This window comes from Sylvia atricapilla, chromosome 13 (genome assembly GCF_009819655.1).
Source record: "Sylvia atricapilla isolate bSylAtr1 chromosome 13, bSylAtr1.pri, whole genome shotgun sequence".
Classification (NCBI taxonomy): domain Eukaryota; kingdom Metazoa; phylum Chordata; class Aves; order Passeriformes; family Sylviidae; genus Sylvia; species Sylvia atricapilla.
In genome coordinates, this window is record NC_089152.1 from 1035687 (window position 1) to 1159919 (window position 124233).

The 124233-nt window shown below is 51.7% G+C and overlaps 6 protein-coding genes and 1 long non-coding RNA gene across 13 annotated transcripts in view; 1 reads left to right on the forward strand and 6 right to left on the reverse strand.

Moving 5' to 3' along the window:
• The window catches only part of LOC136366884 (kinesin-like protein KIF23), a 17512-nt gene extending 1112 nt beyond the window's left edge, over nucleotides 1-16400 (reverse strand). Inside the window, 22 exon segments of the mRNA XM_066328160.1 lie at nucleotides 1-26; nucleotides 698-780; nucleotides 4050-4178; nucleotides 4180-4306; nucleotides 5009-5111; nucleotides 5114-5225; nucleotides 5997-6142; nucleotides 6145-6169; nucleotides 6422-6576; nucleotides 6812-6982; nucleotides 7750-7769; nucleotides 7807-7910; nucleotides 8345-8458; nucleotides 8547-8573; nucleotides 8575-8627; nucleotides 8917-9019; nucleotides 9706-9827; nucleotides 10071-10183; nucleotides 12003-12173; nucleotides 13058-13167; nucleotides 14360-14496; nucleotides 16328-16400. The exon segment at nucleotides 1-26 is cut by the window's left edge and continues 53 nt beyond it. Coding sequence (XP_066184257.1) covers nucleotides 1-26; nucleotides 698-780; nucleotides 4050-4178; nucleotides 4180-4306; nucleotides 5009-5111; nucleotides 5114-5225; nucleotides 5997-6142; nucleotides 6145-6169; nucleotides 6422-6576; nucleotides 6812-6982; nucleotides 7750-7769; nucleotides 7807-7910; nucleotides 8345-8458; nucleotides 8547-8573; nucleotides 8575-8627; nucleotides 8917-9019; nucleotides 9706-9827; nucleotides 10071-10183; nucleotides 12003-12173; nucleotides 13058-13167; nucleotides 14360-14449 — 2104 coding nt within the window. The 5' untranslated portion in view covers nucleotides 14450-14496; nucleotides 16328-16400.
• A 5097-nt stretch (nucleotides 16401-21497) lies between these two features.
• PAQR5 (progestin and adipoQ receptor family member 5) lies at nucleotides 21498-27951 on the reverse strand. The gene is made up of 7 exons (XM_066328062.1): nucleotides 27904-27951; nucleotides 27146-27336; nucleotides 26365-26564; nucleotides 24280-24406; nucleotides 23794-23890; nucleotides 22730-22871; nucleotides 21498-21938 (listed from the first exon to the last, which is right to left on the reverse strand). The coding sequence occupies exons 1-7, from the start codon at nucleotides 27949-27951 to the stop codon at nucleotides 21715-21717; spliced, it is 1029 nt and encodes a 342-aa protein (XP_066184159.1). The 3' UTR covers nucleotides 21498-21714.
• A 5784-nt stretch (nucleotides 27952-33735) lies between these two features.
• On the reverse strand, nucleotides 33736-41214 carry GLCE (glucuronic acid epimerase). The gene is made up of 4 exons (XM_066328161.1): nucleotides 40796-41214; nucleotides 38951-39122; nucleotides 37382-37630; nucleotides 33736-36509 (listed from the first exon to the last, which is right to left on the reverse strand). The coding sequence occupies exons 1-4, from the start codon at nucleotides 41168-41170 to the stop codon at nucleotides 35485-35487; spliced, it is 1821 nt and encodes a 606-aa protein (XP_066184258.1). The 5' UTR covers nucleotides 41171-41214; the 3' UTR covers nucleotides 33736-35484.
• Nucleotides 41215-44507: 3293 nt separating this feature from the next.
• NOX5 (NADPH oxidase 5) lies at nucleotides 44508-55919 on the reverse strand. Its single transcript, XM_066328063.1, has 15 exons — nucleotides 55715-55919; nucleotides 54497-54707; nucleotides 53472-53670; nucleotides 52387-52540; nucleotides 50524-50696; nucleotides 49841-50023; nucleotides 49154-49352; nucleotides 48499-48631; nucleotides 47539-47692; nucleotides 47301-47336; nucleotides 46821-46945; nucleotides 45982-46066; nucleotides 45563-45662; nucleotides 45307-45473; nucleotides 44508-44750 (listed from the first exon to the last, which is right to left on the reverse strand). The coding sequence occupies exons 1-15, from the start codon at nucleotides 55917-55919 to the stop codon at nucleotides 44619-44621; spliced, it is 2256 nt and encodes a 751-aa protein (XP_066184160.1). The 3' UTR covers nucleotides 44508-44618.
• Nucleotides 55920-62078: 6159 nt separating this feature from the next.
• On the reverse strand, nucleotides 62079-64480 carry LOC136366888 (uncharacterized). Of its 2 annotated transcripts, none has more exons than XR_010744596.1 (5): nucleotides 64185-64480; nucleotides 63243-63334; nucleotides 62775-62850; nucleotides 62507-62598; nucleotides 62079-62305 (listed from the first exon to the last, which is right to left on the reverse strand). It is a non-coding gene; the product is annotated as an uncharacterized lncRNA (long non-coding RNA). The 2 variants fall into 2 exon arrangements; XR_010744595.1 differs by having other exon boundaries at nucleotides 63228-63334; nucleotides 64185-64373.
• Nucleotides 64481-64540: 60 nt separating this feature from the next.
• Nucleotides 64541-81931, forward strand: ANP32A (acidic nuclear phosphoprotein 32 family member A). 4 transcript variants are annotated; one of them, XM_066328174.1, is made up of 8 exons: nucleotides 64541-64727; nucleotides 72975-73124; nucleotides 73277-73399; nucleotides 75089-75287; nucleotides 78003-78101; nucleotides 79394-79491; nucleotides 80264-80324; nucleotides 80457-81931. In XM_066328174.1, the coding sequence occupies exons 1-8, from the start codon at nucleotides 64674-64676 to the stop codon at nucleotides 80516-80518; spliced, it is 846 nt and encodes a 281-aa protein (XP_066184271.1). In that variant the 5' UTR covers nucleotides 64541-64673; the 3' UTR covers nucleotides 80519-81931. The 4 variants fall into 4 exon arrangements, 3 of the variants coding, with proteins under 3 accessions (XP_066184271.1, XP_066184272.1, XP_066184273.1); XM_066328175.1 differs by having other exon boundaries at nucleotides 78015-78101; XM_066328176.1 differs by lacking the exon at nucleotides 78003-78101.
• A 698-nt stretch (nucleotides 81932-82629) lies between these two features.
• CORO2B (coronin 2B) lies at nucleotides 82630-102968 on the reverse strand. Of its 3 annotated transcripts, XM_066328177.1 has the most exons (13): nucleotides 102899-102957; nucleotides 100186-100239; nucleotides 96406-96606; nucleotides 90303-90419; nucleotides 88501-88650; nucleotides 87681-87845; nucleotides 86578-86694; nucleotides 86013-86117; nucleotides 85571-85667; nucleotides 84793-84905; nucleotides 84256-84346; nucleotides 84030-84169; nucleotides 82630-83597 (listed from the first exon to the last, which is right to left on the reverse strand). In XM_066328177.1, exons 2-13 carry the CDS (start codon nucleotides 100231-100233, stop codon nucleotides 83466-83468), a joined length of 1476 nt encoding a protein of 491 aa, XP_066184274.1. In that variant the 5' UTR covers nucleotides 100234-100239; nucleotides 102899-102957; the 3' UTR covers nucleotides 82630-83465. The 3 variants fall into 3 exon arrangements, with proteins under 3 accessions (XP_066184274.1, XP_066184276.1, XP_066184275.1); XM_066328179.1 differs by lacking the exon at nucleotides 100186-100239 and having other exon boundaries at nucleotides 102899-102968; XM_066328178.1 differs by lacking the exon at nucleotides 102899-102957 and having other exon boundaries at nucleotides 100186-100260.
• Nucleotides 102969-124233: the final 21265 nt, after the last annotated feature.

Below are 124233 nucleotides of genomic sequence, written 5' to 3' on the forward strand. Positions count from 1 at the left end.
CGGGAGGAGACGAGCGGCGCTTCCGCCTGCAACGGGAATTTGGGAATTACGGCACCAACTTCATGGAATCTGCCACCTTCCAGCACTGGGAAACAGCTTGGCTCTTCCTTAAATAAATCTCGGATCCAGCGGTTTCTGGATCCGAGAAATTTCTCCGAGTTTATGGGGTTCCAAGTTGGGTTTTCCAGTGGATCAATCCGGCCAGGAAGAGGTTCCACGCAAGCATCAGGAATTCCAGGATTCCAGGAGCTCAAAGTAGAGGTTCCATCAATTGGAACACTGGGAATTCCAGAAGTTCAAATGAAAGGTTCCATCGTTGGAACCTTGGGAATTCCAGAATTCTGGAAGCTCAAATGAAAGGTTTCACAATCAGAACCTTGGGAATTCCAGGATCTCAAAGGTTCCATAACTGGAATTTTAGGAATTCTGGAAGCTCAAATGAAAGATTCCATGATTGGAATTTTGGGAATTCCAGGATTCCGCAAGCTCAAACGAAGCGTTTCACAATTGGAATTTTGGGAATTCCAGAAGCTCAACTGAAAGATCCCAGGGCTGAACGTTGGGAATTCCAGAATTTCAAAATCTCAAATTAAAGGTTCCAGGACTGGAATTTTGGGAATTCCAGGATTCTGGCAGCTCAAATGACAGGTTCCAGGACTGGAATGTTGGGAATTCAGGATTCGGAGGCTGGACTCACCCGGTGGGAGATTCCTGCTTGAGGGTCTCGATGTCCGTGAACTGCACGGCCTGGCCCCCGCCCCTGGTCTTGAAAACGTCCCCCTGGAATGGGAAAAGGACAAGAAAAGTGGGATTGGGACAGGAACAACACCGGGATTCATCCCAGAATTCCAGCCCAGATAAGCTCCTCCCACTTCACTGCCAGTGGATTGTTGCCTTTTTCCACTGGGAAAGTGAATAAACCACGAGATCCATGGATCATGGGATCCCTAAAGTCATGAAATCCAACAAGTAATGGAATCCCATAAATCATAGGATTCACAACCATGGGATTCCATAAACCATGACATTCCACGAATTATGGGATTCCACAGATCATGGGATTCATGGACAGTGGGATCCACAAATCCGGGGATTCACGGATCACGAGATCCCACAAATCACGGAATCCAACCGTGAAAACTCCAAACTACATTTCAGTGATTCCAACACAACATTCCCAACATTCCCAGGGTCTCCTTGATGAGGTCGGTCGGATCTCAACCTTGCCCTGGAACTCAACCTTGACCCCAGCCTGGTGCACTGAGCACCACATCTAGGAATTCCTTGGGAATTACATCCAGAATTCCTTGGGTAGTTTCAACTACATTTTGGCGATTCCAACCCCACATTCCCAAGATTCTCAGGATTCAGGGGTCACCTTGATGAGCTCAGCCTGGATCTCAACCTTGCCCTGGATCCCAACCTCACCCCCAAGCCTGGAGCACTGAGCACCACATCTAGGAATTCCTTGGGCATTCCTTGGGAATTACATCCAGGAACTCCTCAGGTAATTTTAACTAAATTTCAGCCGTTCCAACACCACATTCCCAACATTCCCAGGATTCTGGGCATCACCTTGATGAGCTTGGTCTGGATCCCAACCCTGTCCTGGATCCCAACCTCGCCCCCTGCCCGGATCACTGAGTGCCACATCCAGGAACTCTTTAGGATAATTTTGACTAAATTTCGGCCATTCCAACGCCACGTTCCCAAACTTCCCAAGCTTCCCAGTATTCCTGGATGAGCTTGGTCTGGATCCCAACCCTGCCCTGGATCCCAACCTGCCCCCAGCCCGGATCACTGAGCGCCACATCCAGGAACTCCTCAGATAATTTTAACTACATTTCTAACATTTACTACTTTAACTACATCTACATTTAACTACATTTCTACATTTAACTAGTTTTAACTACAATGGCTATTCCAATGCCACATTCCCAAGCTTCCCACGCTTCCCAGGATTCCAGGTGTCACCTGAATGAGCTTGCTCTGGATCCCAACCCTGCCTGGATCTCCACCCTGCCCTGGATCCCAACTCTGCCCCCACGCCCGGATCACTGAGCGCCACATCCAGGAACTCTTTGGGTAATTTTGACTAAATTTCAGCCATTCCAATGCCACATTCCCAAGCTTCCCAAGCCTTCCCAGTATTCCCGGATGAGCTTGGTCTGGATCTCCACCCTGCCCTGGATCCCAACCCTGCCCTGGATCCCAACCTTGCCCCCAGGCGGATCACTGAGCGCCACATCCAGGAACTCTTTGGGTAATTTTAACTACATTTCAGCCATTCCAACGCCACATTCCCAAACTTCCGAAGCCTCCCGGGATGCCGGGGCCGACCTTGATGAGCTTGGTCTGTATCTCTCCGTCGGAGGCCAGCTCCTGGTGTGTCAGCAGGTAGCGGTGGCAGCGGGCCAGGGCGCGTTCGCTGGGCGCGCCCACGGTGATGGCGCGGGGCACGCGCGGCTGCAGCAGCGTCTCCGTGGGCACGTGCGACGGCGGCCGGTGATCCACCCAGCGCTCCCCGCCGGCGCTCCGGGAACGCCGAGGCCGGAGAGGGGCCACCGGAGTGCTCTGGGAATGGGAACAGGGAATGACAGGAAAACTGGGAATGACAGGATAGGGAATGGGGCCGGTGATCCACCCAGCGCTCCCCGCCGGCGCTGCGGGAACGCCGAGGGCGGAGAGGGGCCACCGAGTGCTCTGGGAATGACAGGATAGGGAATGGGGCCGGTGATCCGCCCAGCGCTCCCCGCCGGCGCTGCGGGAACGCCGAGGCCGGAGAGGGGCCACCGGAGTGCTCTGGGAATGACAGGGAAACAGGGAATGGGGCCGGTGATCCACCCAGCACTCTGGGAATGGGAACTGGGAATGGGGGAACTGGGAATGGGAACAGGGAATGGGAACTGGGAATGGGAACTGGGAATGGGGCCGTGATCCACCCAGCGCTCCCCGCCGGCGCTGCGGGAACGCCGAGGGCGGAGAGGGGCCACCGGAGTGCTCTGGGAATGACAGGAAAACTGGGAATGGGAACTGGGAATGGGAACTGGGAATGGGGCTGGTGATCCACCCAGTGCTCCCCGCCGGCGCTCCGGGAACGCCGAGGGCGGAGAGGGGCCACCGGAGTGCTCTGGGAATGACAGGATAGGGAACGGGGCCGGTGATCACCCAGCGCTCCCCGCCGGCGCTGCGGGAACGCCGAGGCCGGAGAGGGGCCACCGGAGTGCTCTGGGAATGGGAACAGGGAAATAGGGAATGGGAACAGGGAATGACAGGAGAACTGGGAATGGGAACAGGGAATGACAGGAGAACTGGGAATGGGCCGGTGATCCACCCAGCGCTCCCCGCCGGCGCTCCGGGAACGCCGAGGCCGGAGAGGGGCCACCGGAGTGCTCTGGGAATGACAGGGAAATAGGGAATGGGAACTGGGAATGACAGGAGAACAGGGAATGGAACAGGGAATGGGAACAGGGAATGACAGGAGAACAGGGAATGGGAACAGGGAATGGGAACAGGGAATGGGTACTGGGATTGAGAACGGGAATGGGAACAGGGAATGGGGCCGGTGATCCACCCAGCGCTCCCCCCAGCACTGCGGGAATGCCATGCCTGCAGCAGGACCCACCAGAGTGCTCTGGGAATAATGGGAGAGTGGGAATGAGGACATGGAATGGGCACTGGGAATGAAACTGGGAATGGGCACTGAGAAAGAGAACAGGGAATGAACGCAGGGAATGAGTGCATGGAAAGGGAAACACCAGCAAAAGGGAAACACCAGGGAAAAGGGAAACACCAGGGAAAAGGGAAACACCAGGGAAAAGGAAATGGAAACACCAGGGAAAAGGGAAAGGGAAACACCAGGGAAAAACACGAGGACACCCCAAGGTAGAGCAAGTGTGGCCACCTCGGAGCTCCCTAAAAGTGGGAATTCTCGGCTTCCAAGGAAGCCTCCAAAGGCCGAGAGCAGCAGGCTCAGCCTGGGCCCAGCAAGGACACGTTGGGGACAGCTCTAGTCTACGTCAGGCTCAGCCCCAGCAGCCAGGACTAACCCTGCAGCACGGATCCTCTTCCTGCTCTAGCTCCTCTCTATCCCTGGGCACGTCCGGCGCTCGGCTCCAGCACATCCCTCTCCTCCTGGAGGGGCTGGGCCAGGCCGAGCCCGGCTCCGCTCCCCGCTTTATTCCTGGCTTTGGGAATGCTGGCTGGCTCGCAGGAAGGGCCCCTCTGCTCCCACTCCAGCACACAGGAGGCCACAGAGATGCTGCTGCAGGAGTTGGAGCGCCGTGGCAGCCGCGGGGCCACCCGGCTGTCCCCCAGCTCAGCGGGGTCACCACAGCTCTGGGGAGAAGGGAGAGAGCAGTGAGACACAGGGACAGACAGATCCAGGATTTCCCCTTCCTAGGGATGTCAGGAGTGGGAGAAATGGATAAACAACGAACAGAGACAAGACAAGGAACTCAAGGAATTCAAAGCTGCTCCAGCTCTGGGCTCAAACCTCAGCTCTGGGGAGAAGGGAAACATCAGTGAGACACAGGGACAGACAGATCCAAGGGATTTCCCGTCCCTAGGGATGTCAGGAGGTGGAGAAATGGATAAACAACAAACAGGGACAAGACAAGGAACTCAAGGAATTCAAAGCTGCTCCAGCTCTGGGGAGAAGGGAAACATCAGTGAGACACAGGGACAGACAGATCCAGGGATTTCCCCTTCCTAGGGATGTCAGGAGGTGGGAGAAATGGATAACAACAAAAACAGGGACAAGACAAGGAACTCAAGGAATTCAAAGCTGCTCCAGCTCTGGGCTCAAACCTCAGCTCTGGGGAGAAGGGAAACATCAGTGAGACACAGGGACAGACAGATCCAGGGATTTCTCCTTCCTGTGGATATCAGGAGGTGGGAGAACGGATGAAGAACAAAACAGCAGACAAGGCATTCAAAGCAAGCTGCTCCAGCTCTGCGCTTGGGGGCTACTGACGATTCAAATCCCTGCACTGCACCCCCTAAAAACAGCCCTCCCTCCTTGCAGCAGGTTTGGGAATGACTCACAGGCGCAGGGGAAGGAGACACGGATCTCGGGAGAGGCTTTTCCCGCTCCCTTTCCCGGGAAGGCTCTCTGGCCTCTCAGCCCTGGGCTCGGTGACGATGGCCTTGAGCTGCTTCAGCTTCTCGTCCTTCACCCACAGCTTGTTCTGCATCTCCAGCTGCTTGGCTGCCACCCGCCTCTCCTGCAGGGAAAAGCAGAGGGAAAGGTGGAATTGCTGAGGCTGGGAAGGCCTCCAGGGTCAGTGAGTCCCAGGATGGGATTGAGCCCAGCCTGGAGGCCACATCCAAGTGTTCCTTGGATGTCTCCAGGGATGGGGGTTCCAAAACTCACTGGGCACTTCCAGTGTTTACAGCCTTTTCCATCAGGAACTTTCCCAGTATCCATCCTGAGCCTGTCCTGGCACAGCCTGAGGCTGTTCCCTCTTCTCCTGTCCCAGTTCCCTGGGAGCAGAGCCCAAATCTCCTGTTCCCAAATCCAGCTGGTCCTTTCCCTTCCATTTTCTCTTCCTTCCCCTCCTTTCCTTCCCTTTCCCTCAACTCCTTTCTTCCCTCATTTCCTTTCCTTTCCTTTCCCTTTCTATTTTCCTTTTCCTTTCCATTTTCCTTTCCATTTTCCTTTCCATTTTCCTTTCCATTTTCCTTTCCATTTTCCTTTCCATTTTCCTTTCCATTTTCCTTTCCATTTTCCTTTCCATTTTCCTTTCCATTTTCCTTTCCATTTTCCTTTCCATTTTCCTTTCCATTTTCCTTTCCATTTTCCTTTCCATTTTCCTTTTCCTTTCCCTTTCCCTCCCCCAGCAGAGCTGCCCACAAACCTCCAAAGAGGATTTCCAACCCGGAATCCCCACCAACACCAAGCAGACCAACAAACCCCCTTCCCTCAGGACCTCCCCCAATCCCCAAAACCCCAGACAATTAAATCCCACTTTTCCCCCTCGGATTCCTGCACTCACACACTCCTTCTCCCACTTGAGGGAGGTCTCAGCCACCATTCCCTGCAGCCTGGCCTCCAGCCTCTTCTTGTCTGACGCCTGCCTCTGCAGCTTCTGGCTCTTGCTCTCCAGCTCCTGCTGCAGGTTCCTCTTCTCCTCCTCATAATCGTGGCTGTCTTCTCCAAAATGTCGATCTGTGGGAACACATGGAGCATTTGGGTAGCAACACAACCCTTTAAATCCTCTAAATCCCGGAATTCCTGCTCGTGCTTCCCCCGGCGTATCTCGATTTTTCAATACTAAACCGCTGGTTTCGGTGTTTTAAAAAACCAAAAGGACTTGAGTGAAAATTCCTCCCAGATATTTATTCCTGATGGGAAGGAATTTGCCAAATGACCCATTAAATAAAAAAAGGGATTTTGTGCAGTGCAAATGACCCAACTGACCTTGTACTCCAAGGTTTTAACCTTCTTTTCCAACCGTTCCAGCTCCGTCCTCTGCCCGTTATGGTTTTCTCCTTCTCAGCCAGTTTCCCCTGGATGTAATTTCCTTGGATGCCACACTGAGTCAAATTCTTGCAGCATTGTTTTGAAGGCAAGAACTGGAAGAGAGTTCAGATATTTTCTAATTTATCTTCAACCTCCTCCCTTATCTCCAGAACACCCAAAGCTCCGTTGTTTTCCCCAACTGATTTAAAGCCTAAAATTCCTCAGAAAAAAAAATAAAAAAGAGGTCGAAACCATCAGTCTAACCAAGAAAACTGGGGAAAGGGGGATCCTTTGAGGAATAATAAAGGCACCAAATCTGAATTCTGCCCCGATGCTCCAATCTGGGGCAAATTCCTACCGTTTTGGCAAGTTCCTCTACCAGATTCTGCCTCATCTTGTGGCGCTGCTCCAGGGCCTCGATGAGTTTCGGGAGCGTTGGGTCGTCGTCGATGTCCAGGAGCTCACAGGAAGGCAGAGGAGGGAGGCTCTGGAAAAACTGCTCAGCAGCAGATTGCTCCTCTGGTCCTGCAAGGGTGGAAAAACCCCCGTCAGCAGGGTGGGAAGTCCCAGTGGGAAAACGGGGCAAAATCCTGGAAAACAGGGAATGATTGATGGGAGCGTTCCCAAGGAGGTGATGGATTGAATGTGACATCTTTGATTCCTTGTTTTGCTAGAAGCAGGCCCTGAGCATCCAGGAACATCCCATCATTTCCTTGGCACGGTTTCCTGCCAGGAGCTGCAATATTGGGACCGTGGATTCATCCCAATCCTGTGGAATTCTTTGGGAACCTCCACGGGGACACTGAAGAGCAGCAGCTCCCAGGGCACTGAGGTTCCTCTGGCACAGTTAAGGCTCAGTGGAATTGGTTTAAAATTTATTCCCAGCCTCTAATTCCAAACAGAAAACTCTGCTGGAATCATGGAATGGTTTGGGATGGAAAGGACTGTAAAGTGATCCCGTTCCATGGCAGGGACATCTCCCACTGCCCCACATTCCACCTGGCCTTGGACATTCCAGGGATCCAGGGGCAGCCACAGCTCCTCTGGGAATTCTCCTCCTCACCCTCCTGGCCAGGAATCCCTTCCCAAAATCCCACCCAACCTCCCCTATTCCCAGCGGGAAGCCATTCCCTGTGTCCCATCCCTCCATCCCTCATCGCAACCCCCTTCCAGCTCCTCCTGGAGCCCTTTCAGTCTCCTGCAAGAAGCCCCTAAATTTCCCCTGAAGGTTCCCCTTTTCCAGGTGAACATTCCCAGAGCAGAATTCCCTCTATTCCAGCGCTCACCTGCTCCCACGGGGCCGCCCCTGAGCTCCAGTTTTTCGGGAGAGCTCCTCCCGGAACGCCTGGTTCCGCAGGCGCCGCCCCGGGGTCAGCCCACACAGCGGCCTGTCCATGGGCCTGGCCACCTCCACCTCCTGGGTCCTCTCTGCAAAACGCATCACTTGCTGCGAGGAAACAGGGAAAATAAAAAAAAAATCCACCAGGAGCACTCGGATTCGGGATTGGGAACGGGGTTTGGGTCACTGAAAGGAGGAATTGTCCCGATGGAGTGGCAAGGAGCTGTCGGCTGAGGTTTGGGATCTTTCCAGAAAACCCCCTCAAAATGACCAACAGCAAAAGGTTGGGCAGAGACAGCCTTGGAATTCTTGGATAGGAAGGGTTCAACAGCTAAATGTGGCTCCATGGAATTCTGTGAGGAAGGAAAACCTTCCACTTTCCAAGGAAAAATAAGACTTGGAGAGGAGTTTTTATCCCACGGACTTATAACTGAAGCGCTCGAACAACAATTACAACTCCTCGTATCTCTTGGAGTACAGGAATCCAGGAAAAAGCGGGGAAAGAAGAGCAGGAGGGAGTGGAAAAAGGGAATTTACCAGGCTTCTTCATAATCCTCAGCCTTGGGATTCACACACACGATCATCCGAACTTTGCCTTCTCCGTCGAAATAGTTCTTGAAGAGATGAGTCAGTTTGGAATCTCGGTACGGAACCATCTGGGGATAAAGCCAGGGAAAATCCCAGTGAGATTTCCTTCCATTGGAGGTGATCAAATCCCAGGATAAGGAGGGGAGGGCTGCCCACCTTGTTCGTTCCGTACAATTGGTTTTCCCCGCAGAATCTCGATGCACGTCCTCAGCGTCATCAATGACTGGTTGATGTTCCCTAAATAAAGCAAACATTAGGAAAAAAAAAAAAAAACCTCCATGAGCAGCTCCCGGATCACGTTCCCAAACGATCCAGAAGAATAAACCGCCTAATTAACGTATTTGTTATAATTGCTCTAATTAACTGAAGCGGCAGAAGCGCTGCTTCGAACTCGTGGCTTCCGAACGGGAAATTGAGGCCCATCGAATCCTAACTGATCCTGAGAGGAGAATTCCTGGGATTCTTCCCCAGCAGACAGGATTAGCAGGAGCTTAATTAGCAGGGTTAATTAGCAGGCTGCTCCTACCTGCTTCCCGCAGCCTGTTCCCTTCAGCTTTGGTCCTGTTGGTTCTCTCACTTCCCGCCAGATCCACCAGGGACAGCTGGCTCAGGGTGATCTGCTCCTTCTCCTGGGACACAGAAGAAATCCTGGATCCCTCCATAGCCCAAATCCCAAATCCCACTTCCAAAGAATGTCTTGGATACAAGCTCAGAGGGGTTGGCACAGCCCAGTTGTTTTTTTGGGGGGATTTTGGCAGATCGATCCTGCCTTGGGCCACGGGATTGAAAGCTGTTGGATCGTTCAAATTCCCAAAGTTTTCGAATCCCAACACAGGAAAAGGCGAAAACAAGGAATTTTCAAATCCCAACAAAGGAAAAGGCAAAAACCCAAGGAATTTTAGAATCCCTACAAAGGAAGAGGTGAAAAGCAAAGGAATTTATAAATCCCAACAAAGGAAGAAAAGGTGGAAACAAGGAATTTTCAAATCCCAGCAAAGGAAAAGGCGAAAACCCAAGGAATTCACAAATCCCAAAAAGGAAAAGGTGCAAACCCAAGGAATTTACAAATCTCAACAAAGGAAGAAAAGGTAAAAACCCAAAAAATTTTCAAATCCCACAAAGGAAGAAAAGGTGCAAACCCAAGGAATTTTCAAATCCCACAAAGGAAAAGCTGCAAACCCAAGGAATCAGCAGCTTCACCCTCTGCTTTAACGCCGGATTTTATGACCAATTCCGTCGCCTCCAAACCTGAGGCGTGGGAGCTGCTCCCGAGGAAAATCCCATAAAATCCTCCTGGAATAACCCCAGAACTGACCTGGAGCACGTTGTCCCCATCCGCATCCAGAGGAGCCTGTGCCAGTTTGATGATGAACACGGAGTGGGAGCGGCTGGATTCCCGGTTCAGCTGCGTGTTGGCGATGCGCCGCTTCTTCTGCCCTGCTCACACACCCCAAATCACCCCCCAAAAAAATTCCTGCTGCTTTCCCACAATTCCCACCATCCTCCAGCAGCAGGGCGCAGCTGTGGGATGTTGGGAAGGGTTGGGAATGAGGAACGCCCTAAACTGGGGATGAGCCAGCGGGATTTCCTCGCCGGTTATAACGTTTAGAGGTGATGGGATGTGGAATTCTGGGATTCAGCCCCAGAATCCCAAGATTTATTTTATTTTATTTTATTTACCTCTCCAAAAGACTTCAAAAGCTTCCTCTGTGGATTTGACCTCCACCTGGGTGCAGCCCGTCACGTACATGTTGTGGTTCTGGTCTTCCCGAAGGATTTTGGACTGGGGAGGTCTTTGGGATATAGCAGGGAAAGAGGGAAAAGAAATCAATCCCGGTGGAGTGGAGCTTCCTGCCATGCAGGTTTTGGTGGAGGGAGAAAAGTCAGGGGGGAGAAAAGGGTAAAAAATTCAGAGGGAAAACAGCAAAAAATCTGAGGGGAAAATGGTCAAAATTCAGGGGGAACGGGTCAAAAATCTGAGCAGAAAAGTCAAAATTCTGAGGGGAGATGGTCAAAATGCTGAGGGGAAAAAGGTCAAAATGCTGAAAAATGGTCAGAATTCTGAGGGGAAAAGACCAAAAATTCCAAGGGAAAAGGGTCAAAATTCTGAGGGGAAAAAGGTCAAAAAATGCTGAAGGAAAATCCTCCAAAATTCAAAGGGAAAAAGGGTTAAAATTAAGAGGCGAAAAGGTCAAAACTCAGAAGTGAAAAGGTCAAAACTCAGAGGGGAAAAGACAAAAAATTCTGAGGGGAAATGGTCAAAAAATGCTGAGGAAAAATGCCAAAAATGCTGAAGGGAAAATCATCAGAATTCCGAGGGAAAAAATGGTCAAAATTCAGAGGGGAGAAGGTCCAAAATGCTGAGAGGAAAAAGTGATTTATCCATCTAAAAGCTGGAAGAGGAATACAGGACGTGGACACACAGCCAGGATTAGTGACACTCCAGCCTACGCTCTAATTAGCAGCTATTTAATTGCAGCTAATTAATTGCTTTGGTGGCAGCTATTGCTTTTCTACAAGCACACAGAAGCAAGGAGAGCATCTAGAATTCCTAGGAAAGCAGGGAAAAGCGGGAATTTTCTGCCTCTACTCGAGGGAAACGGCGCTGGAATAATGGGAATGAGACACTGGACAATACACAAGTCTCCATTTCTCACAGGAGTGTTGCAACTGTTCCACCTACCAAAAAAACGGGGAAAAACATTAAATCCTTGGTTCCTGCCTCAAATCTTTCCACAGCTTCCAGAGGGAGAAATAATCCCAGATTTCATTCCTTTTTTTTTTTTTTTTTTTTTTTTTTTTTTTTTTTTTTTTTTTATTATTTTTAGGATGGGTTTTGGGAATAAGCATCAAACCACTGAGTGGTTTAAAAGCATTCCCAGAGATTCAAATCCTTCTGGAGTGAGGAGACAGCTCCCAGTTCATTTTGCCCTCGTTAGTCTTTGTTAATCAACTACTCCTTAATTAACGCAGGACTGAGGGGCTCCTTGAATGGAGTTGGAATTTCAATCCATGGATTCCAAGATATTTTTTTTTTCCCTACTGATTTTAGACATCACAAGTGCACACCTTTGGGAAAAAATATCCCTAAAAATATCCCTAATTCCTGGTTTTATGGGAATTACTGATACCGAGTGTAATAATACGGGAATATGGAGCACCACACCAGTGGTTTTTCACTGTTTCCAGAGGGAAAAAAGTTCTGGAATGGCTTGTTCCAAGCTGAAATCACCTGCTGGAATAAATTGGGAATTTCAGTGGGATACAACTGCCTAATTAATTAAATATTATTAATCACCCAGCCTAACAAGGAAAGGAGTGGCCATGAAACATTCCCGGCTGGATTCCTTTCCGTGTGTTTTTAACGGCAGCTCCCAGGAATTCTGAGCCAAGGTGAGAACCAAAACAACAACAACAACAAAAAATCACAGTGGAGATCCTCTAAAACCCTCCCGGGGTTGGGAATACGGGAATTCCCAACTTCCCTGGGGACTGACAGGGCTCAAAGCCGACGGCGCACGTCGGTCCGGGACACGGAGACGCCGTTCTGTTCCCTCTCTCCCAGCGGATTCCCAACCCCAGGCTGGGAAAATCCCGGAATTCCGGACTCACTTGGGTTTGATGGAGTCGCAGGGGGCCTCCTCCAGCAGGTCGTAGATGTAGTTGTTGTAGATCTCGATGTAGGAGACGAAGACGCCGTAGACGTTGTCCTCGTCCACCTCCTCGGCCCGGCACTGCTCCTGCACGTCCATCATGTCGGCAAACTCGGGATCCAGCTGCCTCCTGCGGGAAAACTGGGATTGGGACGGGATTCCCGGGGAATTGGGACGGGATTCCCGGGGATTGGGACGGGATTCCCGGGGAATTGGGACGGGATTCCCGGGGAATTGGGATGGGCCACGGCAAATCAGTGCAGGGGCAAAATTCGGGTTCTTGGGGAGGATCTTGGGCAGGGCCAGGAGATGGAATTCCAGGATCCAGCTGGGGGAATTCCACGGTTGCAGTTGGAATTCCATGGTCCAACTGAGGGAATTCCACGGTGGAAATTCCATGATTCAGCCGAGGAAATTCCATGATCCAGCTGAGGGAATTCCATGATGGAAATTCCACGATCCAACTGAGGGAATTCCATGATCCAGCTGAGGGAATTCCATGATGGAAATTCCACCACCCAACTGAGGAAATTCCACGATTCAGCTGAGGAAATTCCATGATTCAGCTGAGGAAATTCCATGGTGGAAATTCCATGATCCAACTGAGGAAATTCCATGATTCAATTGAGGAAATTCCATGGTGGAAATTCCGTGATTCAATTGAGGGAATTCCATGATCCAGCTAAGGGAATTCCGTGATTCAACTGAGGGAATTCCATGGCTGGAATTCCATGATCTAACTGAGGGAATTCCATGGGAAAAGGCCCAAAATTCTGGGGGAAAAGGCCCAAAATTTAGGAGAAAAACAAAGCTATGGAATGGCTTCCTCCAAGCTGAAACCTCCTGTTAGAACACCGCGAATAAACCGGGAATTTCAGTGGCATACAATTACCTAATTAATTAAACATTTCCCAACTTTTTTTTTTCCCAATTTTTTTTTTTTTTTCCTTCAAAGGAAGAGCCCAAGAGGAGTTAAATCCCGTTTCTAGGGGATAAATTCCCAGAGTCACTCACTTCCCAGCTGGAGTTTTTGGGGTGGGCAGGGCCTCTCTCCTCTGGCGTTCCAGCAGAGCCTCCACCTCGCTCTGCACCTCCACCCCGTTCTTGTCATCCAGCTTGAAAACCTGAGGGAAAAACCGGGAATTCCAGCCAATTCCAACATCCAGCTGCTGGCCAGCAAAGCATTATTTGAGTCATTAATTAGCCTGATTAGGCTGGTGTTAATTGATTAATACCGTGCCCCTCGTTGGAGCTCGACCCGGCGAGATCTGACAGAAACGATTTGCAGAAAGAATGTTTTATAAAAGAATTCCAGGATTGTTCCAGGGTGTTTTAGGCACCACAAAGTGCACACCTCGGGAAAAAAAATAAATCATATCCCTCATGAAATGAGGAGACAATTTTTTTTGGTTTTATGGGAATTACTGACAGCAAGTGGGATAATATGGAAATGTGGAATAATATATGGAAATGTGGAATAATATATGGGAATGTGGAATAATACATGGAATAATATATGGAAATATGGAATAATATATGGGAATGTGGAATAGTACATGGAAATGCAGAATAATACATGGAAATGTGGAATAATACATGGAATAATATATGGAAATACAGAATAATATATGGAAATACGGAATAATACATGGAAATGTGGAATAATACATGGAATAATATATGGAAATACGGAATAATATATGGAAATGTGGAATAATATATGGGAATGTGGAATAATACATGGAATAACATATGAAAATTTGAAAATATATGGGAATATGGAATAATGTATGGGAATATGGAATAGCAATATATGGAATGGAGAATAATATGGAATAATATGGGAATATGGAAAAAACCACTGTTTTTCAGGGGAAAAAAGTTTTTCAGTGTCTCCAGGGAAAAAAGGCCATGGAATGCTGAATCCATGCTGAAGTCACCTGTTAGAACAGCAGGAACAGACTGGGAATTTCAGTGGGATACAACTGCCTAATCAATTAAATATCTGCTTATTAATCACCCAGCCTAACGAGGGAGGCAACACCAGTGGCCATCAGCACCGAAATATTCCTGCCTGGATTCCTTCCCCACAGCTTTAAAATCCTTTTAAAATGTTAAAATCCTTTTAAAAATTTAAAACCCTTTTAACAGATTTTTTTTTTTCCTAGGATGAGCCGAGGGGAATCAGCACTTAAAGGCATTCCCAGAAATCCAAGTCCTTTGGGAAGGAGGACCCCTGGCGTCGGGTTTTTCTCTTTTCCAAGCCGTGCAGGGGCAGGTTTGGAGCAGAAATCCAGGGATTTTGGGGGCACTCACGAATCTCTTGGCCTGGAAGGGGCCGATGCTGTTGAAGATCATGGCCAGGCAGCGGGGCAGGAGCCCCCCATCCCCTGGAGATCCCGTCATGGTGTGGGTCTTCCCGCTGCCCGTCACTCCGTAGGTGAACAGGAGCCCTGGGAATGCAGGGAAAAGGGAAAAATCAACGGGATTGGGAGGAAAAAAAAACCCTAAAATCCCCTCCTGAAATGTTCCACGCCATCATCAGCCCTGACAGCTCTCAGGTGACAGCTGGGAATAGCCATGGTCCTCTCCTGGCACAGGTTGGGCCATCCCTGGAATATCCCAGACTGGATGGGCCTTGGAGCACCCTGGGATAGGGGAAAGTTTCCCTGCCCATGGAACGGGAGGATTTTATGGGTTAGGAAATGATGATTTTTTGGTGTTTGTTGGGGTTTTTTTTGGGGGGGGAGTTGAAAAAGCGCTTTTGCTAAAAGCCCCAAATTGTGATTTTGCAATTTGTGACTCCCACAAACCACGGGGAAAACTTGGGACAGCGGGGAGAAGGATTTGGATGCGTAATCCACGGAATTCCAGAACAGTTTGGGTGGGAATGGACCTTAAAGCCAATCCCATTGCCAAAGGTAGGGACACCTCCTGCTAATCCAGGCTGCTCCATCCACACTTCCATGGCACTGGATCATCCATTCCCACCCAAACCATCCCAGAATTCCTGCTCCAGAAAGAGTATCCAAGTTGTGTGAGGAGCCACAATTCCAAACAGATCTCAGGAACACTGGATCATCCATTCCCACCCAAACCATCCCGGAATTCCTGCTCCAGAAGGAATTTCTGAGGCTGTTTTGTGGGGATCTGAACCACAATTCCAAGCAAACCTCAGGAGCAATGGATTATCCATTCCCAATGGATGATCCATCCCAGAATTCCTGTTCCAGAGAGAACTTCCCGTGCTGTGTGAGGAGCTGAGCCACAAACCTTGGGAGCATTGGATCATCCCATTCCCACCCAAACCATCCCAAGATTCCTGTTCCAGAAGGAATTCCAGGGCTCCTGTGTGAGGAGCTGAGACACAATTCCAAGCAAACCTTGGGATCTTCCATTCCCACCCAAACCATCCCAGAATTCCCATTCCAGAAGGCATTTCTGAGGTTGTTTTGTGGGGATCTGAACCACAATTCCAAACAAACCTTGGGAACACTGGATCACCCATTCCCAGAATCAAACCATCCCAGAATTCTTGTTCCAGAAGGAATTTCTGAGGCTGCTGTGTGAGGAGCTGAGCCACAATTCCAAACAAACCTCAAACAAACCTCGGGAACACTGGATCTTCCATTCCCACCCAAACCATCCTGGAATTCCTGTTCCAGAGAGAATTTCTTGAGGGTGATGTGTGAGGAGCTGAGCCACAATTCCAAACAAACCTTGGGAACACTGGATCACCCATTCCCAGAATTCCTGGTCCCAAGGGAATTTCTGAGGCTGTTGTGTGGGGATCTGAACCACAATTCCAAACAAACCTCAGGAACACTGGATCATCCTATTCCCACCCAACCCATCCCAAGATTCCAGAAGGAACCCCAGGGCTCCTGTGTGAGGAGCTGAGCCACAATTCCAAACAAACTTCAAACAAACCTCGGGAATACTGGATCATCCATTCCCAGGATCAAACCATCCTGGAATTCCTATTCCAGAAGGCATTTCTGAGGCTGTTTTGTGGGGATCTGAACAACAATTCCAAACAAACCTTGGGAACACTGGATCACCCATTCCCAGAATTCCTGTTCCAGAGGGAATTTCTGAGGCTGTTTTGTGGGGATCTGAACCACAATTCCAAACAAACCTCAGGAGCACTGGATCATCCCATTCCCGCTTAAATCATCCCAAGATTCCAAAAGGAACTCCAGGGCTCCCGTGTGAGGAGCGGAGCCAGAATTCCAAGCAAACCTCGGGAAAGGTGAAATCCCAGGAATGAGGACAGGAGCTCACCGTTCTTGCCCCGGATCAGATCCTCCACCAGAGGCTTGGCCACCACATCGAAGAGCTCCTTCTGCACCACCAGCGTGCCAAAGACCTCCTTGAAGGAATACTGCGTCTGCCAGGAGAGGGAAAACCACCCTGCAATTCCAGAAAAATCCCACGGAGCAGAGAAAAGTTGGGATTTCCTTCCAGCCCCCCCCGGAATTCCAGCAAAGGAACATCCACCAAAGTGGAGCTGTTCCCTCAGGGAATTTTAGTGATTTTGGGGGTTCTTTTTTCCAGTTTTGGTTTTTTTTTTTTTTTTTCCAGGTTTTCAGTCCTAAATTTCAAGCTGGTTTTATTTTATTTTATTTTTTTAATGAGTTATTTTGATGAGTTTGAATGATTTTTGAAATGGATTTTAGTAGTTTTTATAATTCCAAGCTGGTTTTACTTTTTAAAATGGATTATTTTTAATGAATCTGAGTGAATTTTGAGTTCCTAGATTCACAGGAAGTCTCGGAGAGGGATGGAATTCATGGAATTCCTAAACTCCTGGGAAAACTTGGAGCTGGGTGGAGTTCATGGAATTCCTAAATTCCTGGAATTCCTAAATTCCTGGGAAAACTCAGAGCTGGGTGGAATTCATGGGAAGGCTCAGAGCTGGATGGAATTAACAGAATTCCTAAATTCATGGGAAAACTGAGATTGGGATGGAATTAATGGAATTTCTAAATTCATGGCAAGACTCAGAGTGGTATGAAATTCATGGGAAAACTTGGAGCTGAATGGAATTCAGGGAATTCCTACATTCATGGGAAAACTGAGATTGGGATGGAATTAACAGAATTCCTAAATTCCTGGGAAAACTCTGAGCTGGATGGAACTCATGGAATCCCTAAATTCACGGGAAGACTCAGAGAGGGGATAAAATTAATGGAAGTCCTAAATCCCTGTGAAAACCAGGAGCCGGATGGAATCCCTAAATTCCTGTGAAAACCTAGAGCTGGATGGAATCCCTAAATCCCTGTGAAAACCTAGAGCTGGATGGAATCCCTAAATTCCTATGAAAACCTGGAGCTGGCTGGAATCCCTAAATCCTTGTGAAAACCAGGAGCCGGATGGAATCCCTAAATTCACGGGAAGACTCAGAGAGGGGATAAAATTAATGGAAGTCCTCAATCCCTGTGAAAACCTGGAGCTGGATGGAATTTTAAATTCCTATGAAAACCTGGAGCCGGATGGAATCCCTAAATCCCTGTGAAAACCAGGAGCTGGCTGGAATCCCTAAATCCCTGTGAAAACCAGGAGCCGGCTGGAATCCCTAAATCCCTGTGAAAACCAGGCGCTGGCTGGAATCCCTAAATCCCTGTGAAAACCAGGAGCTGGCTGGAATCCCCAAATCCCTATGAAAACCAGGATCCGGCTGGAATCCCTAAATCCCTGTGAAAACCAGGATCCGGCTGGAATCCCCGCAATCCCAGAGCCGTCCGTAGGCAGGAGGGGCCCTCAGGGCCAATCCCCAGGGCCGGGCCGTGTCGCAGTGAGTCAGGGCGGCTCCCGGGGCGGCTGGGGGCGGCATTCCCGGCGGGAACGGAGGCTGACCTCCCGGTACTCGCCGTTGCGGATGACTCGGTAGCCCTCGGGCGGGTGCAGCTGAACCGTGCTGTGGCTCAGCACCTCGATGCAGCTCTCCTGCTCCGCGCCGGGCAGCGGCCGCACCCGGCAGTACACCTGGGGAACGGGATACACCGGGAATGAACCGGGATACAGCGGGAATGGACCGGGATACACCGGGAATGGACCGGGATACACCGGGAATGGACCGGGATACACCGGGAATGGACCGGGATACAGCGGGAATGGACACGGGGAAACCGGGAATGGACCGGGATACAGCGGGAATGGACACGGGGGAAACAGGGATACAGCGGGAATGAGCCCGGGGAAACCGGGATACAGCGGGAATGGACACGGGGAAACAGGGATACAGCGGGAATGGACACGGGAAAAGCGGGATACAGCGGGAATGGACACGGGGAAACAGGGATACAGCGGGAATGGACACGGGGAAACCGGGAATGAACACGGGGAAACCGGGATAAACCGGGAATGAGCCCGGGGAAACCGGGATACAGCGGGAATGAGCACGGGAAAACAGGGATAAACCGGGAATGAGTCCGGCAGTACACCTGGGGAAACCGGGATAAACCGGGAATGGACACGGGGAAACCGGGAATAACCCGGGAATACACCGGGAATACACCGGGAATGAAGGCAGCGGGGACAAACCGGGAACACGCCGGGAATACACCGGGAATGAAGGCAGCAGGGACAAACCGGGAACACACCGAGAGCCCCGCACTCACCCCCACAGGATCCTTCAGCGCCGGGTTCGTGCCCTTCCTCGGCCTGCGCGGCGTGCGGGCCCTGCTGAGGGGAGAGCCGTGAGGGGAGAGCCGTGAGGGGAGAGCCGTGAGGGGAGAGCCGTGAGGGGAGAGCCGTGAGGGGAGAGCCGTGAGGGGAGAGCCGTGAGGGGAGAGCCGTGAGGGGAGAGCCGTGAGGGGAGAGCCGTGAGGGGAGGCCTGAGGGCACGGGCAGCGGAAAGGAACCGCGGATGGAGGGGAGACAGCCGGGAGAACCGGGAAAGGAACCGGGAGGAGGAACATCGGGATAGCGAGAGGATGGGAAGCGACAGAGCCGCGGGCGGCCATGAAGGGCCCGGAGCTGCCCCACACCGCGTGACCCCCCTCCCGTCTCCCCAGGCCGCATTCCCGCTCCCCGCCGCCAAACAAAAGCCCCGCGGAGGCACTCACGCCGCCTTCATGTCGCCGCTGTCGCGACAGAGCCGCCGGGGGTCGCGCTCCGGGGGCCGGCAGCGAGCGGCGGCCGCGCGCCCGCCGCGATTCAAATCCGACCAATCAGCGCGCGCCGCCCCGCTGACGTCACCAATCACCATGGAGACGCGGGAGGGGCGGGGGCAGAGCGGAGGGCGCCCCCTGGTGGGGCGGCGGTGAGGCCGCGGGTTCGAGTCCCGGCCCCGGCAGATCCCGGCTTTTTTCCCGGTTTTTTTTCCATTTTTATCCGCCTAATTCCAATCTTTCGGGGAAACGGGAGGAATACAGACAGTTTGCAGGACCAGGGTTTCCCTGCGTGCCTGCTTGCAGGGGAATCAGCCACTCAGTTAATTCCCAACCTGATGGAAATGAGTCATTCCCAACCTACGGAAAACCAGTTCAATCCCAACCTGTTGGATTGAATTCCCGACGTGTGGAAAATTAGTTAATTCCCAACCCGACGGAAATGAGTGAACTCCCAACCTGCTGGGAAAAAGTTAATTCCCAACTTGCTGGAATTCATTCCCAACATGTCGGAATTAATTCCCAACACGTGGAAAACGAATTAATTCCCAAGCTGCTGGAAACGAGTTAATCCCCAACCTGTGGGAAATGATCCGTGGTGGAAAATAACCGTGGAAATGTGATGTTGGGACATGTGGGAAAAAATCCAGCAGAACGAGTCCAGGGAAAAGCAAAAACTTCCCGCCAAGGGCATGGATTCCAAGGGGGAATTGGGCTGTGGGATTCAATTCTTTTTAAATTCCAGGGAATTCCCCTTTTTGGTCCAAATTCCTGAATGTTTCCACAAAGAACTTCAAAGATTTTTTTTTTTTTTTAAAGGGATAAAAGGACCTGGAGGAGCCTGAAATTCCTGAAATTGATGCTCTTGTCCAAATCCACGTGGTTTAGGAGGGATGAAGGAGGTTCGCCGGAATCTGACCCCCAAAATTCCTGGATTTGTTGGGGATTTGCCGTGGATCAACATTCCACAAATAAATATCCCGGTCTCTTTCCTTGGAACATCTGGACACGGAGTTTTCATTTCTCCTGGGAAGAGAATTGAGGAAAATCCAGAGATTTTTGGTAAAAAACCCGGAATAAATCCTCGCCTTGCCCCAAGATCCAGCATCACCCATCCCATGGAATTCTGGCGTTCCATCCCACCTGGAAAATGCAGTTTTCCCAAAATTCCCGGCGCTGGAGAGGACAGGGGGATTTTTCAGTTCAAAAGTTGAACGACCTGGAATAAATCTGGGATGATTCCCGATGTTTTTCCGGGTTCTGCAATCCCAGTTGGATTCCTCTCCGGTCACAGCAGCTCCCAAAGTAAATAAACTCTGGAATTATCAGCAACGATCTCCAAAGGGATTCGTTTTCCCAGGAATATTTTTTATTATCATGAAGCAGATTAAAAGCAGCGATTTACATTAATTTAATAAAACCATCAGATAAAAAAAAAAAAAAAAACCCAAACGACTCCAGTGCTTATAAATATCCCGAAAATCCCGGTCAGCTTTCCCAAGGATTGATTTATCCCGGATTTAACCCGTTCATCCCAGATTTTATTGTGTTATCCCAAATTCCAGGAGCTCCCAAAGTGCAGCAGTCAGACCTCGGCAAAGGCACTTAAAGGAAATTAATGGAAAACCCGTGAAATTATCCAGGAAAAAAGAAAATTCCCGAAAAATTCCAGGAAAAGGCTGAGAGCTCCAGGCTCTTCCTACGACATCCAGGAGCAGCAGGGAAGGAAAACAGGGAACAACAGAGGGAAAAAATCCCGGGAATTCTTTGAAATTCCAGGGTGCTTTTAATCCTTGAGCTGCCCCAAATCCTGCTTTTCTCCCCACGGATCCCAATCCCAGCCCTCATCCAAGGAAAACATCAAAAACCTTCCCCCAAAGGATCCCAAATCCCAGGAGCTCTCCCAATCCCGGGATCCAGCCTGGGAATACCTGGGACAGGATGGAATTCCTTCATTCCCAGTGAATTAAGCCCAATTCCAATTCCCCACGTGGAAACTCGGAATTCCCACGGGAATGAATCTCTCAGGATTTCCTGGAATTAGACCCTGGCAGAGCTTTCCTGTGGGAACATCCCATTGAAGCTCTCCTGGAAGCCCTTTTCCGGGATAATGATTAAAAACTGTGGGAATTAAAACCGGAGGGAAAAACTCCAATCCCTTCATGCCACTTTTCCAGGCACTCGGGCTGAGCGTAAGGCTCGGAATTCCAAAGGAATTCCATTCCCAAGGGGAAAACGGGAATTAGGGAGCGCTTGGCTTCACCCAGCTGCTGATGCCAACATTCCCTGGATTTCCTGGGGGTTTCTCCCCAAGGCAGACCTGAGGGATCCTGGATTTTTTTGGGAAGCAGCAGCGTTTCCCTCTCTTTCCAGGGATCCAATCCCGATTATTTGACGCTTTCCCTGCGGATAACAACAGGATGGGAAGCCTTCCCATAAAACCAGCGTGCTTTTCCCTGGGGAAATTCCCAAAGGAATATTTCCAGGCGATCCATTTCCCCCTCGAAACGCACGGACACCTCTGGAATGGGGCTGCTCCCAGAAATCCCGGAAATCCTAGCGGGATTTTTCCCGGGAACGAGGCTCCGGGCGGAGGCTGCGGAAGCAGATCCCGAGGATGGTCAGGCTGGCGGCTGCTCCCATTCCCAAGGATCCAAAGGTTTCCAGGGAAGAGGGAAGCGGGAGGCGGCCCCGCCGCTCCGCCATGTCCATGGAGACGGCTTCCAGCTGGAAGAGCGTTCCCAGGATCCCGCAGACGTGGAAAACCTGGTGGCTGTGCCCTGTGATGGAAAACTCCGCGAATTCCATGGAAATTCCATGGGAATTCCATGAGTGTTTGGCTGGGCCAGGTGGGTTCCTCATCCCCGAATGCTCCATGGGCTTGGAGCGCTCTGGGATAATGGGAGGTGGCCCTGCCCATCCAAAGCATCCCGGAATTCCAGGATTCCAGGATTAAATCCCACTCAGCCCGCTTCAGTTGGCGTCCATGGAATGTTTATCCTACAAATTCCTGCTCCTGATTCCTGCGGTTTTATCATCCTACAAATTCCTATTCCCGATTCCCGGGGCTTTATCCTCCTCGTAATTCCTCTTCCCAATGCCTGTGCCTCCAGGGGGTTTATTCCCGGGATTCTCTGGGGTTTATTCCCAGGATCCCACGGGGTTATTCCTAGTATTCCTGTGGGGTCATTTCCTGGATTCCCTGGGGTCATTCCCACCATTCCCTGGGGTCATTCCCGCCATTCCCTGGGTTTATTCCCACCATTCCCTGGGGTCATTCCCTGGGTTCATTCCCGCCATTCCCTGGGGTCATTCCCGCCATTCCCTGGGGTCATTCCCTGGGGTCATTCCCACCATTCCCTGGGTTCATTCCCACCATTCCCTGGGGTCATTCCCACCATTCCCTGGGTTCATTCCCACAATTCCCTGGGGTCATTCCCACCATTCCCTGGGGTCATTCCCACCATTCCCTGGGTTTATTCCCACCATTCCCTGGGGTCATTCCCGCCATTCCCTGGGTTCATTCCCGCCATTCCCTGGGGTCATTCCCGCCATTCCCTGGAATTCTCACCGATGAGGTCGAAGCTCCCCGGCGCCAGGCGCTCGGGCAGGCGGGAGGTGAAGCTGAGGAAGGTGAGGAGGGCGCAGAGGCTGTGCCGGGAATGCAGCGGGAGAGAACCTTCGGAGCAGCCCCCGGGCACGCACCGGGACAGCTGCCGGGAAAACGGGAGTGATCCATCACTCCATTGATCCGTGGATCCATCAATCCGTCATCCATCCATCCATCCCTCCATCCATCCATCCCTCCATCCATCCCTCCATCCATCATCCATCCATCCATCCATCCCTCCATCCCTCCATCCATCCATCCCTCCATCCCTCCATCCATCCATCCATCCATCCCTCCATCCATCCCTCCATCCCTCCATCCATCCATCCATCCATCCATCCATCCCTCCATCCATCCATCCATCCATCCATCCATCCCTCCATCCCTCCATCCCTCCATCCATCCATCCATCATCCATCCATCCATCCCTCCATCCCTCCATCCCTCCATCCCTCCATCCATCCATCCATCCATCCCTCCATCCCTCCATCCATCCCTCCATCCCTCCCTCCATCCCTCCATCCATCCCTCCATCCATCATCCATCCATCCATCCATCCCTCCATCCCTCCATCCCTCCATCCATCCCTCCATCCATCCCTCCATCCCTCCCTCCATCCCTCCATCCATCCCTCCATCCCAGAGGAGCCCCACCCATTCCCTGTTCCCAGCTCCCATCACCTCCACTCCAACGCTGTTTCCCAGGAAAAATCGGGATTGCTCCCTCAACCCCAAGGATCCACAGCCATTCCCAGTTTCCCCACTCCTGCCTGTCCTCATCCCTCCCCAAATCCCACCCTGCTCCAGTTCAATCCCTGGAAAAGGCCCCTCCCAGCTCCCCACGGCAGGAATTTTCCAGCCCTTTGAAGTGGGAGGAATCCGCCGGCAATCGGAGCAGGAAAAAATATCCGCGAGCCTTTTCCTGCCGGAGTTTGTTTTCCTTTCCAAGCCCGAGCTGGGCCTGTTTTCCCAAAGAATTCCTGGCTGAGGCAGCTGAGATTTCCCAGGGTTTTGTGGGATACTCACCCTGTAGAAAACTGGGATGCTGTCAAAGATGTAGGGATAGACAAAGGCCAAAGTTCGGGAAGCTTTGCTCAGGAGCGGCCGCTCCGCCTCCAGAAACCTGGGAAACATTGGGAATTCCACATGGGATACACTGGGATACACCGGGAATTTCACATGGGATACATCAGGAATACACAGGGAATACCACATAGGATATTCGCTGTGGTATCCACCGGGAATTTCATCTGGGATCCACCAGGAATTCCACAGCTTCTCCAGGAACCCAGGATATCACACCTGAACCATCCCCAAGTTCCTTCCCAATCCAAATCCAAATTCCAGGATCCCATAAATCCCCTTGGGAACCTCCCAAAATTCAACCTCCTCCCGTTATCCCACATTTTCATCACCGAGTTCCCCACGGAATTTCCCAACAGAAAATGCCCTCTTTCCCCTTCCCCAGTCTCCCGATCCCAAAGCCCTGATCCCGAATTCCCCGGAATTCACCTGGAATAGCAGGCCAGGCCGGTGCTGAGCGCGGAGTTGAGCGCGGCCACGGGAAGGTAGGAACCATGGAATGTGCTCCCGAGCCATTCCAGAGGGAAGGAGTAGGCGGAATAGGCCAGCGCCGAGCCTGGAAACACGGCAGGGCTCGTCAGCTCCCGAATCCCAAAATTCCTCTGGAATTCCCTTGGAATTCCTCACTCTGCTGGGCTCAGCTCTGAGCTCTGGAAAATCGGGAATCTCTGGAGCAGGGAGCGTTCCACAGGGATTGGAGAGGTGTGGGAATATCCTGGAATTGCCGTGTGAGGCTCCTCCAGTTGGGTAAAATCTGGGATTTTTCCTCATTCCCATTATCCCGAATCCCACCCGGCCGGGGCTGTCCCAAATTGTTGGAGGCCGGAGCTGCTCCAGGACGTTCCCAAGTTCCGGAGCGCAGGGATGAGGAAAAGGAAGAGCGGGAAGTTCCCCCAAACCTCCCCTCTGGATGTGGCATCCCATAAACCTGGGCAAAATACCCCAAATCTCATTAACCCGGGTGAAATTCCCAAAATCCCATAAACATGGGCTATCCCAGCTTCCCGTGTCCCCTGGAACTCCCTACATCCCATTAACCTGGGCGAAATTCCCAAAATCCCATAAACATGGGCTATCCCAGCTTCCCTGTCCCCCGGAACTCCCCACATCCCATAACCTCGGGCTAAATTCCCGCAGTCCCATAAACCCAGGCTAAATTCCCAAAACCCCACAAACCCAGGTGGAATTCCCAAAACCCCACAAACCCCACAAACCCTCACCCAGCCTGTAGAGGCTGAGTGTGGCATAGTCACAGCAGTACCCCACAAACCCCACAAACCCCACACACCCCACACACCCCATAACCCCATAAACCCCACAAACCCCATAAATGCCCCAGACCCTCACCCAGTCCATACAGGCTGAGCGCCGTGTAGTCACAGCAGCAGGCGCGGTGCCCCCCACACCCGCCCAGAGCCCCCAGACCCCACACACCCCATAAACCCCATAACCCCACAAACCCCCTATACCCCACATACCCCATGACCCCACAAACCCCATAAATCCCATAAATCCCCCATAAATGCCCTCACCCAGCCCGTAGAGGCTCAGTGCCGTGTAGTCGCAGCAGTAGGCGCGGTGCCGCCCGGTCTCACCCAGCGCCCCCAAACCCCACACACCCCACACACCCCGTGACCCCACAAACCCCATAAATCCCCCATAAATGCCCTCACCCAGTCCATAGAGGCTGAGTGCGGTGTAGTCGTAGCAGTAGGCTCAATGCCCCCCACACTCACCCAGCGCCCCCAGACCCCACAGACCCCATAAACCCCATGGCCCCACACACCCCACAAACCCCGTGACCCCACAAACCCCGTGACCCCACAAACCCCATAACCCCATAACCCAATAACCCTCACCCAGCCCGTAGAGGCTCAGTGCCGTGTAGTCGCAGCAGTAGGCGCGGTGCCCCCCACACCCGCCCTGTGCCCCCAGACCCCACAGACCCCCAAACCCCACAAACCCCATAAATCCCCCATAAATGCCCTCACCCAGTCCGTAGAGGCTGAGCGCGGTGTAGTCGCAGCAGTAGGCGCGGTGCCGCCCGCTCCGGCCCAGTGCCCCCAGACCCCACACACCCCATAACCCCACACACCCCACAAACCCCGTGACCCCACAAACCCCATAAATCCCATAAATCCCCCATAAATGCCCTCACCCAGCCCGTAGAGGCTCAGTGCCGTGTAGTCGCAGCAGTAGGCGCGGTGCCGCCCGCTCCAGCCCAGTGCCCCCAGACCCCACACACCCCACACACCCCATAACCCCATAAACCCCACAAACCCCATGACCCCACAAACCCCGTGACCCCACAAATCCCATAAATCCCCCATAAATGCCCTCACCCAGCCCGTAGAGGCTCAGCGCGGTGTAGTCGCAGCAGTAGGCGCGGTGCCGCCCGCTCCGGCCCTGTGCCCCCAGACCCCACACACCCCATAACCCCACACACCCCACAAACCCCGTGACCCCACAAACCCCGTGACCCCATAAATCCCATAAATCCCCCATAACCCTCACCCAGCCCGTAGAGACTCAGTGCCGTGTAGTCGCAGCAGTAGGCGCGGTGCCGCCCGCTCCGGCCCAGCGCCCCGAGGCCGTGCGCCGCGGCCGAGGCCAGCGGGTAGAGCGCGCACGTGCCCAGGTAGAGCAGGAAGGGCCCCGCCCCGGGATCCGCCCCCGAGGCCCGCAGGTGAGACACCAACAGCCACAGCAGGTACCTGAGGGGACGGCAGAGGGGCGTGTCGGACGTGGCACAGCCAGGTGGGCACCGGGCGTGCCCAGGTGTGTCTTGAGGGCACCCCCTGGGCAGGTGTCACCAGGTGTCCCCAGGTCTGTCCCAAGTGTCCCCAGGTGTGTCCCAGGTGTGTCCCCAGGTGTGCCCAGGTCTGGTCAGGTGAGCCCAAGTGTCCCCAGCTGTCCCCAGGTGTGTCCCCAGATGCCCTCAAGTGTGTCCAGGTGTGTCCCCAGGGGTCTCCATGTGTCCCCAGGTGTGTCCCAGGTGTGTCCAGGTATGTCCCCAGGTGTGCCCAGCTGTGTCCCAGGTGTGTCCTCAGCTGTCCTCAGGTATGTCTCATGTGTGCCCAGGTGTGGCCCAGCTAGCCCCAGGTGTGCCCAGGTGTGTCCTCAGCTGCCCCCAGGTGTGTCTCAGGTGTCTCCCAGGTGTGCCCAGGTGTGTCCCCAGCTGTCCCCAGGTGTGCCCAGCTGTCCCCAGATGTCCCCAGCTGTGTCTCCAGCTGTCCCCAGCTGTCCCCAAGTGTGTCTCAGGTGTCCCCAGGTGTGCCCAGGTGTGCCCACTCACCCGGCGGGCACCAGGTGTGTCCAAATGTTGAGGGTCTCGTTGTTCATGTGGAAGATGCTGAGGAGGCACTGGGACACCGAGCTCCGGGGGGGGCGGTACCCGGAGAGAATTCCCGGCTCCCGGTAAATCTGGGAATGGCAGAATGGGAATGGCAGAATGGGAATGGCAGAATGGGAATGGGAATATTGGCTAATGGGAATGGGGGAATGGGATAATGGGAATAGGATAATGGGAATAATGGGAATGGGATAACGGGATAATGGTAATAGTGAGATAATGGGAATAATTGGAATGGGATAATGGGGATGGGAATGGGATCATGGGAATGGGATAATGGGATAAGGGGAATAGGACATTGGGAATAATGGGAATGGAGATGGGAATGGGGGAATGGGAATATTGGCTAATGGGACAGGGATAATGGGGATGGGAATTGGGATGGGAAAGGGGTGGGAATGGGAATTGGAGAATGAGAATGGGAAAATGGGAAAATGGGAAAATGGGAAAATGGGAAAATGGGAAAATGGGAAAATGAGAATGGGATAATGGGAATAGGAATGGAAATGGGAATCGGAATGGGATAATGGGAATGAGGGAATAGGGATGAGAATGGAAATGGGACCGGAAATAGAAAAGGATGGGGAGCATCCCCAGAATTCCGGAGTCAGGACACAGCAGTGGCGCCCTCGGGGTGAGCCCCACGCTGTTCCCAAATCCCGCCGGTGCCGGGGCTCAGGATCCCGGGAATTCCCGCTGACCTGGGGCACTTGGTGGGCGCGGAGCAGCCGGGCTTTGGGGCTCGGCATGGCGGGCTCCGGATCCCGCGGAATTCCAGCTCAGCTTCCCACGGCACGGCGCCTCAAAGCCCTCCTGGCCACATCCCGCGGGATCAGGACGCTCTGGAGGGGGTGAGAATTCCCGGGATGCGGGGTCCCATCCCAAATCCCAAAGGGAATTGTTCTCCCGGGATGGGATCCCAAAGGAGCAGCGGGAGAAGGCTGATCCCGTTTCGCACAGGGATTCCGGCACATCCAGAGGGATGTGGGATCGCCTCGGGATCGCCTCGGGATGCAGGAAGGTCCCTCGGGAAGCGGGAGGATCCCACTGGATCCCCTTTCCCATGGAATATCCCACTCCAGCTCTTACCCGATCCTGGCGTCGGGGCCGCTCTGGGAAATCCAGGGAAAAAGTCCCTGATCCCTCCCACCAGCGGAGCAGGAAAAGCGGGAAGGAACCTCCTGCCTCAGCTTGATCCCGCCAGGATCCAGAATAATCCAAGGCTCGGGATTCCCGGGATTCCTGGGCTGCCATTCCAGCCGCTCCAGCCATCCCAACTTCCCACCGGGATCCGGCCTTTGGATGCGCCTCGGAGCCGTCCCCACGGAATCCCCTTCCCCAGCCCCGGGAATTCTCCTCTGCTTCCCTCCCATCCCAGGCTCTACCTCCGCCAGCTCCGCCAGGAAAATCCCCGGAACGCCGCCAAGGGAAAAATTAACCAACAAAACCCAGCTGGAAACGCCTCCAGTTAAAGATTAGACGGGAATCGGGAACTTCCCGGGGCTCTGGAAGCACCGAGGAACTCCAGGGAGTCTGCAGCCCCCGGATCCCACAGAATTCCTGCAGTTTTCCAGGAAAAAAAACCCGGTGGAAACAGGGTTTGAATGGAGAGAAGGCTCCGGAGCCTCTCGCAGGAGAGGGATTTGGGATAAGGGCTGGAGGGACAGGACACAGGGAATGGCTCCCCAGGGATGGATTGGGATTTGGGGAAGGAATTCCTGGCTGGGCTGGAATTCCCAGAGCAGCTGCGGCTCTCCCTGGATCCCTGGAATATCCAAGGCTGGAATCTGTTCAAGGAATGGTCCCTGCCCGTGGCTGGAATAAGACGAGTCTTAAGGGCCCTTCTGATCTGGGATCCTGGGATTCTGGGATTTCGGGATCCTGGGATTCTCAGAGGGCAAAGGGACGAGTCCTTCCAGAGGCACGAGCCATTCCAAAGGCTCGAGCTTTTCCAGAGGTTCCTCCCAGTGCAGGATCCTGCTGTGCACAGAGCCCCTGCATGGGATCCCTGAGCTGGGAGCAGCTGGATCCATCCCGGCCCAGCCATTCCCAGGGCAGGGATCCCTTCCTTGTTCCCTGTTCCCTATTCTCTCTTCCCTGTTCCCTATTCCCTGTTCCTTGTTCCCTCTTCCCTCTTCCCTATCCCCTATCCCCTATTCCCTATTCCTATTCCTATTCCCTGTTCCCTATCCCTTATTCCCTGTTCCCTATTCCCTGTTCCTTGTTCCCTATCCCCTATTCCCTATCCCCTATCCCCTATTCCCTATTCCCATTCCCTGTTCCCTATCCCCTATTCCCTATTCCCATTCCCATTCCCTGTCCCCTATCCCTTATTCCCTGTCCCCTGTGACTCCGGGAATCAGGAGCAGGCTCCAGGCCCAACCTCAGGCAGGAATTTGCGGTTTCGGAGCGAAATGAGCGACATGAGTCACTGGGGCCGGGCCGGGGCTGCTTCCTCCTCCTCCTCCTCCTCCTCCCCTCCCTCCTCCTCCTCCTCGGGCTCTTCCCGAATGGAATGGGATCGGGACTGGGATGGGATCATGGCAGGGCTGTGACCTCTGCGAGTCACCTCTGCGGCTTCACTCGGGGGGCTGCAACAGCTTCCTCCTCCTCCTCCTCCTCCTCCTCCTCCCTTTCTTCCTCCTCCTCCTTTTCTTCCTCCTCCTCTTCTTCCTCCTCCTCCCCCGTTTCCCCAGCCCCTCCCGATCCCTGTCCCGGTCCCGCAGCCGCAGCTCCAGCCGGGAGCTCCCAGTCCGCTGGGGAATGTCCCCACCCGGCACCGAAATGTCCCCACGGGCACCAATGTCACCGTCCCCGCTGCCAGGAGCCTCGCTGTCACCTTGTCACCGTCCTCAGGGCACAGCTCCTGTGGAACTCCTTTCCTTTCCTTTCCTTTCCTTTCCTTTCCTTTCCTTTCCTTTCCTTTCCTTTCCTTTCCTTTCCTTTCCTTTCCTTTCCTTTCCTTTTTCCTTTCCTTTCCTTTTCCTTTCCTTTCCTTTCCTTTCCTTTCCTTTCCTTTCCTTTCCTTTCCTTTCCTTTCCTTTCCTTTCCTTTCCTTTCCTTTCCTTTCCTTTCCTTTCCTTTCCTTTCCCCTTCCCTCTGGAATATCCTCCCTCTGGAAAATCCCTCCCCTGGCACTCCTCTCTCTCTGTGCCAGCCCCGGCGGCGATTTTCCACGGCCGGGAATATTCGGCAATTCCTGATCAGCGCCTCGAACTCTTTTTTTCCCAGCGGTTCCAGGAGAGCGGGATAAACCCTCCGGGAGCGGCGCTGGAAAAAAAAAACCGCTCCGGGAGCGTCGCGGCCGTGCCAGGCTCATTCCCGGCGGGACAAGGGCGGCTTTGTGGGAGGTGCTGCCGCTGGAATTCGCCGGGATCCGCCGCTTTCCCATCCCGCAAAGGCCGCCCCATCCCGAGGGATTTGGGGTGGGGAGAGGAAAAATCCCAAAGCTCATCCCAGTGAAACGTGCCGGGAATTCCAGCGGGAGCTGCGGGAACGCTCCAGCGCTCTCCCGTCACCTTTCCCATATTCCCGAATTCCCGAATTCCCCGCGCGGACCCTTTCGGGATCAGCGGGAAAAGTTGGGAATACCGGAGAAAGGATAAAATAAATTCCACAAAAAGCCCGGGACTTACGGCGCTGCTCGGGAGCCGCCGCTGGATGCGGAGTTTTCCAGCGCTGCCTCCAAATCCCGGGATTACTCACCGGGAATAAACACAGCCCACGTGGAAAAGCGGGCGCGGTTTATTCCAGAGGGAAGCGCTTCCCGGGATGATCCTGCCCCATCCACAGCCGCCAATTCCCACACTTTGGGCCCCGCTTCCCAAAAAAAAAAAAAATTTTCCCGAAGGAACCCGGAACTGAAAAGCGGCCGGGCTGGGATCCAAACGAGGAAAAAAAAAAAAAAAGCAGGAAAAAGAAATAAAAATAAGAATTCCCGTTTTTTTTTTTTTCCGCGGGCATCTCCCGCTGCCAGAACCTCGGGAAAAAAAAATCCACAATCCCGGAGCTCGGGAATTCCCTGAGCCATGGGAAGAATTCCCAGCGAGCCCCTTCTGCTTCCCAAAATCCCGCCGCTTTCCCGCTGGGAACGGCTCTTCCCGGGTTTGGAGATTCCACGGGGATGGAGAGGGAGGAGCGGGCTCCCTTTATTATTAATTGGGATTATTATTAATTTGGGATTGGCTCCCTTTATTATTAATTGGGATTATTATTAATTTGGGATTGGCTCCCTTTATTATTAATTATCGCGGATTATTAGTAATAATTAGTTTTCATCGTTCTTATTATTGCTAAATGTAAGTATGCGATAAAATTTAAAAATATTAATTCTAACTATTATAACTATTTAAGTAACTCAAATTTAAATATTTAAATAGAACTATTATTTAATATCACTATTCCATAATTACTATTAAAATGATGAAAATATTATTAGTGATTAAAATATAATTATTAAATATAAATAAACGCATCGCTATTAAAGACGAATATTCTAATTGTTAACTAGAAACTATAATAATTATTAAAGCTAATTTAATAATAGTTATTATTAATAATTATTCCGGAATTGGGAGCCAGGCGGGGCTGGTGGATTCCCAGCTCCATCCCGGATTTCAATCCCACGGGAGAATCCTGGGAATTCCCGGGAATTCCGGAATTCTGTTCCCACCTCTGGGGACGCTCCAAGGCGCTGCTCAATCCCAAGGAACCGGAGTCCCTCGGGAAAATCCCGGAATATTTGGGGTGGCAGGAGCAGGGGACACTTTTCCATTCCCAGGGACATTCCCGGGATCCAGGAGCAGCCACAGCTTCTCTGGGAATTCCGGAATTCCGGGAATTCCTTCCCAATCTCCCATGGAAATCTCCCCTTGTCATCCATCCCTGAGCCCTCTCCCTGGATTCCTGACGGGGAATTCCCTGGATTTTGGGATTCCCTGGATTCCTGGAGGGGGAATTCCCTGGATTTTGGGATTCCCTGGATTTTGGGATTCCCTGGATTCCTGGAGGGGGAATTCTCCGGATTCTGGGATTCCCTGGATTCCTGGAGAGGGAATTCCCTGGATTCTGGGATTCCCTGGATTTTGGGATTCCCTGGATTTCGGGATTCCCTGGATTCCTGGAGAGGGAATTCCCTGGATTTTGGGATTCCCTGGATTCCTGAGGGGGAATTCCCTGGATTTCAGGATTCCCTGGATTCCTGGAGGGGGAATTCCCTGGATTTTGGGATTCCCTGGATTCCTGAGGGGGAATTCCCTGGATTCTGGGATTCCCTGGATTTCGGGATTCCCTGGATTCCTGGAGGGGAAATTCCCTGGATTCTGGGATTCCCTGGATTCCTGGAGGGGAAATTCCCTGGATTCTGGGATTCCCTGGATTCCTGAAGGGGAAATTCCCTGGATTTCCCAGATTCTGGGATTCCCTGGCGCTGCGTTTCCCAACACCAGGATATTTTATAGTGATCACTCCGTTCAAATCCTCCTTTAACAAATCCCAAAAAATTCTACAAAGGAGCTGAAATTTCCCAGGAATTCATTCCCACCAGGAATCCCCTTGTGCTCCTTCCCTCAATCCCCAAACCCTTCAGCAGCAGGAAAAAAATAAATAAAAATCCACCTTTTCCCGAGGAAAAAAAAAAATCCCTTTAAAAATGCAACCCTCAAAGCCACAAAAAAAATAAAACCCCAAAAAATCTTGGAATATATGGAATATATTTGGAAAAAAAAAAAATAAAATCCAGAAAATCCCCAAATAACGGAGACATCCCAAAGTTGGTTTTTTTTGTGTTTTTTTTTGGTTTTTTTTTTTTTTCCTTAAGATAAAAAAATTTATTTCCCGGTCTTAGAAAGCTTTCCAAGCATTTCCCAGTGTCCCACAGAAACGTCGGGGGGAATCCTCAAAACAACAACAACAACAAATTCCAGAGGAATTTTCCGGAATACAAAACTATCCTGTGCACATTGTGCTTAAAGAGAGCCCTCGGCCGGAGCGTCCTGTAAACAAATTATTGCATATTTTCCATCGGGATCCTCGGGAATAACAACCAAATCAAAAAATAAATCCCGGGAAATCCAAGCGAAATCCCGGCCAAAGCCACGGCCCGGCGGAGGAGGGGGATGTCGGGATTCCAGGGAATGTCGGGATTCCAGGGAATGTCGGGATTCCAGGGAGGGTTGTGCTTGTGTTCTTGGGGTGAGGGAGGCACGGAGAGCGGATCCCATGGGAATAACCAACGGATCTCTGGGTGAAAATCCGGGATCAAAGCTGATCTCGGTCCCAAAGAGCTCTGGGAATTTCCTTGGATGGAAAATGAATCAAAAAAAAAATTCCCAAATTGGGGTGAATTCCATGAAGTTCTGGCTCCACGGCCAAGGAGCCTCTTCCCGTGCTCGAAGGAATTGAAGGAATATTGGGAATTCCTCAGGGGTTCTCCGTGGAATTGCAGCCTCCGGTGGGGATTCCGGGAAGCTCCACCTGGGATCAAAGCTGGTCTCGGTCCCAAAGAGCTCTGGGAGTTCAGAGATGGAAAATGAACCGAAACTGGAATGAATTCCATGGAGTTTGGGGCGCTGCTGGCACCGTGGCCAAGGAATTTCAGGAATATTGGGAATTCCTCAGGGGTTCTCCGTGGAATTGCAGCCTCTGGTGGGGATTCCTGGAAGCTCCACCTGTCCAAGGCCTCCAGGAGGTGGGACAGGAGGGAAAACCTTGGAATGCCCATCCCAAGCAGGAAAATCGGCCGCGCTCCAACCTCACCATCGGCATCAATTCCCAAAAAAAAAATCCAACCAACGAGGAATTCCGGCCTCTGTAAGGCACCAAACCCATCCAGGAGGAGTCTCCGAGTTTTCCAATCGGGAAAACAACGGGAGCGACCCGCCGGGGGAGGACACAGAGGATTCTTTGGGAAGGAGCGGATTTTTGGGAAGGAATCCCGGGTCTGGGGCTGGTTTGTGTCCGTTGGCTTTCCGTGGGCACGGAGAGAATTCCCTCCTGCCACCTTTGGTACTGGAATTTCTCCCGGGCCGTCCACGGGAGGGATGGATCCGATCGGAGCCGCGGATCGAAGTCGGGAAAAAGTCGCTCCGGGATCGGAGAGAAACGAAGGAAAAAAAACCCCAAAAAGTGAAAGTGAGGAGAAGATGGAGATGGGTGTTGTCCTCGAGCCCGGGATTTTGGGATTGGGATGAGCTCCAACGCGGAACGGGGAGCAGTGGGAATTCCCAAAGTCCATCCACAAGTTTGGGATCGGGCGGCACGTGGGACTGTGGAATCACGGAACGGTTTTGGTGGGAAGGACCTTAAAGCTCATCCCGTTCCACAGGGGCCTTCCACAATCCCACAGACCTGGCCTTGGACATTCCAGGGATTCAGAACCGGCCGCGGCTTCTCTGGGAATTCCAGCACAGGGAGAGCTGGGAAAACCCCTGGGATGGAATTGTGAAAACGCTGGATGGGCTGGAGCAGGAGAAAAAAAATGAAAATTCCCCAATTCTTCGATTTCCTGAGGGACTCCAGACGAGCTCCACATCCCGCTCAGCAATTCCCAAAAAGCTCCGAGGAAACTCTCAGATGGAATTCCAAAATCCCACAGAAAACACGGAAAGGGGATCCCAGCTCCGAGGGAATTCCAGTGTCCAGGATAACGGATCCCAGCTCCGAGGGAATTCCAGTGTCCAGGATAAGGGATCCCAGCTCCGAGGGAATTCCAGTGTCCAGGAAAGGGAATCCCAGCTCCAGTGCTGGTGACCCGGGGCCGTGCGCTCCAGGATTTCCCAGTTGTGCTTCCATGGTGCCGGGCACACGTTTTCCATGAAAAAAACCCCCTCCAGCTCCAGGATCTCCAGGCAGAGAACCGGCAAAAAAAAATCCCAGCTGCGGATTTTTCATCCCGACAAAGCGAATCCCTTGGGAAACTCCCCCCAGCTTTAAAGCCACGCTCCGCATTCCCGGGCTCCGAGCGAATCCCACGGACGGCGCTGATCCCACGGGAGCCGCTCCACCACGGACACAAAATTCCCGTTTTTCCAGGCCTTGGACGAGCTCTCCGGGCGACGACCGCGCTCCCAAGACTTCTATGGCTTCTGCAAACCTTTTCCTCGGAAAAGGGAAGGAAAAAAAAAACCAACCACCGATCCCAACAAAACCCAACCTCCAGGCGGGGCGAGCATCCCGATCCCACACCTTCCCCAAGAGCCGCGGTTTCAAACCCCCGTGGTTATATTTTTTTTTTTGGGGACGCTCCGCGAAGGACGAGGAGGAGAAACCCAAAACCCCCCGTCTCAGTTGTGCTTGGCCCTCCCTCCCCGCAGGTAACTCTTCCACCTCTTGACGAACTCCCTGAAGAGCGGCGACTCGTCCACGGAGGCCAGCAGCTGCAGCTGGTTGATGTGGGTGGTGTGGTAGTCCCAGCGCGCCAGGTTGGGCGCCGTGCCCAGCATGAAGTGCCTCAGGTCGTAGACGCTGCCCGAGCCCGTGTCGAAGAGCGGCAGCATGGCCTTGAGCGACGCCATGCCGCGCTCGTACAGCAGCCCGGCCTCCTTGCCCAGCTTGTCCCCCGCCGTCTCCTTCAGGTCGTAGAGGCCGATCAGGGCGTACATGAAGCCGTTGAGCACGAAGGAGCTGGGCGTGGTGGGGTACTCCTCGTACCACTCGTGCCTCTCCATGAACACCGCCTTGACGCCGCGCTGCTCCGCCGGCAGCTTGAAGGGCGCCGTGGCCCTCAGCGCCGCGCTCAGGAAGGACGGCTCCTTGGTCAGCTGGTAAGCCCTGACCAGCGTGGACATGGCCTGGCCCTGCGCCATGGCCGAGTACCAGCCCGGCTCCAAGGATTTGAAGCCTTCTCCCAGCTTCCTGGTGACCATGATGGGCCAGCCGCCGCGCTCGTCCTGGTTGCGCAGCAGCCAGCGGCTGGCGGAGAAGAAGGCGGCCATGTGGGCGGTGGCCGAGACGGTGACGTTGTCCAGAAAGCCGCGGCCTTTGGCCACCAGCCGCAGCACCCTTTTGGGCAGGATCTTGGTCTGCTTCACCGCCTTGGTGTTGGAGAGCCCCACGCCCTTACGGAGGTCCGTGAGCAGGTCCCGGGTCACGGTGCTCCAGCCGCTCCTCGCCCCGATGCCGTAGAAGATGTCCCTGTCCCGCAGGGCGATGAGCTGCGTGGTGGACACGTAGTGCACGGTGAAGAGCTGGTTCCTCTCCGTGGTCTCCAGCACCACGGACACGCTGCCGTTGCCCTGCAGCTTCAGGTCGAAGGAGATGATGAAATCCCGGCCGTTGTTGAGCTCCAGGGACACGCCCTCGGAGTTCTCTGCGGGGGGAAAAAAGGCTCCGTAGGAACAGAAATATTCCCGTTTTCCGAAGGTTTGGGGAGGATTCCAGAGGCAAGGTCCCGCCCCCGGGAGGGATTCCCGAAGGTTTTAGGGCAGCCCTTCAGTAACTCAGCGTTTCTGGGCTGTTTCAGCTGATTGGATTCGGAGTGAAGGACTGGGAATGAAGAGGGTGGGGGATGAAGGATTGGGAATGAGGAGCTAGGAATGAAAAGGGTGGAGAACGAAGGACTGGGGATGAAAAGGATGGGAATGAAGAATTGGGAATGAAAAACTGGGAAGTAAGGACTTGGAATGAAAAGGGTGAGGAATGAAGGACTGGGAATGAAGAATTGGAAATGAAGGACTGAGAATGAAGGACTGGGAATGAAAAGGATGAGGAATGAAGGGTGTGGAGAGAACGGGGAATGAAGCGGACAGAGAATGACGAATTGGGAATGAAGGACTGGGAATGAAGGACTGGGAATGAAGAATTGGAAATGAAGGACTGGGAATGAAGGACTGGGAATGAAGGACTCGGAATGAAGAATTGGAAATGAAGAACTGGGAATGAAGGACTGGGAATGAAGGATAAGGAAGGATGGACTAGGAATGAAGAACTGGGAATGAAAAGGATGAGGAATGAATGGTGAATGGTGCGGAAAGAACAGGGAATGAACGGGACAGAGAATGACGAATTGGGAAGGAAGGACTGAGAACGAAACGATGGGGAACGAAAAGGATGGGGAATGAAATGTGGGGAAAGAGAAGCGAGGAATGAAGGACTGGAAACCAAAGACTGGAACGAAGGATTAGGGAACAAAGCCCAACCAAATCCCAACAATCCCCCCTCCCTGCTCCATCCAGCACCCACCTGGGCAGGAGAACTGCTTGACTCCGCTGAGCCGGGCCTTGTCCCAGACGGTGGTGAGGGAGCAGCCCTTGGGCACGGTCCACTCCCCGTTCCCGGCGTTCCCGGCGTTCCCGTCGCCCCCGGTCTCGTACACCTCCACGTGCGGCGGTTTCTCCGTCAGGTTCTTGCTGTAGTGGCTCAGCCCGTACTGGGCGATCTGGATGGGGTAGAAGTAGCCCTGAGGGCCCCACTGCGTGGAGAGAGGGACTCCTGCCCGGGAAAAAACACATGGAAAAGGCCTCGGGATGAGCGGGGAATTCCTCCTCCGCGCTCCAGGAGATCCATCAGTGGGGCTGGTGGAGGGAAGTCTTTGGGAAGGAGGGGATTGGGACCTTTCCCACTAAAATCCGGAATTCCGTGGTTTTAGCCGGCAGAGGAATCCCCGTTGTGCTCTTCCCGGCTTTTATGGAGTCGTGAGATGGGTTGGGTGCAAGGGAACTTAAATCCCATCCCATTCCAGCCCTTCCAAGGACAGGGATCTTCCAGGATGCCAGGCTGCTCCAAGCTGGCCTTAGACATTCCCAGGATCCAGGGAAAACCAGTTTCTCTGGGAATTCCAGCCCAGCTAAGAATTCCTTCCCAAAACCCTAATCCCATCCACAGGGAGCCATTCCCAAGGTTGAAGGTGCCACCACAAAATCCCATTCCCGCATTCCCAGCACCAGATCTGGGTCACTTTCCACTTCCAGCACAGTTTAAGGAGCCTTTCAAGCAGATTTTCAGGATCATCCCAAGACTTGAGATCGCCCTTCCCACATTCCCAGCACCAAACTCAGCTCACTCTGCCCCAAATCCAGCACATTTTCAGGATCATCCCAATCCCAAAAACACTGATTCCCAGAAAAATCCCACCTTCCACTCCACTGATGCACTTGACCCTTTCACCATTCCCACATTCCAACATTCCAACTGGAACATCCAGCTCATTTTGCACTTCCAGGAGATTTTCGGGACCATCCCAAACCCCCGAAATTCCCGGGAATTCCCTCCTCCCCACCTTCCACTCCGCTGATACCCTTGACCCTGTCACAGACCTCAGCGCTGCCACCTCCATTCCCACATTCCCAACACCAACTCCAGGCCACTCTGCACTTCCAGGAGATATTCAGGACCATCCCAAACCCCTGAAATTCCCGGGAATTCCCTTCTCCCCACCTTCTACTACGCTGACGCACTTGACCCTGTCACCACTCCCACATTCCCACCAAAACATCCAGCTCATTTTGCACTTCCAGCACATTTTAAGGAGCATTTCCATCCTATTTTCAGGATCACCCCAATCCCAAAACTTGAGATCTCCCTTCCCACATTCCCAGCACCAAACTCAGCTCACTCTGCCCCAGTCAGGATCATCCCAATCCCAAAAACACTCTGATTCCCAGAAAAATCCCACCTTCCACGCCGCTGATACACTTGACCCTGTCACCACTCCCACATTCCGACCGGAACATCCAGCTCATTTTACACTTCCAGGAGATTTTCGGGACCATCCCAAACCCCCGAAATTCCCAGGAATCCCCTTCTCCCCACCTTCCACGCCGCTGATGCACTTGACCCTGTCCCTGAGCTCCACGTTGTAGCCCTCGAAGGACATGAAGACGCCGTCGGGCCGGTACGGAGCGCGCTGGGCGTAAACCTTGGAATAACTGTGGGAGAACTCAAACCTCTCATTCCCGTCAGCCTGGGAGATCCTCCCGTACACCTGCCACAGAAATCCACGTCACACACTCAGCTCCTTGCAAATAGCAACTCAAAAGCCAAAAGTGTAACAGCTCTGCCGTAAAAATGTAATTTTTTTTATTCCTGCTACGAGGAAAACCCGTGTATTTAATTTGTGCTGGTGGTAAATTGGACAATTTTCCAGTAAAAATGACCAATCCAGCAAACACACACAGCTGCTTTTAACGTTGTGTTAAAAACATGTTAAAATTTTTGTTAGAATTGAATGAAGTTGAATGAAAAGTTTTCATGAAGTTGAATGAAAAGTTTTTTCATGAAGTTGAATGAAATGTTTTTTCATGAAGTTGAATGAAAAGTTTTCGAAGTTGAATGAAAAATCTTCCAAGTTTAATAATAAAAAATAAGACAACAAGGGACATATAAAGCAGAAAAAAAAAGTTTACAGGCCTCTGGTATTCCACAGCAAGGCACCTGAGCTAACAAAGGATCTTTCCTTTAAATACCCTTTAAATATCATATTATTGCATATTCATAAATTTCAGATGTGATTTACACACGTTCCTTTTAGAGATGTGTAAATTCCTTGTTTCTGTTTAAGTGTAACTTTTCTCCCTCGCCATTCCTTCTCACAAATAAAATCCTTCCACAAAGTCACCAATCCCTTGATAAGGGGGGAATAAATAAATCAATTCTTCCTTCTGGAGGTTTTTTTTTATTTTGGTGTTCTCTCCATCCAGACAGGATTGGTGTGAGGAATTCCCTAAAACTGCCTCTCCCACCTCTCTCTAAACTAGTTACAAAAAGCAAATGCTAAAGGCTAAAAATTCTATTTATCACACTACTAAAAGAGATTAATACAGCATAACTTTCTAACGTAATAATATTCATATAATAACATATATAAACGTGTAATATTCACTTTAATATTTGCAAAAGCCAATTGTATTGTCTGTAATTATAACAACATGACGAAAACTCTGCTGCTGACATCTCGACCATCAACACCAACCGTGTGTAAAAAGTAAAAAAAACAAGGCCTAAGCTAGAAATATTAATGAATGATCATTAAAAATATTGAATAATGAATAATAACGAGTAATAATGAATAATACTGAAGATGAAAAACAGCCCCACTCCAAAAAAGCAGACCTAAAGAGAAGCTGTGCTGAACGTGTTTATAGCTCTAGAATATTTTTATAGCTTATAGAATATCTGGAATAGATATTAGAATATCTAAATTATGTAAAATATCTTATAGAATATCTAGAATGCGTTTATAGTTCTAGAATATTTTCTAGACCTGCAAAGTTCCACGTTCCAGAAATACATCCAGAAATACAGTTCTGGAATATATTCTAGTTCCTGGAATAGAGAAACCGAATTATGAATAATAAAATGATAATTGTGAATAATGAAACGATGATTTATCGACATGCAACAAACTTATGCAACAGGAAAAGCATTTAAAAAATGCCTCCGAAATTTATTTATTTGGTTAAAATATAATATAATTTAACCAGAATTTATTTAGCTGAACACCAAATCACCCGGCCGTTAATTCGCATGATTTTTCTACCTCCCGACTACTTTATTTTTTTTTTAATTAAACCAATCCCTAATTTATTTTTTTTTCTCAATGAAACCCATTCCCTGAAGATCCCCCAATGAGGTTTTTTTTTTTATTATTTTTCCCACCTGGAAATATTTCTCCACCCAGCTGAAGGGCAGGAACACCTCGCTGCCCTCGCGCCGCCCCTTCACCGTCTGCTCCTCGTTGATGATGCAGTCGATCTCCTCGTACTTTGGGGCCGTTTTGCCGGGAATTCCCGGGATTCCCGCCGCTCTGGGCGGCTCCTGGGGCGAGGCCTCCTCGCTCTCGGGGATCCCGCGGCGCTCCGGGGGGTTCGCCGGGATTTGGGAATGCTGCTGGTGCTGCTGGGAGCAGCGGGTCCAGAGCAGCAGCGACAGCAGCGCCAGCAGCGAGCAGAGCACCAGCAGGGCCTTGGAGCTGAGGCGGGCCAGGCAGCGCATGGTGCTGCATTCCTGGGAAAAAAACCATGGAAAAACCATGGAAAAATGGGATTAGGACAGGGATTTGGGGTGGGAATGGTGCCTGGGCCAGGCAGCGCATGGTGCTGCATTCCTGGGAAAAAAAATCATGGAAAAATGGGATTGGGGCAGGGATTTGGGGTGGGAATGGTGCCTGGGCCAGGCAGCGCATGGTGCTGCATTCCTGGGAAAAAAACCATGGAAAAACCATGGAAAAATGGGGTTAGGGCAGGGATTTGGGGTGGGAATGGTGCACGGGCCAGGCAGCGCATGGTGCTGCATTCCTGGGAAAAAAACCATGGAAAAATGGGATTGGGACAGGGATTTGGGGTGGGAATGGTGCTTGGGCCAGGCAGCGCATGGTGCTGCATTCCTGGGGGAAAAACCATGGAAAAACCATGGAAAAATGGGGTTAGGGCAGGGATTTAGGGTGGGAATGGTGTCTGGGCCAGGCAGCGCATGGTGCTGCATTCCTGGGGGAAAAACAGGGATAAAATCATGGAAAAATGGGATTAGGGCAGGGATTTGGGGTGGGAATGGTGCCTGGGCCAGGCAGCGCATGGTGCTGCATTCCTGGGGGAAAACAGGGATAAAACCATGGAAAAAACATGGAAAAAACATGGAAAACTGGGATTGGGGCAGGGATTTGGGGATGGGAATGGTGCCTGGGCCAGGCAGCACATGGTGCTGCATTCCTGGGGAAAAACAGGGATAAAAACATGGAAAAACCATGGAAAAATGGGATTGGGGCAGGGATTTGGGGTGGGAATGGTGCCTGGGCCAGGCAGCGCATGGTGCTGCATTCCTGGGGGAAAAATCATGGAAAAAACATGGAAAAAACATGGAAAAAACATGGAAAAAACATGGAAAAAACATGGAAAAAACATGGAAAAAACATGGAAAAATGGGATTGGGACAGGGATTTGGGGTGGGAATGGTGCCTGGGCCAGGCAGCGCATGGTGCTGCATTCCTGGGGGAAAAATAGGGAAAAAAACAGGGAAAAACATGGGAAAAAATGGAAAAAAAACATGGAAAACCATGGAAAAATGGGATCAGACAGGGATTTGGGATTTCCTGGATAGGAATGGTGCCCCTTCAATAGTCCAGCATTCCTGGGAATCAGGGAAATGTGGGATACAAACTCCAGGGATCCCAACAGAGCCAGGAATAACTGGGAATGGGGAAAAGAGGCCCCGCTCTTACCTTAGGGAAAGGGAATTCTTGGAATTCTAACACATCCCGAGCTTCCAGAGGCAGAAATCCAGGGATTTACAGATTCCTCTTGGGATTCCTGGAGGGAAAACCGGGAAAAACGGAGCTGCAGCAGGCCTGGATAGAGCTTGTCCTGGAAAATCCTGGAATTCTCAGGAAAAACCGCAGAATTCCAGGAAAATACTCAGAATTCCAAGAAAATCCTGCAATTCCCAGGAAAATCCTCAGATTCGCAGGAGAATCCTTGGATTCCCAGAAAAACCCTCTGATTCCCAGGAAAATCCTCAGAGTCGCTTAAAAATCCTGGAATTCCCCAGAAAATCTTCAGATTCCCAGGAAAAAAACCGCAGAATCCCAGGAGAAAAATCTGCAAAATTCCAGGAAAAATCTTCAGATTCCCAGGAAAACCCTCAGGGGATTCCAAGAATTCCGGAATCTCAGAGCCCCTATTCTTGCACCCCACATTCCCATATCCCGTATTCCCGCTCATATTCCCGCATTCCCATTCCCGCATTCCCAAATCCCAAATTCCCACCGCTCCCATTCCCTCATTCCAGGCTCTGGCAGCAACCCCGAGGCGGCCCGAGCACGCCCAGCCCCGCCAGCGCCGGGCGATCCCGCTGCTCTCGCTCTCTCTCTCCCGCTGCCATTGCCATGATTCCCGGCATTCCCATTCCCGCCATTCCCGGTTTTTTTTTCCCCAGGAATTCCCGGGAATCCCGGCCCCAGCCCTTACCTGTGCCCCGGGCCTGGCGGGCGGCGGAACCCCCGCGCCGGGCAGCGGGGGGAGCACGGAGGGGCCGCGCCGGGGCCCCGCCCTCGCGCCTCACAGCCAATAGGAGCGCGCCGGGGGCGGGGCGCGCGCGAGACGTCAGCCAATAGGAAGGCGCGGTGCGGCGGTGCCGCCGCCACAACGGCGCCGGGTAGGGCAGGGCGGGGCGGGGCGGAGGCGCCGCCGCCCCGGGGGCACCGGGAGCACCGGGAGCACCGGGAGCGCTGCGGCCGCTGCCTCAGAGCCACGCGGCGGCCGCGGCACCGCCTCAGCCCTCGGTGACACCGGAGGGAAAGCGGCGGGAGGGGCCGCGCCCCGGCTTCCCGCGAGAGCGGCGGCGACCAATCAGAACCGCCCGTTTTGGGGGCGGGGCCTCCGAGCGGAGCGCGCCGCTGATTGGCTGAAGGCGGCACCGCCCACAGGTTTTGGTCACGTGGCGAGGCCGCGTGAGGCGGGAGCTGCGGGTTCTGATCCCGATCGTTAGCGGCGGGTTCATTAATAATTAATTAAGAGTTAATGAAAGGAAGCGGCAGGTCGGCGGGCTTTGAGAAAGGCGGCTTTGCCGCCCTCGTGGGGAGCGGCTGCGCCAGGGGAGATCGAGGAATATTGGGAAAATTCCCACCTGGAAAATTCCCACCTGGAAAAGCTCCAGCCGTGGAACAGCTGCCGGCTGGAATCACATCCTGGAGCGATTGAAACCTTTGGGATGTGGCACTTGGGGACAGCGGCACGCTTGGATTCCAGATTCCCCCCCCCCCCCCCAGGGGCTTTTCCAGCAGAAACAATTCCATGATTCCTGACACATTCCAAATCCTCCATCCCTGAAAACCACCCAGCTCGGGATTGACCCAGCAGAGCCCCTCTACGCTGGATGGACATCATTCAATCCTGATCCAAGGAATTAATCCCCGGAATTCTGCACCTTGCCCACGTGGAGCCGTTGCTACGGAGCCGATGCCAGGCATGGAAAAGGCTGGAAAATCAGGAATTCCAAGAGGAATTGTTACCCGTGGCCTCGGCAGCTCCTGACTCCTGGATTCCCTCGATTTCCCAAGAAAACCAATCCCAATCCAGCGCAGATTCCGGGTTGGAGGGAGCAGCACCTCTCGGACACCAATTCCCATCCCAGTTTTCCCTCGGTTTTGCCAAGGAGCTGGAATTGCTTCCATCACCCCCGACATTCCCATCTTTTCCTCATTCCTTCCTCAGATCCCAAAGGAAACTTGCCCATCTTTTCCTTCCTCACATCTAAGGAAACTTCCCCATCTTTTCCTGATGTATTCCTCAGATCCAAAGGAAACATTCCCATCTCTTTTATTCCTCAGATCCAAAAGAAACACTCCCAGAGCTCCATGGCCCCATCCCACCCTCCCAGAGCCAGCGGATCCAGGCTGGGATGCAGCAGGATCAGCTGCTGGACACGGAAAGGCAGGAAGGACTCCTGTTAGAAGTTTTCCTTGGAAAAGGCGAAGGTGAAGCTCCGGTCAGAAGTTTTCCTTGGAGAAGGCGAATCCGAAGCTCCGGCAGTGCCCGCGGATGACCTTGGCCAGCGCCGCGGAGCCGCAGAAGAACACCCGGACCTTCCCGCGCTGCTCCGCCGCCACCTTCCCGAACACCTGGAACGGGATCCGGGCCTTGGGATGAGCCGGTCCTCCTTTCCCTTCCTACCCAGCCTGTTTCATCAGTCCGTGATCCTGTTATCCCGGGGCTAGATGAGACTCTTGGAATGAGATGATCTTCCAACCCAACCCCTTCCATGATTCCTTGGTCCTGTTCCTCGATTCCCTGATCCCATTCCATGATTTTCTGATCCCATTCCATGGTCCCATTCCATGATCCCATTCCCCAGTTCTCTGACCCCATTCCCCAATTCCATTATCCCATTCCATGCCTCTTTGATCCCATTCCATGATTCTCTGATCCCATTCCATGATTCTCTGATCCCATTCTGTGATTCCATCGTCCCATCCCGTGATTCCATGATCCCTGACCCGGCTCAGAGGCTTGGAACGAGATCATCTTTCCATTCCCTCCCACCCTGCTCCCCAATTCCCTGATCCCCAATTCCCTGATCCCTGATTCTCTGATCCCTGATTCTCCGACCACTCCCTCCCCACAGCCCCATTCCCTGGATCCGGGGATCCCGGTGGATGTGGGACGTCGATCCCTGACCTTGTCCCAGTCGGGGCGGCCGGGCTGGGTGCGGGTGCGGAGGCCGGTGATGGAATCCCGGTTTTCCTGGGCTGCCAGCAGATCCAGCGCCAGCTGCAGCCCCAGCGCCTTCACGTCCCCCTTGCCCAGCGCCGACGTCATGTAGAGGTGCAGCTCCAGGAACTTCCCTGCGAGTTCCAGGGATTCCAGCTGCCCTCGGGGCTCCAGGATTGGGGTGGGAGTTTTCCTGGGAATGCCGCTGGACGTTCCCGCTCACCTCCCGGCTCCAGCTCCGCCTGCTCCGTCTCCAGCTTGGCCAGGAGGCCGAGGAACCACTGCAGGTGCTGCTGATCCCGCGTGATCCAGATGAAATCCACCTGGGAGGGCGGGAGATCCCAGCACCAGATCTTGGCACCAAATCCGGGCATCAGATCCCGGCACCAGATTCTGGCACCAAAACCTGGCAGTACATCCCAACACCGGATCCCAGTACCAGAACCTGACACCAAACCCCGACACCAGATCCCAGCTACAGATCCCAACACCAAACCCTGGCAATGGATCCTGACACCAAATCCCGACACCAGATCCTGCCCCATTCCCAAACCTCCGGGATCTGAGGGATGCTCCAGGGCTCTGCAGCCCCATCCCAGGCCGAGGCCGGATCCCCCATCCCCCTCCTGCTCCCGTTCCCACCTTCCGCAGCGTCATCTCCTCATCCCGCTGTTCCGGGCTCCAGGAGAAGTGGCAGCTGGGGCAGCTCTGCCTCCGCCGCCGGTACCTGCACAGAGGGCGGCACTTCCTGCCATTCCTGCCTTTTCCTGCCCATTCCTGCCTTTTCCTGCCTTTTCCTGCCCCTTCCTGTCCATTCCTGCTCCTTCCTGTCTATTCCTGCTCTTTCCTGCCTTGTCCTTCCATCCTTTTCCTGCCCCTTCTTACCTATTTTCTTCTCCTTCGTTTTCCTGCCCATTCCTGCCCCTTCCTGCCTTTTCCTGCTCCTTCCTGCCCATTCCTAGTAATTTGTGCCTTTTCCTTCCCATCCCTGCTCCTTCCTGCCTTTTCCTTCCTTCCTTTTCCTGCCCCTTCCTACCTATTTTCTTCTTCCTATTCCTGCCCCTTCCTGCCTTTTCCTGCCCATTCCTGACCCTTCCTGCCCGTTCCTGCCTTTCCTGCTTTTTCCTGCCCGCTCCTGCTCCCACTTCCTTCTCCTTCCTTTTCCTCCCTGCCCCTTCCCTCCCTTTCCTTCCCGGTGCCCATCCACGGCCAAACTCCCTCCAGCGCCTTTCCCGCAGCCCAAATTCCCGAAGGAAAAGCCTGGAACTGAGAGAGGCCCCACCTCTGGCCGTGGGACCCAATCCCAAGGACAGGATCCCAAGGACAGAAGGATCCCAAGGACAGAAGGATCCCAAGGACAGGATCCCAAGGACAGAAGGATCCCAAGGACAGAAGGACTGGAGGACAGTTCCACCCGGACATCCATCCCCAATCCCATCCCCAGGGATGTTCCCGGGCTCCAGGGGCTCCGTGCTTCCCACCGGAACATGACGCTCTGCAGGATGGAGGCGAAGGGCGTGATCCCGATGCCGGCCCCGATGAGAACCGCGTGCTCCGAGGTGAAGATCCGCCGGCTCGGCGTTCCGTACGGACCGTCCAGGAAGCACTGGGAGAGATCCAGAGTCAGGGAGAGATCAAAAATTACGGAGAGATCCAGAGTCAGGAAAGATCCAGAGTCATGGAGAGATCCAGAGTCAGGAAAGATCCAGAGTCAGGAAAGATCCAGAGTCATGGAGAGATCCAGAATCATGGAGAGATCCAGAGTCATGGAGAGATCCAGAGTCATGGAGAGATCCCAAGCCAAGGGATGGAGTATCTGGGAATGCGAATGGGATTGTGGGAATGTGGATGGGATTGTGGGAATGTGGATGGGATGGGATGGTGGGAGTGTGGATGGGATAATCAGGAATGCTGATCCCAGCCCATTCCCGGGGATCCAGGAAAAGCAGGAATAGCCTCACCTTGACCCTGCAGCTCCGCTGGGTGTCCCCGGAGCCCTGCCAGGAGAGGGGAGCAGTGACCATCCCCCCTTCCCAAAGGCTCCCAAAATTCCCTGGATTTGGGGGTTTTTCCCACCGGGCTGCACACGCAATTCCAGCTGTCGGTGGCACAATAATATCCAAGGAATTTCTTTCCAAGGAGCTTTATCCCATTTGGGATCCCCTCTCCGGTGTCCCCTGGGATGGGGGCAGGGCTCACCCCCTGCTCCGGGTCCTTTTCCGGGAATGTGGCTCCAGAGGCTCGGAATGAGACCAGCTCCACGGCTCTGTCCCTGCCCGAGGCCACAGATCCTTCCTGGGAACAGAGGCCGGGAATCGCCGCTGGAATCATTGCTCCAAAGGATCTGCTGGCCCTACACAGACTCCCATTCCATGGGGCACAAAATCCCGTCGATCCCAAATCCCACCATCCCAAATCTCATTCCATGGGGCACAAAATCCCACGGATCCCAAATCCCACCATCCCAAATCTCATTCCATGAGACACAAAATCCCACCGATCCCAAATCCCACCAATGGGATTTTGTGTCCCTCTGCCAAGGCTGTGTGACCCTGATAGAAGGACACAAATTCCCATTCCATGGGACACAAATTCCCATTCCACGGGACACAAATTCCCATTCCATGGACACAAATTCCCATTCCACAGAACACAAATTCCCATTCCATGGGACACAAATTCTCATTCCATGGACACAAATTCCCGTTCCACGGACACAAATTCCCATTCCATGGACACAAATTCCCATTCCACGGGACACAAATTCCCATTCCATGGACACAAATTCCCATTCCATGGACACAAATTCCCATTCCATGGACACAAATTCCCATTCCATGGACACAAATTCCCATTCCACAGAACACAAATTCTCATTCCATGGACACAAATTCCCATTCCATGGGACACAAATTCCCTTTCCACAGAACACAAATTCCCATTCCACGGAACACAAATTCCCATTCCATGGACACAAATTCCCATTCCACAGAACACAAATTCCCATTCCATGGACACAAATTCCATTTCCACGGGACACGGATCCTTCAAGGCCGAACAAGCAGGGAATGCTCATCCCAAGGGATCCCCCGGCTGCAAACTGGGATAATCCCATGGGATCCACTCCACATCCAGCTGCAGCCACCCCTTTGATCCCACGGCCCGACCTGTTCCCAGCGCCGGCTCTTCCCGGGCGGATCCGGCTCCGGGCTCTGCAATTCCAGCTGCTGGAAGAACTCGTAGAGCCTGTTGGTCCATTGGCCCCGCGCCCGGATGTGCAGCCAGAGGGTTTCTGCGGGATAAATTCCAAAAATCCGGGAATGATCCGGATTGGGGAGAGCTTCGAACCCAACCCATGGAACCACCTGGATGGGGCAGGCCTGGCTTGGCCCGAGCCCCATCCGGGCTGGGAAAAACATCGTCCAGGGGTGGAAAACGGATCCCGGGGGTGGAAAATGGATCCCGGGGGTGGGACATGGATCCCAGGGGTGGAACACGGATCCCAGGGGTGGAAAATGGATCCTAGGGGTGGAAAACGGATCCTGGGATGGAACATGGATTCTGGGGTGGAAAACGGATTCCGGGGGTGGAAAATCGATCCCGGGGGTGGAAAATGGATCCCAGGGGTGAAACACAGATTCTGGGAGTGGAAAATTGATCCTAGGGGTGGGACACGGATCCCGGGGCTGGGACACGGATCCCGGGGCTGGGACACGGATCCGGGGCTGGGACACGGATCCCGGGGCTGGGACACGGATCCCGGGGCTGGGACACGGATCCCGGGGCTGGGACACGGATCCCGGGGCTGGGACACGGATCCCGGGGCTGGGACACGGATCCCGGGGCTGGGACACGGATCCCGGGGTGGAAAAGAAGGCACCTGGCTGCTCGGGAGCGCTGCTGATGGAGAAGGGATGCCACTCGTAGGCGGCGATGGCCGGGACGTTCAGGTAGACGTAATCCCCCGGCTGGAAGCGGAAGGATTTCGGCCTCTGGATCACCAGGTGGGTCACCTGCAGGAAAAGGGGAGCAGGAAATCTGGGAATGCCCAAAGGATCCCTTACGGCCCTTCCTGTCACGGGAAGTGCAGCGGAAATTCCGGGTTCCGGCTCCCGCTGGGTTTGTTCCCGTTCCCTGCCCAGTTTGGGTTACACCAATTCCCAGTTCAGACTGGGCTCAAACGACGGGATTTTGGGAAAAGATTCCAAGGTCCGGGAGTTTTTGTTCTGCTCCGGTTGTTCCGTGAGTTTCCATTTGAAAAATTGGGGAAAAGACTCGGAAATAAAGGAATTGCTTTTGCCTCCTGCTGCAAGTTCCAACTTTTCCGTGTTTGTTTGTTCCTTCATTCCCAGAGTCCCGGGAGGGGATGGGAGAGTGGGATTTGGGACGATGGGATTTGGGATGTCTGGGATGTGGGATGTTTGGGATGTGGGATATTTGGGATTTGGGATGTTTGAGATGATGGGATTTGGGATGTCTGGGATTTGGGACGCATTCCCACCTTGGAGGGCAGCAGCTTGGCCTCCAGGATGTGCAGATCTCCCGCCCGGCGCCACGCCCAGCCCAGAACCTTCTCCAGCAGAAACAGGGAGCCGGGAATCAGGAACCACTTCCAGAAGTGGGGACCGTGCAGGAGCAGCAGGAACCACACGGGGATGTAGGAGAGGTGGCTCCAGTAAAAAACCTGGGAACAGTGGGAATGGGAACGGGAGTGGGGATGGGAACAGGAGTGGGGATGGGAACACGAGTGGGGATGGGAACACGAGTGGGGATGGGAACACGAGTGGGATAAGGATGGGAAATGCTGGACCCCCCTGCTGCTTCCTGGCGGGACTGTCTGGGAATCCCAGTGGGAAAAGGCAGCCCACGGGAACCCTGGAATCACTGGGATTTGGCTTGGAAAGGACCATAAACCCCTCCAGTCCCCATCCCAACCCCTGCCACCATCCCAGGCTGCTGCAGCCGGCCTCGGACACTGCCAGGAGCACGCACAGCTTCTCCGGGAATCCCAGCCAGGAATTCCTTAGGGACATCCCCTGTGTCCCATCGGGAAGAAAATCCCAAATCCCCAAATCCCCAAACCCCGCTCCCCCTCCAGCGCCAGCATTGGCACCCGGGGGTGTCCCGCTTCCCGCCCCGGGGCTCCCCGCTTCCAGCCGCGGCCGTTCCCGAGGGATGTGTCACCTGGAAGTGTCCCCCGCGGCGCACGCAGGGGCGGGAGGCCAGCAGCATGGCCAGCAGCAGCGCCAGCAGCGCCATTCCCGAGTGCGGGGCCGTGTCCCCCGCGCCGCCGCCGCCCGCCCGCGGCCGCCCCAGCAGCTCCGCCAGCGCCGGCCGCCACTGCCGCCGCGACAGCCCTGGGGACAGCGCGGGGACAGCTCAGCGCGGGGACAGCCCTGGGGACAGCCCTGGGGACAGCCCTGGGGACAGCGCGGGGACAGCTCAGCGTGGGGACAGCGCGGGGACAGCTCAGCGTGGGGACAGCACTGGGGACAGCGCGGGGACAGCCCTGGGGACACCGCGGGGACGGCTCAGCGTGGGGACAGCCCTGGGGACAGCGCGGGGACAGCGCGGGGACGGCTCAGCGTGGGGACAGCCCTGGGGACAGCGCGGGGATGGCTCAGCACGGGGACAGCCCTGGGGACAGCGCGGGGACAGCTCAGCACGGGGACAGCCCTGGGGACAGCCCTGGGGACAGCGCGGGGACAGCTCAGCACGGGGACAGCCCTGGGGACAGCGCGGGGACAGCGCGGGGACAGCCCTGGGGACAGCGCGGGGACAGCTCAGCGTGGGGAGGGACAGCGCGGGGACAGCCGTGGGGACAGCCCTGGGGACAGCGCGGGGACGGCTCAGCACGGGGACAGCACTGGGGACAGCGCGGGGACGGCTCAGCGTGGGCCGGGACAGCCCTGGGGACAGCGTGGGGACGGCTCAGCATGGGGAGGGACAGCCCTGGGGACAGCCCTGGGGACAGCGCGGGGACAGCCCTGGGGACAGCGCGGGGACGGCTCAGCGTGGGGACAGCCCTGGGGACAGCTCAGCACGGGGACAGCCCTGGGGACAGCGCGGGGACGGCTCAGCGTGGGCCGGGACAGCGCGGGGACAGCCCTGGGGACAGCGCGGGGACAGCTCAGCATGGGCCGGGACAGCGCGGGGACAGCCCTGGGGACAGCCCGGCACGGGCCGGGACAGCGCGCTGCTGGCCGCCCGGAGTGCCCGTTCGGGAATGCCGCTCTGGGAATGTCCGTGTGGGAATCCCCATTCCGGAGCGACTGACTGGGAATGTCCGTTCGGGAATGTCCATTCGGGAATGTCCGTGTGGGATTGCCCATTCCGGAGTGACTGACTGGGAATGTCCATTCGGGAATGTCCACCCGGGAATGTCCATCCAGGAATTCCCGCCCGGGAATGGCCGGGGCTGGGCACGGGAGCGGCACCGGGAGCCGGGGCGGAGAGCCCGGGGAGCCGCTCTGGGGTGGGGACCGGGGACACCGGGACTGGGGACTGTGAGTGTCGGGATTGGGGACACCGGGATTGGGGACTGTGAGTGTCGGGATTTGGGGACACCGGCATTGGGGACTGTGTGTATCGGGATTTGGGAATGCCGGGATCGGGATCCCGCCCGGGCCAGCGGCACCTCGGTGCCCGGCGGGAGCCGCTAGAGGGGGATCACAGCCCGCGGCTGCTGCGCCCGCCCCGTGGCCCGTCCCTGTCCCCTGTCCGTGCCCTCTCCCTGTCCGTGACCTGTCCCTGTCCCCTGTCCCTGTCCCCGCAGCACCCCCGGCACGGGCACGCCTTCCATGGGATCCGGGACACGATCCCCCATCCCGGGGTCCTTGTCCCCCACGTGTCCCGCGGCAGTGACCCGCGTGTACCGGGTGTCCCCGCGTGTGCCAGGTGTGTCCCCCCTGTCCCCGCGTGTCCCCAGCACTGACCCGCGTGTGCCAGGTGTGTCCCCGCGTGTGCCGGGTGTCCCCGCGTGTGCCAGGTGTGTCCCCGTGTGTGCCAGGTGTGTCCCCCCTGTCCCCGCGTGTCCCCAGCACTGACCCGCGTGTGCCAGGTGTCCCGCCGTGTGCGCTGTCGCCAGGGCCAGCACCAGGTACGCCACCAGCTCGTGTCCCCGCACGTGCAGCTCCAGCGGGAAGAGCTCCGCCAGCGGCGTGGAGCGCAGCCAGGTCAGCGAGCGCCGCAGCATCAGCGCCTGGGGACAGGGGACAGCCACAGGGGACAGCCACGGGGACAGGGGACAGCCACGGGGACAGGGGACAGCCACAGGGGACAGGGGACAGCCACAGAGGACAGCCACGGGGACGGGGAACAGCCACAGGGGACAGCCACGGGGACAGGGGACAGCCACAGGGGACAGCCACAGGGACAGGGGACAGCCACAGGGGACAGGGGACAGCCACAGGGACAGGGGACAGCCACAGGGGACAGCCACGGGGAGAGGGGACAGCCACAGGGACAGCGACAGGGGACAGGGGACAGCCACAGGGGACAGGGGACAGCGACAGGGGACAGGGGACAGCCACAGGGGACAGGGGACAGCCACAGGGGACAGCCACAGGGGACAGGGGACAGCGACAGGGGACAGAGGACAGCCACAGGGGACAGCCACGGGGGACAGGGACGAAGACGAGAGAGGGGACAGGGACAGGGAAGAGGGACGCGGGTGAGGGAGGGGACAGAAACAGAGGGTGAGGGTCGGGCCCGGGGGACAGCGATGGGGACAGGGACGAGCAGGGGGCCAGGGGAGGGGAGGGGACAAAGGGAGGGGGCGATAGGACATCCCGGGGGGAACTGGGAATACCGGGGGAATGGGAACTGCCAGGGGCAGCTGGAGATGGGGAGGGCAGCGGGGAATTCCGGCGGGAACTGGAAACTCCGGAGGGAAAACCCTGGGCGTCACAGGGAAACTTGGGACCCTCCCACCCACCCCGCCGTGTCCCCCCGTGTCCCCGCCGTGTCCCCCGGTGTCCCCCGGTGTCCCTGCCGTGTCCCCTGGTGTCCCCTCGTGTCCCCCGGTGTCCCCGCCGTGTCTCCCCGGTGTTCCCTCCATGTCCCCGCGGTGTCTCCCCGGTGTCCCCGCCGCTGTCTCCCCGGTGTCCCCCGGTGTCCCCGGTGTCACTCACGGCCAGCAGGGCGCAGTTGAGGTTGAGGCTCTGGCCGCAGCCCCGAGCCAGCGCCAGCGCCGGGCCGCGCCCGCGGTGCCACAGCGCGCCCTGGGCCAGCAGCAGCGCCGAGGTGGCGACCCAGAGCCCCAGGCAGCACAGCCCCGAGCGCCGGTCCCCGCGGGATTCCCGGGAAAAGCAGCACAGGGAGCGCTGATCTCTGCAGGATTCCCGGGAAAAGCAGCACAGGGAGCGCTGATCCCCGCGGGATTCCCGGGAAAAGCAGCACAGGGAGCGCTGATCCCTGCAGGATTCCCGGGAAAAGCAGCACAGGGAGCGCTGATCCCTGCAGGATTCCCGGGAAAAGCAGCACAGGGAGCGCTGATCCCTGCAGGATTCCCGGGAAAAGCAGCACAGGGAGCGCTGATCCCTGCAGGATTCCCGGGAAAAGCAGCACAGGGAGTGCTGATCCCTGCAGGATTCCCGGGAAAAGCAGCACAGGGAGCGCTGATCCCCGCGGGATTCCCGGGAAAAGCAGCACAGGGAGCGCTGATCCCCGCGGGATTCCCGGGAAAAGCAGCACAGGGAGCGCTCGGCGGGACTGGGATCGGGAGGCTTCAGCCAGCTCGCAGCGCTGGGAAAACGGGAATGAGGCAGTTTGGATGGGAATGAGGAGTCTGGATGGGAATTAGGGAGTCCGGATGGGAATGGGGATGGATGGGAATGAGGAGTCCGGATGGGAATGGGGGAGTTTGGATGGGAATTAGGGAGCTGGGGAAGTGCCAGGCCCAGGGGGTAGCCAGCCCTACAGCCACAGTGGCAGCATCCCTGAACCCATCCCAAATTCCAAACCCTGCACCCATCCCAACCCCACCCCTGATCCAAATCCTGCCTCATCCCAAATTCCAACCCCTGCGCCCATCCCAAACCATCCCAACCCCACCGTGTCCCGTCCCCAAATCCCAACCCTGTCCCTCTGCTCCCCGCCCCACCGGGGGCTGTCCGTGGAACCCTTCCCCGGCAATCCCGGATTTCCCCGTCCCCACCTGACGCTGAGGTTCTCCAGGAGCTCGGGAAAGGCCTCCAGCTGCTCCTGGAGCTCCGGGAAGGTGACGGCGCCGCTGCGGTCGCGGTCCAGGGCCTGGAGCAGGGCGTGGCTCAGGGCCCGCAGCCGCTCCTCGGGCAGCGCCAGGGAGCTCTCCCGGAGACAGCCCCGGAGCACCGCGCGCAGCTCCTCGGCGTCGATGGAGCCGCTCCCTGGGACACGGGGACAACCGGGGTCCGTGTCCCACAGAGCCATCTCCAGCGGGGTGTTCCACAGACCTACAGTCATCTCCGTCCCGATATTCCACAGACCTACAGAGTCATCTCCATCCTGATATTCCACCATCTCTATCCCAATATTCCACAGTCCTACAGTCACCTCCATCCCGATATTCCACAGACCTACAGAGTCATCTCCATCCCGATATTCCACCATCTCCATCCTGATATTCCACAGTCCTACAGTCATCTCCATCCCGGTATTCCACAGTCCTATGGATCATCTCCATCCCGATATTCCACCATCTCCATCCCGATATTCCACAGACCTACAGAGTCATCTCCGTCCCGATATTCCACCATCTCTATCCTGATATTCCATAGACCTACAGAGTCGTCTCCGTCCCGGTATTCCACAGTCCTACAGAGTCATCTCCATCCTGATATTCCACAGCCCTATGGATCATCTCCATCCCAATGTTCCACCATCTCCGTCCTGATATTCCATAGACCTACAGTCATCTCCGTCCTGATATTCCACAGTCCCACGGAATCATCTCCGTCCTGATATTCCACAGTCCCACGGAATCATCTCCATCCCAGTATTCTACAGTCCTATGGATCATCTCCATCCTGATATTCCACAGTCCCATGGAATCATCTCCATATCTCAATATCTCAATATCTCACCATCTCCACCCCGATATTCCACAGTCCTCTCCTATGGAACCATCTCCATCCCGATTTTCCAGTCCTAATCCAGGAATTTTCCTCAAAGCATGGAAAATCCTGGCTGGGTCAGGACGTGCTCCTTGGAAAATCAGGACGATCCCAACATTCCATGGGCTCATCCCCATCCTGCACCTGTAATCCGGGAATTCTCCTCTCGGGGACTTCCACCCTCCCCACACGGAACGAGAGCAAACCCGGATGCTTGGAAAAGCCCAAATCCCAAATTTATCCCAAAAAACCCCTGTGAATCCCGTTTTTCCTCCCCTCACCGTCCACGTCGTAGACCTGGAAGAGGAACCGGAGCTTTTCCGTGGGGTTCCCGCGGAGCAGCCGGCGCAGGGATCCCAGCAGCTCCTCCCGGCTCAGGGAGCCGCTGCCGTCAGAGTCGAACAGAGCGAAAAACCGCTCGGCAAAGAAGGACTGCGGGAAAACGGGAATGTCGCCGTGGGGCGGGAAAAACGGGAATGTCGCCATGGGGTCAGGGAATGTCACCATGGGGTGGGAAAAACAGGAATGTCGCCATGGGGTGGGAGAAGTGGGAATGTCACTGTGAAGCTGGGAATTGGGAATGTCCCTGTGGAGTGGGAAAAGTGGGAATATCACAGTGGAATCAGGGAATGTCACCATGGAGTGGGGAAAGTGGGAATGTCACTGTGGGGCGGGAAAAACGGGAATGTCACCGTGGAATCAGGGAATGTCACTGTGGAACAGGAAAAATGGGAATGTCATCATGGAGCTGGGCATTGGCAATGTCCCTGTGCAGTGGGGCAAGTGGGAATGTCACCATGGAATCAGGGAATGTCACCATGGAGTGGGGAAAGTGGGAATGTCACTGTGGAGCTGGGAATTGGGAATATTCCCATGGATCAGGGAACTGGGAATGTTCCCATGGATCAGGGGATATTCCCATGGATCAGGGAACTGGGAATGTTCCCATGGATCAGGGAATGTTCCCATGGATCAGGGAACTGGGAATGTTCCCATGGATCAGGGAACTGGGAATGTTCCCATGGATCAGGGGATTGGGAATGTTCCCATGGAGCTGGGAATGTTCCCATGGATCAGGGGATGTTCCCATGGATCAGGGAATTGGGAATGTTCCCATGGATTAGGGAATTCTCACAGATCCCTCACCCCTTCCTATGGATCCCTCCCCTCCTTCCCACAGATCCCATTCCCTCTTCCTGCAGATCCACCCCCTCATCCCGGGATCCCTCACCTCCTTGACCCGCAGGGCGGATTTGAACTCCTCCAGGCTGATCTCCCGCTCCTTCCCGGCGCCATTCCCGAATTGTCGGCTGGCCCAGCGCAGCCACTCGGCGTCCGCCGCCGCTCCCATGGCCCGGGGCGATCCCTAAATCCCGACAATCCCGGCCTTTTGGGGAGCTCCGGATCCCGTGGAATCCCAGATTTCCTTGGGGGCCCAGCCCCATCGCTGGGATAATCACGGGGCTCACACGGGAGCGTCCCCGGGGATTCCTGCTTCCCGGAAACGCGAGCAGGGATCCGCCCCATGCCCTGCTTCGCCATTCCCTCCGTTCCCTTTCCCTTTCCCATTCCTTTTTTTCCCCCCTTCCTATTCCCATTCCATCTCTCCCATTCCCTCTCTCCCATTCCCTATTTTCCTTTTCCCTTTCCGTCCTTTTTCCTCTCTCCTGCTCCCTCCTTTCCCATTCCTTCCTTTCCCTCTCATTTCCCTTTCCCATTCCTTTTCCCTCCTTTCCCATTCCCTCTTTTCCCTTTCCCTATTTTTCCATTCTCCTTCCTTTTCCCACTCCCTCTGTCCCGCTCCCATTCCTTCCTTTCCCTTTCCTTTTCCCTCCTTTTCCATTCCCATTCCCTCCTTTCCCTTTCCCTATTTTCCCATTAATTCCTTTTCCTTTTCCCTTTCCCATTCCCATTCCCTCTCTCCCATTCCCTCCTTTCCCTTTCCCCTTCCCCAACCCTCCCAAAATTCCTCCCGATGCCCCACGAAATCCATCAGCGCTTCCCAACATCCCAGAATTTCCCCAGGATCCAAAGGAAAATCCAAATTCCGGGAGTTTTCCCCATCTCCCCGCCGTCTCCCGTTCACCTCCAAAGGGGAATCCCGAGCAGGGGGCTGGATCCGGCCGGATTGTGCCGCTGGAATAAATCCCAAATCCCTCCTGGTTCCCATTGTCCGTCCTTTCCCGAATCCCGCCCAGCTCGGGGCCCATCCCGCTTTTCCCAGCTGTTGGTTTTCCCCTTTTCCCAATCCCTGGATGGGATTTTCCCTGTCTGGTCCATCCCTGGGGAATTGTTCTCCTGCCAAACGCAGCCGGGCTCCTCCAGGGACGGGACAATTCCCGAATTCCGGCCGTCAGGAACACGCCGGGAACGTGTCATCCCGCTTTTCATCCCCTCGGGAATAAACCCGCCTGGCCTCCGGTTGCCGTGGGAATGTCAGGAGCAGATCCAGGGGGAAAAATGCCCCATGTTCACATTCCAGAGGCGTCCGAGCCCCGCTCGGATCCCAGCGGGAATAACGGCCGCAGAGAGCCCGATCCCAAAAAATCCCTGATAGCCCCAGGGTTTGGGGATGAATGGGATTGAATCCAGCCCTGGCCCATCCCAATCCCAAATCCCAAATCCCAAATCTGGCCTTTTCCCATCCCAAATCCCAAATCCAGCCCTGGCCCATCCCAAATCCCAAATCTGGCCTTTTCCCTTCCCAAATCCCAAATCCAGCCCTGTCCCATCCCAAATCCCAAATCCGGCCTTTTCCCATCCCAAATCCATCTTTTTCCCTTCCCAAATCCATCTCTTTTCCCATCCCAAATCCCAAATCCAGCCCTGTCCCATCCCAAATCCCAAATCCAGCCTTTTCCCCATCCCAAATCCATCCTTTCCCCATCCCAATCCCAAATCCATCTCTTTTCCCATCCCAAATCCCAAATCCAGCCCTGTCCCACCCCAAATCCCAAATCCATCTTTCCCCATCCCAAATCTGGCCTTTTCCCATCCCAATCCCAATCCCAACCCTGTCCCAAATCCCAAATCCAGCCCTGTCCCATCCCGAATCCAGCCTTTTCCCATCCCAGATCCATCTCTTTTCCCATCCCAATCCCAAATCCATCTTTTCCCATCCCAAATCCATCCTTTCCCGGAATCCCTGCCCGTTTTTCCCGCTGTTTCTGGGATCCCGGAGCTTTTCCCAGGGATGGAGCCGTTCCCTTTCCCTTTTCCCTTTCCCAGCTCTCGGTGTCACACCCAGCCCCATCCCCGGGCAGAAAACCGGGAATTCTGCCGCTCCCGGCGGGGGTTGGGGCTCCAAAGCGGCTTTTCCCGGCTCCGGGGATGGGAATTCCGGGTGGGAATTCCGGGTGGGAATTCCGGGTGGGAATTCCGGGTGGGAATTCCGGGTGGGAATTCCGGGTGGGAATTCCGGGTGGGAGCTCCAGTCCCAACTTTTCCATGAATTCCGTGGGATTTCCTCATCCTGAGGAATTCAATCCTGGGTTTTTTTACAGGAAATCACCTTTAATTCCCAATTTTTCCTTGAATTCCGAAGGATTTGCTCATCCTCACCCTTCCCATCCCTGGTTTTTACTGGAAATCACCCCCAATTCCCAACTTTTCCTTGGATTTCGTGGAATTTTCTCCTCCTGAGGAATGCAATCCTTGTTTTTACAGGAAACCACCTTTAATTCCCAATTTTTTTCATGGAATTACAATGGATTTGCTCATCCTGAGGAATTCAATCTGTTTTCCGTTGAAAAGCACCTTTAATTCCCAATTTTTCCTGAAATTCCGAAGGATTTGCTCATCCTCACCCTTCCCATCCCTGATTTTTACTGGAAATCACCCCCAATTCCCAACTTTTCCCTGGATTCTGTGGAATTTCCTCATCCTGAGAAACTCAATCCTTGTTTTTTTTACAGGAAACCACCTTTAATCCCCAATTTTTCCTGGAATTCCAATGGATTTCCTCATCCTGAGGAATTCAATCCGTTTTTCACTGAAAACCACTTTTAATTCCCAAATTTTCCTGAAATTCCAAAGGATTTGCTCATCCTCATCCTTCCCATCCCTGGTTTTTACAGAAATCCCTTTTAATTCCCAATTTTTCCTTGAATTCCGTGGAATTTTCTCCTCCTGAGGAATTCAATCCTGTTTTTTTTACAGGAAACCACCTTTAATTCCCAATTTTTTTTATGGAATTACAACGGATTTCCTCATCCTGAGGAATTCAATCCTGTTTTTTTTTACAGAAAACCATCTTTAATTCCCAATTTTCCCTGAAATTCCAAAGGATTTTCTCGTTCTCATCCTTCCCATCCCTGGATTTTACTGGAAACATTCTCCAATTCCCAACTTTTCCTTGGATTCCATGGAATTTCCTCCTCCTGAGGAATTCAATCCTGTTTTTTATAGAAAATCACCTTTAATTCCCTTTTTTCCCATGGAATTCCAACGGATTTGCTCATCCTGAGGAATTCAATCCGTTTTTCACCGAAAAGCACTTTTAATTCCCAATTTTTCCTGAAATTCCAAAGGATTTGCTCCTTCTCACCCATTCCATCCCTGGTTTTTACAGAAATCCCTTTTAATTCCCGATTTTTCCGGGAATTCCATGGAATTTCCTCATCCTGAGAAACTCAATCCTTGTTTTTTTACAGGAAACCACCTTTAATTCCCAATTTTTCCTGGAATTCCGCAGGATTTCCTCTCAGGAATTCCAGGAGCTCCTGGGCCAGGAAATCCTGGAAAAAAACTCCATTTATCCCTGGGGAAAATAAAATAAAATAAAATAAAATAAAATAAGGCAGGAATGTGTAAAATTCCCCCCAAATTCCTGGAATTCCTGGAAAAACCAACCAGTGGATTCATCTCCAGGAAATTCCTTGGAATTTTCCCATTCCCACTTTTCCCAGCTTCAAAAATATCTTTTTTTTTTATCCTTCAGTTTCCTGGAATTCTCTGGGAATTTTTAATCCCCAAAATTTGCTTTTTTCTCCTCGTTTTTTATCTTTTTTTTTTTCTTTCATTTTCCCAGGAATTTTTCCAAAGATCCCAAAAATTTGGGGTTTTTTCCTCAATTTTTTTTTTCTCCCTCGTGGATTTCTGACAGCAAAATAAAAATTTTTCCCCCCAAAATTCCAGGATTTTTCCCACATCTGGAATGATTCAATTTTCATTCCCCCAAAAAATTATGAATTCTACTTTAAATTTATTCTGTTTTTCCCAAAATTCTGAAGGATTATCCCAGAATTCCTTGGGTTTTTCAACTCATCCTGAATTTTTTTGGGGATTTTACCAAATTCTCTCGTTAATCCAGTTTAATAAAGGAGGAAAAACGTGGAATATTAAATCAGAAAAACTGGGAATATTCCAATTCTCCCACCAGTTTTCCCAGGAAAACACAAATAAATTTGATAACGATAATAATAAGAACAAAAACAACACAGGATTAATATTTTCCTACTCATTTGGGGGAATTTTAGGGAATTTTGGAGCCATCCCAGAATTTTTTTCCCTCATTTTTTTTTTTCCCTTCAAATCAGCTTTTCCTCAAGTTTTTAAATCAGATTTTTCCACTTTTTTTCCCCTGGAATGCTGCAAAAATTCGGATTTTTAAGGGGTTAAAGGACAAATTGGAAATTCCTGGATCCCAGGGATTTGGTTTATCCCAAAATTCCCACTGGGAGTGCTGGAATTTGGGAAAATTGGGAATTTTTTCCTTCCCCAGCTCAATAAAAAAAGGAATTTTTTAATGTGGGGAAACAACAGGATGAATAAATAATTCCCAGAAATTCTCCAGGAGAAGATTCCTCTGGAATTCTGGGGGGAAAAAAAGGGAAATTGAGAATTCCTGGGGGAAAAAACCCCCATAAATTCCATTCAAAATTCCTGGTAAAAAAAAATAACAAACCCAATCCCAGAAATTGAAAATTCCTGGTAAAAATTAACAAGGAAAAAAAAAACCCCAAAAAACTCTGCAAATTCTTGTTAAAAATAAACAGGGAAAAGAAATTCCAAAAATTCGAAATTCCTGCTAAAAAGAGACAGGAAAAATTCCATAAATTCCATTTAAAAATTCATCTTAAAACAAAACTCACTTATTGAAAAATTCTTGGTAAAATAAATAAGGCAAAAAAAATCCCAGGAATTGCATTAAAAATTCCAGGTAAAAACCCCCCCAAAAATCCCAGAAATTCCAAATTCCTGATGAAAACAAACCAGGAAAAATTCCAGGTAAAAAAAAAATTTCAATCCCACAATTTTTAAATTCCTCTTCAAAATAAATAAACAGGAAAAAAAAAAATAATCCCACAAATTGAATTTTAAATTCCTGATTAAAAAAAAAAACAAACCAGGAGAAAAAAAAATCTCAATAATTCTCATTAAAAACCAACCCCACAAATGAAAAATTCCTATAAAAAGCAAAAAAAAAAAACCCCTCAGGAATTAAAAATCACAGAAGGAAAAGTTTCACCCTGGTAAAAACATCCCCTTCAAATTTATTCCCAATATTTTAATTCCTATTTTTTTTAAAATTCCCAAACTTTTGGAATACAACCAGGGGCAGGAGCAGCTTTAAACGTGGAATTCTGACTTGGAAAAAGGGAATAAATTCCCTCAAGGCTGAAAGAAAAAAGAATTTTCTGCACCTTCAAACAATCAAAATCCACTTTTTTTTTTTTCTCTTTGGAATAAGAAAACACCATCAAAGGAAAAAGCAGCTTTGGATTCCCAGGAATTCTTTTTAAATCCCAGCAAATCTGGTTTTTTTTTTTTTTCCTTTTTTTCAGGAGAAAAGTTCTTTTCCAAAGGTTTCCAGCAGAAATTCCATGAAAAATTCCCTGAAGGTTCAGCCCAGGAGGCACCTCTGGACACACCTGGAAAGGAGAAGTTCAAAAGAGGTTAAAAAATGAAATTCCCACCTCTTTCCAAAATCCCAAACATTCCTGAAAGTTGGGAATATTAATCCCCATCGAGGATTTCTCAGCCAAGGCCCAAATTCCATCCCAAACCTTTTAAAATATCCTCAAAAATCAGAATATTTTGCAGTTTTCTTGTGCTGAAATGGGAATTTTTACCTGCAGCTGGATCCTGTCCCGTTCCCAACTCAATTCCTGCTGCTTTTATCCACATTCCTGGAATTTTTCCATGCTCACAGCTCCTTCCAAGCCTGGAAAATGTGTGGAGAAAATCAAGTTTTCCCAAGGATTTTTAGCATTCCCTTGATGTTTTCCCAACAGCTCTTTGGGGTTATATCCTTTAATTCCCAATTGTTTTCCAGGGAAAGCTGGAAAAATCCAGAAAAAGGATAAAGAGGAATTTCTGAAGGGAATAAAAGTATTTTACCTGAGTTCTGCTCCAGCAGATGTTTGGAAATCCCAAATCCTTGGGAAAAGGAGTTTGGATCCTCATCCAGCAGCGCCTGGAAAATGGTTTGGGAAGGGAAAGGAGTTTAAAATCCATCCCAATTCCAAGGGTTGGGATCATTCCCGTTCTCCCAGGCTGGATATTGGATATTCCAGGGATGGAGCAGCCACAGATATCCCGGGAATTGCGGCTCTGGCAGGAATTATTTCCCAGTATCTCAGCCAAATGCCCCTTTTCCCTGTGCCCATCCCTTATCCCAGATCCTCGGCTCCTGGAGCTCCTTTAGGCCCTGAGGAATTCCTGGATCTTTCCTTTCTCCACATTCCCAGCCTGGCTCTATCCCCATCCCGCTGTTTTCCTCCCGGATTTCTGGGATTTGGGTTGGAAAAGACCCTGAACCGAACCAGCTCCAATCCCAACACCGTCACTAACCCACGCTGCTCCAGCCTGCCCTCGGAATTCCACCGCAGCCGGGAATTCCTTCCTCGAGTCTCATCCTTGCTCTCTTCCAGCCTCAGTCCATCCCCCTTGTCGTGGCACTGCAAGGAAAATAAAATAAAATAAAATAAAATAAAATAAAACAAAATAAAATAAAATCCCTTTTCCATCTTTCCTGGGCACTGAAGGATTCCCGTCCTTGGCTTTGCTCAGTCTCAGCCCCTCAGGGCCCTTCCCGAGGGATTCTCCGGCTTTTCCCTTTCCCTTTCCCGAGGGATCCTCCGGCCTTTCCCTTTCCTTTCCGAGGGGATTTTCCACCCTTTCCCGAAGGAATTCTCCGGCCTTTCCCTTCCCTTTCCCGGGGGATTTTCCTCCCTCTCCCTTTCCCGAGGGATCCTCCGGCCTTTCCCTTTCCCTTTCCCGAGGGATCCTCCGGCCTTTCCCTTTCCCGAGGGGATTTTCCGCCCTCTCCCTTTCCCTTTCCCGGGGGATTCTCCGGCCTTTCCCTTCCCTTTCCCGAGGGGATTTTCCACCCTTTCCCTTCCCTTTCCCTGGGGATCCTCCGGCCTTTCCCGAGGGAATTCTCCGGCCGTTCCCTTCCCTTTCCCGGGGGATTCTCCGCCCTTTCCCGGGGGTCCCGTTCCCCTCCGGAGCGGCTGGCAGCCCGCGGGGATCCCTCCGAGGCGGGCCCGGCCGCTCCCCTCCCGGCCGGGGCCTTTCCCGGGGGCTCCTCCCGGTTCTCCCGGGCGGCGTTTCCCTCCGGGGCCGCTCCGAGGCCGCGGGCACCGCTGTGAGGGCGGCCCGGCCGCTCCCTCCCCTCAGCGCCGCCGCTCCTCCTTCTCCGGCGCCTCGCTCCGCCCGCCGCCCGCCCCCCGCCGCCGGGGCCCGCGCCATTGCCCGCGCCATCGCCCGCGCCATTGCCCGCGCCATCGCCCGCGCCTGGTTCCGCACCTTTCCCTCCCTCCTGGCCGCCAGCCCCCGCTCGAGCGCCTTCGCTTTGACGGCCGCTCGCCGCCGCGGCGGCTCCCTCGAGGCCGGGAGAGCGCGGGGAGCGGCGCGCACCGCGCCAGGCACGGCGGAGCCGCGGCCGCTCCTTCCCCATCGGGCGGCAGCGCGGAATGAGCCCGGGCTCGGCGCCGGGCTGTCCCCCTGCCCGGCGCTGCCGCTCCCCCATTGGCTTCCGCCGCGCCTCGCGCCGCTGATTGGCGGAGACGCGGCGGGCGAGCGCGGCGATTGGGCGGCGCGGCCGTCAATCTCGGCGGAGCCCCCGGAGCGCCCGCCCCCGCGGTTATCAGGTTAGTGCGCGCCGCGGTGCTGCGCTCGGGCTTCCGAGCGGCGCTGGGCGAGCCCGAGTCCCTCCGCGCCCCGCCATCGGGGCTGTGCACGGGGTCACTGCGCCAGCCGAGCCGCGCTCCCGCCGCGCCGCCGCCAGCCACGGACATGGACATGAAGAAAAGGATCCACTTAGAGCTGCGGAACAGGACGCCGTCAGATGTAAGCAATGCAATGCCTTCTCTCTTCCCCCCCCTCCTTCTCTCCAAAAAAAAAAAAAATTAAATTAATGCTAATAACGCGACCGACGAGAATGATAATAATAATAATAAAGCGGCATCGCACGGTTTATATATATATATATATATAAATTTAATTTTTGGGGGTGTTTTTTTTGGCGGGGTGGAGCGTGCCCGGTGTCGGCGGGGCCGGGGCTGCCCTTGAGGCGCTCCCCTGTGTTACCTGTGTTACCTGTGTGTGTGTGGGGCTGTGGGCCGGCTTTGGGGCGCCCCGGGGACATTGGGGGCTCCCCGGGGCCGCCGCTGCCCGCCTGCGATGCCTCGGCACAGGGGGGCTGGCCGTGCATTAAATAAAAAAATAAGTTGCTCGCCGCTCTCTCTCTCTCTCTCTCTCTCTCTCTCGGCGTGTGTTTAGTTGGCAAATATTTGTGCAGGGTGCCGGGCTAGGGAGAGGCAGGCAGGGACGGCGAGGGAGTTGCGAATGGTTTAGTTTAAAGTGCGTCTTCATTTCTTTGCAGTGATCAGGCAGGAGACTGGGGAGCCATATTTGTAACTTTGTAGTCCTCATGAACGCGCCCTTTCTCTCTCTCTCTCTCTCTCTTTCCCTCTCTCTCTCTCCAGATGCTGAGAAGATAAAAGGAAAGAATTTTTGAAACCGACGCTTAAGCGTTGGTTGGGTTTGGTTCGGGCTTTTTTTTTTTTTTTTTTTTTTTTTTTTTTTTTCTCTCTCGTTGTCGTGGTTTTGGTTGGGTGTTGTGTTGTGTTGTGTTTTTTTTTTTTTTTTAATTTTTTTTTTTATTTTGCGGGCGATGTGGGCCCGCCGCTAAAAAAGCGCGAGCGTTTGCGAATAAGAATCCTACCGATCGTAAGAATAATAATGATAATAATAAAGAAATAACGTGGGAAGGAATGAACGCGCTGGCCACCCCCCTTCCATCCCCACACACGCACAGAAAGGCTGGATGTGTGTGTTGTGCGTGTTTTTCCTTCTTTTTTCCCCTTTTTTCTCCCCTTTTCCTTCCCCCAGGGGCCGGACTTCAGGTTGTTGTTCGGCGTCTGGCGAAAAACTTTGGCAGGACAAAAAAAACCAAACCAAAAAAAAAAAAACCCCAACAAACACCGCAACAAACCCCCCTCCTAAACAAACGAGAAAACAACGGGTGAGGGGAGAAAAATCTGGGAAAAAATAAGAAAGCCACTAAAAAAAAAAAAAAAATAACCCCAAAGTGGGCGGGCGGCGGCGGCGGCGCGAAGCCGCGCAGGGGGAAGCCCCTTCCCCTTTGAAGCTTCCCCCAAAAGCCGGAGCGTTCTCGGTGATCCCCGTGAGGTTTGTCCCCAGCTCCTCGCCCCGGAGCCGAGGGAAGGGACAAGGGACAAGCGGAGGGTGAACGTACCTCAGCCGGGGCCGGCAGCAGGCGGCGGCCGAAGCGAGCGCGCTGTGCTCCGCGCAGCGGCGGCTGACAAAGGCGGGCGCCAGGCGGCGGAAGCTGCGCTTCTTCAACTTTAAAAAAAAAAAAAAACAACCAAACCACCACAACACCACAACCCGCTCCTGAACCGGCAGGAGGAGGAAGAAAAGAAGGACTAAAAACCCGGTTTGGATGAGAGGAGGAGGGAGGGAAAGCAAAGCGAAACTCGGCTCGCTGAGAAGCGGCGCCGCTGAGTTCCGTGAGGCGGCGGCAAGTAGGACGCGCGGCGCCATGTTCTGAGGGCCGCGTTCCCCCCTTGTGGCGGCGCTGCCCGCCTTCCTCTCACCGCCTCCTCCTCCTCCTCCTCCTCCTCCTCCTCCTCCTCCTCCTCCTCGTTAGTGCCCGAGGAGCCGGGCTGGAGCCGGCATGGAGCCGGGCTGGAGCCGGGATGGAGCCGGGCTGGAGCCGGCCTTTGAGGCGCTGCGGTGTTTTCAGCCCTCCCGACATCACGGGCTGCGTGAGGCGGCCGCCCGCCGCTGCCATTTTGTCGCCGGCCGCGCGCGGAACCGCTGTGGGTTTGTTTTTTTTTTTATTTTTTTTTTTTATATTATTTTTTTTAAAATGGGAAAGGCGGTGCTGAGGTTGCTTGCAAACGAACGGATAAAAAGCTGACCGCAAAAATAAAAATAAATGGGGTTTAATTGATCCGGCGCGGAGGCAGGAAAGTGAGGAGCGGAGAATCCGCCTCTTCCCTGGGCAGGGCCCTGAGGGGAGGCCCCCAGCGCTTCTTTTCCTTTTCATCCTCTTTTTCTCCTTATTTCCCTTCTTTTTACTTCCCTCATCTTTAAGTTTTTCTTTTTTTGTTTTTTTTTTTTATGTTTTTAAACTACTTTTCTCTTTTTCCTCTTTTTTTTTTTTTGCCCCTCCTTTCCCCTCACGCCCCTCGTCGCTGTGGGAGGTTTTCTCCCCCCTTTATTTTCCCTTTTTTTTTTTTTTAAATTTAAACGCTGATTTCAAAAAACATCCTCCAAAAGGATAAACTCAAATTTCCCCCTTTCCTTTGGATTTTTGGGCTGTTCCCGCTGCCTTTTGCCTCACTTTTTCCCAACTTTTTTTTTTTTTTTTGTAAAAAAAACCACAGAGCTGGAGGGAATTCCTTAGAGCAAAATCGGGATAATTTCACCTTTTCCTCGCTTCATCTTTGGGATTTTTTTAGGGAATTCCGTGCTTTTATCTCTCCCCAAACTCTTCTAAATCCCCATTTTCCAGGATTGGTTTTAAGCCAAGAGTTGGGAATGTTGTGGTTCCAGTTTGCGGCGCACGTGGCTTTTAGGGAACGAGGTTTGTGCCTTTAAAAAAAAAAAAAAGGATTTTATTCCTTTAAAAAAAAATCCCAGGAAAATCCTGCTCATTCCACCCTCTGGAAATATTCCTGCCAAAGTCATTTATTGGTGGGTTTTAGGAAGTTTTTTTGGGGTTGGGCAGGAGGAGTTTGGGAGTTGTTTCCCTTAATTTTGTCCTGATTGCTTCATAATTTTATGTGGAATATCAAGAAATCCTGGGAAAAACTCCTGAGTTTTTTCAGGGATTTCCTGAATTTCTGAGTTGTTTTATGGTTTAATTTATCCTGAAGTGAGAATTAAACCCCTGCATGTGGATTTGTGGTTTTGTTGTTTTTTTTTTTTTTTTTCCTAAAGTGTTTTAGGGATGTTTTCCACCTAGATTTCTTTTTTTTTTCCCATGGAATTTTTTTTGGTTTTCCCATTGGATAATCCCAGAAAGTCACATTCTGGTTCATACAACATCCAAAAAATATCCTCAGGTGGATTCTGCGGAGAAATTCCTTCCTCACTCTCATTTTTGTTGTTTTATTTTTTTAATTTTCCCTTTATTTTATTTTTTTATGTTAATTTAGTGTCAGGGAAAAATGTGGATTTTAGTGCTGGAAGATTTGGGATTTTTGGATGTTCAAGAAGTTTTTTCCCCGCAGAAATTCTCACTTTTTGTCCCGTTAAATTTACAAATCGCAGCAAAACGATGTTTTTATTTCTCTTATTAATATAATTTTAATTATGATTAATTAATTGCTGCTAATTTCCTTCAGGAAGTGTTCACCTGGGCAGGTTTTTGGCACTTCCCCTGCTCAAAAAATCAAAAAATCCAAATATTGGGAAGCAGGGGCAGGTTTGGGGGGGGGGTGTGGGTGTTAAAATTATTAAAATCAAAAATTTTTATTAAAATTTTGATTTAACATCGGGGAAAAAAAATTCCTCAATCAGCCCCAAATCCCATCAGAACATTTGGAATTTCCCAAAAAAGGGGAATCCTCTGGAGGCAAACCTCAAATCCAACAGAATGCCAAAAAAAAAGGAAAATTGGAAAAAAACAACTGAGAGAAAAAACTCTTTTTTTAATATATTTTGAATTTGGAAAGGAAATTTTATACAGATTTGTTCCCCTCTGAAATTAAGATTCCCAAGGGGAAAAAAAAAAAACAAAAAAGAAGGAGGTGTGAGAATCTTGGGAATTTTAAAGCCGGGATTGAGAGGAATAAAAATCAAAGTTTGATCCTTGATGAATCCAGTCCAATCCCGTGGATTGGAGAGACTTTGGCTTTTTTTTTTTTTTCTTTTTTTTCCTGGAAAAAAGGAGGAATTTTCCAAGAATTCCTTGCTGATGCCCAGGAGGAGGCAGCAGGGTTGGGATATTCTCCCAGGGAACAGGAGCAGGATGAGAGGGAAACCTCGGGGAATTTTTTTTCCCTTGGAAAAAGGGAATAAAACATTCCCATCCCTGGAAACATCCCAGCAATTCCTGGATGTGACATTTTGGAGGCTCCATCAATCCTGGGTGTCTTTTCCCAACCTCAGAAAGGTGGGAATTTTAATTCCTGGTGGGATTTTCCTCAGGAAGTCGAGCGGCAAGAGGAGGAATTCCCACGGGAATTTTGGGAAAGGTGGGATGAGTTTGGAGCTTCCTGGGATGGGAATTTGGTGTTCCCAGGAAAGGTTGGATTGATGGCTGCATTCCCTAAATTTTTCCAGTTTTTCCTCGGGAATCCTGGATTCCAGCTGGGAACAGGATTTTTTTGGATGGAGAGAATTCCCAGAAATCGGAGAAATCCTAAAAAAATCCCGAGAATCCCTGTCACTTCATCCCTAAAGGTGCTGATGGAATTCTGCTCCTGATCCCAATATCCATGTGGGATTCTCCAGGCTGGACAATTCCCAGGATTTCCATGGATTTGGGCTGCTGGATTTCCCGGGAATTGGGTCGTGTTCCGTGGCCGTTTTCCAGCACCTGGAATTTTTGGGATTCTCTTCCCGGCCAAGAGATGCTCAGGGATGACTCGAGTGGTTGGAAATCAATTTATCCCACCTCGGATCTTCCCAGTGGGAATTTGGTATTCCCAGGAAAGCTTTCCTCCTGGAAAAGTGCTGGGATTGGCTTAGTGGTGTTTTCCAAGGATTCTCAGATTCCAGGTTGGAATTGTGGTTGAATGAGGTGGTGGGAATGGAGCGTGTGTCCCCAGGATCCTGGCTGGCCTCAGGAATCCATTTATCCCATCCCAGATATTCCCAAAAAAAATATATAGCCCTGGGGGGGCTGCATCCGTATCCCAGATCTGTGGGGTTTGGGGAGGGAATTCCAGCTGCTCTTTAGGGATGGAAAACTTCGGGAATTCTCCTTTCCCTGCTCCAGGTCAGCTCCTCATTCCTGAGCAGCTGAGGGTCCCCTGGAATGGGAAATCCCATGGAATGAGGATCCCCTGGAATGGGAAATCCCATGGGATGAGGATTCCCTGGAATGGGAAATCCCATGGAATGAGGATCCCTTGGAATGGGAAATCCCACGGGATGAGGATCCCCTGGAAAGGGAAATCCCATGGAATGAGGATCCCCTGGAATGGGAAATCCCACGGGATGAGGATCCCCTGGAAAGGGAAATCCCATGGGATGAGGATCCCCTGGAAAGGGAAATCCCATGGAATGAGGATCCCCTGGAATGGGAAATCCCACGGGATGAGGATCCCCTGGAAAGGGAAATCCCACGGGATGAGGATCCCCTGGAATGGGAAATCCCACGGGATGAGGATCCCCTGGAATGGGAAATCCCACGGGATGAGGATCCCATGGGATGAGGATTCCCTGGAAAGGGAAATCCCACGGGATGAGGATTCCCTGGAAAGGGAAATCCCACGGGATGAGGATCCCCTGGAATGGGAAATCCCACGGGATGAGGATCCCCTGGAATGGGAAATCCCACGGGATGAGGATCCCCTGGAATGGGAAATCCCACGGATGAGGATCCCATGGAATGGGAAATCCCACGGAATGGGAAATCCCATAGAATGAGGATCCCCTGGAATGGGAAATCCCACGGGATGAGGATCCCCTGGAATGGGAAATCCCACGGAATGGGAATTCCCAGTGGCCTCTGGCCATGGCACCCGCTGCCCTCCCTGCCCTGGGCACAATTCCAAAGGTTCTGGAAAACCTGGAAGAGCTCCGGAGCTGTGGCACAGAGCAGCTGCTGGGAGCTGTTCCATGGAATCCTTCCCTGTTTTCCGCCAGGAATGGGATCACTCGGAGCTGCCGCTGGAATTTTATTTGTTAATCGTTTTAATTCAGTGCTGGAGCTTTTTTGGGATGATCCTGGAGCAGGGATTGGCTCAGCGGAGGCTTTGGAGCAGCTCTGGTGATTCAGGATTGAGGGAAGCTCATCCAAACTTTTCTTGGTCACATTCCAGGTGGGATTGGAATGGGGAATTCAGGGAGTTTCTCCCCTTTGGCTGGAATTTTGGAGGAGACAAATCCTTGGGAAAATTCCCTGTTAGAAGCGCTGTGGGAAGCCTCTCCCAAAGCTTCTCCTCCTCGAAATTCCCAGATTTTTGTGGAGAGGGAATGAAAGGCAGAGGGCTGTGGAGTGTTGGGAAAAAAATCCCACAAATCCAGTCCCTCCTCCTTTGACACACCTGGATTTCCTTGGGAATTCCAGAAACCATCCTGGAATTTTTGTTTGAAATGCTGCTGTTCCCTGGGATTCAGGGAGGTAAAACAGTGTCACTCTTGGGAAGGGTTGGGAACGTGCTCTTCCCAAACTATCTCTGAACTCATCCCAACTTTCCAAACCTCTTGGATTCCGGGAATTTTCTCCATGGATTTGTTGGATTTGTGCCTTTGCCCAGTGCTGGAAACGGGAAAAGGAGGGAATGTGGCAACTCCCTGAAAAACCTTCCCAAAAAACCTCCTGGGAGAGGTTGGAACGGGATGACCTTTAAAGACTTTTCCAATCCAAACCATTCCAAGAGTCTAAAAAAAAAAGCAAATTAAAAGGAAAAAAAAAATAAAAAAAGGCAGTTGGGTCATTTGTCTTCGTGCTGAAGGGTTTTCCTTTGTATCCAAGATTTATTCCCAGCACTTCCTGAAATCTCTGCTCTACACCTGAGGGAATTTTGTGTCTAATTCACAAGGTTTTTTTATTGTCCAGTTCCCAGTTTTCCGTGCTGAGGGGGGATGGAGGGATGGAAATCCCACCTCCTGGATTGGGGCTGGAGCTGTTTGACCCTGGGGACATGAGGGGAAAACCTCTTTATTTATCCCAAATGGATAATTAATAATGGGTAATTAATGGATGTTCTGATATTTAGACACCGTTGAGGGGAAAAAAATCCATGTATTTTCCAGCTAAATTTCACCCCAATGAGCATTTTGGGAATTTATTTTGGGAATTTTGAGGTTTTTTCCTCTCAGTGTGTGGGATCAGCAGTCCCTCAGTGTGAGCTCTGGGGACACGAGGGGAAAAACTTTATTTATCCCAAATGGATCCTCTGGAGAATCCTGACAATTAAACACCATTGAGGGAAAAAAATCCACGTATTTTCCGACTAAATTTCACCCCAATGATTGGTTTGGGAATTTATTTGGGGAATTTTAGGGGGGTTTTTTGGGGGGGGTTTTTTCAAGGCAATGAGTAATTTGGGAATTTATTTTGGGAATTTTGGGGTTTTTTTCCTTCAGTGTGTGGGATCAGCAGTCCCTCAGTGTGAGCTCAGGGGACACGAGGGGGAAAAACTTTATTTATCCCAAATAAATAAAACCTTTATTTATCCTCTAAAGAATCCTGATAACTGAACACCATTGGGGGAAAAATTCCACATCTTTCACTCCAATGAGCATTTTGGGAATTTATTTTGGGAATTTTGAGGTTTTTTCCTTCAGTGTGTGGGATCAGCAGTCCCTCAGTGTGAGCTCAGGGGACACGAGGGGAAAAAACTTTATTTATCCCAAATGGATCCTCTGGAGAATCCTGACAATTAAACACCATTGAGGGGAAAAAAATCCATGTATTTTCCAGCTAAATTTCACCCCAATGATTGGTTTGGGAATTTATTTGGGGAATTTTAGGGGGGTTTTTAGGGTTTTTTTGGGGTTTTTTTTCAAGGCAATGAGCATTTTGGGAATTTATTTTGGGAATTTAGGGTTTTTTTTCCTTCAGTGTGTGGGATCAGCAGTCCCTCAGTGTGAGCTTCGGGGACACGAGGGGGAAAAACTTTATTTATCCCAAATAAATAAAACCTTTATTTATCCTCTGAAGAATCCTGATAACTGAACACCATTGGGGGAAAAAAATCCACATATTTTCCTTATTTTTTTGCGAGTTTTCTCTCTAAATTTCCCCCCCAGGAGCAGTTTGAGAGTTTATTTTGGGACTTTTGGGGTTTTTTTTCTCAACACCACCTTCACCTCCTCTGCGCTCAAATCCTGATTTTGGCTGATTCCTTCTAATTCCTTCCCCTGGATTTCTCCCCGTTTTTGCAGGTGAAAGAGCTGGTTCTGGACAACTGCAGGTCGTACGAGGGGAAAATCGAGGGCCTCACGGATGAGTTCGAGGAGCTGGAATTCCTCAGCACAATCAACGTCGGCTTAACCTCAGTCGCAAACTTACCAAAGTTAAACAAACTCAAGAAGGTAAATCCCACCTCCCCGAGCCAAATCCTGCCTTTTTTTTTTCCCCTCTCATCCTCCACGGGTGGAAAAGCAGCTGGGATGGGATCAGATGGGATTTATTATATTTTTTGAGGATGTGGGGGTTTTTTTGGGGGGGTTTTTTTTATTTGCAGCTCGAGCTGAGCGACAACAGAATCTCAGGAGGCCTGGAAGTGTTGGCAGAGAAGTGTCCGAACCTCACGCACCTAAACCTAAGTGGCAACAAAATCAAAGATCTCGGGACAATAGAACCTCTGGTGAGTTGGTTTTGCTCCAAGGAATGGGATTCATCCCGTTCCAAACCCTTTGGAATTCCTGCCTCTATCCAGGTTGATCTTGGGCACTTGCAGGGAATGTCGCTCCTGGAATCTGTGCCCCATCCTCCCTCCCCTCATTCCTTCCCAAAATCCCAGTTATTGCTGCCCAAGTCCTGGTGAGTCGGGATTTCTCCCACAGGAATGGGATTCCTCCTGTTCCAAACCCCTTGGAATTCCTGCCTCTATCCAGGTTGCTCCTTGGGCACTTGCAGGGAATGTCACTCCTGGAATCTGTGCCAGGGCCTTTTCCCTCCCTCATTCCATCCCAAAATCCCAGTTATTGCTGCCCAAGTCCTGGGAGGTTGGTTTTGCTCCAAGGAATGGGATTCATCCCATTCCAAACCCTTTGGAATTCCTGCCTCTATCCAGGTTGCTCCTTGTACACTTGCAGGGAATGTCACTCCTGGAATCTGTCCCCAATCCTCCCTCCCCTCATTCCTTCCCGGTGTCCCAAATCCCTGTCCCCGTTCCCGGTGAGCCGCTGCTTCCCCCTAGTGGCCGTGGGGCCGGGCTCCCCCATTCCCGGTGGGAATCACCGCGGCTTCTTCCCAGCATTCCGCAGGCTCCAGGCACAAGAATTCCCATTAAAATCCTTCCTGCGTTTCCTTTCCTGCAGCACACGGAAAAGACGGAGCTGGTAAACTCACGGAGAAGCCTGGAACTGCTCCCAGCTCTCCCAGTTTTCCCATTTCCAGGCTTTTTTCCCCGAATTTTTCCGCATTAAAGAGAGATATTCCCTAAGAGTTGATGTTTGTTATCTGTGGATCAGCCTTGAGGGAAATACCCAGTGCCTTTGGGTTTTATAATTAGGATTTCCAAGTTTTCTGTGGGCAGTGCAGACTTCTTCCCCTGCAAAAAATTCCACAACCCCCCCAGGAATTAAATTCCTATTCAATTTCCATGTGTTTTTTCATTTTTTTCCAGAGGCTAAGGAAAAAAATAATTCCATTTTTTAGGCTTCTTTTAGCATTAGTCCAAATGTTCCATTCCTGCTTCCATCTGCACGAATTCCTTTGGGAGAATTCCCTGGACATCAGCTCTTATTCCTGGATCTGGGCTAATTTGGGGATAATTCTCCTGTTATTCCTGTGGGTCTGGGAGCTGCAGCACTCCAGGGAGAGCCTTTCCCAAATCCCAAATAAAAAGACCCAAAACACCCGGGGGAATCCCTCAGGCACATCCCTCGTGGGATCCTTCCCTTTGAAAGGAATTCCTGGCCCAGAAAACCTCCCTAAATCCCACCAAAAACCCCAGGAATTGAATTCCTGATCCATTTCATTTCCCAGAGGCTGAGGAAAAAGCACTCTGTTTTTTAAACCTCTCTTAGCAAAGTTCTAAATCATTCCAGTTTTTAAACCTCTCTTAGCAAATGTTCCATTCCTGCTTCCATCTGCAAGAATTCCTTTGGGAGAATTCCCTGGACATCAGCTCCTATTCCTGGATCTGGGATAATTTGGGGATAATTCTCCTGTTATTCCCGTGGGTTTGGGAGCTGCAGCACTCCAGGAAGAGCCTTTCCCAAATCCCCAAATCCCAAAAACCGCCCTGAGCGCGTTCCCGCGAGACCCTTCCCTTCCGAGGGAACTCCTGACCCGCCAAACCTTTGAGAATTCCTTTGTTTTCCCGCAGAAAAAGTTGGAAAACCTGAAGAGCTTAGACCTGTTCAACTGTGAGGTGACCAACCTGAACGACTACAGAGAAAACGTGTTCAAGCTGCTGCCGCAGCTGACGTACCTGGACGGCTACGACAGGGACGACAAGGAGGCGCCGGACTCCGACGCCGAGGGATACGTGGAGGGGCTGGACGACGAGGAGGAGGATGAGGACGGTACGGGGAGGAAGAAATAGGGAGTGTGGGGAGGAGTGGGGGAATGAGGGAAAAGGGATGAGGGAGTGAGGGAAGGAATGGGGAATGAGGGAGTGAGGGGAAGGATTTGAGAGAATGAGAAGATGGAGTGGGGAAATGAGGGAGTGAGGGGAAAGGGATGAAGGAAGAAATATGGAGTGAGGCAAGGAGCAAGGAAATGACGGAAAGGGATGAGGGAGTGAGGGAATGGGGGGAAGGATTTGGGGGAATGAGGGAAGGGATGAGGGAGTGAGGGAAGGAATGGGGAATGAGGGAGTGAGGGAATGAGGGGAAGGAGTGAGGGAAGGAATAGGGAATGAGGGGAAGGATTTGAGGGAATGAGAAGATGGAGTGGGGAAGTGAGGGAAGGGATGAGGGAGTGAGGGAAAGGGATGAAGGAAGAAATATGGAATGAGGGGAGGAGCAAGGGAATAAAGGGAAAAGGGATGAGGGAGTGAGGGGAAGGAATAGGGAAAGAGGTGAAGGAATGAAGGAAGAAATATGGAATGAGGGGAGGAGTGAGGGAATAAAGGGAAAAGGGATGAGGGAGTGAGGGGAAGGAATAGGGAATGAGGGAAAGGGATGAAGGAAGAAATATGGAATGAGGGGAGGAGTGAGGGAATAAAGGGAAAGGGATGAGGGAGTGAGGGAAGGGATGAGGGAATGAGGGAGTGAGGGAATGAGGGGAAGGATTTGAGGGAATGAGAAGATGGAGTGGGGAAATGAGGGAAGGGATGAGGGAGTGAGGGGAAAGGGATGAAGGAAGAAATATGGAGTGAGGCAAGGAGCAAGGAAATGAGGGAAGGGATGAGGGAGTGAGGGAAGGAATGGGGAATGAGGGAGTGAGGGAATGAGGGGAAGGAGTGAGGGAAGGAATAGGGAGTGAGGGGAAGGATTTGAGGGAATGAGAAGATGGAGTGGGGAAATGAGGGAAGGGATGAGGGAATGAGGGGAAAGGGATGAAGGAAGAAATATGGAGTGAGGCAAGGAGCAAGGAAATGAGGGAAAGGGATGAGGGAGTGAGGGGAAGGAATAGGGAATGAGGGAAAGGGATAGGGAATGAGGGGAAGGGATGAAGGAAGAAATATGGAATGAGGGGAGGAGTGAGGGAATAAAGGGAAAGGGATGAGGGAATGAGGGAATAAGGGGAAGGATCTGAGAGAATGAGAAGATGGAGTGGGGGAATGAGGGAAGGGATGAGGGAGTGAGGGGAAGGAATAGGGAATGAGGGGAGGAGTGAGGGAATAAAGGGAAAGGGATGAGGGAATGAGGAAATGGAGGAAGGAGTGAGGGAAGGAATAGGGGATGAGGGAGTGAGGGAATGAGGGGAAGGATTTGAGGGAATGAGAAGATGGAGTGGGGAAATGAGGGAAGGAGTGAGGGAATGAGGGGAAGGAATGAAGGAAGAAATATGGAATGAGGGGAGGAGTGAGGGAATAAAGGGAAGGGATGAGTGGAAGGAGTGAGGAGAAGGAAAGAGGGAAAGGATCTTTGAGAATGAGGGGAAGGACCTGAGGGAATAAAAGGAAAGGATGAGGGAATGAGGGGAAGGAGTGAGGAAATGAGGTCAAGGGCTTGAGGGAGTGAGGGGGGAAGGACCTGAGGGAATCAAGGGAAGGGATGAGGGGAGGAAACAGGGAATGAGGGGAGGAATAGGGAGTGAGGGCAAGGACCTGAGGGAATGAGGAGAAGGGATGAGGGCATTGAGGAGAAGGAATGAGGGAACTGAAGGGGGGAGGAATGAGGGAAAGGACCTCGGCATCCTGAGGGAATCAGGGAAGAGACCTGATGGAATATGGGGAAGGATCTTGGTGTCCCAAAGGAACAAGGGGAAGGAATTGATGAGGGGAAGGACCTCATTGTCCTGAATGAATGGTGGGAGAAGGACCTGTGTGTCCTGAGGGAAAAGGATCTGAGGAAATGAGGGAAAAGAATAAAGGGGAAGAACTTCCCAAAAAAAAAAAAAAAAAAAAAAAAAGAGGGAAAGGACCTCAGTGTGCTGAGGGAATGAGGGAGAGGACTCAGGGAAAGGAACTGAGTGTCCCAAAGGAATGAGGGCAAGGAGCTGGATATCCCAAAGGAATGAGGGGAAGGAGCTGAGGGAATGAGGGGAAGGAGCTGGGATATCCCAAAGGAATGAGGGAAAGGAGCTGAGGGAATGAGGGGAAGGAGCTGGGATATCCCAAAGGAATGAGGGAAAGGAGCTGAGGGAATGAGGGGAAGGAGCTGGGATATCCCAAAGGAATGAGGGAAAGGAGCTGAGGGAATGAGGGCAAGGAGCTGGGATATCCCAAAGGAATGAGGGAAAGGAGCTGAGGGAATGAGGGCAAGGAGCTGGATATCCCAAAGGAATGAGGGAAAGGAGCTGGGATAATGAGAGGAAGGAATGAGGGAAAGGACCTGAATATCCCAAAGAAATGCAGGAATGAGGGGAAGGAGCTGAGGGAATGAGGGAAAGGACCTGGGATAACCCTAAGGAATGAGGGGAAGGAGCTGAGGGAATGAGGGAAAGGACCTGGGATAACCCTAAGGAATGAGGGGAAGGAGCTGAGGGAATGAGGGAAAGGATGTGGGATATGCCAAAGGAATGAGGGGAAGGAATGAGGGAAATTTGGGATATCCCAAAGAAATGGGGGGAAGGAGCTGAGGGAATGGTGGGAAGGAGCTGGGCAGGGCCTGAAGGAGCAACTTCCTCAGTTTTATCCCTAGTGAAAGACCGGGACGACAAGGAGCCGCCGGATTCCGACGCCGAGGGATACGTGGAGGGGCTGGACGACGAGGAGGAGGATGAGGATGGTACGGGGGGGATGTGCTCCCTGGGATCCCTGCATCCCCAGGGAAATGAGGGGAGGAGGTGGCCAAACTGGAAAATCCAAACTGGAAAATTCCAAACTGGAAAATTCCTCCCTCTGGGAATGGAGGGGGGAGGGATGGATCAGGAAGGAACCAAGGGAAGGATTTACGGGAAGAGGGGAGGAGAAGGAATTGGAATTGTGGGAATCCTCATGGGAAAGGGATTTCCATGGGCGTGGAAAAAAAGCAGGAATTAGGGGAGCTGCTCCGTGAGGGAAGTGAGTGGGAAACATCAGGGAGCTGCAGTTCAATCCCAGCTCAGAGGAAGGAACAGCCTGGGTGGAATTCCAGGGAATTCCAGGGAATTCACCTTTCCCTGGCTGCTCCCAAAGCCATCCCAGGGTGAGGATCCGGCTGATCCCAGGGAATTTACTGGATTCTCCCATCCCAGCCGCACAGCAGACGCAGAAAAGCTGGATGTGCACTTTTCCCTGGAATGCTGAGTGGGAACTCTGGGAAGGTTCCCAAAAGCTCCCAAACACATGGAAAACGTTCCAGGGGATTGGCACTTCCCGGGTTTCTCTTTGGTTTGGGGGCTTTCCTTTTGGGAATCACCTAAAAGGCTGGAATTTTGTGTCCGTGGGAAGGTCTTGATGGATGATTGGGAAGTTCTGCTCCGTCCTTTCCTGGAAAAGCAGAGTTCTTTGGGAATTTGGGATATTTTTTATAGAGATTCCCTTTTTTTTTTTTTTTTTTCTCTTATGCCTGCCATTTTCAGGGGTTTGGCCCTGCTGGAGCCACAAAAATTCCCAAGAATTCCCAAATAATTCTCCTAAAAACCCATAAAACTCTCCAAAAATTTTTTAAAAAATTGAAAAAAATCCTAAAATAATCCTAAAATTCCCTCCCAAATTAAAGGAAAACTGGGAACACACAACACACAGGGATTGCAAAATCACCAGCTCTGAGCCCATCCCGAAAAATCCAACATTCCCAAAATCACCCAACCTTTGTTTAGTCACTGTTTACAAAGAGGGAATTCCCAAAGTTGGGGAAAAGGGGCTGGAAATGGCAACATTCCCAAAAAAAACCCAAGCCAAAACAAAAAACCATGGATCAAGGCACCATTGCCACCCCTTGCTGCCAATCCAGAAAAAACACGGATTTGGGAAGAGCTCCTGCCAACCCTCTGCTCTCCCTAAGGAATTCCCTGCTCGGATTCCCAGATTTGGGGGTGGAATTCATAAAAAAGAACCCCCAATCCCCTTTTCCCACGGACTTTTTTGTTTTCCCAGAGGAGGAATACGACGACGACGCTCAGGTAGTGGAGGACGAGGAGGATGAGGAGGAGGAGGAGGAAGGGGAGGAGGAGGATGTGAGCGGAGAGGAGGAGGTGAGCCTCGGAATGAATTCCTCCGGGAGGGAAATGGGGGGGTTGAGGGATTCTGGGGCGAAATTTGGGATGGGAAAAATGGGATTGGAGGGGAAAAACGGGATTTAGAGGGAAATGGGATTGAGGGAGGAAATAGGATTGGAGGGGAAAAATGGGATTTAGGGGGAAAAATGGTATTTAGAGGGAAATGGGATTGGAGGGGAAATGTGGGATTTAGGGGAAAATGGGATTGAGGGAGGAAAATGGGAATGGAGAGGGGGAAATGGGATGGGAGCAGGGAAAACAGGATTATGGGAGGGGAAATTATGAGTAGGAACACGGAGTTGGGATGGAAGGAAGGAAAATGGGATTGGAGGATGGAAAATAGGGGATGGGAGGAGGGAAAATGGGATTGTGGAAGGAAAACTGGGATTATAGGGGGGAAACAGGGATTGGAGGAGGGAATGGGAAAACGGGATTCCAGGAGGTTGTTTTCCCTCTCCTGCCCCTCTGGAATATTCCCGAGGCTCCTCAATCCCACTCAGAGGCTCTGGATAAATCCAGCTTTTCCCACTCCCATAAATCCCAGCCCAGTTTTCCTAAATTCAGAAAACATTCCCATGTTAGAGATTGATTCCCTGGGATTTCAGTGCCAGCTCCTAAAAACCCTGAAATTCTGGGAATGTCCTCGCTGAGGATATTCCAAAGACTTTCCCTCCTTGGAAAAGGGGATTTGGGGAAAGCTCCTGGGCTCATCCCAAGCTCCTCATCCTGCTTTTTCCCGGAATTCCAGGAGGATGAGGAAGGCTACAACGACGGCGAGGTGGACGATGAGGAGGACGAGGAGGAGCCCGGTACGGAACCGATCCCACTTTTCCCTGAGGGGGAAAAAAAAACCCCACCTCAGTTCCATGGGAATTCCCACGGAAAAGCAGGAATGTGGCTCCTGGAATAACGGGAATTCTCTCCTTTTTTATTATCCCCAGAGGAAGAGCGGGGCCAGAAGAGGAAACGAGAGCCTGAGGACGAGGGGGATGAGGACGACTGAGCGGCTTTTTCCCTGGAAAAAAAAATCCCCTCTTGTGATTTGACTGTTTTTATCCCGGAATTCCCCCTTTTCCCACTCCCGACCCTTTGGATTTCCTTTTCTTTTCCTGGTTTTTTTTTTTTTTTGGTTTTTATTTTTTTGGTTTTTTTTTTCCGGATTGTAACGTTGCTGTGGGAACCGAGCGGGAGCAGCGAGGGTGGGAAGGGAATAAAATCCTATTTTTACTGCCGCTCCTCCTCCGATTCTTTGGGAATTTTTTTTTTTTTATTATTTTTTTCCTCTTGGATCTTTTTTTTGTTTTATTTTTGGTGTTTTTATTTTTTTCCCTTCGATCCCCCTGGAACTGCGAGAGTTGCTGAGTAGGAACCACCGAGTTGGGAATTCTTGGAGCTTGGACATCACGGAAGCAAAACGAGGAGAAAAGCGAGTTGAAATCCGCGGATGAGCCGGGATTTTCCCACCTCTGCCATTCCCAAATCCAAGGTGGTTTTTGGTTGGTGTTTTTTTTTCCAGGAGTGGCAGCCAGGCCTCCTCCCTGGGGTGGCAATGGTGCCTTGCTCTGTGGGTTGGGATTTTTTTTTTGGGAATGTTGCCATTTCCAGCCCCTTTTCCCCAATTTTCCCAACTTTGGGAATTCCCTCTTTGTAAATAGCGACCAAACAAAGGTTTGGGGTTTTTTTTTTTTTTGGGAATGTTGGATTTTTCGGGATGGGCTCGGAGCTGGTGATTTTGCAATCCCTGTGTGTTGTGTGTTCCCAGTTTTCCTTTCGTTTGGGAGGGAATTTTAAGTCGTTTGGATTTTTTTTATTTTTTTTTTTTAATATTATTATTTTGGGGGCGTTTTCTGGGTTTTTAGGAGAATTTTTTTTGGGAATTCTTGGGAATTTTCGTGGCTCCAGTGCAGCCAAACCCCTGGAAATGGCAGGCATGGAAAAAAAAAATGGGAATCTCTATAAAAAAATATCCCAAATTGCCGAACCTTGGAATAAACCAACTCCTTCCCCCTTTCCCAATCAGCTCCCTCTGGAATTCTGCCGCTAATCCGGGGCAAAAAAACCATTTGGAAAATCCCAATTTTTCCAACCCAGAAAGCCAGGAATTCCAGGAGAAATGAAATTCCATGGAAATGCCTGAAAATTGTATTTTCTTATTTTATGGGAGGCAAAAAAAAAAAAAAAAAAAAAAAAAAAAAAAAAAAAAAAAAAAGCCCGGAAAATCCTTGGGGAATGTACAGATCCCGTGGGGAAAAAATAAATCCCTTTGGAAGTGACTTGGATTTCCTAGGAAAGCTTCTGGGTGTAGAAATCCAACGGCTCCAGGGGTTTTTTGGGAATTTGGGGGGCCCGGCAGAGCCACCTTTGGAGTTTTTGTCTGTTTGGCTTTGAGGAATTTCAATAAAGCTTTTGATACAAATCCCTCCTCTGGAATTCTTTCCGGGAAAAAACAAGGAATGGCAGCTCTGGAAAACTGGGAATTCCCAGATCATTTTAGCACCCCAAAAAGAAAGAATTACAGCCTTGGAAAAAGTGGGAATTCCTGGATTTTTAGCACCTTTGGCTCCCTAAAATCCTTTGGCTGAAGCCCAGGGAGAGGTTGGGGTTGAGTGGAAGCTTCTGGAATGTTTTCCCTCGGGAATGGGGAATTCTGGGAGGGTTATCCCAGAAAAACTTGGAGCCTTTCTCCTGGAAAATCCTCTCCTGCCTTTGGCAGGTTGGGAACGAGGAGCTCAGGATTCCAAGGAATGCTCCTTTGGGATGTGGAGCTTCATCCGTGTCTTCCTCCCTCTGGAACGAGCTGGATCCTAAACGGGAATGTTGGGAAGAGGATCCACGCAAATTCCAGGATCCATCTTCAGCTGCAACCCCCTCCCAGCTCCAGAGGAGCTCATCCCAGAAATTTCCTTGGGATCTTCCCAAACTGCTCCTGCAGAGCCCTGGGACGGAGAAGCGGGAACGCGGTTCTGGTCTCCAGAAAAGATTTTATTCCATCACTGTCCCGCGGGAGCATAAATAATCGGGAATGGCAGCACACGGAACGCAGCGGGGAACGCGGCACACGGACGGCACGGAGCCGCGCCGGGAACGCCGGGAATTTCAGCTGGGATGGAGATCTCCAGGGAAAACCCACGGGAGCTGGTGTCGTTCCCTGTGCTCCGGGCAAATCCGGCAATCCTGGGATTGTCCAACGGGCTGAGCCCGGCAAGCTCCGAGTGCATCCCTCGGGATCCGGCCTCAGCGTCCATTCCTTGGGATTCATCCCTCGGGATCCATCCCTGGGGCAGAACCCCCAGGAATATCCCGGGCTCTCACTGTGGGAATGATCCCAGATTCCAGCCACGGGAATGATCCCAGATTTCCCGCTACAGGAAAGGGTCATGGGATGGATTCCAGACTCCCACTGTGAGGAGGATCCCAGTTTTCCACCACAGGCTCGATCCTGTCCTGTTCCCACGATCCCAGTTTTCCAGCACGGGAATAATCCCAAGATCCCACCATGGAAATGATCCTGGTTCCCCACCATGAGAATGTTCCCAGGTTCTCACCAGGGGAATAATCCCAGTTTCCCAGCACGGGAAGGATCCCGGATTCCCACACGGAAACCCTCTTGGACGATCAAGCCCTTCCCATTTCCCGCCCCTTTTTCCAGTTCCGCTCCCACTGTCGCATTTTTGCATAGGAAAAAAAAAAACCCAAAATTAATAGCAAGGAAGCTTGGCGCTTTTCCCGGGAATCCACCCCGGGCTGGCTCATCCCGACGGACAGGACACGGCTCCTGGGAGCCTCCAGCCTTTCCCAGGAATCAGGTTAGAGCGGGATTAGTGCCGGACAAGACGCGCAGGACGTGATTCCAGGCTCTCGGCGGATCCCGGAATCGTGTTCTGGGTGAGTCGGATCCAAGGAATCGGGGAGTAGAAACAAAGGGATTTCTTTAGAAAACGTCCCCGGAGTCAATTGTTCTTGGGGCTGTTCCGGAGGTTCTTTAATTCCAGCTGCAGCTGCCGGATCCGAATGTCCTTCTGCGAGAGCTCGTCCTTCAGCCGCCGGATCTCGTCCTGCTGCCGGAAGAACATCCGGAGCAGCTGGAAAACGAGGGTGGAGATGAAGGGATGGAGCTGGTGGGATGACACCGGCTCATCCCGGGATTTGGCTTCCTGCCGGTCCCAGATCCGTGCTGGGAATTTACTGGTTTTGGGGACAAGGGATGGATTTGAACTGAAGGGTACGAGATTTTGATGGGATTTTGGGAAGGAATTCCTCCCTGTGAGTATGGAGAGGGGCTGGGCTGGAATTCCCAGAGAACCTGGCTGCCCCTGGATCCCTGGGATGTCCAAGGCCAGGTTGGAGCAGACTGGGACGGTGGGAAGTGTCCTTGGAAAAGGTATCCACCATGGGAAAGGGTCGTGGGATGGATCCCACATTCCCACCATGGAATGGATCCCACATTCCCAGCTCCACTGGGACGGACACCGGTGCCTTTCCAGGCTCATCCCCCGTTCCCATTCCCGCCCCACCTCGTTCTCCGTGCGGGGCGGGACGTTCTCCAGGAGGTCGATCCCGTTCACCACCACGCTCTTCTTCTCCCTCACCGGCGCCTTGAAGACGATCTTGGAATTCCTCTTGTATCCCTCCTTCAGCGACATCAGGATGGGATCTGCGGGACAGCCGGCGGATCAGCGGGACGCCGTGGCCCTTTCCCACATCCCGGATATTTTTGGGATTCTCCCCTGGTGGTTTTACCTCTGTTGACCCCGCTGAGCCACTCGTCCGGGGTCAGGGCCGGCTCCGTGCCCGGAGTCATGGGATAAATGTCCTCCTGGTACGTCTCCGACTGGGAAAACGGGAAGAGAAGAGCAATGGGAACTGGGAATCTGCTCCCTGGAATAACTCCCTCCCCCACAGAGTGAATAAACACCTGGATGGTTGGGAAACTCCGGGCACAGCGAGGGAATTTGGGAAGTGCTGGCTAGAGCACAGGACCTGGGATCTTGTCCTCCACACCCAGCCCTGGCCAGCAGCTGGATTTGCTTCCCAGAAAACCCCAGCCCAAGAGAGATTTTCCCAAAAACTCCCGAACCTCAGGTGAGACCAACCCCTTGGAGGAACATTCCCTAAAAACATTCCCGTTAAACTGCGGGTGGAATTCCCTGGGATGAGTAAGGATGGAGAGGTCCAGGGATGGTGGGAACAGAGCCATGCTTGGGATTGGCCGAAGCGGGGCATCTCCACGGCTCCAGACATTCCAGATCCCGCTCATTCCCACATTCCAGGACTCACCCGCCTCGGGACGATCATGGAGATGGGCTCGATGAGCCCCTTGAGGGTGATGAGTTTGTAGAAACGGAAAACTTCACAGGCGGAAACGTCCAGGCCGTGCTTCGGCATCACCCCTGCGGAGAGCACCGGGATCAGCATGGAAAATCCCAAACCAGGAACACCGGGATCAGCCATCCGGGCAATTCCAGCATGGAAAATCCCAAACCAGGAACACCGGGATCAGCCACCCGGGCAATTCCGGCATGGAAAATCCCAAACCAGGAACACCGGGATCAGCCACCCGGGCAATTCCAGCATGGAAAATCCCAATCCAGGAACACCGGGATCAGCCTCCCGTGCAATTCCAGCATGGAAAATCCCAATCCAGGATCACCAGGATCAGCCTCCCGTGCAATTCCGGCATGGAAAATCCCAAACCAGGAACACCGGGATCAGCCACCCGGGCAATTCCGGCATGGAAAATCCCAATCCAGGAACACCGGGATCAGCCACCTGGGCAATTCCGGCATGGAAAATCCCAATCCAGGAACACCGGGATCAGCCACCTGGGCAATTCCAGCATGGAAAATCCCAAACCAGGATCACCGGGATCAGCCATCCGGGCAATTCCAGCATGGAAAATCCCAATCTTTAACCCAAACCCAACCCAATCCAATCCCATTCCAATCCAATCCAAAGCCAACCCAATCCCAACCCTTTCCCTTGTGCCATTCCATCCTTCCCCCTCCACCTTTCCCGTGCTCCGGCAATCGGAGCAGCAGCAGCCCCTCCCCCTTACCCAGCCCTTTCTGCGGAGCCGGGGAGCGGAATTCCATGAGATAACTCAGGTAGGGCTTTTCCGAGCCGATCTCGTAGTACCGGATGTTGCCGTCGCCCTGGAGCAGCGGGGAAGAGGGATGGGAATGGATTTGGGAATGAGAAGGTGGAAAAAAAAACCAACAACCCAGGATTAGGAGCATTTAGAAAGCAGGGATGGATGGGATATGTCGGGAAGGAATTGCTCCCTGGGATGGAATTCCCGGAGAAGCTGTGGCTGCCCCTGGATCCCTGGAATGTCCTGGAGCACTCCGGGATGACGGAATGTGTCCCGTGGCAGGGACATCCACGGAACTGGATGAGTTTTGATCTCCCTTTCCACACAAACCGTTTCCAGGATACAAATTCCAGCCCAAATCCCTGGGGGATTTTCTGGGAATGCCGCTCCATGCCTCCACCCCTACCTTCCCCGCCAGGTACAGCATGTGGGTGTCGGCGTCGTAGAACGGGAAGAGGAGCCCCGAGAGCCCGTCGATCTCCTCCTCGATCAGGGGCATGGAGAGATCCTCCTGGAAAACAGGAAAATCCCGGGGTTAGCCGCGTCCGCACGGCCGTGCTGAGCGGGATCCCGGCGGGGAGGGAGCGGGAATTCCGGCAGGAACAGAGAGGGAATTCCAGCGAGGATGGAGCAGGAATTCTGGCAGGAACAGAGAGGGAATTCCAGCGAGGATGGAGCAGGAATTCCAGCGGGGAGGGAGCAGGAATTCCAGCGGGGAGGGAGCAGGAATTCCAGCGGGGAGGGAGCAGGAATTCCAGCGGGAATGGAGCAGGATTTCCAGCGAGGATGGAGAAGGAATTCCAGCAGGAACAGAGAGGGAATTCCAGCGGGGATGGAGCAGGAATTCCAGCGGGGATGGAGCAGGAATTCTGGCAGGAACAGAGAGGGAATTCCAGTGGGGATGGAACAGGATTTCCAGCGAGGATGGAGAAGGAATTCCAGCAGGAACAGAACGGGATCCCGGCACCCACCTGGTCCCAGAGGGCGATCTGCCGGGTGTTCCAGCGGGACACTCCCGTGGTCAGGAGCCGTTTGGTGCTTCCCAGGAAAACCACGCGGTTGACGCGGTGGTTCTTGCAGTTGGCCTCCTGCAAGGCGGGAACGAGCCCTGGAATTCCCCTGGAATTCCCCTTGGAGCCAGCTCTCCCCCCAATAAAGCCCTTTCCTTGCTCCCCTCGCCTCATCCCGGGGGAATTCCAGCTCTGTCCTTCGGCGCCAGCCCCTGGACAAACCGAAATTCCCGTTTTCCAGAGTACCAGGGAGAACTTCTGGCACCTTCCCCCTCATTCCCACCATTTTCCACAAATCCATAATTAACAACGGAATCAAAGCCTTCCAGCTTGGGATGAGGCCAAGGTCTTCCCTCCACCAGGCTGGGAACCGGATTCCATCCCACGGGAAAACAATCCCACTGGGAACATCCCAAACCCCGGCTCTCGTCCTCCAAACCAGGGATGGATCCTGACCTTCCCCTTTACACGGGGGATTTTTCCTTTAGGATCCAGCCTTTGGGATGGATCACGAGATCACTGAGGTTGGAAAAGAGCTCCCAGATCATGGAATCCAAACTGGGATGGATCAACATTGTCTGAACCAACTGCCATATCCAAGAATTCCTTGGAATTCCCCCGCAATGGGGACTCCAAACTCCCCTGGGCAGCTCATTCCAATGTTTAAGAACCTTTTCCATGGAGAAATTCCAGCCTGAACTTTCCTTGGACAAATTCCAGCCCTTCCTTGTCCTGACACCCCAAACCTGACCCACCAAACTCTGCACTGCATGATCTTTTGGGATAAAGACTCCCAGATTTTCCAGGAAAACCCGTTCTAAAAAACCACCAGGAATTTTCCCAGGGTTTAGCTCCCCTTTTCCATTATCCTGAGGGATATTTCTCGATGTTCCCATCCAACTCCAATCCCAACTCCAATCCCAACTCCAATCCCAACTCCAATCCCAACTCCAATCCCAACCCAATCCCAACCCAACCCAAACCCTTTTCCTCGTGCCATTCAATCCAGCACCTTCCCCATCCACCCATTTTAAGGGATTCTTTCCCTAAATCCCGTCCCCCACCTGCAGGACCCTCCCGGAGCGCGGCTCCACCACGCGCAGCCGCTTGTCCTTGCAGGTGGTGGCCATCAGGCTGCCGTCCGTGTTGAAGGACAGGCACAGGATCACGTCCGTGTGGCAGTCGATCATCTTCACCGGCTCGCCCACCTCCAGGTTCCAGATCAGCACCTGCGGGAACAGCCCCTGGAGCAGCCTGGGACGGCGGGAGCTGCTCCTGGCTTCTGGGAGGTCTTCCTGGTCTATGGAAGTTGTTCCTGGGTTTTCAGAAGTTGTTCCTGGTCTTTGGGAGGTCTCCCTGGTCTATGGAAGTTGTTCCTGGTCTATGGATCTGTTCCTGGTTTATGGAAGCTGTTCCTGGTCTGTGGAAATTGTTTCAGATCTTTGGGAGGTCTCCCTGGACTATGGAAGTTTTTCCTGGTCTATGGAAGCTGTTCCTGGTCTGTGGAAGCCGTTCCTGGTCTTTGGGAGGTCTCCCTGGACTATGGAAGTTTTTCCTGGTCTATGGAAATTGTTCCTGGTCAATGAAAGCTGTTCCTGGTCTTTGGCAGTTGTTTCAGATCTTTGGGAGGTCTCCCTGGTCTATGGAAGCTGTTCCTGGTCTGCGGAAGCTGTTCCTGGTCTATGGAATGTCCCCCTGGCCATAGAAGCTGTTCCTGATCTCTGGGAACTTTCCCTGACCCACGGAACATCTCCCTGACCTACGGAAATCACGGAACGAGACGAGCCTTAACCTCCTCCCCACCCAACCCATCCCGGCATCCCACCGTCCCGCTCCAAAATCCGGGAAGAGCCCTTGGGAAGGGGCATTCCCGGGAATGCTGACCTTGTAGTCGTAGCCGGCGCTGAAGAGGATGTTGTTGGTGGTGGGGTGCCACTCCACCAGGCCGACGCGGCGGCTGTGCCCGTACAGCTCCAGCACCGCCTCCGTCATGTTCCGCCGCAGGCCCCCCTCCGGGATCTCCCAGATCCGCACCTGGAATGCGGTTTGGAACGTCCCAACTCCCATCCCTGAATTCCTGTCTCGTCCAGGAATTCCAGGATCAGCCCTGCTGCTGGTGGCCCCTCAAGGATAAATCATGAATCCTCGGCATCCCTTTGGGAAAAATCCCCCCTGCGGGATTTCACAGATCCGCACCTGGAATGCGGTTTGGAATGTCCCAACTCCCGTGCCCGGATTCCTGTCTCGTCCAGGAATTCCAGGATCAGCCCTGCTGCTGGTGGCCCGTCAAGGATAAATCATGAATCCTCGGCATCCCTTTGGGAAAAATCCCCCCTCCGGGATCTCCCAGATCCGCACCTGGAATGCGGTTTGGAACGTCCCAACTCCCGTCCCCGGATTCCTGTCTCGTCCAGGAATTCCAGGATCAGCCCTGCTGCTGTGGACCGTTCAAGGTGTAAATATGGAATCCTCGGGATCCCTTGGGAAAAATCCAGACGGGATTTTTCTGCGCATGGAATGGGGTTTGGAACATCCCAACTCTCGTCCTTGAATTCCTGTCTCGTCCAGGAATTCCAGGATCAGCCCTGCTGCTGGTGGCCCCTCAAGGATAAATCATGAATCCTCGGCATCCCTTTGGGAAAAATCCAGCCAGGGGGTTGAAATTCTCACCCCAAATTCCCAGATTTGCTCCTGGATCTTCCCAGTATCCCAGAATCCTGCCCAGCCCCTCTGCTCCCTGGGGGAGGAAAGGTTTTCTGGGAAAGGGGAGACGGCTCCCTGTGACTCATGGGAATTTCTCCCACTCCGGGAAATATTCCAGCTAATAAAAAACGCAGGATTTATCCAGATGAGGATGAGGAGAGGCAGGATTGTAACGGGATCAAAACCAGATTATCCCAAACCCCGGCTCTCGTCCTCCAAACCAGGGATGGATCCTGACCTTCCCCTTTACACAGGGGAATTTTCCTTTAGGATCCAGCCTTTGGGATGGATCACCGAGGTTGGAAAAGAGCTCCCAGATCATGGAATCCAAACTGGGATGGATCAACATTGTCTGAACCAACTGCCACATCCAGGAATTCCTTGGAATTCCCCCGGAATGGGGATTCCAAACTCCCCTGGGCAGCCCATTCCAATGTTTTAGAACCTTTTCCATGGAGAAATTCCAGCCTGAACGTTCCCTGGATAAACTCCAGCCCTTCCTTAACCTGACCCTCCAAACTCCCCATTCCAGGATCCTTTGGGATAAAGACTCCCAGATTTTCCAAATTGCTGGAAAACTCGCTCTAAAAAACCACCAGGAATTTTCCCAGGATTTGGCTCCTCTTTTCCGTTATCTCCATGGAGATTTCCAACCTGAACCTTTCCTGGGACCTCCCCTCCGCTTCCCCCTCCCTTTGGAGATCCTGGAATTCCCTCTGGATCCTGTTTTATTCCAGGCTGAACATTCCCAGCTCCTTCAGCTGCTCCTCATGGGAATTAACCTCTGGACCAACTCCCAAAAAAAAGAAAAGAAGGGAATTCCGGCCCAGGATCCAGGCTGGGCACAATTTGGGATTGCCTTCAATCTCCTGTCCCTCAGCATTCCCAAAAAAACAAACGCCGTGGAAATGAATACAGAAATAGGGAATCGACGGGAGCACGGATGGATCTGGGAATTGCGTCCCGGAATTCCCGACACTCACCGAGGTGTCCTCGGAGCAGGAGGCGATGATGTTCTCAATGAAGGGGTTCCATTTGATGTCCAGCACATTTCCCTGGTGGCCACAAACTTTGGGATAGTTGGGCTCGATCCGGCCGGTCTGGAACGGGGAAATTAAGGAAAAAAATGGGAAAATCATCAAATTCCAGGAGAAATCGGTGTTTTCAGGGATGGGAAATTGTTGGAGAAGGGGGATCCAGCTGAGCCTGGGATGGGCCAAGCCAGGGGTTGGGTTTATCCAATATTCCCAATGTTTCCAGCTGATCCGTGGATGGGATTTTCCAGACTCCACGGAGCAGGAAAAGCACAGCAGGAATTCACGGAATCATGGAATGCTGGGGTTGGATAAGTGCTCCCAGATCATGGAATCCAACCACTCCCAGCACTGATCCATGGCCCCAGGGGCTGCATCCACAGGGAATTTCAATCCCTCTGGGAATGGGGACGGGCCATGAGGGAATTTTCCAAATATCCAAACCTCTCCTTCCACGACCCAAATCCAAAAGGCAAAAGAGTCTCCAGAGGCCCCGAAACCCCTCAGCCATTGGATCCTGCGGAATCCCAGAATTCCACAGGGCTTTGGGTGGGATCTCTCTCTTCCAGGAGATCCATTCCCAATCCCAGGTTGCTCCAAGCTCATCCAACCCTTGAGTTGGAAGCATTTGGAATTTCCCTCCCAAATTCTGGGGTTATCTCCCAAATTTTGGATTTCCCTCCCAAATTTTGGATTTCCCTCCCAAATTTTGGATTTCCCTCCCAAATTCTGAATTTCCCTGCTAAATTTTGGATTCCCCTCTCTCAAAAATCTTTGGAATCACCATTCTCCTCCACGGAACCAACCCCAAATTCCGGGATCACCCAACTCCCGCTAATCCTCCGTCCCTGACCCCACGTGGATCTTTCCGTACGGAATTCCCGAAGCCTTTACGGAGCCTCCTGGGGAAGATTCCCACCTCGGGAACCCTCTCCCATTCCCAAGGAAGCTCCGGATGGCCGGATTCCACCCCGGTGTCCTTCCCTGCTCCGTGCCGGAGCGGCGCTCGGAGCGTGCGGAATATCTGGGTCAGCTCGGCACAGCCACTGAATATTTCATGGATTTCCCATCCCGACTTTTCCCGAGCCCAGCTCCCGGCTCTGTTTGTCGGGAACAAAGGAATTCTGCCCTCGGCAGCTCCAGGGAATCGGATCAGGGCCTGGAGCTGTCGCTCCCGAGGTTTTTGGGATTCTTTTCCTCCCTCGTGGTGCCAAGGAGGGATTCGGGAAGGAAAAATTCCCGAAGATGAGACAGAGAAGGGAAAGGAAAGGTGGGAATGGCGGTGATTCCTTAGTTCTGCCTCCCAGTGAATTCCTGGGATGCAATTCCCGCTTTTATCTTTGTTATTTGAAATATTCCAGCCCCTGTGGCTTATCCACGGCTCGGCTCATCCCTCTTTTCCCGAATTTCTGATCTGCATTCCCAGGAGTTTATTCACACCCCGGCCACAGCAGGAATTCCCACAGAAACCGCGGAATTCCAGCTGGACGGAATTTTTAACAGCACAAATTCAAATCCCGCCGCTTTTGTTTTGAGGAATCGGGGCCCAGTCCGACCCTTTTCCGAGAAGATTCCGTGAATTTCCCCACAATTTATCAGGATTTTAAGAGAACAACCCCGAGTCCGATTATTTGGGATCATTCCCTCCCAAGAAATCCCAGAATTTCCATTCAAAAATCAAAACCGAATCCAAACAGTGGGAAAAGGACAAGGAATGTGCCATTCCCAGGAAAAGAAAAAATAAAAGCAATAAAAGGGAAAAAAAAATCCCTAAAAATTCCAGGATTCCGGCTGCGTTTTTCCCGTGGTTTTTTTTTCCAGCGGCACCTCGCGGGCAGCCAGGAGTTAATCCAAGGTGAATCCTAATCCCTGGATCCCTGAGCCGCGGCGGGGGGAAGCTCGGTGACCCAGATTCCAGCCCCGCAGCGACAGCCTGCTCCCGGCTCCGAGGTTTTCCACGGAAAAAGCTGCAGGGAGGAAATTCCGGCAGCTCCCGCCTCTCCCTTCGAAGGGAAAATCCGTCGGGTTACGTCGGGAAAAATTATTTGGGAAAAAAAATAAATGGGGTTTGTTTTATTAATTTGTATGGTTTATTATTCAATATAAAATTAGCCGTTAATTATTAATTACGATAGCAGAGAACGTCCAAATATTTAATATGTGGTTTGTGTTATTTATTATATAATATATTTAATAATTTAATTTGCAAATTATTGATTTAATTTATGGATTTCTTCATTTTAGGGAGGAGGGGGAATTTTGGGGGATGGAGAGGGAATTTTTTTCCCTGGGAATGGCTGGAATCAGGGAATGGGATCATGGAATATCCCGAGGATCATCCAACTGTAGAGAATCCCGGGAATTCCAGTGGGCTCAGAGCCAGGACGAGAGGAATGGAATTTCCCTCCCTGATGGAAATCTGGGATGAATTTTCTGTTGGATCCATCAACTCCAAGGGATGGGAAAAATCCTCAATTCCCACCTTGGAGCAGCACAGCTCCGCCCTGGCCACGGCTGAATTCCACTTTTCCCAGAAATCCACCCAGCAGGAAATCCTGGAGAAATTATTTCAATATCCAAAATTCCCCAAACCTGCTTTTCCCTTGGAAAACACAAACCAGGAGCACTTCCAAACCCTCCCATTCCCTGGAAAGCTCCAGAAAAGTGGAAAAATCCCTTTATTCTGCTCCATCCTTCAATCCCACATGGAAAAACCTCAGGGATGGATGCGGCATCCATCCGACCTCTGGATCCCATTCCCGGATGGAAAATCCCATTCCCGGATGGAAAATCCCCAGGGCACATGGAAATGAACATGGGGAGGTTTGGGAATTCCATGCCCTGTCCTATCCCAAATCCAGCCTTTTCCCATCCCAAATCCAGCCCTGGCCTATCCCAAATCCAGCTTTTCCTCCCGCCCCAAAAGGGGCCATTCCCACAATCCCGGCAGTGACGGGAGCAGGAGTTTGGATTTCAGTTTCCTGCGGATAAACGGCGGCTTCCTTCGGGAGGGAACATCCTCAGACCTTTTCCCTGGAAAACAATTCCCAGCGGGAACAAAAATCCCTCTGTTTCCACGGCAGTGATTCCCTGCGAAGGGGATCCCAACAAAATCTTTATCCCAAATCCTTCTCCAGCTTTCCCGGAGCTCCAAGGGGCTCTGAGGATTCCCTGGATCTTTCCCTTCTCCAGGGGAACATTCCCAACATTCCCAGCCTGGCTCCAGGGGAGTGGGATGAGCTCGGGAAGGACGGGATGTGCTGGCTCCGAGCAGCATCCAAGGATTCTGCTCTTGACTCAAAACAAAGGAATGTTTTCCAAGGGAGTCTCCAGGACCAAATCCTCAAGGCCGGGTTGGAGAGGGCTTGGAGCAGCCTGGGATAACGGGAATTGTCCCGGCCCCATCCCAAATCCAGCCTCATTTTATCCCAAATCCAGCCCTTTTTCCATCCCAAATCCAGCCTTGTTCTATCCCAAATCCAGCCTCATTTTATCCCAAATCCTGCTCTTTTTCCATCGCAAATCCAGCCTTGTTTTATCCCAAATCCATCTTTTGTTCCCCATCCCCAATCCATCTTTTTCCCCGTCCCAAATCCATCTTTTTCCCCGTCCCAAATCCATCTTTTTCCCATCCTGATCCAGCCCTGTCCTGTCCATGGAATGGGATCAGCTTTAAGGTCCTTCCCAACCCAAACCATTCCAGGATTCCGGGATTCTCCCATTCCCATGGAGCCGATCCTGCTCTTCGCCCACTCCCTGGGGATATTTTTATCCTGGTGCCGGGGAAAAACTCCTTCCCAATCCCGAGGAATCCGGGAGGAGGGAGGAACAAATCTCCCTCTTCCCAACCCACACGACGCTGGGATCCGTCCACGAAAACCCCGGGATGTGGATTTGGGATGAGCAGATGGCGCCGGCCCAGATTCCGGGAGCTTTGCCGAGGGCAAAATCCAGGAGGGGGGAAAAAAAGCTCCAAAAATACGGCGGCAAATCCACCCGGAGCAGCTCGGCGGTATCCGGGTTACCTTCATTAGCTTCTAATTATGGAGCCCAATTAATTAGGGAGCCGTTGATTTCCGAGGAAAATGAGTTTCTCCTTAATGAGCTAATCAGGCTCCGGATTAAAAAAAAAAAAAAGAAGAAAAAAAATCGGGAATTTATTAACTCCTCCAGCATCCAGGGCCGCTCCAGGCGGGATTTATCAGCTGGAAATCCCAGGATTTCCCAGGATCCCTTCGGAGCAGGTGGAAAATCCCAGCTCTGCTTTGATCCCAGCGAGGATTTTGCCAGGAAAAAAAAAAAAAAAAAGTGGGATTTGCTGGGAATTTAGGGGTGGTTCCTCAGGATTTGGGATGGAGGGGGTGAGGACGGAGATTCCAGCTGGGATCCGTGAGGGAGGAGCCGGGATGCTCCGGGGGCTCAGACAAAAATCCCGGATTTTTATTTTTTTTTTTTTTTCCCTGGGAATATTAATGAGGCTCAAGCTGTGCTCTGCAATTAAATCCTGATTAGAATTCCTTCCATCTGGAGCTGCCTCCGGAATGAAGGAGGAATCCGGGAGAGGCGGGAATGTCGCACGGGGAAAGGGTGGAAGGAATGATGGGATGGAAGGGGAAAAAAAAAAACCAACACAGGGAGAGTTCCCCCAGCTTCCCTTCCCAGCTGGAATTTGGGATCTGGGAATTTGGGAATTCTGCAGCTCTTCCATGGCAGAATTCCTCCTGGGAATGAGGCTGGGAGCCTGGCAGAGCTGCAGGTGCCCCTCGGGAATCTCACCCGCTCCAGAGGGATGACAAGGAAACCCCCGGAAAAACATCAGGAATTTGGACACTTTGGGAATTTCCACTGGGAATTTCACCTGCTCCAGCGGGATGACGAGTGTGGAGGCACAAACGAGCAGCAATTTGGACACTTTGTTTGGGAATTCCCATCCAGGAAAAGGAGATTTGGACACTTTGGGGTGGCTCTAGTTGGGAATTCCCATCGGGAATCTCACCTGTTCCAGTGGGACGACGAGCAGGAATTTGGACACTTTGTTGGGAATTTCCATCCCAGAATCTCACCATCTCCAGCAGGGTGATGAGGAAACCCCAGGAAAACCATCAGAAATTTGGACTTTTTTTTGGGAATTCCCATTTGGAATCTCACTTGCTCCACTGGGATGATAAGCAGGAATTTGGATGCTTTTTTGGGAATTCCCATCAGGAATCTGACCTGCTCCAGCGGGATGACGAGGAAACCCCAGGAAAACCATCAGAAATTTAGACATTTTTTTGGGAATTCCCAATTGGAATCTGACCTGCTCCACTGGGATGATGAGCAGGAATTTGGACACATTTTTGGGAATTCCTGTCAGGAATCTCACTTGTTCCAGAGGGCTGACGAGGAAACCCCAGGAAAACCACCAGAAATCTGGATTTTTTCTTTTTTTGTGGAATTCCCGTCGGGAATCTGACCTGCTCCAGCGGGATGACGAGCAGGAATTTGGACATATTTTTGGGAATTTGGACAAATTTTTGGGAATTCCTGGCAGGAATCTCACTTGTTCCAGAGGGATGACGAGGAAACCCCAGGAAAACCACCAGAAATCTGGATTTTTTTTTTTTTTTTTTGTGGAATTCCCGTTGGGAATCTGACCTGCTCCACTGGGATGATGAGCAGGAATTTGGACACATTTTTGGGAATTCCTGTCAGGAATCTCACTTGTTCCAGAGGGCTGATGAGGAAACCCCAGGAAAACCACCAGAAATCTGGATTTTTATTTTTTTTTTGTGGAATTCCCGTCGGGAATCTGACCTGCTCTAGCGGGATGACGAGCAGGAATTTGGACACATTTTTGGGAATTTGGACACATTTTTGGGAATTCCTGGCAGGAATCTCACTTGTTCTAGAAGGCTGACGAGGAAACCCCAGGAACACCATCAGGAAATTGGCCACCATTTTGTAAATTCCCGTCGGGAATCTGACCTGCTCCAGCGGGATGACGAGGAAACCCCAGGAAAACCATCAGAAATTCAGACATTTTTTTGGGAATTCCCGTCGGGAATCTGACCTGCTCCAGCGGGATGACGAGGAAGGAGCCGCCGCCGGCGCTCTCGGTGACGATGGCCAGGAAGCGCGCGTTGACGGCGCAGAAATGGTTGTCGTGGACGTTCTTGGTGATGGGGATCCCGTCGAAGCAATGCTCCCGGCTCGCCGCCTTCCCGTAAACATTCCGGAACTTGGAGCTGCGGTACTGCGGCCGCCATGACATCTGCGGGGAAGGGGAAGGGTCGGCATTCCCAAAATTTTTAAAAAAAAACACCCCAGTTTTTTTTAGGGAGAAAGTTCACAAAAAGATCCCGGTTGTTCCGGTGTTTTTACTGTGGATGTGGAAAAAGTTGGGATGGTCCCATTCCAATGGGAATGTTTTGAAAAATCAGGTTTTAAAAGAAACCTCAGCATTCCCAAAAAAACCCCCATTCCCAGTTGCTCTCCCATTCCCAATCCAGGTTTCACACCATGACATCTGCGGGGAAGAGGAAGGGTCGGCATTCCCAAAATTTTAAAATAAAAACACCGCAGTTTTTTTTGGGGGAGAAAGTTCCCAAAAAGATCCTGGTTGTTCCGGTGTTTTTACTGTGGGTGTGGAAAAAGTTGGGATGGTCCCATTCCAATGGGAATGTTTCGAAAAATCAGGTTTTAAATGAAAGCTCAGAATTCCCAAAAAACCCCCATTCCCAGTTGCTCTCCCATTCCCAATCCAGGTTTCACACCATGACATCTGCAGGGAAATGGTAGGATCGGCATTCCCAAAAAACCTCCACGTTCCTGGTTGTTTTTTATCGTGGATGTGGAAAAGTTGGGATGGTCCCATTCCAATGGGAATGTTCCCCAAAAATCGAAAGCATTTTCCCAAAGGCTCTAAATGAAACCTCAGCATTCCCCAAAAAAAACCCCATTCCCAGTTGCTCTCCCATTCCCAATCCAGGTTTCACACCATGACATCTGCGGGGAAGGGGAAGGGTCGGCATTCCCAAAATTTAAAAAAAAAAAACACCCCAGTTTTTTTTAGGGAGAAAGTTCCCAAAAAGATCCCGGTTGTTCCGGTGTTTTTACTGTGGATGTGGAAAAGTTGGGATGGTCCCATTCCAATGGGAAAGTTCCCCCAAAGGCTTTAAAAGAAACCTCAGCATTTCCAAAAAAGAACCCCATTCCCAGTTGCTCTCCCATTCCCAATCCAGGTTTCACACCATGACATCTGCGGGGAAATGGTAGGATCGGCATTCCCAAAAAAACTCCACGTTCCTGGTTGTTTTTTACCGTGGATGTGGAAAATTTGGGATGGTCCCATTCCAATGGGAATGTTCCCCAAAAATCGAAAGCATTTTCCCAAAGGCTCTAAATGAAAGCTCAGAATTCCCAAAAAAAGCCCATTCCCGGTTGCTCTCCCATTCCCAATCTGTTTTTCCTGTCACGACATCCATGGGAAATGGAGGGATCATCTCCAGCTCTGCCCTCATTCCTTGGGAATAGCAATGCCTGGGAATTCTCTGCCCTGGGAATAGCAATGCCTGGAAAACCGGGAAAAAAAATTCCCAGGAGTAAAATTCCAGCAGCTCTGCCCTCATTCTCTCATTCCTTGGGAATAGCAATGCCTGGAAAAATGGGAAAAATAAATCCCAAGAGTAAAATTCCAGCTCTGCCCTTGTTCCCTGGGAATAGAAATGCCTGGAAAACCAGGAAAAAAACCCCCCAGGAGCTCTGCCCTTGTTCCCTGGGAATAACAACACCTGGAAAAATGGGAAAAAAATAAATCCCAGGAGTAAAATTCCAGCTGTGCCCTCATTCCCTGGGAATAACAAGGCCTGGAAAAGCGGGAAAAGAACCCGGGAACAAGCCCCCAGCCGAGCTTGGAGCTTTTCCCGCTCTCGTGGCAGCTCCGGGAGCAGCTCCCGTCTCCTCTCTCTCAAAGGATCCTTTCATCCCTCGGGAGCCTTGGAAACAGCGGGAACCAGGGGGAAAACTCGGGAAAGGAGCTGCGGCCACGACAACAAGCACAGAGCCCTGGCCCTAATCCCGAAAAAAAAAACAAAACAAACCTGGATATCCTAAAAATAGATCCCATTAATCCGCCCCGAGCGGCCGAGCTCACGGAGAAATTCCTTCCTGCTTTCACCTGGAATTTGTGGGAGGAAAAAATTCCTCCTCCTCCTTTCCCGTTTTTTTTTTTTTTGGTGGTTGTTGTTGTTTTTCCTTGGAATCGTGCCCTGCCAGCAGCTATTTTGTGTTGTTCCCATGGCACTGAGTCCCGAGGATTTTTAATGGGAATAAAGGGATCTTTCCTCGGGATTTGCTGGTGTTTTGATGGATTCGGTTGAGCAGAGGGGGGAAAAAAAAAAAATGGGATTTGCTTGGAAAAATCATCGGGAAAAAGGAAATCCAACAGGAAAAACTCCGGGGTTATCAGGAAAGGGGATCCGAGATCCCTGTTATTCCTGATTTTCCTGTTATTTTCTGGATAAAACCCCAGGCTGAGTTTTGTGGGAATTTGGGGGGATTTTGTAGAAATCCCAAACCCGGGGTTGTTTTTCCCCTCCTCGTCTCCGGATCCGGAGCATCCCGGGAAGTTTTTGATTTCCACGGGAAAGGTCAGGAACGCTGGAGTTTGACATTTCCAGCATCAATGGCTCCATTAAGGCTGGGCACAAACAGGAGCCGCTTTTCCAGAGGGAAAAATCAAGGATCTGGAATCGCTGGGAAGGAGCTGGAGCTGCCCAATCCCACCCCACGGACATCCTGCGATTCCCTCACGTGGAAAACAGGGAAAAAAACGTTAAAATTCGGGATTTTTTTGGGGAAAAATCCCCTCTGGACTCATTGCTGTGCCACATTCCCGGGATTGAGCCGTGATCCCAAATTTCTGCTGGATCCCGCACGGAATCTGCCCCTGGAACGTCAGGACTGTGGGATTTGGGAGCCTCAGGGATTAAATCCCAAAGGATTTGCTCCATTTGGGAATGGATTTGGGGTGATCCCAGATCCCACACCCAGCTGGAGCCAGGAGATGTTTTGGGATTGATATCCCAGAATTTTTTTGGGGGATTGATATCCAGAGGTGAAATCCAGGCTGGAAAAACCTCAAAACGCGCTGGGAGAGCCCCTCCAAAGGCACCTCCTCATCCCAATCCAGGAATGTTTTCCATTGGGAGAGGAAAACTTGGAAGGAGGAGCTGGCTGGAATTCCTGATCCAACCTCACCATGGGTTTGGAATTCCTGATCCAATCTCATCACAGGGCTGGAATTCCTGATCCAGTCTCACCATGGGGCTGGAATTCCTGATCCAACCTCACCACTGGGCTGGAATTTCCAATCCAACCTCACCATGGGGCTGGAATTCCTGATCCAGCCTCACCATGGGGCTGGAATTCCTGATCCAACCTCACCATGGGTTTGGAATTCCTGATCCAATCTCACCATGGGGCTGGAATTCCCAATCCAATCTCACCACAGAGCCGGAATTCCTGATCCAACCTCACCATGGGTTTGGAATTCCTGATCCAATCTCACCATGGGGCTGGAATTCCCAATCCAACCTCACCATGGGTTTGGAATTCCTGATCCAATCTCACCATGGGTTTGGAATTCCCAATCCAATCTCACCACAGAGCCGGAATTCCTGATCCAACCCCGACGCTTCAACCCAAGAGTGAAAACCCCAAGAAATCTGGGATGTGGGCTGGGAACGTCGGGAATTCCCTTGGTTCCCTTGGGGCTCTGGGCTGGCTGGGGACGGGTTTTCCATGGATTCTGTCGCGTTCCGAGGCGGAATTCCCGGCCGGGGACACTCACCAGGCCGCGTTTGCTCCCCAGCACCTCAGACTTGTGCAGGTCCCTCATGGAGCTCTGTGCAGAGAGGGAAAGGAAAAAATATTCCCATTCATTTCCCAGGAATTCCAGGGAAAAAAAAAAACAACTCCACCCGAACCTTTCCCGCTGCTCCAGAGGGGCCGGGAATTTTTGGGAATTCCGATCCCGTTTCCTCCTCCCCGTTTCGGATAATTCCACAGAGCTCCCGAAGTTCTTTCCGGAGGATGAAGTAATTCCATGAAAATCATGGAGTTCTGTATTTAAGATATGGGATTATGGGATGTTGGGAAGGGATTCTTCCCTCGGGAAGCGAGGATGGAATTCCCAGAGATCCAAAGATCCCTCGGAATGTTGGAGGTGAGGTGGGATGGAGCTCAGAGCAGCGTGGGAGAGCGACAGAATCCATGGAATGTGGGACAATTCCAGCTGGGAATCTCCCAGCTGAGCTTTTCCCAGCCTGGGATTTCCCTGGAGTTCAAGGTTTTAAAGGATTTTTCTGACTTCCTGGAAACCCTGGGAACGGCCTCTCCTCTTCCCAAACATCGGGAAAAAAATTCCAGGTGAGGCCTGACGGAGCTGAGCAATCCCCAGGAATCCTCATCCCTCTTGGATTCCAAATTTCCACACGGAATTCTCAGAAAGGTACAAAAACCTTTCCTCGAGGAGCCAAGTTCGGATCATTTTTCCATCCGGGAAAAACTCCCGGAGGAGGAAAATCCAAACCCAAACTTTCCGCGGCTCCGCGCGCCGAGAACAATCCCAAAATTCTCCCAAAACAAAAAACAATCCCAGAAGAAGCGAGGCCGGAGTTTTTTTTCCTCCCACTTTGTTTGCCCAGAATAAAAACATTCCCAGCCCCCGGAGCCGCCCTGGGAGTTCTCCTTTGGAATTCTGTTCCTTCGAAGGGAAAAAATTAAATATTTCCGTTTTTTTTCTTGTTTTTTTAGGAAATCATAAAGGAGGAAAAGTCGCTTTTCCCATCGGAATGAGGCGAGGGAGGGATTTATCCATGAGGATTATTTCATATCCCATCAGAAATCCTCAAATTTGACAGGATTTTCCAGCCAGGATCCGGAAATTTGGATTTATGCCGAGGAAAAATCTCCAATGGGAAGATGCCGTCCATCCAGCCGTTCCCAAAGTCGGCTTTTTAATGGGGGAAAAAGGGGGAAAATCGGGAATGAAAGGGATGGAATTGTCAGGGAAAATTATCCCAGGGGGGAAAAATTCCTCAGGGAGATGTTGGATGGGAGAGGATCCAAAAATTTTGTGTGTGTGGGGGAAAAAAGAATTTTTGAGGGGGAAAAAAAGGGATTTTTTGGGGGGGGAAGAAAAGAATTTGGGGGGGAGAAAAAAATAATTTTTGAGGGAAAAAGAAGAATTTTTTTTGGGGAAAAAAAGAATTTAGGGGGGAGATTTTTTTAGGGGGGAAAAAAACATTTTTGGAGGGAGGAAAAAAAGAATTTTTTGGAGAAAAGAAAGAATTTTGGGGGAAGAAAAAAGGTTTTGAGCAAATTTTTGGGGGGAGGAATAAAGAATTTTGGGTGGGGGGAAGAATTTTTTTTGAGGAAAAAACGGTTTTTTGGGAAAAAACAAAAATTTGGGGAGAAATTTTTTTGGCGGGGGAAAAAAAGAGAATTTTTGAGGGGGAAAAAAAAGGATTTTTTTGGGGAAAAAAGAATTTAGGGGGAGATTTTTTAGGGGAAAAAAAGCATTTTTGGAGAGAGAAAAAAAAGAATTTTTTTGGGAAAAAAAGAAGAATTTGCGGGGGAAAAAAATATGTTTTGGAGCAAATTTTTGGGGGAAGGAAAAAAAGAATTTTTGGGGGAAGAATTTTCTCTGGGGGAAAAGGAGATTTTGGGAATAAACAAGAATTTTGGGAGGAATATTTTTTTTGGGGGGGTGGGAAGAGAATTTTTGAGGGGAAAAAAAAAAGAACTTTTCGTTTGAGTTTTTTCTTTTTTTTCCCAGAAGATTTCCCAGCAGGAAAAGAAAGGAAAACCAAAATGACAGAAAATATTCCCGTTTCCCCGGGAAGCGCCGGAGGAGGAGGAGGAGGAGGAGGAAGGTCACCGGATGGCACCGACCCCTCCCCCCCCTTCCCAACCTCGGGAATCTGAGCCCGGACAAACCTTTCCTTGTTTTCCACATTTTCCATGTTTTCCTTGTTCTCCTCAGAGCGGCCGTTTCCCTCCCCTGCCCCAAATCCCTCAAATCCCGCTTTTTCCCCCAAAAAAATAATCTTTTTTTGGGAATTTTCACACAAAAATCCCTTTTTCCGGAGGTTGGGATCCCTCTGGGTGAGCCCTCAGGGAATTCTCATCCCTGGGCCAATTTTTTGGGGGCATTTCCTTCGTTTATTCCCTTCGTCCTCATTCCTGAATATTCCAGGGGTTTGACCCGCTCAGATTTTTTGGGATAACGGGTGGATTTTTTGGGATAACGGGTGGATTTTTTGGAATAACAGATTGATTTTTTTGGGATAAGAGGTGGATTTTTTGGGGACAACGGATTAAATTCCATGAGGAAATCCACAGAAGCTGCCGCAATCTTACGGATAAAAATCCACGGAAACGCATTCCCGACTTCCCAGCGGGGAAATTTGGGACGGGAGCGGCTGCGGATGGGAAATTCCCAACCTGGACACGGCCCCAAATCCCGGGAATTTCCCCCCTCCCTGCCCAGGGATCCTCACCTGCCCTGCTCGGCTCCTCCGGATCCCCCGGGACGGACACGGAGCTCAGGGAATCGGGGCTGCTCCAGGAGCCTGGAAAAGAAGGGAAAAAAAAAAAAATCCCCTTTGGATCCCACATTCCAAACGGGATCCATCCTGAACTGAAACTGGGGGCCAGGGATAAAACAGGGATAAAACTGGGATAAAACAGGGATAAAACGGGGATAAAACGGGGATAAAACGGGGATAAAACGGGGATAAAACGGGGATAAAACGGGGATAAAACGGGGATAAAACAGGGAGAAAACAGGGAGAAAACAGGGAGAAAACAGGGATGGTGATCCCGAGGATTCGGGGCGTTCCAGGGGCTGGGATCTGCTGGGATCCGGAATGGGTCAAGCAGCAAATCCCTGGAATTCTGGAATTCTGGAATGCTTTGGGTGGGAATGGACCTGGAATCCCATTCCGTGGCAGGGACACGTCTCCCATCCCGGGGTGCTCCAAGCCCCATCCAAACTTTTCCTTGGATATTCCTGGAATTCTTGGCTCGGCCTTTTGGGTTCTTCCCATTTTCAAATCCATTCCCATTCCCAAATCCATTCTTGATCCCAAATCCATTTATTGATCCCCATTTATCGATCCCCATTTATCAATCCCCATTTTTCCGCCCCAGCCTTTCCCTGACTGGGATTTTCCCGGGAATTTCACTCCCGGAGTTTTTCCAGCCGCCGATTCCATCCCTGGGAGCCTCTGCCATGAACAAAGGAGAGCGGGATTTCTGGGAGCGGCCTTGGCTGCCGGCCGGGAACGCCGGGAATGCTGAAATCCAGGGATTTGGGGGGCACCGGAGCCGTTTCCCTCCCTCCCTCCATCCCAAGATTTTATTTTTCCCCTCTCTGCCAGATTTAGGGAATGACTCTGGACCCAGGAATCCGGAATCCTCAGGGAATGAATGGAACAATTGATGGTTTGATAAAATTCCATGGGAAAAAAAAAAAAAAAAAAAGCGGGAAGTGGGGGTTGGGAATGAGCCGGGCCCTGGCCGAGTGTGAGACACGGATCCCGTTAACGACCCAAATTAATTCCATTGAATCCCAATTAATTGCGCTGAATCCTAATTAGAGCTCATTAAAAAGCCGAGGGTTGGAGTTGCCTTGGACGAGGGGAGGTTTCTTTTTGGAACAGGGAATTTTCCTTTGCCGGATTCCGACGGCTCCGGATCCCTGTTCCCAACCCCCAGCGATCCCAAAGATCCGTGACCTCACCCCGGGATTTTCCCAGCTTTTACGGAGAATTTGGGAATGAGGGAAAAAGGGGAGAAAAGGGGGAAGTTTTAAGGATTTTAAGGAATAACGAGGCAGGAAATGTCCCACCTCCCACATTCCACGGATTCTCTGTCACTGTCCCAGGAAATCCAACCCAACCTTGGACATTCCAGAGATCCAGGGGCAGCCACAGCAAATCTGGGAATTCCAGCCCAGGCAGGAATTCCTTCCCAAAATCCCATCAAATCTCCCCTTTTCCGCTCTGAAGCCATTCCCTGTGTCCTGTCCCTCCAGCCCTCATCCCAAATTCCCTCCCCAGCTCTCCTGGAGCCCCTTTGGAATATCTGGAATTCTCAAGGACAGAATCTGCTCCATCAAACGCCATTTTTAGCAACCTTCACTCGGCATTCCCGGGAAATCGATCCCTGTTCTCCGAATCCCAATTCCATTCCGGCCGGGATTGATCCGCTATCGGCTTTTCCACGGATCAGCATTAAATCTGCCCTTCCAAGGCAGCAGAGGACAGCGAGAATTCCCGCGGGAATATCCCGGCATTCCGACCTCCCAGCCACGGAGAGCTTCCCTAGGGCGGCTTTTCTTGGATCCCGACAGGGAATAGTGGGAATTTCCCGTCTGGAATTTGGGGTTGGCTCCATTTCCTTTGGAATTTCCCAACCCTTTGGATGTTCCCAACCCTTTGGATATTCCCAACCCTTTGGAATTTCCCATTCCTTCAGATCCCAGCTCCGTGATTTTGCCAATGAAAGCCGGAGGAGCCACGGGATCATTCCAGGCCCATTCTCCCTTCTCCAGCGTTTTTTCGGGAAAAATTCCAACCATTTCCAATCCCTCTTCCTGAAATGGCCACACCCCCCCCAGATCCCAGGAATTCGTTCATTTGGGATTTGGGAGCAGCCTCTGGAATGGGTGGGAATTGATCCAAGATTAAATTTTCCGGCCCCTCCTTGACCTCAGAATTCCCACCTGGAAATTCCCACCTGGAAATTCCCAAGGATTCCATTCCCGTTTTCACGGCAAAGGAATCTCTTTCCTGCTCTTTCCCTTCCCATCCCTTTTCCCTCAAATCCTTCGGCTCCCTCCAGGCTGAGGGAGGAAAATTCCCAAAATTTCGGGATCTTTCTTCCCCTCCCCAAGGCACGGAGACCAATCACGGAGGAATTCTCCCAAATTCCTACAGATCTTCTGGAAACTGGGGGAAAAAACCCCTGGATTGGCCTTTCCATGGTATCCAGGCCGTGATTCCAGGGGATTTGGGCTCTCCCAGCATTCCCATGGATCCAGCTCCGTCCTATTTTTAATCCCAAACTCCCCCAGGAGCTTCCCGTGGGAAGGGAGAGAGAAGGAGGCTCGGGACAGGGATGGATCCAGGAAATATTCCCAAAGTTTTGGGTTTTTTTCTCCCCCAGCCCCTCAAATCCCAGGAAAAGCTCTTTGTGCTCCATCCCTGGGGATGGCTCCCGGTTTTCCCGTTGGATTTTCCTCCCGGGAGGAATTGCTCGGGAATATTTTCCCGGCTCTGGAAAAGCCGATCCAAAGGTTTCCGGCGTGGGAGGAAAATCCCCCGATCCCTGTTCCGGATAAGGGCGGCAGCTGGGGCAGGATGTGGATCCAGGAATTCCCTGGAGGCTTCCCCCTTTTCCTGCCTGGCTGTGGGAACGATTCCCATCCCCAAATCCCACCGTTCCCGGCGGCTTTTCCCGGATCCAGAGAGCCAAAAAAACCATCCCGGGAAAAGCTCTCCCAGATTTGTCTCCCTTTTCCCTCTCCACGTTCCCCTGGATCCACGTCCCGGTTTTCCCTGGAAAAGCCCTGGAATCTTTGCTGTGCCAGCTCAGGGAGCTGCTCCTCTGGAGTTCCTTTGGATTTCAGCGATCCACGTTTAGCCAGGAGATGAAATCCGTAAGGGATTGGGTGGAACTCAGGGAATTTTGGGACTGAAGACGGGAAATTTTTTCTGTCTTTAAAAAAAAAAAAAAAAATTCCAAAAAAAAATATTTTTTTGCTCATCCATTCCCTGAAAACATCAACAGAAAATTCCTCATCCTGCCGCAGGTGCTTTCCCTGGGGCCTTTTTCCCTGGATAAATCCATTCCCACTCCAAAAAAAAAAAAACCCCTGGGAATGAGCGTTCCAAATTCCCAGCCTGGCTTCCAACTGCACCCCTGGATATCTGGGAATTTGAGGGGGGTTTGATCCCAATTGTAGACTTAGATCCCAAATTCCGGCCTGCTCTTTTCCAGGGATTCTGGCATGGATTGGGAATGAGGCCTGGGAATGTCCAGCCCCAAAGGCAGAGCTGGAGACACCCCACTAAGGAAAAAAAAACCCAAAAAAAACCAGGAAAGAGGGATTCTCCCTGTTTTCACCGGGGTTATTTGGACATTCCCACATCCCATCCCAGGATCTGGAGAGGGATCAGCTCCAGTCCCAATGCACCAAACCAGTGTCATTCCCAAAATTCCGGCCGTTCCCGGTCTGTGTCACGGCCCAGGGCTTGGATGGGATCATCAATCCCATTCCCAGAGCTCCCTGAGCTCATCCCAGCCCCTTCCCACGGCACATTCCCTGGAATGTCCTCCCAGAGTCACAGCTGGGCCACACCCTGGGGCTGGGACAGGCCTGGAGCTCCCTGAGCCCACATCCCAGAGTTCCCTGAGCCCAAATCCCGGAGATCCTTGATATCAAATCCTAGTGATCCCTGATCCCACATCCCAGAGTTCCCTGAGCCCAAATCCCAGAGATCCTTGATATCAAATCCCAGAGATCCTTGATATCAAATCCTAGCGATCCCTGATATCAAATCCCGGAGTTCCCTGATCCCAAATCCCAGAGATCCCTGATCCCAAATCCCAGGGATCCTCCGGTCTGGAATTGACCCCTTTGCTCCAAATCCAGCAGGATCCACGGGCTCGGGATCACAACCCCGGCCTTGGGATGGGCCAGTGGGATCAGGGATGGGAAACCGGGATCAGCTCCCAGAGATCCCGGGATGGGAAATCGGGACCAACCCTCAGGAAGCAAAACCCGGGAGCTGCTCCGGGGTGGGTTTGGGGCTGTCCCCTCCTCCATCCCAACGCCATTCCCGAGGTTTCCCAAGGCCATTCCCGAGGTTTCCCAACGCCGTTCCCGAGGTTTCCACCTGTAGAGGGCCGGGAAGGGGCTGAGGGAAGAAGCGGGGGATGCGCGACCCCCGGGAGGGGCTGCGGAACCGGGGATGAGGGGCTCGGGGGATTTGGGGGGATTTGGGGGGATGAGGGGTTTGGGGATGGGAGGTTTGGGGGATTTTGGAGGATTTGGGGGGATGCTGGGTTTGGGGGATGAGGGATTTGGGGGATGAGGGGTTTGGGGATGAGGGATTTGGGGGATGAGGGGTGAGGGGGATGCCGGGTTTGGGGGATGAGGGATTTGGGAGATGAGGGGTTTGGGGATAAGGGATTTGGGGGATGGGGGGTTTGGGGATAAGGGATTTGGGGGATGGGGGGTTTGGGGATGAGGGATTTGGGGGATGCCGGTTTTGGGATAAGGGATTTGGGGGATGCCGGGTTTGGGGGATGATCGCTTTAAGGGAGAATGCTCGGTTTGGGAGATCGCTTTGGGGAGGATGCTGGCTTTGGAGCATTCCCCGTTTGGAGCATTCCCGGTCCGGAGCATTCCCGGTTTAGAGCATTCCCGGTTTTGGCGCATTCCCGGTTTTGGAGCATTCCCCGTTTAGAGCATTCCCGGTTTAGAGCATTCCCGGTCCGGAGCATTCCCGGTTTAGAGCATTCCCGGTTTAGAGCACTCCCCGTTTAGAGCACTCCCGGTTTGGCGCATTCCCGGTTTTGGATCATTCCCGGTTTGCTCTCCCGGCCTCTCTCCGGTGCCATCCCGGGGGATCCCCGCCGCTCTCTCCAAGGGTTAAAACTGCAGCAGAGCCGCGGGGCCGGAGCGGCCGCGGGAGGAGCTGCGCCGGGATGGATCCGCGGGGACCGGGAGCGGCGGCGGGGCCCCGAGGGGCAGCGCCGGGCCCGCGGCACCTTGCGGCCACCGCCCGCGCCTCCGTGCTTACCTTGGCGACACTCATGCGGCTGGCGGCGACCGCGGGGACAGCGACAGCGAGGAGGAGGAGGAGGAGGAGGAGAAGCGGCGAGGAGGAGAAGGAGGAAGATGAGGAGGAGGAGGAAGATGAGGAGGAGGATGAGGAGGAGGAGGAAGATGAGGAGGAGGAGGAGGAGGAGGGTGGGGTGTGCCCAGCGCCCAGCGCTGCTGCCCGCGGCGCGGCGGGACCATGATGTCAGCGCTGCCCGCACCGCCCCCGGGAGCGGCCCCGGCAGAGCGGCCCGGTCCGGTTAACCCTTCGGGAGCCCCGGCAGCGCCGGGTTCAGCCCCGGGATCCAGCGATTTAACCCTCGGGATCCCGTGATTTAACCCTCGGGATCCAGCGATTTAACCCTCGGGATCCAGTAATTTAACCCTCGGGATCCACCGGTTTAACCCTCGGGATCCAGCGATTTAACCCTCGGGATCCACCGGTTTCACCCTCGGGATCCAGCGATTTAACCCTCGGGATCCAGCGATTTAACCCTCGGGATCCAGTAATTTAACCCTCGGGATCCACCGGTTTCACCCTCGGGATCCAGCGATTTAACCCTCGGGATCCCGTGATTTAACCCTTCGGGGGCCCCGGTTCGGTTCCGGCCCCGGTACCGCGTTAACCCTTTGGGAGCCCCGGGACCGCCGCTTTAACCCCTGCGGAGAACCGGTTCGGTCCGGCCCCTGTTCAGCCTTAACCCCTCGGGAGCCCCGGTTCGGGTTCGGGTCCGGTCCCGGTTCTGATTCAGCCCTTTGGGAACCCGGGTCCGGTCCGGTCCGGTTCAGTTTTAACCCTTTGAGAACCCGGCTTGGATCCGATTTAACCCTTCGTGAGCCGGTGCCGGGAGCCGCCTCCAGGCGGCGCCAAACGCGAGAGGAGCCCCCGACATGGAGCCGCTATCGCGACATGGCCCCGCCCCCTCCCATCGCCGACAGCGCCCGGAAATCCCGGAACGCGGCTCTGGGCTGGGAATTCCACGGGGAAAGAAAAAATCCCGGGATATTCCGATATTCCCGGATATCCCGATATTCCGGGATATCCCGATATTCCCGGATATTCCGATATTCCGGGATATCCCGATATTCTGGGATATTCCAGCTGCAGCAGGATCCATCCGGGTGGAAAAAAAAAGAGATTTCTTTTTAAATTTTATTTTTATTTTTACTTTTATTCTCGCAGCGGCGGCAGCTCCGTTCAGCCACGGCCGGCTGGAAGTGACGTCATCGGGGAGTCATCATTTAATTAAATCAGTGATTTAATTAGCAAATGATGATAATTGTGGGGAAGTCGGTAAATAATTTCGGATGTCAGTGTTCCCAAAATCCCAAAGGAATAAATCCCGGGGGGTTTATCCCGATTTCTGCTCTTTCCATCAAGGAAATCCAGGGAAATTTGGGGAATTTGGGAATTTTCAGGTGGAATCAATAAATTGAGGATTTATTGCCTTTGGCACCTCACAAAAATGCGGGAATTTCCCCCCGAATCTCCGGGATGACAGAGGAATGTTGGGGAGAAATATTGAGGGAAAATGACATTTTATCTCCTTGGTTCCGGCCTGGAAATCTCCAGGATTAATTAAAAAATAATAATTATTATTTTTAATTTTTATTTTTATTTCTGTTTTTTTAATTTCTTTATTTTTTTTATTTTTATTTTCACATTTTTCTATTTTTTTTTTTTTTTTTTACTTCTTTTTTCCCCCCTCTCCAATTAATTTTATTTCTTTCAAAACAACTCCAGGCCCAATTCCAAAGGCGTTCCCAATCCTCCTGGAAACCCCAAGGATGTCCTTTTAATAATAATAATAATAATAATAATAATAATAATAATAATAATAATAATAGAATAAGGATAAGAAAAGAAATAAAATTAAAATGAAAAATTAAAAAAATAAAAAATTAAAAGCTAAAAGAAGACAAAAAATAAAAATAAAAACTCAAGATTTTTTTAAAAATAAGAGTAATAATAATAATAAATAAATAATAATTTTAAAACGAAGATATAAAATGTTTAAAATCACAAGAAATAAACACAATTTAAAAGTTTAAAATAAGAATAAAAATCAGAACGAGCTTAAAATCCATAATAATAAATAAAAATCATTTTAACGCTGAAAACAACAATAAAAATTGGAAGAATAACATAAAAAATAATAAATAAAAAATATAAAAATAATAAAAAAAAAATCCTTTAAAGATCCCAGTGGAAGACGAGTTTTATCCCTGTCCAACCCCCGATGGATCCGAGGGGAGCAAAAATCCCCCAAATCCCTGGAAAAATCCGTTATTTTTAGGGATAACCCACGTGACCCGAGCGTGGGAAAGGTTAATGCAATTAACGGGGAATTAATGACGTCACCGCGCTCAAACCCCGCCCTGAGCTTTTCCCAAAAAAAAATCGGGAATTTTCCCGGGAGCGGGGCTGGATCCGGGGATTCCCAGCACGGGGAAAGGGAATTAGCCCGGGAATTGGAAATAGGGAGGAGGAGAATCCCGAATTTCCCAAAGCTTTGGAGCGGCTGCGGGTCCCCAGCTCCATTCCGGAGGCGGAATTAATTATCCCTAATTAACAGCTTGGGGAAAACTGGGAAAATTGGGGGGAAACTGGGAAAATTTGGGGAAAACTGGGAAAATTTGGGGGGAAAATGGGAAAATTTGGGAAAAAACTGGGAAAATTTGGGGAAAACTGGGAAAATTGGGGGACAACTGGGAAAATTTGGGGGGAACTGGGAAAATTTGGGGAAAACTGGGAAAATTTGGGGAAAAACTGGGAAAATTTGGGGGGAAACTGGGAAAATTTGGGGGGAAACTGGGAAAATTTGGGGAAAACTGGGAAAATTTGGGAAAAACTGGGAAAATTTGGGGAAAAACTGGGAAAATTTAGGAAAAACTGGGAAAATTTGGGGAAAACTGGGAAAATTTAGGAAAAACTGGGAAAATTTGGGGGGAAACTGGGAAAATTTGGGGAAAAGCTGGGAAAATTTAGGAAAAACTGGGAAAACTTGGGAAAAAAAACCCCCTGGGATAGCTGGGAAAGGCCGGATGGGAAAATTGGAGTGGGGAAAATCCCGGGAATTTGAGGTTCCAATGGATGGATCCCGATTTCCCAAATCCCAAATTCAGCCTGGGAGGAGCCCGGGAATCTTGGGAAAGGGGCTGGGAAAAGTGGGAATTCATGGGGGAATTATTTAGGATTTTTTGCGGATTACTGGAAAATTATTCGGGAATTTTTTGGGGAATATTTGGGAATTTTGGGGAGATTATTTGGGAATTATTTGGCAATTATTGGGGAATGATGTGGGGATTTGCAGCGCTGCTGCTCCTGCCGAGGATGGGATAAATTCCCTTCCCAATGGGAATTCCAGGAAAACGGTTCCGGCTCCAGCAGGCCAATCCCAAATCCCGATTTTGGGAATTCTGGTTCGGGTCGGGCTCCAGAGGGAGGCGGCGACACCAAATCCCGGGGTTTGGTGGGAATGTTCTCTGTTTTCCCGGGGAACATCCGTGATCCTGCTCCCGGAGAGAATTCCAGAGGTTCCAGAGGTTCCAGAGGTTCCGTGTCCGGCCTCCTCCAGCTGCTGCTGCTTCTCCAGCGGAAATCCCGGAATTCCCATTGGCATTCCTGAATTCCCATCAACATCCCTGAATTTCAATCGGGACCAGAAATTCCGGAATTTCCATGAGCATCCCGGAATTCCCATCAGCATCCCGGAATTCCGGCAGGAGCAGAGATCCCAGAATTCCCACCTGAATTCCCATCGACATCCCGGAATTCCCATCGACATCCCGGAATTCTCGTCAGGACTGGAAATTCCTGAATTCCCATCAGCAGGAGCAGAGATCCCAGAATTCCGGCAATATCAAGAATCCTGGAATTCCCAGCAGGTGCAGAAATTCCTGAATTTCCACCTGAATCCCGAAATTCCCATCAACATCCCGGAATTCCCAGCAGGAGCAGAGATCCTGGAATTCCCATCGGCACCTGATATTCCGGCTTTTCCATAAACATCCCGGAATTCCCATGAGCATCCCGGAATTCCAGTCAGGACCAGAAATTCCTGAATTCCCACCTGTATCCTGGAATTCCCAGGAGCATCCATTAATTCCCATGAGGACCAGAATTCCCTGAATTCCCATCGGCACCAGAAATTCCTGAATTTTTCCCACCAACATCCCGGAATTCCCGGCAGGAGGAGAGATCCGGATCCCTCTGGAATCCTCCACATTCCCCGGAGGATTCCCATGGGAATGGATCCTGCACCTCGTTATTCCCAATCCGCCCCATTCCCGAGTTATGGGGCAGAATCCCGGCTGGAATTCCCGAGCTGTGGGGCTGGATCCCGGCTGGAATTCTCGATCCGAGGTGCGTCCTGGGAATGGGAAGATCGAATCCCACTGGATGCGGAGGATCCCTGGATTCGGGAGAATTCCTGGATTGGGAGAATTCCTGGATCCAGGAGCACCTCGGGCTCCCTCTCCTGGAGCTGCCGGGCAGGAATCGCTGCGGAAATCCTGGGAATGGGAATTCCAGGAATGGGAAAAACTGGGATTGAGAAAAACTGGATTTGGGGAAAAATTTGGGTTTGGAAACTTCGGGATCCGGTGGCACCTCGTGGAAAAAAACCTCGGGAGTGGGTCTGGGAAAAGCTCCTGGCAGGAATCCCGGGCCGTGGGAATTTGAGGAGCGTTTTCCGTGCCGGATTCCGACGGGTGACGGATGAGTTCGGAATTTTCCAGGCAAACCCGACACCTCTGCCTCAGCTCCTCGTTTCCTCCCCCCGCTCCAGGAGCATTCCCGGATTTCCCCGGGATGGAGGGAAGGGGGAAGGTCCTCTCGGTGCTGAGCTGAGGATTCCCAAAATTCCCAGGGGATGGGAATTCCCAAATTTTCACACACACCGCCCTCATCTACCAGTTTCGGGTTTTCTGGGATCCATCCCAGAATTCTGGGGGAATGTCTCAGGATCCATCCCAGGATTTTGGGGGTCTGAAACCACAATCTATCCCAGAATTTGGGGGATTTGATCCCAGGATCCATCGCAGAATTTTTTGGGGATTTTATCCCATGGTTCATCCCAGAATTTTGTGCGAAGATCCCAGGATCCACCCCAACATTTTGGGGGGGGGAAGATCCCAAGGATCCATCCGAGAATTTGGGAATTTTTATCCCAGGGCCCATCCCAGATTTTGGGGGGCGCTGATCCCTGTTTTCCTGTGGAATTTTCCTCCCTGTTTTCCTGGGCAGAGCTGACGCCGTGGGAGAGGTTGGGATTCTGCTTCCAAATATTTTATTTTATTTTATTTTTATTTTTTGGACCCAAAGCTCTGGAGCTCTGAGCTCAGCTGGATCGGGAATGAGGAATCCACGTGCTCCGGCCTGGAGCTGCTCCGGGAATCCAGAGAGAAAAATCCCAAAATCCAGCTCTGGATGAGCTTTGGTCTATCCCGAACATCTGTTTTCCCCTGGAAAATGGGAAGAGCCTCTGGAATGGGATAAAATCCCTGAATTCCACCCCTCACCCAGCTTTCTGCGCTGAAATCTGGGAATTTGGGAATTTGGGGATTTGTTGTCATTCCCAGCCTGTGTTTACATTCCTGGTTTCCAGCTTGGCTCTTCCCAAACTCCCGAGGCAGCCGCATCCAAGGGAACAGCTGGAGCCTGGAAAAAAATAAAACAAACCCCTGAAAACTCTGGAAAACCTCCAGGAATGATCCCAAAAAATCGGGCAGGAAGGTCGGGAATGGGACGAGATGGAAACACAAAAATCCAGTGGGATTTGGAGGAGCCGGGATTTGGATCCAGGGATGTCCCGGAATGGGATGAACTCCTCATTCCATGAGAAATTCCTGTTATCCAGAGGAGTTTTTCCTCCTCCTCCGGGGTTCTTCAGGGGTCATCCAAGGATTTTTGATCTGGGAAAAACCACGGGATCTTCCCTTCGGGAATGGTTGAGGTCATTCCCAGCTCCGCGTCCAGCTGAACTCGTTCCCTGGGATGAAACATTTCCCTGGATTCTCCTGCCCTCTCCCAGGTTTTTGGGGTGTTTTTTCCCCTTTATTTTCCTCCAGTTTTTCCTCCTCTCTCCCAGGTTTTTCCCTGCCTTTCTTCCCAGTTTTTCTCCTTTTTTTTCTTCTCAGTTTTTCCCTTTATTTCTTCCCAATTTTCCCTCCTTTTCTTCCCAGTTTCCCCCCTTTTTTCCCCTTTTCTCCCAGTTTTTTCCTCTCCTCTTTCCCAGTTTTTCCCAGTATTTCCACAGCCTCTCCCACCTTTTATTTTTGCTGGTTTCTCCCCGGTTTTTCCCCCTTTTTTTCCCAGTTTTCCCCCTTTTCCCTCAGTTTTTCCCCTCTCCCAGTCTTCTCCTCTTTTCCTGGCAGGGCTGAGATCCCATCAGGAAAGACCCGAAATTCCAGGTGGGAATTCCCGACTGGCACAGCCGATCCCAGGCTGGAATTCCCGGCTGGAATCCGCTCCCTAAAGGGTGTCACAGCTGGACCAGGCCGTCCCCATTCCCATCCTTTCCCGAGGGATCCCATCCCACGATTCCAGGTCAGAATTCCCAGCTGGCACCGCTGGATTCCAGGTGAGAATTCCCGACTGGCACAGCTGGAATTCCCACCTGGAATCCGCTCCCTAAAACCTGCCACGGCTGGAAAAGGCCGTCCCCATTCCCATCCTTTTCCCGAGGGACCTCATCCCAAGATTCCAGGCTGGAATTCCTGGTTGGACCAGCTGATTCCAGGTGGGAATTCCCGGTTGGCACTGCCCATCCCAGGCTGGAATTCCCGCCTGGAATCCGCTCCCTAAAGGGTGTCGCTGCTGCCCAAGGCCGTCCCCATTCCCATCCTTTTTTCCCTCCTCCCAATTTTTTCCCCGGTCCCTCCCACTCCGTCCCGGCGCTCTCCCGCTGTCAGGGAGCCGGGAAAAGTTTTGGGATAAGGGCCGGGATCAGAGCTGCGGCTCCCGCCGATGCTCCGGCATTTGGGGCGATTCCATGGCCATTCCCGGCGGGATTCTCCTCCTCTGCCTCCTGCCCGGTGAGTGCCCATCCCGAATTCCCAAAAAAAAAAAAAATATTATCCCCCCCAAAAAAACCCGGGAATGGTTTGGGGATTAAAAAATAAAACCGCTGGAAAAAAAAAAAAATCCTACGGGCGGTTCTTTGGGAAAAGTTTTGCCGGGAGGTTACAGGAAAAAAAGGGATGGAAATGTTGGAATTCCTGGTGGAATTCCTGGTGGAATTCCCGAGCCTTGCTGGGCCGGGATTAATCGGGATAATCCCAAAGGATCAGGGATTGTGGAGGAGAGAAAAAAACCTCCCTTTCCCCATCAAAATCCAGCTTTTCTGGCCTTTGGAAAACAGGGAAGGCTCGGGGTTAAATTTAGGAGAAGTTTCAGGCGGGGTTTAATTCCAGGAGCGGATCCTGCGGCTTCTCCCGGGCTGCTCCGGGGGGTTGGGATGGATTTTATTTTGGGGCTTTTTCCTGAAGTTTTTCCTTGGAAAAAGCGACTCCTCAGCAGCGCTGATTCCTGGTTGGATCCCATTTGGAATCCAGGCGAGTCGAAACGGGAGAAAAACCGGGGAAAAAACTGGGGAAAACGAGGGAAAAGGGAGAAAAAAAATCCTCTTTTCCACCGGCTCCAGCTGCAAACATTCCCAAACTTCCTGCTGGAAAACGCGCCAGGCTCCTCGGGGTTTTTTATTTAATTTTATGATTTTTTTTTTTTCTTTCTTTCCACTTTCTGCCGGGGGATCCTTTTCAAGGGAACCGCGGCCGAGCTGCTTTTTCCTGGGAATAATTGGATCCATGTGTGGAGGGGATGGATGTGGAGCTGCCGGCGTGGCCGCAGCCTCTGCGATCGGGATGGTGGGGAAAAAAATAAGTAAAATAAAATAAAATAAAATAAAATAAAATAAAATAAAAATAAAATAAAATCCTGGGAGCCGCCAGAAGCCCGGGAAATTCCCGCATGGAATGAAGGGCGCCTCTCCCGAAAAGGGCATTTGGGAATGTGGGAATTCTGCTTTGGGAAGTGTAAAAAATGATCGCTGGGTTTGGGATGAAAATTCCCTGGTTTTCTCTCCTCTCCCAGTTTTTTTTTTTTTTTTTTTTTTTTTTTTTTTTTTTTTTTTTTTATTATTCCCCACTGGGATTTTCACTCCCGGGATTTTCTGCCCTTGGAATTTTCTCCATCCTGAGGTTTTGTGCCCGCGGGGGTTTTTTGTCTCTGGGTGTTTTCGCATCCAGGGATTTTTGTGGGAATTCCGGAAGCACAAGGTCCTGCTGTAGCAAACCCCCTCCAGAGGCGTTTCCAGGGATTTTGTGGGAAACCAGGAATGTTCCAGGATGACTGAGCTTCTGTTCATCCCCAACATTCCCATCCAAATCCCGGGATTTATTTTTTATCCCCCTAAACTCTGGCTCGGAGATAAAAACTGGGACTTAAATTGCCCCAAATTCCCCCAAATTCAAGCCCACCCACCCTGCTGCTTCCCGGAGTTTGAGCCCAAATTTCTCCTTTAGAAACTTTTCCTTGCCCAGCTCAATCTTCCCTCTCCAGGAATTCCATCCCGAGCTCCGGCAGTGCTGGAAGCTGAGGAAAAAATCCTGAATTTTCCTGACATTCCAAGAAAAAAACCCCAAAAATAACGGGATTTCCTTCTGAAGAATCAGAAAACTTTGGAGCAAAGGCAACAAAATCCACTCCCGAATTGTCATGGAAGTAGAAGCAGGGTTGGGAATCCTGGGAAAGTTTCCAGGCAATTCCCAGAGTTTCTTTTTCCAGTTGGGGATCCCAAAGGATTCAGGCAGGGCCATTTCCCACTTCCCCTTTTCCCCGTTTTTCCCCATTTTCCCCTCATTTTTTCCCCATTTCCCCCCATTTTTTTCCCCCATTTTTTCCCCTTTTCCCCCATTTTCCCCCATTTTTCCCCCCATTTTTCCCCCATTTTTCCCCCATTTTTCCCCCATTTTTCCCCATTTTTCCCCCATTTTTTCCCCATTTTTTCCCCATTTTCCCCCATTTTCCCCCCATTTTCCCCCCATTTTCCCCCCCATTTTCCCCCATTTTTCCCCATTTTTTCCCCATTTTTTCCCCATTTCCCCCCATTTTTCCCCATTTTCCCCCCTTTTTCCCCATTTAATTCCCTTTTATCCCCTTTTTCCCCCCCAGGATTTGGGAATCCCTTCAACATCGACACCAAGAGGCCGCAGATCATCGTGGGATCCCGGGAATCTTTCTTTGGATACACGGTGCAGCAGCACGACATCGGCGGCAAGAAATGGTGAGGGGGCTCCGGAAAACCGGGAATTTCCGCCAGAATTTTGGCGGGAATGACCCCAAACCCCCTCCAGAATTCCCAGTCCGGGGCAGGAATTGCTGTGCCAGGCCGAGGTTGCTCCTGGAGCTCCTCAAGGAAGGAAAAGGTTTCCGTAAAAAAAAAAGAGGAATTTTAGGTGGGTTTAGGTGGGAATTTTTGGGAAAGGTGTGGAGGGCTGGATCACGATTCCTTGGAGCCCCTCGCGCTCTGGAGCAGCTGGAATCCCACCGGGAATTTGGCTCCAGACCTTCCTGGATTTTACAGTTTCCATGGAGGAGGTGGAGCCTGGAGAAACGATCCATGGGAATGTCCATGGGAAATGATCCATGGGGAATGTCCATGGGGAATGTCCATGGGGAATTCCCAATTCCAGGTGGGAATGTCCATGGGAATGTCCATGGGAATGTCCATGGGGAATTCCCAATTCCAGGTGGGAATGTCCATGGGGAATGTCCATGGGGAATGTCCATGGGGAATGTCCATGGGGAATTCCCAATTCCAGGTGGGAATTCCATGGGAATGTCCATGGGAATGTCCATGGGGAATTCCCAATTCCAGGTGGGAATGTCCATGGGAATGTCCATGGGGAATGTCCATGGGAAACGATCCATGGGAATGATCCATGAGGAATTCCCAATTCCAGGTGGGAATTCCATGGGAATGTCCATGGGGAATGTCCATGGGAATGTCCATGGGAAACGATCCATGGGAAACGATCCATGGGAATGTCCATGGGAAATGATCCATGGGGAATTCCCAATTCCAGGTGGGAATTCCATGAGAATGTCCATGGGAATGATCCATGGGGAATTCCCAATTCCATGGGGAATGTCCATGGGGAATGTCCATGGGGAATTCCCAATTCCAGGTGGGAATTCCATGGGAATGTCCATGGGGAATGTGGGATGGGCCTGGGATTGGCTCCAGTTTGGGATTTGGGGTTTGGCTGATCCCAGGGATGAATCCAGGTCCAATCCCAGAATTCCTGCAATGGAAACTCCTGGAATTCCAGAATCCAACCTTTTCCACCTTTGGGAAACTCAACCTGAGATTCCCATTCCACGGAATTTTGGGAAGTTGGGCTCTCCCTTTCCGCCAGGACTGGGAGGTTTTCCCATTGGAATTGTGCATCCTTTTACCCTCGGGATAAAAGTTGGGAGTTCAGCGTTTCCCGGGATTCCTGAACTCTCTGAGGGAAATTGCCGGAAAAATCCCAATTTTGGGAATATTCTGATCCTGGTTGAATCCATAGGAGCAATTCCTGGGATATTTGGGATCTCTTATCCCGTTTTTCCATGGGGTGGCCAAGGGCTGAATTCCCTGGAAACCGGGAATTTTTTCCTGCTTTCCCAACACTGAACCAAAGACCATTCCTGGGCTTCTTTTCCCAATTTTCCCATCAATTTTTCCCAACTTTTCCCACCAACATCCGCAGGATCCACCTTTAGTTTTTCCTTCCGTCGGTTCCTCTGCTTGGAAAAATGGAATTTTTCCAGCAGGATCCCATGGATGGACAGGGACATAAAAACTCAGGGATCTGCAACGAAACGGGAAAAAATTCCAAGGAAAAATGTGGATGCGGAGAACAAAACAAAACAACAACTGAGACAAAGGGGAAATCTGGGAGCAACCAAAAACCTCTGGAATAAAAACCAGGGATGTACGGAGGGAGCTGGGTAAAAATTCCAGGAACTGGGTAAAAATTCCAGGTGCTGGATAAAAATTCCAGGATCTGGATAATAATTCCAGGATCTGGATAATAATTCCAGGAGCTGGATAATTCCAGGAGCTGGCAGGACACAGAAGGAATGGGAATGTTCTGAGCCCCCAAAATTCCAATCCCATCCCAAAGAATTCCACAAAATCCAGCGGAGACTCCGCGGTTCTCTCCAGCTGCCAAATTCCAAGCTCGGAATCCGAGGATTTTGGCCCCTCCCTCCAGCCTGAGCCTTTTAAAGCTGCTTTTGGCCGCCGGGAATTGTTTGGGAACAGATTCCAATAATTTTTTGTGTGTTTATGGAGGTTGGGGGTTTTTATTTCCCCTTTTTCCAGGTATTTTTAAAACTCGAGGAATTCCAGGAATTTCCCCTTTTCTTTCCAAACTTTCCAAGGAAAACCACCCAGACCGGTGGAAGCGAATCCCAGAGAGCGGAAAATCCGTGAGGAAAAAATAAAAAATAAAAAATCAGGTTATTAAACTCCAGGGAAAGGGGGGGGAAAAAATTCCACTTGGATATTTAAGGCTGGAGAAGCTGCTCCGTGCGGGATTTGATTTTTGCTCCGGTTTTTTTTTTTTTTCCAGAGCTCTGAGGGGTTTTCCAGACCTCCTTTTTCCACGCTTTTTCCATCTTTTCCGTGGAGGTGCCTCCTCCAAGTGGGAATGGAAAAAGATGACAGACAGGTGCCTGGAATTCATCCCAAAAAAACCCCCCCACACCAGGATTCCATGGAATGGCGGGGAAAGGGATTGTTGGAATTCCCTGGAATTTTGGGATGGGAGCATTCCCAGCGTCCAAATTGGGGATTTTTTAGGGAAAAAAAATGGGAACTCCCTCTGCTGATGGGACAAAAGTGGAAGGAATTTTGGGATAAGGAGAGGGAATTCCTGAATCCCGGATCCAGGCGGGTTGGATGCTGCGGATGGATTTATTTGGGAATAACGAGCAGAATTCCCACAAATGCGATGTGAATCCCATAAAACCTGGGACATTCTCACGGGAATGGGAGCTCCTGGATGTTTGTGGCAAACGCAACCTGGAATCTCATGGAATTTTTTGGGGGGAGGAATTTTCCTGGAGGTGCAAGAGCAGAGAGGAAAAAAGGCAGGAAAAAAAATTCCCTTTATTTTTCATCTGTCTCTTCCAAGGGTTTGTCTGGATTGCTTCCCGTCATTCCAGGAGCTGGGGCTGGGAGAATCCCAGAGCTCCTTTTCCAAGGAATCCTGGAGAGGGGCAAAATTCCTGGAATTTTTGGGATGCTGGATGCTCCTGGGGAGCTGCTTTCCCTCTCCCAGGTTCTTATCCCAAAGGGAATTTTGATCCCAAAACTCCTCCCTGGGAATATCCCAAAGCTCCTTTTCCAAGGAATCCTGGAGAGGGGCAAAATTCGTGGATTTTTTGGGATGCTGGATGCTCCAAGGGTCTTTTCTCTATCCCAACCTCATATCCCACGTGTCCAAAGGGAAATTCTGATCCCAAAACTCCTCCCTGAGACCATCCCAGAGCTCCTTTTCCAAGGAATCCTAGAGAGGGGCACCCAGAGCCCAAATCCTGGGATTTTTGGGATGCTCCTGGGGAGCTGCTTTCCCTCTCCCGAGCTCATATCCCAAAGGGAATCTCTGATCCCAAAGGGAATCTCTGATCCCAAAGGGAATCTCTGATCCCAAAGGGAATTTCTGATCCCAAAGGGAATTTCTGATCCCAAAACTCCTCCCTGGGAGGATCCCAAAGCTCCTTTTCCAAGGAATCCCGGAGAGGGGAGCCCCATTCCTGTGACTGGATTTTCCAGGAGCTCCCATTCTGGGATCTGCATCCACAGTGTCCTGTGGGAGCTTCCCTCTGGAAGAAATTCCCAAAAAAACTGGGAATTCCCCAGAAAACAGGAATTCCTCCTCAGGAGCACCATCGATTCCCAGATTTTTTTTTTTTTTTTTTTTTTTTGCCTGGAACACTCAACTCCAACTTGGAGAAACTCTGGGAGTGGGGCTGGAACGACCATTCCAGGATTTTCTGGGAAAAAAAGAGGGAAAATCCCCAAAAAACCCCATCCAGGGAAGGTGGCGGGCTGCAGGGGACGCTGATCCCGGGCTGGGAGCAGACGTTGTGGAATTCTCTGCGCTTCCACCCAAAATATTCCGAGCGCTGGAGCGGCGGCCAAGCCACGGGAGAATTCCAGCCAAGAAAACCTCTGGCAGGAGCTGGAAAACAGAAACCCCTGGAAGTGTTTTTCCAGATCAGCACAATTCTGGCTCTCGAGGCCGCCAGAGGATTTTTTCCCTTTTTTTAAAAAAAAAAAAAATTATTTTTTTTTATTTTTCCCCTCCTTTTTTTTCCCTTTCGGATTGGGAATGTTCGGGATCTGGAGTTCAGGGGTGGGATGGGATGAGCTTGAAAGTTTTTCCTCCCCCAAACCATAATTCCTGGATTTCTCCTCCATTCCATAATTCCTGGGATTTTTTTAATTTATCTTTTTTATTTTTGTTTGTTTGTTTTTTGTTGGTTTTTTTGTGGGGTTTTTTGGTGTTTTTTGGTGGTTTTTTTTTTTTTTGTATTTTTTGTTTTCGGTTTTTGGGGTTTTTTTGGGTTTTTGGGGGTTTTTTTGACTGGTTTGGAGCTTTTCCCATTCCCAGCCTGGCCAGAAAACTGGGAATCAGCACCCAGCACTGGGCTTTGCTTGGAGAGCTCCTGGGATATTCCCACTTTTCCTCTCCTTAGTTTTTTTGGGATAAAAACTAAAAATCCATCCCCTCTATCCTTGTTTTTTCTTTTTCCCTTTGTTTTCTCCGGGAGCAGGGAAGGGAGAGGGAGGCGAGGCAGGAATTGTTCAGGTTTTGGTTCTGATTTTCTTTCAAAGCTTCTTTATTATTATTATTATTTTATTTCTATTATTATTTTATTTTTTTTGGCCAAATTGTGATGCAGGAGCCGCTTCCCTCTGGGGAACCCAGGGAAAAAAATCGGGAGATTCGGGATGATCCCAGGCTTCTCTGGAGGGGGAAAACCTTGGGAAAAAAGGCAGGAATGTCTCCCTTCTACGGCAGGATGCTCCAGTTTTCTTGGGATGAACTTGGATATTTGGGAGAACCCATCCCAAATCCCTGATTTTTTGGGGGATTTTTTTTTTTGGGAAGGAAAAAAATCTGGGATTTGTAGGTTGTTTCCAAGGAAAGGGAGAGCGGAGCAGCATCCCTAAAAAACCCCTTCCAAACAGCTGGAAAAGCCTTTCCCAAGAGCTGCCAAGTTTCCGTGAGGATTTGACAGCTCCAGCTGATGAATCGTTCCCCTTGAACTGAAAAGGGAAAACAATTCCATTGTGGGTTTTTTTTTTTTTTTCGGGAGGCAAAAATTCCGGCTCCGGGAGCTGCGCGGCCGCTCCTCGTTCACGGCAAAATAATTGGGAATGTTTGGGTTTCCTTGGAGCTCCAGGAATCGGGTAATGGGTGGCTTTGCCTCGTCATCCCAAAGGGATGATCCCACCCCGGATCCCAAATCCGACCCCAAAGGGGTTTTTGGGAATGTTTATTAACGGGTGGTGTGATTGTGTTAATGTGGGAATGTTAATTAGCGGGAAAAGCGCCGAGAGGTTTTCCTGTGGGATGGAGCTGCTGCTCCCAGAAGTTCACGGCATTCCATTTATCCTAAATTCTTTGGGAGCTTAAGATAAAACGAGAGAAATTTATTTCTTTGGGAATTTCACCGGGAGTTTTCCAAGGAATCTCCACCTTTATCCCTCCTCATCCTCAAGGTTTTCCCGTTCCTGCTCTTCCCCCTTTTCCCTCCTCTCCACAACCCAACGGATGTGAGAGTTTGGGAGAACCTCAGGAAAAGGAGCGAATTCCCAAAAAACCCCCCCCAGATTTCCCTGGATGCTGTCGAGGACGGCTCCAGCTGGAGATGATTTTCCCGTGGTGAATTCCCACACGAAGCCACATTCAGGAAGCGTTTCCATGAGAATCCTTGGATTTTTCGGGAGCTTTTCCTGGGGTTGGGGATAAAAGGATGGGATGTTTGTCTTCGGAGCGACGGCATTTTTAAGGAATGACAATTCCCAAGGTCTAACAGGGACCATCTGTGCCGGTGGCTTTTCCAGCTGCCGGGAACAAAAGAGCTCCTGTTTATCTGGAGATCCAGACCGGGATTGTTGCATCTATAGGATTTTTTTGGGGAAGCTAAAAAAAAATTATAAAAAATCTAAAAGAATCCCATTTATTTTGGGGGCTGGAGTTGCCAACAACTCGCGGTGCCGAGGATTTTTGGGAAGGAGGGATGGATTCCTTCGGTCCTGAGCTGTTCCTGCTTTTGGGAATTGTTGGATTGGGGTGTTGTGGTCAAGGAAAAGTGGGAAAAAAATGTTTGGATGTCCCAAAAAAAAAAATCCCGGCTGGAAGTTGGGATCCGTGCTGGAGAATGGGATGTAGTAATTTTTAGAATTGTGGAGAGCGGGGAAATTCCCGATGTCCTCTGGAGTTCCCAAAGTTTGGATCCCAAATGGTCGGAACATCTCCAGCTTGGAGAGAATTCCCTTCTCCAGGGTTTTCCTGGGGAAAATTCCTGGGGAAAATCCTCCTTCCCTCCTCTGGAGATCCCAATGTTCCACTCAGGGCTGTTCATAACAACTCTGGGTCGGAGCAAATTCCCTTTTGCCGGGATTTTCCAGGGAAAAATTCCTGGTAGATCCCGGTGGGATTTGCTCCACCAGCTCCTTGTTAATTCCTTGTGGTTCTGCTGGAATCCACATCCATGTCCTGGAGATGTTCATGGAGTGGAGTGGGAGGTGTCCCTGCCCACGGACGGGGTTGGGATGAGCTGATCCTCGAGGTCCCTTCCATCCCAAACCATTCCATGACCCTTTGGAGAGGCTCCTCCGCAGGGGGTGGGGAGAAGGGACAATCCATGGGCTGATTCCGAGGGATTTGGTGTCACCCTGGAGCTGTTCCCCTGCTCCTCCCTGTGCTTCCAGA

Excerpts from the sequence above, each read along its gene's own strand:
- PAQR5 (XM_066328062.1), bottom strand. The coding sequence starts at position 27,951 with ATGCCGAGCCCCAAAGCCCGGCTGCTCCGCGCCCACCAAGTGCCCCAG. Across the intron at positions 24,407-26,364 it reads ACTGAGTCTCTACGGGCTGG|GCTCGGCGCTGGCCTATTCC; the intron begins GTGAGGGTTATG and ends CCGTGTTTCCAG. Across the intron at positions 22,872-23,793 it reads GCATCCCAGTTTTCTACAGG|CTGTCCCGGTGCGTGCCCGG; the intron begins GTGAGTATCCCA and ends TTTTCCCGGCAG.
- GLCE (XM_066328161.1), bottom strand. The coding sequence starts at position 41,170 with ATGGTTTTTCCATGGTTTTTTTCCCAGGAATGCAGCACCATGCGCTGC. Across the intron at positions 39,123-40,795 it reads GGGTGGAGAAATATTTCCAG|GTGTACGGGAGGATCTCCCA; the intron begins GTGGGAAAAATA and ends TTTCTGTGGCAG. Across the intron at positions 37,631-38,950 it reads GTGCATCAGCGGCGTGGAAG|GAGTCCCTCTCTCCACGCAG; the intron begins GTGGGGAGAAGG and ends TTTCCCGGGCAG.
- NOX5 (XM_066328063.1), bottom strand. The coding sequence starts at position 55,919 with ATGGCGACATTCCCGTTTTTCCCGCCCCACGGCGACATTCCCGTTTTC. Across the intron at positions 48,632-49,153 it reads GTGTCCCAGCCCCGGGATCC|AAACCCTCTGGCTGCACATC; the intron begins GTGTCCCAGCCC and ends TTTATCCCGCAG. Across the intron at positions 45,474-45,562 it reads GGCGGAGCTGGAGCCGGGAG|GGAAGTTCCTGGAGCTGCAC; the intron begins GTGAGCGGGAAC and ends TGGAACTCGCAG.
- ANP32A (XM_066328174.1), top strand. The coding sequence starts at position 64,674 with ATGGACATGAAGAAAAGGATCCACTTAGAGCTGCGGAACAGGACGCCG. Across the intron at positions 73,400-75,088 it reads TCGGGACAATAGAACCTCTG|AAAAAGTTGGAAAACCTGAA; the intron begins GTGAGTTGGTTT and ends GTTTTCCCGCAG. Across the intron at positions 75,288-78,002 it reads CGAGGAGGAGGATGAGGACG|TTTTATCCCTAGTGAAAGAC; the intron begins GTACGGGGAGGA and ends CAACTTCCTCAG.
- CORO2B (XM_066328177.1), bottom strand. The coding sequence starts at position 100,233 with ATGAGGGACCTGCACAAGTCTGAGGTGCTGGGGAGCAAACGCGGCCTG. Across the intron at positions 88,651-90,302 it reads CCTGCTCCGAGGACACCTCG|GTGCGGATCTGGGAGATCCC; the intron begins GTGAGTGTCGGG and ends ACCGCATTCCAG. Across the intron at positions 83,598-84,029 it reads CGCCCCGCACGGAGAACGAG|CTGCTCCGGATGTTCTTCCG; the intron begins GTGGGGCGGGAA and ends CTCGTTTTCCAG.